The 113,029-nt window shown below is 44.0% G+C and overlaps 3 protein-coding genes and 1 non-coding gene across 4 annotated transcripts; 2 read left to right on the top strand and 2 right to left on the bottom strand.

Annotated features, from left to right (window-relative positions):
• Positions 1-5,259: 5,259 nt before the first annotated feature.
• Positions 5,260-26,237, top strand: AMDHD1 (amidohydrolase domain containing 1). Its single transcript, XM_074983980.1, has 9 exons — positions 5,260-5,396; positions 7,693-7,799; positions 8,494-8,558; positions 11,570-11,847; positions 12,964-13,189; positions 23,923-24,047; positions 24,758-24,851; positions 25,255-25,415; positions 26,000-26,237. The coding sequence occupies exons 1-9, from the start codon at positions 5,260-5,262 to the stop codon at positions 26,103-26,105; spliced, it is 1,299 nt and encodes a 432-aa protein (XP_074840081.1). The 3' UTR covers positions 26,106-26,237.
• Positions 26,238-30,450: 4,213 nt separating this feature from the next.
• HAL (histidine ammonia-lyase) lies at positions 30,451-49,471 on the bottom strand. Its single transcript, XM_075003019.1, has 20 exons — positions 49,225-49,471; positions 48,749-48,809; positions 48,542-48,569; positions 47,811-47,885; positions 47,655-47,727; positions 47,480-47,546; positions 47,225-47,262; positions 47,018-47,143; positions 40,766-40,905; positions 40,320-40,367; positions 38,297-38,444; positions 38,115-38,210; positions 37,952-38,010; positions 37,186-37,266; positions 36,289-36,354; positions 36,040-36,205; positions 33,636-33,770; positions 31,835-31,943; positions 31,663-31,732; positions 30,451-30,591 (listed from the first exon to the last, which is right to left on the bottom strand). Exons 1-20 carry the CDS (start codon positions 49,469-49,471, stop codon positions 30,451-30,453), a joined length of 1,974 nt encoding a protein of 657 aa, XP_074859120.1.
• A 13,816-nt stretch (positions 49,472-63,287) lies between these two features.
• LTA4H (leukotriene A4 hydrolase) lies at positions 63,288-93,179 on the bottom strand. Its single transcript, XM_075011617.1, has 19 exons — positions 92,966-93,179; positions 89,547-89,677; positions 86,662-86,782; positions 83,396-83,464; positions 81,185-81,289; positions 77,599-77,651; positions 76,178-76,250; positions 75,180-75,320; positions 74,940-74,963; positions 73,113-73,183; positions 72,908-73,019; positions 70,839-70,983; positions 70,654-70,757; positions 70,149-70,219; positions 69,275-69,329; positions 66,382-66,477; positions 65,479-65,561; positions 64,400-64,504; positions 63,288-64,003 (listed from the first exon to the last, which is right to left on the bottom strand). Exons 1-19 carry the CDS (start codon positions 93,116-93,118, stop codon positions 63,871-63,873), a joined length of 1,845 nt encoding a protein of 614 aa, XP_074867718.1. The 5' UTR covers positions 93,119-93,179; the 3' UTR covers positions 63,288-63,870.
• A 281-nt stretch (positions 93,180-93,460) lies between these two features.
• Positions 93,461-93,532, top strand: TRNAD-GUC (transfer RNA aspartic acid (anticodon GUC)). Its single transcript has one exon. It is a non-coding gene; the product is annotated as a tRNA-Asp (tRNA).
• Positions 93,533-113,029: the final 19,497 nt, after the last annotated feature.

Below are 113,029 nucleotides of genomic sequence, written 5' to 3'. Positions count from 1 at the left end.
AATGTCTATGGGAGTGCTCCTCCAGTTGGCATTCCTTAAACCTTGCAGCTCACAAGGAGTTCCAGAGTCAACGCTGATCCCAGAACGCGCTGTTTTGTGCACATGTGAAGTGGCACCCCAGAAGTTGGAACTTAAACATTCAATCTTCTGTGGCCAGTGTACACCTAGCCTCAGTCTCACAGGAAAATGCCTTAAAAAGTCTTGTGACTCAGGTGAGGGGCTCCTGGACTGTGAATTGTTAGCAAAGATAGGTGCCAGCGTCTAGCTGCAGGGGTCGCCTAGCTTTGAGAGAGAGACAGGGATTTGCACATACTCCTGCTGTTGTCATCTTCCATTGGCCATCTTAGACAGCTTCCTAGTAAGTACACTGACTTTTCTACATCACAGTCTAAAGCAGTGCTTCTTAAACATTTTGAAACCATGGAACAACAAACAATAATATTTTTAATGCAGAACACCTATGAAAAACTTCTTCCAAAAATTGTTGCGAGACCAAAAAAGCCCCCACACATATACAACAAAAAGAAAATGAAGTAATTTAATTGAGTATCATAGCAATGAAAAAGTAACATTGTATCAGGTTTTAATAGCAGAAAATATAGACCATCAGCGTATGATATCAAAAAAAGGGTCAGACACTCACAGCACACCTGAGAGTTGTTCTTGGAACACAGTTTAAGTAACTGGTCTAAAGCACCTATCTTTTCCCATTTATTGTATAGGGAGAGTAAATGCCTAACTCAGGCTTTGTTAATTACAGTGTTGATCCTGTGACTATCTAGACACCTAAAAGTTAGGTCTTATGCCCTTGAGTATAATACCCAAGCCCCTTTGTGAATCTAGCGCACACTCCATTATCTCTCAGTCAAGTCAGCAGTTATAAGCCTCTGCCTGCTTCAAGTGGGACAATGTTCACAAAGAAGCTCTGTCTCTGCATCACTGCCCAAGCTCACCACTGGGGAGAATGTTGCCACATCACAAAAGATTTCCAAACACTGTCAATTGCTAAAGGCTTTAAATAACTTTCAAAATATTTCCCCCTACCTCATAGTTTGTCTCATCAAAGAAGGGTTAGCTCACTAGGGCACATCCAAGAACCCTAGCACACCTACTGTTTTTATTAGTAACAGAGAGAAAGCCGTGCTAGTCTATATACTATCAAAACAAAAAAGCAGTAAATTAGCACTTTAAAGACTAACAAAATAATTTATTAGGTGAACTTTCATGGGACAGACCCACTTCTTCAGGCCATAGCCATACCAGAACAGACTCAATATTTAAGGCATAGAGAACCAAAAACAGTAATCAAGGTTGACAAATCAGAAAAAAAATTATCAAGGTGAGCAAATCAGAGAGCAGAGAGGCTTGGGGGGGGGCGGGGGTTAAGATTTAGATTAAGCCAAGTATGCAACAGAGCCCCTATAGTGTCCCAGAAAATTTGCCTCCCAGTTCAAACCACGTGTTAATGTGTCGAATTTGAATATGAAAGAGAGTTCAGCAGTCTCTCTTTCCAAAGCAGTGTGAAAATTCTTCTTCAATAAGATGCAACCTCTTAAGTAATTAACAGAATGGATCACTCCATTAAAATGCAGACTAACTGGTTTGTGGATCAGGAGCGTTTTGATGTCTGTTTTGTGCCCATTAACTCTTTGAGAGAGTTTGAAGTCTGTCCGATATACAAAGCATCTGGGCATTGCTGGCACACGATGGCATACATGCTGTTAGTTGAGGAACATGAGAATGTGCCCATGATTCTGTGACTAACCTGGTTAGGTCCAGTAATGGTATCTCTAGAATAGATATGCGGACAAAGCTGGCAGCAGGCTTTGTTGCAAGGAAAAGTCCCAGGACTGGTGTTCCCGCAGTATAGACTGTGGCTGTTGGTGAGAATCCTCATAAGGTTGGGAGGTTGTGTATATAAACATATACATTTATATACACAAAAACGTGTTACTACTATATCTTAATCTATGTTACAAGAAAATTATTGAGAAACTGGAGGGAGTCTAGAAACCAGCAACATAGGCAACCAGGATAATGGAGAAACCATTGTACGTGAAAAACAAATAAATAAAAGAACCAAGCAACAACTAAACTGGAGAACGCAAGCTGTAGTCCACAAACATTTTATGGGCACGCACTCTGAGGAAGAAATGATGTGTTGTGCTAAACAGACATCTGCCTAAAAATGAAAGATTGAAATGAAAAAATGAAAAATGGAACATACAGAAAAAAATCTTCCTGCTGGTGAGATGTGTTAGGCTGTGAAATAGTACACATGAGAAAGTTGTGAATGCCCAATTTTTCTGGACTTTTAAAAGTACACTGTACAAAGCACTAGTGTGGGGTGATATAGAATGATCCTGCATTAACAGAGAGACGGGATGATGGATTAAGCCTTGTCCATGTGTAAGTTTTGAGAATGTTGTAGAACATCCTGGAAGACAACTTGTTAGCAAGAAAGTACATTTATATTGATCTTTTTGTTCATGGTCCTCTATTATCTGCTGAGTTCCTTGCCATCCCATTCATTGAACAAAGTAGAACAGTAGCTGTATGTGATATGGCTGGTAGTAATCATTTAAGAATGTCTCCACCTACCAACAGCACAAGAACATGGCCAAAGATTTCAAACTTAACTTCCAAAAAAGTTAGGTTTCTAAATCCAGATTTTAGCACTTTAATAAAAATTGCTGGTTTTCCAAAGGTGTTAAGCACCTGAAGAGCACCAGATGATATCAGTGAAATTTGTAAGTGCTCAACTTTTCTGGAAATAATGCCATTTTCATGTATTTAACTGTGGAATTAGAAATATAACTTGAGATATCTAGGCTTGAACATTTTCTCCACAGCATTATATTGGTCTCTTTTGTTTACAGAGAGGAGAAAACCTAAAGTGTTCATTTTGTGAGTAAAAATTCCTCCAAAAAGTCTCCTCTCTCCAAATCAATAGGGGGCAGTACCAACTAACTTTTCTTTTTCATCGCGGTGGAAATCAGATGAATGATAATTCTCTAACCAAGTTTGGCAAGAAGCATCAGGCACACATGGAGGTGGATTTCGGAGGCTCTAGCAGGCCAGGAACTCTGAGGACGAACATTCCAAATTAAGAACCAAAACATTCCAGGCACTTCTGTCTAACTGTAACATGAACACAAGCAGATGACATCTGCATTTCCACTCACAGCACAGAGCAGGATTAACTGGCCACTTGGGAGGTTTGCCTAGCAAAGGAAAATCTCCAGCTGGTACAGCGCTAGTAGAGGACACCTGGACAGAACTGCACTTGCACTCCAGTGAAACCCCAACAGACAGTTCAGCCCCACTGGGGATGGTACAAGCCAGCACTATTTGTAGCAATTTTGCAAGTTAAAGAAAAGCAGTATTGTAATTTTATTTATTACATGGTTAGTCTTGAAAGGGCTACAGTACTGCCTTTTTTTTTTTTTTTGTAAAGCTACAGACTAATATGGCAACCCCTCAGACTATTCAAATTGCAGTAATCGAATCCATCCCAACCTTGAAAGAGCAGAAAAGGACCAGACACACATCTTATGTGTCTGAAGAGCATTCAGGTACATCCTGGGCAGCAGCTTCAACAATCATCAAGTCTCCTACACCGGGTTGCACAAAGTAGGGGCCAGCCCCATGGGGGAATGTCAAATTTTATAAGAGAGGCACAGCCCAACTGGCTGCTGGGTCTCAGGCTCATCATCTCATTACAAATGGTGAACTAGGTTATTGTCTTTATGTACCTGTAGTCACTTTTATACACCGATAAATAACATTTTTAGACTTATCAAAACAAAAAGCAGTCAAGTAGCACTTTAAAGACTAGCAAAATAGTTTATTAGGTGAGCTTTCATGGGACAAAACAAAAAGCAGTCAAGTAGCACTTTAAAGACTAGCAAAATATTAGGTGAGCTTTCGTGGGACAGACCCACGAAAGCTCACCTAATTAGCAAAATAGTTTATTAGGTGAGCTTTCGTGGGTCTGTCCCACGAAAGCTCACCTAATATTTTGCTAGTCTTTGAAGTGCTACTTGACTGCTTTTTGTTTTCCTCAGAGAGGTAGACATCGAGCTGGACAACTGGGAAGAACTAGCAGACGACTGCAGCAGATGGAGGCAGGGGTTACACAAGGGCCTTCAGAAGGGCGAGTTGAAGATCAGACAGCTAGCAGAGGAGAAGTGAGCGTACAGAAAGCACAATAAGGACTTGCCAGACACCCACTACATCTGCAAGAGATGCAGCAAGGACTGTCACTCTCGTGTGGGTCTTTATAGTCACAATAGACGCTGTAAATGAAGTCTTAAATTGAAACTTTAAAGGGCGCGATCCATAGTCTGTGCAGACTGAAGGATGCCTACTGTATAGACTAGCAGGGCTTCCTCTCTGTTACTATTTTTAGACTTAATTTTCTTACACATGCTGAAAGGGTTTTTTCATATGTACACAACCAAAATTTCCATCAGTTTGGATTACATCAAATGGGGAGACACTGCTTATTGCAAGGATGAAATTGGGGGCTTAATATAAAAAAATGTGCTCATCCCTGGATACTCTCTGCCACCCTCGCCACAAGCTGGGCCCACCAGAGCCCGCCCACCTCTCAGGACTGGAGCCAGTGTTGCTGATGGCATGGCGGGGGCTGTGCCCCCCCAGACAGGTGCTTTTTGAAGAGGGGGTGTAGCTACCCCCGGGCTGGGAGAGGGCCGGTGGGTGGGAGCAGCTCACAGGTGGGACGCACCAGCTGATGGGGCGGGAGAAGGGAAGAGCCCCCCCGCAACATGCTTCTGCACGAGCCGCGTGAGCCCCTTTACCCTCAGGGGAAAAGAGGGGAGGGGAAGGGCCACCACCCCAGGGCTCTCACCGGGCGGGCCGCAGCCAGCGGGGCGCAGCCCAGCAGCTCGGGGGCAGCCGCACCACGCGGACGGGCCCGGCCTGGAAACTGTTGCCCCCGGAACGGCGTCCCACCCCCCGCCCGCGCGCCTCAGCTTCCCGCGCGCACGTCTCACGGGGGTTGGGGGGGGCTTCTCTCAAGGTTGCCAAGTCTCCCGCGAGGGCAGCCCTGACGCCCTTGGCGGCAATGGGGGCTGGCCACGGCGAGCCGGGAGCGTTGGCAACCGAACTCCGGCCCCTCCGCCAGCTGGCTGAGCGGCCGCGCCGGACCCGCCTGGCAAAACTCCCCCCTGGAAACCCCGTGGCCAGCGCTGCTCCGCTGCTGCCCAGCAGACTTTGAGCTACACCCGGCCCGGCATGGCTAGCCAGCAGCAACTCCTGCTGCACAACGCCCAAGAGCTGGTGCTGGTCTGCACCAAAGGCGAGAAGTACCTGCTGCAGGAGGGCATGCGCAGCCTGGCCGTGCTCCGCAACGCCAGCGTGGTGATCGGCACGTGAGTCACTTCCCCAGGCTGTCGGTCCGTCAGTCCGTCCGCGCCCTGGCCTGCACTCTCCGCTTTCCTCGCAGCAATTCCTGACCTCTCTCTAAAAAGGCCAGTTCTTCAGTCCTGCAGCGATCTGGCCTTTGGGTGTGGTCGGGTGCCACCAGGGTTAGATACGGGGCTATTGGTCTGCCCTGGTGTAGCCGTGTTTGTTATTTCGGTGATATAATGAAAGGAATGTGGCAGCAGGGATGCAATGCTGCTGAAGGCTGGGAGGAATGTGTTTTCCAGAGATCATTTGCATAAGAATGCAAAAAGGTGTATGTATCGGAGGGGTACCTGTGTTAGTCTGGATCTGTAACAGCACCGAAGGGTCCTGTGGCACCTTATAGACTAACAGAAAAGTTTTGAGCATGAGCTTTCGTGAGCAAAGACTCACTTCAGCAGATGCTGGGGTGTACGTGTTATACTGAAGGCTGGGAGGAATGTGTCTCCCAGAGATGATTTGCATGAGAATGCAAAGGTGTGCGTGTGTGATACCTTTCAGGCAAAGCCTGATGGGTAGCAAGTAAACCATGAGATTTTGTCTATTGTAGACACGTTGTAAAATCACAATTTATGCTGACACACTGTGGGAGTTGTGGGGTCTTACCAATGCTTTGGGTTGTTGTGGGGGACAGGCCAGCTGCCGTAGCTGCATGATATTACTTACACAGGGCTTCCTGAGTTAAAGCATTGTAAGGCAGGATGAGCGGAGGGGAGGGTATTGTATTGTATTGTGTTAGTTGAGCCAGCTGGCTGAGGGGCTTGGTCACCTAGCTGGTTTGACTAGCTCTCCCTACCTGTTCAAAGACAGAGCTGGCTACTAGGGTCTTCATGAATCTTTACACTAGAGATATTAAGAGCTGAAATCACAGAGTGGCAGCTGAGGTCATGCAGAGTGATCCCCAGTGGATGATGGCAGGCAGCCGGTAGGAGGAGTGGCAGATGATGTGACCAGTGGGTGGCCGGTAAGGGAGCAGCGGTGGATGACATGACTGCCGCTGCTCCCTTACCGGCTGCCCACTGGTCGTGTTGCCCACCTGCCGCATCGTTCCCCGCTCCTCTCAGCAGCCGGTCACTATGGTTCGCTGCTCCTTGGGGATGTGGTTCTTTGGTAACAATGGTGTGCCAGGCTCATGAGGCACTGCATTTGCCGGTTGAGTGACAGGATGCAGATAAAACAAAGCAGCAGGAATGTAGTACTTTAAAGACTAACAACATGGTTTATGCAGTGATGAGCTTTCATGGGACAGACCCACTTCATGGCTATGTCTACAATAGCCCCAAACTTCGAAATGGCCATGCAAATGGCCATTTCGAAGTTTACTAATGAAGCGCTGAAATACATATTCAGCGCCTCATTAGCATGCGGGCGGCTGCGGCACTTCGAAAGTGACGTGGCTCATCCCGACAGGGCTCCTTTTCGAAAGGACCCCACCTACTTCGAAGTCCCCTTATTCCTATGAGCAGATGGGAATAAGGGGACTTCGAAGTAGGTGGGGTCCTTTCGAAAAGGAGCCCCGTCGGGACGAGCCGCACAGCGGTGAGCCGTGTCAATTTTGAAGTGCCGCGGCCGCCCGCATGCTAATGAGGCGCTGAATATGTATTTCAGCGCTTCATTAGTAAACTTCGAAATGGCCATTTACATGGCCATTTCGAAGTTTGGGGCTAGTGTAGACATGGCCCTTCAGATCAAGTTTGTTTCCAATACAGAAAATGAAATTGATCTAAAGAAGTGGGTCTGTCCCAAGAAAGCTTATCACTGAACAAATCATTTTGTTTTGCTGCTTTGTTTTGTTGGAGTACAGACTAACAGGGCTACCTCTCTATTAGTAGAATACAGGTAGTCAGATAGATTTCCAGATCTGAAGAGGTGAGTCTGCCCCACAAAAGCACAACACCTAATAAATTATTTTGTTAGTCTTTAAAGTGCGACGAGATTGCTGGTTTGTTTTGTGAGGCTACATATAGACATTGTAATTTCACAAGCAGGAATGGTCTGCGACTTATCGTCCAAGGGAACAAAGCTGGCAAAGCATGAGGCTGGCCCAGGCTTATGACCTGAAGATCCAAGGGATTTGCTCATAGATCTCCAGGCATCCATGTGATTAACAAGCCATCTTCCCTGTATGTTTTCAGATTCTGCAAACAACAGCCTTATCACACACCTCTGAAAGGGTGATGCTTTAGGAGCTCCTAAAACAACTTACTGAGTTTGCTTTTTTAAACAGACTAACTCAGGCTTGTTTGTCCATTGTTTTTGCAGAGATGGCTGTGTAAAAGCAGTAGGCTATGCAGATACTATTCATCAGCAATTTTCAGAAGCGTCATTTGAAAAAATAATTGACTGTTCTGGGAAATGTGTGTTGCCAGGTTGGTGCATATTCGTAACATTAATGGTGCAAAACTGAATGGTAACATGGTAACAAAGCATAGGTTCCTCAAATTACTCAAACAGTCCTTAAGCTTCTCTTGTTCGTACAATGCAAGCCATACATAGGCTAGACCCTTGGTACTTGAACAGCCAGCCTCCTCCCCTCACATCATCTCCAGTACCAGTGGAGACCAGTGACTTAGGATCAAGCCCAATACATGCAGCTTGTGCTTTTAAATGGACACCAACATAAATCTAGTCAGTTGTTTCAAAGTGTGTAGAAAGTTATTTCAGGTACTACGCCTCTTTGTAAGTCTCTCTGTCAATTTCCCAGTTTTTAAGAAATATGTTTCTTTCTTGTTGCTGTGCAAAAGCCTGAACAAACAACATGGGAGACTTTTTGACACACTGTAAAGGAGAAATAGTTTAACTCTACACCAAGTACTATCAGACTAAAACACCCTGGAAGAAAAAAGATTTTTTTCTTCAATATCGTCATTATAATAATCATATGTGTTTTTGCAATCATATAAGGTAAAAATATTTTTCAAACAAAAATATCAAGGGCAGGAGTTTTTTTCTTCACTTGACACTATCCCTTTAATTTGTCTGTACTGTCTCAAGCTTTTCCTTTTCCCAAACAATGAAATCTTCGAATGTACATTTATTTTAATGTTGTTGGGTTTTTTTTAGGTCTGGTAGATGCACATACTCATCCAGTGTGGGCTGGTGACAGGGTTCATGAGTTTGCAATGAAGGTAATTTCACATAATCACAATTTGTTTTTCCTCTCATGTTTGCTTTCCTACACAACCATCTCTGCTTTCTCTCTACACTTCTCATCTCTGGAAGGTAATATCAGTTATTTTATGTATAATATAGCACAAGAAAGGAAACAACAGCTTTTGACAACCCAGGACAGAGAACAAGAGAGGGCTGGAGCCAAAGGAAAAGAGATGGGGAAATGAGCAAGAGAAGAAAGAAAGAGAGGGGAAGCCAGTGGCAGAAGGAAAATGAAGTAGAAGAGAGACAGAAGTAAAAGAACAGTACTTTTAAAAGGGAGGTAAAATGACAGTGAGGAAAAAGAAAATGAAATTGGGAAATGAAAAAAGAAAATGAAGGAGTTAAATAAATGAAATTATTGGAACATAAAGGTGAACACTATTTTGCTTACTCATATGTGTCTGGAATTTGTTTCTCATATAACCAAAATGGGGTTGAGATGAGGGCCTAGACGTGGAAATTGTAAGTGTATTGAGGAAAGCATTGAAGAATATCTGTGTTTGCACTATTATTAGGGAGATTGGAAAGCCCAAGTGGAATGGCTGAGTCTATAAGGCTGCGTCTACACGGGCACAAATCTTCGAAATAGCCATATTGCGAAGATTACTAATGAGGTGCTGAATTGAATATTCAGCGCCTCATTAGCATTAAAATGCTTCCAACCATGGTGCTTTGAAAGCACCGCTTTCGAAATCGCGCGGCTCGGCTTGGCGCGGCTACACGGGGCTCCTTTTTGAAAGGACCCGCGCCTTTCGAAATCCCCTTATTCCCTAAGGGTGTGTCTACACTTGCATTCCTCTTTTGAAAGAGGTGTGCAAATGAGGCAAATCAAAAATGCAAATGAGGTGTAAATTTGCATACCAGGCACTTCATTTGCATATTCGAATTTCAAAAGAGCTTCTTTCGAAAGAAGAAAGCCAGTGTAGATGCTGCTCTTTCGAAAGTAAACCCATCTTCAAAAGAATCCTTCTTCCCTTTATTTAATGGCAAGAAGGATTCTTTCGAAGATAGGTTTACTTTTGAAAGAGCAGTGTCTACACTGGCTTTCTTCTTTCGAAAGAAGCTCTTTTGAAATTAGAATATGCAAACTAGGTGTCAAATATGTAAATTTATACATCATTTACATTTTCGATTTACCTCATTTGCATGCCTCTTTCGAAAGAGGAAAGCAAGTGTAGACATACCCTAAGGGAAAGAAATGAAAGAACCTTTGTGTGTTTGGAAAAAAACAATGAGAAATCCTGTGGCACCTTATAGATTAATAGAATTTTTTTTTGGAGCATAAGCTTTGGTGGTCAAAGACCCACTTTGTCTTCTCATTGTTTTTGTGGATACAGACTAACACAGATACCCGCCATACTTGTCACTTTGGTATACAAGGCTTCCACCTCTGCAGTGCTTCTTGTTCACATGGCATATTTTGTTCTTTGGAATATTAGCGTGCGATTTCAGATTGGGGAAAGGGGCAATTAATGTATGACTATGTATTGCTGCGACTATAATGTCTTCAGTGCAGGGCCTGGCACTTGCTCTGTTTGTACAGTGTCTCACATAATGTAGCTCAGTTCTCTGTTGGCCACAGGCAACAAGGCAATAAACATGAGTAATAACAATAGGGGTGTTATGGAGTGCTCTTAAAAGAGAGACGAGAGTTGCTACATGATTGATCCTGTGAGAGGGAAAGACAGGAGGCATTCCATAGGATAGCTTGGCATCGCAATATGGTGAAGGGGCCTCCTTTGACTTTATTCCTACTTGAGTCGCCTTCAAAATGCTAAAGGGTGCTCTGCTAAAAAATGATAACATTCAGGTAATGCAAGTGCTGGGTAAAACCACGTCAGTGGTAAAATAGGTAACAAACCCAATAGCAGTAACTACTTTGGACGGGACAAAATCCAGTTCATTGTCTCTTGTTTCTTCTTCCGCACCCACTCCCTAGGTTCCCCTTTTTAAACACCTGCATCTGACAAAACGCGTCTTTGCCCATGAAAGCGTATGTTCCAAAAAATCTGTTAATCTGTGAGGTGCCACAAGACTTCTTCTTGTTTGTTTTTAAAAAACAAGCTAGAGGCAGATTGGAAATCCAGCTTTTGCCTTTAAGTTTGCTTTAAGAATGGGGATTTGATCTTCTCAAGCAATGACTCTCAACCTTTTTGATATCAGGGACTGGCTTGCTTCCTTCATAAACTGTATCGGGGAATTTTGTGGACCCACCATTGAGAAATGCTATTCTGAAGGACATCACTCCTTTCTGCACTCTTCCATCTCTGGAGATGGCTCTAGCCAACCTAAGCATCAGACACAATGCTGCCCTCCTACATTGGACACTCGTGTTGCAGTGTTGTCTGGTGGCTTTTACTGGAACAGACCATGTTAAATCCAACTGAATGCAGAATTGGCAGGAAATACTTCAGCACTGAAAGATATTGTTTTTTGTGGCAGGATAGCACTGGCAGAATCTTTTCAGGGCCAGATTTAGTACTAGCGTAGGGAACTTGTCTCTCTGTTTGGTCCCCTATATGATTTAAGGCACCCCTAGTGCCACTTTTACTTTGCTCTCTGCCATGGCAGTGAGGCAGAATGGCTGTGTCATTAACCCATGGTAGAGCTCCAGCTGCTCCAGCAGGTGAAGTGGTCCATAGAGCGGCCTCTGAAGCTTCGCCAGACAGTGTCCTGTCCTGGTGGAATTCCTTTGCATTGCTTTGGCGCCCTCAAAGGGGTCATGGCACAGGAGTAAATTTCCCTGTAACCTTTTCTCATCAACATCATCTTCTTACTTTCTTTCATCCCGTGGAAATGAATCTGTGCTGGCAGGCCCGACCTAGCGCTAGTCATCTTTTCCAAGCTCAGGAGAAGTTTCCCTTACATAATTTCATGAGTGGGATGGGTTTGGTCATTTCCCTTTCTACTGTGGATTAGGCCAGGTGCACCTTGCGGGAAGATTATGAATAGAATATTCATGTTTTAAAGAGAAGTTTGTGTTTAGCTGGCAGGTGCTTCCTATATGGATATTCACCACGCTGGAGGAGGAATCCACTTTACTGTGGAACACACCCAGAAGGCCTCAGAAGAGGAGCTGTTCGATACTTTCAAACACCGATTACTGCGCATGCTCAGAGCAGGAACCACTTTGGTCGAATGCAAGAGCGGATATGGTTTAAACCTAGAAACCGAGCTTAAAATGCTCCGGGTGATTGAACGGGCTAGACATCTACTGGATATCAACATTTCCTCTACATACTGTGGCGCTCATTCCGTGCCTAAGTAATGTGATTAATATTTTCTTGTTCTTTTAAGCATCCCTAATCTCGTATTATTTCATAAACACGAATGCAGCTCTTATGTGAATACACTATGAATTGATAGCAGGTTATACAGAAATAATTGAGGAGCAGCAGTGCCAGGTGGGGTGTGAAGGAGTCTGCAACAGAATTTGTCTGCCTTATGCAGTTCGTTTGGGAGCTCATTTTTGGTTTTGCCAAAAATCACGGCAACAAAATGTGTGGTATTAGAAATGGCAGTGTGCCTTAATACAGTGCTTTCCTAAACTGGAAGGAGGAAGGAGCATACAGGGTCTATGATGGTCAGTTATGAATAAACCAGACTCTTAGGTTTCATACCGAAATCGACCAGATTCAGCCAATAGGCATGGAACCATTTTTTGCAGTTACTGACACCAAGTTGTAAAGAAGTTGCCGGGCTTATTTTCAGAAATCGTTTTGCTTTTATTTGCTATTGCCATCAGCCCTCACAATCTGTCCAGTTTTCATTTTATCTAGTTAACCAAAACCAATTACAACAATTTGATATACTTCCACCCAGCCAGCTAAAAACTACACCCTATGTCTACATGTACACTAGCAAGTTTTTTCAAAATATTTTTCGAAAGAAGGGGCTCTTTTGAAATAATCAGTGGAGCAGCTACACACAAAAAACATTCTTTTGAAATTAAATCAAAAGCACGTAGCGCTCCTTTTGAAAATGCTCTTCCATTCCCGTTTCAGGAAAAGCACCTTCTCTCGAAAGGTTCTTTCAAAAGAAAATGTGTGTAGACACTCTGTAGGCCCTTTTTGCCCGAAAAGGACTGACCCTTGGGAAATGCCACTAGTTACCACTCTCCATTCTGAAAATTTGCCAATTATTCCTACCCTCTGTTTCCTGCCTTCTTCAAATTTAAATAATAGAGCAGGTTTAAAACAAGGCAGCAATTGACGTATAGAAAAATATACATGGTCAGCGCTGCTTTTGTTACATACTAAATGTGTGGGGGTTTTGTATATACGCTTTTTAACTAATATAGTTACTACATGCATGAACTTAGAGTACTCCAAGGTTAAAAAACTCAATCTTTCTGTCTTTGTAACATTTTCTTTTCGTTAGAGGGAAAACTGCTACTGAAGCCACAGACGACATTATCAATAACCATCTCCCAAAACTGAAGGAACTGGCCCTAAATAAAGAAATACATGTTAATAATATAGACGTGTTCTGCGAGAAAGGTGTCTTTGATCTGAAATGCACTAGAAGAATTCTTCAAACTGGAAAAGATATGGGATTACAGATTAATTTCCATGGTGACGAACTCCATCCAATGAAATCTGCAGAGGTACTTCTTCATTCCATATGTATTTCAGCCATTTTTGCTTTTGACTTGTCTTTTCAAGAACTGTTGCTTTGAGAGATTTACAATATTCCAAATCCATGCATAAAAGTCTGTTGAGCAGCTTGTGAAATAAATCAAAAGTACCACCAATGTGCAAAGTTGATGAGTTAAAGTTGTGGAACCCTTGACCTTTATTGGTAACTTGTCTAATGACTAGTCAAATATTGACTTATCCTGTAAGTTAGCCAGGTAAATAACAAAGATGTGTATCTATTAGCCTCCCATTATGGGTACAAAGTACAAGTTTTATGCACTATTTTAAATGAACTGCAGTTCATTTATTTCCAACAGTACAGATATTCCCACTGGCAGCAGCAAATAAGAGGAACTCTGTAGGGGGAGTCTAAGTTCATACTTTATCACCATTGGAGCAATACACCTGTCCTATAAAGGCAGGGCCATTGTCGGAGTCAGTGCTATGTGGCAGCCCCCATTTTGGAAAAATTTCCGTTATTAACACTCTAGCGGCTACCCCACTGGTCTCTTTCTTTGTAGGGAAGGCTTCTACCCATTTGCTGAAACTATCCACAATCACAAATAAGAATCTGTTTCCCCTAGGGGTGGTGGGTAGAGGTCCCACGAAATCAACCTGCAAACGTTGAAGGGGCCCCTTAAGCGCCTGATGCATTAGTTCTTCCCGTCGTTTCCTTCCAGCAGGGTCCTGTTTAGCACATATTAAGCAGCTGTGGAGATGTAAATTTAAATCTTCTCTCATTCCAGGCCACCAACCCAGTTTTTTAAGTTTCTCCAATGCTTCCTCTAGTTTTGGGTGACCCCCCACAAGCGACCCAAGCACCCATCTTAACAGAAGGTACTTCATTTGTTGAGGGATTACCATAACCCAGTCATTGTCGGTCTTAGCAGATATAAGCTCTCCCTCTTTCTTTAAGGGGACACCCTGCCATTGTGCTGGGCATTCAGTTATCCATTGTTGTATTGAATCGTCTTTTGCCTGAAGGTCTTGTAAAAACTGTACCTGTTTCAGGTGGTTTGCCTCACTTTCCTGTTGCAATTTTGCCTGTGCTCCAGTGGTTACCGCCACAGGCATTGGTTCCCACAGTGCGCCAGTAAGGGCGGCCTCCTTAGCCAGTGCATCTGCTTGTTCATTTCCCCACTGCAAGGGCCTTTTTTTCCTATGAGCTTTTATTTTAACCATTTGGATCTTTTTATACTGTTTTATCAATGTTTCTATTTGCTGCCATAGGGTTTTGTGCTTAATTTCTGAACCATCGGTTCCTGTAAACCCCATACTTTGCCACCATGGGAGGTAGATAGTGGTGCCCTTATACACATAATTAGACTCAGTTCCTATTATGAGCTCAGCTTGCTCGCCCTTCATTCTTTTCAACACTTCCAAAACTGCTGACACCTTTGCAGCCTGCGTTCCTCCTTTAGCCAATTTATACTAGAAGGCCTCGCCGCTTGGCTTCTTTCCATTTAGGCAAATCCCAGCAAAGCCAGTGACTCGCTCCCCTTTCTCGTAGTATGAGCTACCATCCACAAACCAAATGGCTTTACCGCTCACTTGGTCAGTTGGGGCTGCTGTAAACACGGGATGCGCCTTAGATTCTCTTTGAGGCTCACATACATGTTCTCTAGCATTCACAGTTAATCCCCACACAGATATTTCTGTGTCTTTCAGTGTGACTAACTGAACATTCTCTGACATGAGAGCAAAGACCCACTGAATGGCTTTATCAACTCTCACATGTCCTTTAGACAGATTTTTCTGACTGAGTAACTTTCCCAATGCAGGGTGACTTTTTACAATCACCTTGCTTGCTCCAACAATTGCCTGGGATTTTTGTAACGTCCGGTACGCAGCAAGAGCCGTTGGCTCACACACCCCCAGTTTGCTCTCTGGACTAGTTAATGCTCTGCTGTAATACGTAATGGGTCTTTCCCCAGCACCCATATCCTGGGTTAGCATACTAACAATACAGACATTCTTAATACTAGGATACAGTACAAAGGGGAAGTCATTATTAGGGGCGGCTAAGGTAGGTGCCTCCATCAATCCCTGTTTTAGACTTTCCTATGCCTTAGTTGCCTCTTCTGTCCAGGTCCACTGTGGTCTTTTAAGTACCTCATACAGGGGACCTGCCTTTTCTGCGTATCCTACCATAAATTCTCTGCAAAAGTTAGTGAGTCCCAGAAAGGACTACAGGGACTTGGTGTCTACCGGCATGGGCAGGTTAACAATGCACTTTACTCTTTCCTTATCCACAGACCTTCCCCCAGAACTGAGTTGAATTTCCAGATACTGCACTTCTCTCTGTTTAATCTGAGACTTTGAGGGGTTAAGTTTTAAGCCATAAGCTTGCAGCTGGTCAACAGCTGTTTCAGTAACTCTTCGTGCTCCTGCTCTGTTTTACTGACTATTAAAATGTCATCTACATACTGAACAATTCTTCCTGTTTGTAATAGCCCCTCTTTTTCCAACATATTTCTCACTGCTGTATGGAAAATAGTTGGTGCGTCACAGTACCCCATTGGCAAAACATTCCAGCAGTATTGCATACCTTGGAATACAAAAGCTGTTCGATACGGAGACTCTGGGTCTAAAGGTAGACTCCAAAAGCCATTTGCCACATCGAGTACTGAGAACCACTTCATGTCAGGGGTGACCACCTCCAACAGTTCGGGGTAAGCTGCCACCACGGGAGCCCCCCGTTTGGCAGTCTTGTTTAACCCCCGATAGTCAGTTGTTAATCTCCATGTACCATCAGGTTTTTTGACTGGCCAAATTGGTGCCGTGTTAGGTGCTGAACACCTTCTGATTAAATTTCGTTTTTCCAATTCTGTTATTACTTGCCTTAATGAGTCCTTTGCTTCCTGAGGTATTGGGTACTGCTTTATAAATGGGGGTGCATCTCCCTCCAATGTAACAGAGGTCTGCATTTTACCCGTATCTAGGGAGTCCGCTGCCCAGACGGTTTGAATTTCAGTCCACCAGCTCTCCCAGCCTTTTGGTGCGGGAGGCAGTTGTTTAGGCTTTATTGCTTTTACCCTCTGTGTAGCCAGTCCCATAGGGATTAGATTGGTATCAGTTGTACCTTGCATTACACTGAGAGTTTGTCTAATACACATGTTTGGAAAGTCCACAATTAATCCCAGTCGTTTAATGGTTTCTGCCCCAATTAGATTCTTTCTCCCTGCAATAGCGCACTTCTCGTGAACGGTATGCATCCCAAACTGGAGGGGAAGGGTTTTAACATTACACGTTTGGTTAGTTCCAGATATTCCTTATATTTGCACCGACTCTCCAACTGGATATGCATCAAAACAGTCTTTTACTATAGGAATTCCAGCCCCCATATCCAATAGAAAATCTACTAGCTCTTCCCCGACTCGAATGCTTAAATGGGGGCGTCCCCAAACATCTACCATAATGGGTTGCTGAAAGATGCATTCTGAGTCGAGGATAGGGCTGTCCTATGCTACTGTATCAGTAGCAATTGGGTCGTTCAGTCCTGATGTCAGGACCGTCGCCCTGGCTACCTTCGTCCCCATCTTATCTTTTTCCTGTTGAGACTCCTTGCCAATCATACATGCCTGCAGCTGTGCCTGCAGCCTCTCAATCTCTCCTTTGAGCTTCAAGTTTTCCTGTTTTAGAACTCCAGGAGGTACCCACGAACTCTCTCTATCACCTCCTCTAATTCTATTTGGTCCACAACCTCTCCAACCCCAGCCATGACCACGGGGAGAGTATCCAGGACCCTCTGTCTTCCATTGTCCTAACTGAGTACGCAGCTCCTTAACATGAGTTCCTTCCTGCTGCTTAATTGCCGTCTCCACCTTTGCAATCCATTCGTCTCAAGGTACCTCTTTACCTCCATTCTCACACCAAGCATTCATCCAGTCTAACACACCGGGAGGCAGCGCCTCCAAAACAATTTGATTCAAATCTTCCACGTTAGCAGACCCTGCTGTTAATCTGATAGAAGTTTGAATTCTGTCTGCCAGTTTGGCTGGAGCCTCTCCCAGGAATCTTGCAATTCCTTTGAGAGTAGCTAACTCACTGACCAACTTAAAGTGCTTCTGAACCACACGTTTCAGCATCTGTGCAACATCATCATCAAAACCGAGGGTAGGACAGTTCAGGGGTCCCAACAGGGTTTGCACCAAGATTGGTTCCTGCAACGTGTCAATCCCTACGGCTTTGAGTGACTGCGAGCCTTTATGGAGCCATGCCACAAACTCATTGAAATTTTCAGAGGGGGGAGGTCCAAGAGCTCCAACTAGCGCAGTTAGTTCATTAATCTTTAAAGCGTCGAGCCTGGCTGCTAAGCCGCTCACGCGTGGTGGATGGGGGTAGGTTCCTGATCTCTTTCCCTTTCTGCGTAGTTACGGCGTGGCCGTGGCTTCCTCAAATGCTCAGTTAAGTTTTTCGTTACAGTTTCCACTTCATCCCATAACTTTGAATGCAGGAGGGCTAGGTGACTGCGGGGTAGCATCAGGGTCAAGGTGGGGGATGGGCTTTTCAGTGGGGCTTTCTGTCCCATTTTCACCCATTTCTCCTGTTTTTACTGGAATTGATCTAGGTTTTGGGGAGGGCTTATCCAGAACCTGGCTTACATCGTAAGGTGGCGGTTGCGGTGCGCTAGCCCCTGCCCATGAGTCACAAAAGGATGGGTCAACAGGGCCATTCCACAGGTCCCCAGTGCAACGCCCATCCCAACTGTCCCAAGTTCCATCTCTTAATTTGGCAAGAGCCACCTGTTTCCATTTCTGTCCCCATTCCTCAGGCACTGTAACAGCACCTCAATTACGTTGAATACCAGGGGACGGCACTTTTTGCTTCTTCAGGTTTTCTACAGCTGTCTCCAATTGTTTATTTTCCCGCTTTACTTGCTCGAGCATATCATGAGTCTGGACCGCCTGCTGCCCTGCTAAAAGAGCTTGGGCTTTCCAGTGCTCGACTGCCCGGGTTACCTCTTCTACTTCCCCTGTTTTTTCCATTACTTGTTTGGCCAGCAGGCCAGCATGCTGTCTAAGCCATCTCACGGCCATAGACATAAGTTGCAAAGTTCTTGCTTTTTTACTTTTATTACTATTTTTCAGCGCCTCGGTTTCTACCATCGCTCTACATATGCCAGTCCATGTTTCCCCACTCTCTTTTTGAAATTCATGTGGGCCCACTTTACTGTCAATCCAGAGGGTCCAAGAGTTATCAAACTCCATGGGGATCATAAGGGAAGGGATCAGGGGGTTCCCTAGCTCGAGGTTTTCTGCCATGTTGGATTGCGATTCCTACAGCGGGCAGCTCGCTTACTCACCAGATCAGCGGTCGGGGTCACCAGTGTTGTCAGATGCTACCACCGTGGTGCTCTGCTCTCTCCAATGTTGGTATCACTCGGCTGCATGTGTGTGTTCCCTCTGTACGCTGCCCCAGCTCTGCAGATAGCCGACACAGCAGACCCGAAGAGAACCCCCAATGACCACAGAGTCTAGTAAGGTGCGAAGGCACGTCGGCCAGGTTTATTGCCGTATTGGACACAGTGGTAGTTCCCTGTAGACTTCTTAGTCTAAGTCAGGGCATACTACAAATAGTAGTAGTAGTAGGCATCCTTCAGTCTGCATAGACTATGGATCGCGCCCTTTATAATTTCAATTGAGGACTTCATTTACAGCGTCTACTGTGACTATGAAGACCCACACGAGAGTGACAGTCCTTGCTGCACCTCTTGCAGATGTGGTGGGTGTCTGGCAAGTCCTTAGTGTGCTTTCTGTGCGCTCGTTTCTCCTCTGCTAGATGTCTGATCCTCATCTCGCCCTTCTGAAGGCCCTTGTGTAACCCCTGCCTCCATCTGCTGCGGTCATCTGCTAGTTCTTCCCAGTTGTCCAGCTCGATGTCTACCTCTCTGAGGTCTCTCTTGCAGACATCTTTGTCGCGCAACTGGGGGCGTCCGGGAGGTCTTTTGCCAGAGGCTACCTCACCATACAGGATGTCTTTTGGAATCCTTCCATCATTCATCCTGTGGACGTGGCCAAGCCAGCGGAGCCGATGCTGCCTGAGGAGGGTGTGCATGGTTGGGATTCCAGCTTGCTTGAGGACGGCGGTGTAGGTCACTCTGTCCTTCCATGATATTCCAAGGATGCGCCTGAGGCAGCGCAAGTGGAAGACGTTCAGCCTCTTTTCCTGGTGGGCATACAGGGTCCAAGTCTCACTGCTATAAAGGAGGGTGCTGAGCATGCAGGCTCTGTAGACTTGCATTTTGGTGTGAGTGTACAGCTTGTTGTTATTCCACACTCTCTTGCTGAGTCTGGACAGAGTTGTGGCTGCTTTTCCGATCCTCCTATTTAGCTCAGTCTCCAACGACAGGGTGTCAGTGATGGTGGACCCGAGGTAAACGAACTTGTGGACGACCTCTAATGTATAGTTGTCAATGCTGATTGATGGGGATTCAGCAACATCCTGACCGAGTGCGTTTGTCTTCTTTAGGCTGATGGTAAGCCCAAACTCCTTGCATGCTTTGGAGATCTGATCCAGCAGTTTTTGAAGCTGGTCTTCTGTGTGAGACACTACAGCATCATTGTCTGCGAACAGTATGTCTCTGATGAGGACTTCCCGCACCTTAGACTTAGCTTTCAGCCTTGCAAGATTAACAGTTTCCCATCAGATCTTGTGTGCAGCAAGATGCCCTCTGTTGAAGATCCAAAGGCATGCTTCAGGAGGAGTGCAAAGAAGATCCCGAACAATGTCGGAGCAAGCACGCATCCTTGTTTGACGCCACTCCTGATTCTGAAAGCATCCAATAATGCGCCATCATATTGGATGGTTCCTCTCATGTCTTCGTGGAATGACTGGATCATCTTGAGTAACCATGGAGGACAGCCTATCTTGTGGAGCAGTTTGAACAGACCATCCCTGCTGACCAAGTCAAAGGCCTTGGTCAGGTTGATGAAGACGATGTAGAGTGGCTTCCTCTGCTCCCTGCACTTCTCCTGCAGCTGCCTTAGAGAGAAGACCATGTCAACGGTAGACCTCTCTGTGCGGAATCCGCACTGCGATTCGGGGTACACCCTCTCAGCAATCTTCTGGAGTCTGCCAAGGATGACGCGAGTGAACAGTTTACCAGTGACGCTTAGGAGGGAGATTCCACGGTAGTTGTTGCAGTCGCTTCTGTCTCCTTTGTTCTTATACAACGTTACAATGTTAGCGTCACGCGTATCCTGTGGAATCTCACCCTCTTTCCAGCACAGGCACAGTAGCTCATGTAGGGGTTCCAGGAGTGTGTCTGCAGCACACTTAATTACCTCTGGTGGTATACCATCCTGGCCAGGGGCCATTCCTGCTGCAATGCTGTCGATGGCTCTCTTCAGTTCATCCACAGTCGGTTCCTGATCCAGTTTGTCCATTACTGGTAGGAGCTCGACAGCATCGAGGGCTGCGTCAACCACAACGTTCTCGCGTGAGTACAGCTCGGAGTAGTGCTCAACCCAGCGCGCCATCTGTTTGACTTTGTCAGCGATGACTTCACCAGATTTGGATTTCAGAGGTGCCATCTTGTTCTGGGTGCGTCCAAATGCCTTCTTCATACCCTCGTACATTCCTCTGAGATTACCAAAGTCAGCACAGGTCTGGATGCTGCTGCATAGCTGGAGCCAGTGGTTGTTGGCACAGCACCTGGCTGTCTGTTGTACTGTTCTTCTGGCCACTCTAAGTGCTTGCTGGGTACTCTGGCTCGGTGAGCATTTGTACTCCAGGAGTGCAGCACGCTTCTTTTCAATGACTGGAATCATCTCATCGGAGTTAGCTTCGAACCAGTCGTTCGTGTTTCTAGCTCTTCTTCCAAACACTGACAAGGCTGTGTTGTAAACTGTATCCCTCAGATGTTGCCATTTGGATGTCACATCGGTGCCCCCAGGGCCACTGCGCAGATTTTCCTGGAGGGTCTCTCTGAACTTTTCAGTTTTCTCTGAGTTTGCCGTCTTTCTGGCGTCAATGCGGGGCCTTCCAGCAGGTTTAGAGCGGTACAGCTTCTTGGATCTCAGCTTGAGCTTGGAGCAAACTAGCGAGTGATCTGTATCACAGTCAGCACTATGATAGCTGCGTGTCAGAAGGACGTTTTTGGATGACCACGTCTAGTTGATGCCAGTGCTTCGAGCGTGGGTGTCTCCATGACACTCTGTGCTGTGGCTTCGTTTGGAAGAATGTGTTTGTGATGCACAGATTGTGGTAAGTGCACAGTTCAAGGAGATGCTGTCCATTGTCATTCATTTTTCCCACACCGAAGTGTCCTAAGCAGGAAGGCCATGAGGCCCAATCAGCTCCAACTCTTGCATTGAAGTCACCCAAGATGTACAGTTGTTCACGAGCAGGTATTTGCGCTACAGCAGCACTAAGCACGTCATAGAACTTGTCTTTTACTTCTGGTGTGGCGTACAGGGTTGGAGCGTAAGCGCTGATCAGGTGGACAGGACTGGTGCAAGTTTGAAGCGTGATCCGAAGAAGTCTTTCTGATCCGCCCATGACTAATTCCACCATTTGTAGAAGGGTGTTTCTGACAGCAAAGCCAACACCATGCTCTCTGGGTTCTTCTTGGACTTTACCCTGCCAGAAAAAGGTGTAGTCCTTTTCCTTTAGAGATCCCGAATCTGCGAGTCGCGTCTCTTGCAGTGCAGCGATATCAACTCGGAGCCTCTTCAGTTCCTCGTTGATGACAGCTGTCTTTCGGGTGTCACTGATGGCCTGAAGATCTTCAGTCAAGCCAGTCAGCATGGTCCGCACATTCCAGCAAGCAAGCTTAAATAGTTAATGTTTCTCATTTCTTGTTGATTTTCTTATTGGTTTGCCTGGTGCCCAAATTTCAGTCACTTGTCAGGTTCAGGAACCTTAAGCCTCACGCACCCAGCGAGGCAGGTGAACTGTGGTGGGACAGTACCCTATTGGCTGGGGGCTGCCCAGCTTGAGGCGGGCGGTGACTGTCCAGTGAGATGCGAGGATCTCTCCCACCGTCGAAGGCAACCCCTGGCGCTTGTTCTCTATGCCAATCGAGCAAGAGCTTATAACCGGTATCTGTTGCCTCCCGTGTTGATGCAACGCTGTTCAGCGATGCCGGAGTACCTCTCTGGGCGTGAGCCTGGGCACTTATTATGGAGATTCTGGGCTGCCCAGACACCAGTGTCCCCACTCGACTTTACTGATATAGTCCAAAGGAGAGGATAACCTCCACGTCTGGTACCAGCTCAGCTGCAGGAGTTGCCGGGACAGTGCCAGAAGTTGACACCGAACCGCCTTTGGACTCCACTCCGGATTTTCTGTCAGGGTTTACTCCCTTAGCCTTGCTCCTTCCCAGGATAACCCACAAGGCAGTGGGGTGTGGAGAATGTGGTTAAGGATCCCACTACTTCATACCTCCCTGTCACCACGAGTCACCATAGCTCCCTGTGGAGCAATGACCTCATATCCCCGGGACCCTCCTCCCCACCTTTTGCCCCCCCATCACCATAGGACCCTCCCCAACCCACTATCCCCATCTGCTCCCATGTCTGCCCTCCTCACTGCACTGGCCCCTGTCCGCCCAGCTGCTCTCAGTGCCCCCAGGTCCACCTTCCCCCATCACTCTTCAGGCTTTTCTCTTCAGAGACTCCTTTTCCTGATAGTGCTGCCTTGTAGGGCACAGGTGGAACACCATACTGTTGTTTTCATGTCTGTTGTTTTCCCTCTGCATAGTATACTACAAATATGCACCCACGATCAATGGACTCGGCTCAGTCAGTGACAGGACTTTCCACTGCCCCCTCGGCCGGACCCAGACCACACCCCAGGAGTACATTCTTATACACAGATACAAACAATTTACACATCACTCCTGATGTATTGAGGTACAACCCTTCTACATGTTAGTTCGAACAAAACAACTCTATCCATCATATTACCCTTTTGCCCCTGTCATTGGGATGGGTTGGCCTGTTCTTGCTTATCTGTGGAATGTTCCAGGGTAGGGTGTTCTGGTACCATGTTCATACTTCAATATGCTAGGTAGATATGTTTATGCAACATCAACCCTCTTCTTGCCAACTTCTGTGAGCGATGCATTCCTTTAGCTCACAGCTGAACTTTGCTTTCTGTTAGCAAAGTCTTGATAATTACTTTAGTTCAGGCCTAAGGCCTCATACTGGGCCTGTACTTACTACAACCTCCTTTTAATGCCACCTCATTAGACTGCCAGTGTTTGTTATTTTTGTTGCATTTGAAAAGGATCAGGTCTTGGCCAGCAAAGAATTATTTATAGTGTGTAAGCTGTAGAACTCCATTGGTTATTTTCTCTCTTCCCATAAGAATATCGGATTCCATCAACACTCTTCTACACAAAACCTGTTTATAATTTTATCCCTAATTTTATAATCATTTATATTCATCTAGTTAGTTGGAAAAAACAGTGGTTACAGCATCAGCCCAGATCATTTTGATTAATTTTTTAAAAGTGATCATAACTATCATTCAATAACTTTGATAGCTGCATGGACATTTTACCTGCAGTAAATTAGCACATAATTTGTCTTAAACTTGTGTATTCTTTAGAGATCACTCTTTGTTTTTTAAGTGTTTTGTAATTGCATAGCTTCCGAATGAGGTGTCTGTCCAAGCAAATTCAAAATAATAGTTTCAGTGATTCATTGATATGTTACTAATTTTTCTATTAAATCTCATGTTACAATCTGCTTAGCTTGGAGCTGAACTAGGAGCCCAGGCTATAAGTCACCTGGAAGAAATTAGTGACGAAGGCATTGCTGCAATGGCAAGTGCTAAATGTGCAGCTGTCCTTTTACCAACCACTGCCTACATGCTGAGGTAATGCTGTTTTGGTGGGTTGGAAATTACAGCCAAAACTAACAGCAGGAGCACTCTTTGGCTCAAGAATCTCAAATTTAAGAAGTATCAGAGAGGGAGCCGAGTTAGTCTGTATCTTCAAAAACAACAAGAAGTCTGGTAGCACCTTATAGACTAACAGATACATTAGTCTATAAGGTGCCACAACACTTGTTATATTTAAGAAGGTTCTTGTCTTCCTTAACTCAGTCTTGGGGCCACAGAAAATGCCCACACATCTTGCTTCCTAGGGGTCCCATAAGAATCAGTCAGTGCCCGATTTCTCAGATGGGTCCCCAGCAGCCCAGTCTACAAACAGGTTTTAACCTATCTGATGCGTTAACTTAAAGCAGCTAGGTATTAACTCTAAGTGTCACCTTGCAAACTGGATTTGTTTTCACTAATCCAAATTACATGTGCAGTATGTACATTTGCTCACATGCAGGCCTGGTGAAGGGGGAGGGGCAGTTGCCTCAGAGCCTAGTGATTCAAAGGGTCCTCGGGAGAGCCTAGTGATTCAAAGGGTCCTGGGGCTCATGGCTGCTGCCTCTACTATTGCAGCAGCTAGAGCTCCAGTCCTCTAAATTGCTGCTGGAGCACCACACAGCTATCTCTGAGTGGCTTGGGGCAGAGCATGTAATTCAAAGCATAATAGCTAAAGGTTCTGTACTGACAAATCTATTTTTTTCTAGACTGAAGCAACCTCAAGCCAGGAAAATGTTAAACGAAGGGGTTATAGTTGCTCTTGGCAGTGATTTTAACCCTAACGCATACTGTTATTCAATGGTAAGCCATCCTTAATGCATATGACTGCACAAGCTGTCACAACGCATGAGTAGTTCTTGCTTACTTACAAGGAATCTTCTTTATAATAAGACAGAGGGTCAGACCCTTAGCGTAGATGTTTTGTACCAGCTGAGGAGCTGGCTCAGAGTGTTTTCTTCAGAAGTGTCTCCTAGGCCTAGTGGATCATGTTTTTCACTTCTGCGTTGCGAGGCTTGGTCAGTTACACAGGAGGAAGAGGCTGTGTTCCCTGGGTTTGGTTTGGAGTGGGCAAGGTGCAGGAGACCAGTTACCTGTGTCAGCCAGCTTGGGGGTTTTTTGGCCTGATCTCACTGGATTAGGGAAGAGGCAGCTAGCCTATTTGCATAACTGGTAACTCCTGTTTTCCCCTCTGTTTTTGTATTAGCCCATGGTAATGCATTTGGCCTGTGTAAACATGAAAATGTCAATGACCGAGGCTTTAGCAGCTGCCACCATTAATGCAGCTTATGCTCTTGGAAGATCTAATACACATGGCTCCATTGAGAATGGCAAACAAGGAGACCTCCTTATCATTAATTCCTCAAGGTGTGTACTTAAATTGTTGTTTAAAAACTAATTTGATGTAAGGGGTCTGTTTCTCCACTGCATTACACCTTGTGAAGTCACTTACAGTGGCACATTGCTAGCATTGTACGTGGCTTTTGCACTCATTCAGTAGGTATAAATAATTCCCGTGGAGAATAAGGACCACCATTAAGACTATATACCCATAAATTCTAATACCACAAACTATTTGGACAGCCTGTTACAGACTTATTGCATGAAAACAGTGCAAGAACTTCTCTACTGATTTGTATATATGTAGTTTTTACTGTCTTACTACAAAACAGAGGAAGGATGAATACATACTACTTGTTTCTTTAGAGCAACGAAGCATCTGAAGAAGTGAGTTTACTCACGAAAGCTCATGCTCTAAACTTTTCTGTTAGTCTATAAGGTGCCACAGGACCCTTCGTTGCTCTACAGATCCAGACTAACACGGCTACCCATCTGATACTTGTTTCTTGTTATTCAGGCTAGCCTATTTGTTCCATACATGAGATCTAATTTGTGAAAATATTGGTTTTAAATAAATGTTTTACTGTTTTTCTGTTTTTTTTTTCCTTTAGATGGGAGCACTTGATTTACCAGTTTGGGGGACATCAGGAACTGATTGAATATGTTATTGTTAAAGGAAAAATTATCTACAAAAATGAAAGAGTTATGGGCTACTAAGCATTTGCTGAAAGGATGAATATTTAGAATATTAACATCAAAATTACATTGAAGTGTTTGTTATCCAAGAGCAACAGACAACTTACATTTGTATTTACTGGTACATTATTTGTATGCTCAGCTTACCTGCTGTATAGTGAAATAAATTTTACTAATCATTTCCACTCAACTCTTGTGAATATCAAATCCACACCTACTATTATAGGCCACTAACATGAAGCATTCTTGAAACAGAGATGTGACTCAAACAAAACAAAAAAACTACAAAGGCAATGAGCCAGTGTTCGGATTCAGGTCAGATTTATAGACTAGAGTGGAGGCCAAAGGGTTAACCCAGGACAGGGTTTGGAACCAATGCTGACAAAATCTTGCATGCAGTTCTCATAGATAGTATACACCAAATGGTAGAAGCCTTGTGAGATCAGATGATATCTGGGTATTTGTCACATTGAGGCTGTGTCTACACTAGCTCCAAACTTCAAAATGGCCATGCAAATGGCCATTTCGAAGTTTACTAATGAAGCGCTGAAATACATATTCAGTGCTTCACTAGCATGTGGGCGGCCGCGGCACTTTGAAATTGACGCGCCTCTGCGTGGCTCGTCCCGACGGGGCTCCATGTCGAAAGGCCTCTGCCTACTTTGTAGTCCCCTTGTTCCCCTTATTCGTAGTCCCATGGGAATAAGGGGACTTCAAAGTAGGCGGGGTCCTTTCGAAAAGGAGCCCTGTCGGGACGAGCCATGCGGCGGCGAGGCGCGTCAATTTCGAAGTGCCGCGGGCGCCCGCATGCTAATGAAGCGCTGAATATGTATTTCAGCGCTTCATTAGTAAACTTTGAAATGGCCATTTGCATGGCCATTTCGAAGTTTGGGGCTAGTGTAGACACGGCCTGAAAGTCAGAAAAATATTTCCAGGGTCTTGGGACAGAGTCACAAAACAGCTGCTCTAATGTGCTTTAGGCTGGATCTGAACTGAAAAACACATTTGTGAATGCTGACCTGAGTGTATAACCATTTTATCATCCTGGGCTGATCATGGTAAATTGATTCTTTTCAGCTGAGGCTAATTTTAGGTGGTTTCAAGATTTAGGTTTCCTTTGTAGGAGCATCTTTCCCTTCTTTCGATTTTCCTGTGGCTTGCATACTTACTTGCAAGTAACTTAATAATGTCTTACATGTACTGTAATATTGCAACCCAGAGGTCCCCGCCAGCTCTTTAAATAACTCCCTGCTGGCTTTTGCTGCTGCTCAGCCAGCTCTTGCCAGAGGTGTGCACCAGGGCACACCTGCTTACGTTTACATCTGATCGTGCCACACCTCCATCAGTATCATCATCCCCTTCTGGCTTCTCTGTGTTAAAAAAAAAAACACACAGACCTGCTCTATGTTCTCTCCTTCACGTTGACTACGCTATGTAGAGCAGGGATGAGCAATAATTTTCAGAGGGGCCACACCATGAATTTTGGTATTGGTTGCAAGCTGGCTCTGGACTGCCCCCAAGAAGGGGCAGGGCCTCGGGCGGAAGGTTCGGAGGCTACAGACAGACGAGAGTGTGTGAGCGTGAAAGGGACAGGCCCACCGATGGGGAGGCAAAGATGGCAGTTGCCCCATGGCCCCTTTGAAATGGCACGGAGTGCTGTGCCACCACTCTGTGTGTGGTGGTGGGGGGAGCCAGGACTGACTGCCCTAAGCCCTGCCCATTCCTCCCTTGGCTCTGCCCCTTCTGCGGGGCAAGCCCCACCTCCACCTTGCCCTTAGACCCGAAGCAGCTGTCGGTGCCCCTGGAAAGAGAAATACTTTGTGCATGAGAGAGTGACTTTGTGACAGATTGTGTGTGTGCGTGCTGCAGTGTGTGTGTGTGTGTTTGTGGCACAGACTGGGTTTGTGTGACAGTGACACTCTGTGCTGGCTGCTGCTTGGTAAATTAGAGCTGTGTGTTTTGTTTGCACTGGTGGCGCACATCCATGCACTACCTCAGTATTGGTATTGCAGATAAAAAAGGTTAATCTGCCCCCAAAGAAAATTCAACCCATCCAAGGATGGAAAAATCTTAGAGGGAACCCTGATCCCCTGCCCTGCATGCTGCAAGAGAGCTAAATAGATATTGCAGCAGAAGAACTGGACCATGGGCTTCCCACCTCTAAGGGGATGTCCTAACCAGCTCACGCTTTCTCACCTAATGACGATACAGAGTGGTTTTATCAGTCTGGGACTTATGTGCCACAATACCTTTGAAGATTGGGGATTGAGTCTCCATACAGACGTCTGACAAACCTTGGCATTTCGGATCTTGGACTTCTAAATCTATTGGTGGCCCAAATCCTCTACATCACTTCCCCGTCTTGATGTGCAATCTGTGACATTTCTCAGCACTTGCATGGTAGTCACACCCCCCCCTTCCCCCGGTTAATCTTTGGCTTCAAATTTTCATTGTAACAGCTGAAATAAAACACCAGAGGCACAGATGTGCAAGGAAGTTGGCTCTGGGCTTGGCTATATTTATTTCAGGTATAACTCCATAGACACTGGAAAAAGGAGTTAGGTGTGTTCCATTGGCAACACCACATAGCTGTGCTCTGGACTCGAAATAACAATCCATGTACTGTATTGCAGTGAGGGGCATTGTAACAGTTTTATAGTAGGGGTGCTGAGACTGAAACCATGTATTTGGTTATTCCTACAAGTGGGGGTGTGGCTATAAAAAGCTCTCCTTACACAGGATGTTTTAATTCACACTTGTTCTGCAAAGCAGGGTGAGCAACCTTCTTACACCCAGCCCCACTTTTCATCCCTGCAATTAGCTGGGCCTCCCTGCAAGCTGTCCATCTGTTGTAATCCCAACAACAAAAAATGTCTTTCAGCATGTGTCAGAAAATAAGTCTGCAGAATGTAAAAACTTTATTTATCAGTATATACATGTGAATACACAGATATAAAAACAGTAACATATTTCAACATTTGTAATGAATTGGGTGAGCCTGACACCCAACAGCTGATCACACTGTGCCCCCTTATGAAATTTTGTGCCCCCCTAAGGGGGCCAGCCTCTCTACTTTGCATACTCCTGCTGTAGAGTGTTTGAGGTGCATGTAAAACAGCCAGAGATAAAACTATCAATTTGGCTCATGCTGGAATGCAGCATGTCAAAAAGGTCTAACTCAAGAGAGACAAAAGCAGGAAATCTAGTCTGATGCATTCCAGCCTTCAATTATACCTAGACTGAAGAAGGACGAGAGGGAGAAAAAAAGCCATAGTCACATGCGAAAGATGGCACAAAGTGAAAAGAATGTTTAAAGAGAAACAGAATCAAAAATAGAATCTAATTAATAGCTTTAAGTACCCTCATTAATTTTGAGAGGGAAAGAATTTAGCAACACAGCTCCCTCCAATAGACATTAATGCAAAACAATCTCACTGGTGGCAGCACGTGGGTTGATTATATATGCATAAAAAGCCAGGGTTAATCACATGAATAATTTGCTTTTTATAGGAATATCATGGCTTGTTTGCTTTTTAAATCAGGAAGGAAAGTTAACCCAGTAATTTTCTGCCATTGTACTTAATCAACTCTGCAAAATGTAAAATGTCCATTTCACATATTTTTAGTAAATAAGAGCATTAGGCTAAATCAGGCAGTTTTTAGGATAAACACCCACTGCCTTTAGTGGAAGAATTCCCTGATGAAGGACCAAATGATTTGATGCATTTCTAATGAAACTGATTATTTCATGTTTGATCTCATTTAGCCAAATTCAGGCCAGCATTAGCAGGTTCAAACCCACTGAAATCAATGAAGCTGTAGCAATATGGGTGTATTTAGGTCATTGTTTTTATGTTTTGATGCTTCAGACGGTCAGTAAATTCAATCTAATCACGCAACAATCTGATACCATCTTTTTACAGAGAAGACAAGTACTCACACGCACTTCCTTTGTATCCCAAGAAGAACCCATGTTGTATCATAATAAAATAATCTCCATCACACATAGCATAGGAAAAGATTTTGTCTGTACAGGTTGAACCTCTCTACTCCAACACACTCGGTACCTGACCAGTGCCAAATGAATTTGTTGGAAGATCAATACTGTCTAGCAGCATTACCAATGCTTCCACTGCTTACTGGGCTCTTAGAAGACATTCATGAGAAAATTACAGCTAAATACAGCTCAGAACACTGAGAGCCAGGACTGGAGGTGATTAACAAACTTCATGGGACCACGGGAAACTTGGCCACACCCACAATAAGTCAATACCCAGCTAACTAAAATCACACTGGATCACAGATGTTGCCAGAGGAGAGAATGCTGAACTAGAGAGGTTCAATCTGTACCAGATTTCACAGAACCTCAAAGTTCTTCCTGATCAGTCCCAACACATTTGTGCAGTTTCAATGAATCCAGAGAAAAGGCCGTGGGTGAAACAGGTCTTGATTCAGGAATGTGCTCCCTTCTATATTTTTCAATATAAGGTTCAGCTACTTCCCAAACCTACAGGACAGAAAGGGCAACATGAGAGTTAGAAGTGAAGGCAGAAAGATTTTATGTTCAAATTTGGTCACATGGCAACATACAAGATTAGACTACGCCCTGCAGACACTAACAGGATATAAGTAACCAATTGCAATAGTTACATAGAAATAAATTGCATATGGCCATCTGAGGCATACATAAGGGTCAGAGATGGTAGCTGACAAAGGAGACTGCTACTGAGTGCAAGAGTTTGTAGGAAAGTTACAGTTTAGAGGGGTAAAAGGGATCTAGGTGTAGTTGCAAGGAAGTGATATATGGCTATGGTCCTGATTGATGCAAGGTTTGTTTTCTCTGGTGGGAAGAGATGTTGCATTGTCTACTACCCTGATAATGACCTAGGGAGGGATAGGAGCTGCTAGGAATGGATCTCCTGGTGCTTTATAGAAGCGTTTCGTCATGCAGGAGCCAGGGTGATGTGGAATGGATGACTAGGAAAGCAGATTCTGAACCGTGTTGCTGTGCATAGAGTAGGGCTGAGTGAATGGACATCCTCACTGCTGTCCCCCCATCCTTGTGCTCCTACAGTTTGTGAGGCCCTCTCTTGTATTTGGTCTTGAACTGGGTAACAAGCACTTGAGATATGGACTGTTCTTCTACTCCATGGGCCATGTCCCGTCCTGTGCCCCCATGGACAGTACTCAGCAATTGTGCATAGTCCCACAGACTTTAATGGGGCTTCATGTGGATGCAGGACAGGAGACGACCCTCATGGGTCTGATTGCAGGTCTGGGACAATATATGTGAAGTCCAGGCAGTTTCAATAACTTAAGCATTTACCAACAACACAGTGGAGGGGATTCATTTAAATATATTATTTTAAAACTAAAAGCATCCCTTACATAGCCAACAACAAGCTAAAATCTCCACACATCTTCCTTCAGAGAAGCTGATAATTAAATCATGTATGTGTAGCAATGAGCTGTTTTCCCTCTGAAGCCAAAAGCTAAATGCGTTAAGGGTCATTTTAAAAGAACTGCAGATCTCTTCATCAGGAAAGAGCTAGTGCTCAGTGACAATACTGACACCTACCTTCTGCTCCACAAGCAGCCTGTGAGCCACCTCAATGTCTGGGGCCATGAAGCGATCCTTTAGCCAGGGCCTGAGAGGAGACAAATTGATAACATTAGCCAAACATTAACCAGCCTCATAGTTAGCAGGTCTTCAAAGCTGTAACCTCTGGGAAAATGCGGGTTGAATTTACCTTACAACAGAACGCACCAGGTCATAGACTTTCTCCAATGGGGTGGTTGTTCTCAGGGGGCGTAGAAACTCAATGCCCTGGCAGGCAGCAAGAAGTTCAATGGCCAATACTAGGAAACCAAACAGTGAAAGGTTGGGCAGTGGGTTTAAGGATGTACAACTCATTGTAAGCCTATGTCTGGAGAACCCTGAAGAGGGCTGGTCACTGTTAACAATAAAGTGCTAAGTAAAGTTTAATCAAGGCAGCAAAATAGAAAAGCCATTCAATAGATGGGGAAACAAACAGAAGTTCAGTCAGAGACTTACAACCTGTCTCTAATTTTGTGTGCCCAGACATGCTGTGCCTGACTTTTCAAGGTTAGTGATAAGCAACCGAGGCTAAGGAGCTGCATGAGTGGCTCTCCCTCTCAGTGGACAGCAGGACTGTGGTAACTAAGATGTCTCCTGGGACAGGGTAATTGTCCTAACTATGCTTGTGTACCTAGACTTTGTGGGATGTGCTGATTTGAACTGTAGCAAAGCTTTGATTACACACAGAGGGAGCCCACAAATCTTAGTCAATACTGTGTGCAAACAGCACCTACCTCACTTTACATGCCTGGATTTAAGTGCGTGTCACTTTAGTAATGCTGGTAGGAAAAAGTTATGCAGATAGAAATTGTCAGAATTTGGCAGCCCTGCATGTGAGGAACAGTAAATAAAATGTCTCATGGGCCACACACAGAACCCTGATGGGCTGCATGCGGTCCACAGGATGCAGGTTGCTCACTACTGTGCCAAGTGCTTAGAGCGCCCACTGTCTTTAATTTGCATGCTTGCTGCTCAGTGCTTATGAAAACCCCTGCAAGACTACCTCCCCAACAGATGCATCCTAAATTAAAGCTCTTCTCCAGGGCTAAATTAGATGTAGCAATGGGCCTGAACTGTAGAATTCAGATCCAGTTTTCAAACTCCCACGTATGCTGGGATCTCTCTCCAGAGGTGGAATGTGGTTCAAGCCCACGTTGTGTAAGAATGCTGACAGAACCAAAAGCTCTCGACACATCTTTATTGGTAAAGCTCGCACCATATTTGCTTGACTAGAGAGCAGCATTTTGTCTCTCACTTACACAAGGGCCAAAGTCTCCTAAAGAAAATATTATCCGACACACACTGTTTTCTCCACTTACACATTCACTTTGCTGAACAAGACAAACAATATACTTAGTATTTTTATAGATCTCTACAGCTTCGGAGAACTCCACTGTACAAACTCAGATAACGGCAAATTGTACAAAATGATTTTCATGGCACACCCTGCTGCATTCTTCCAGCAATTGATGAGATTCGTATTTTTAAAAAGTTCAGCTTTACTCTTCCAAGACAAAGAATGGAAGCATTTTGGCTTAATGTTACTTTGGTAAGTGTTTTTTTCGCCCTGTGTAACACACTAATCTACAGCCATCTCAATCATATTTCTGCTGGAAAGAAATGTAAGTAACTATTTAAGATAATATCTTAAAAGACTTCCTTAAAATGATTAAAAGGTCCTTTAAAAAACAACTTGTAGAAAGAAAGACGTAGTTTTAATCTAGCCACAATACTGTAGATTCGTCTAAAATCAGTGTCTTAATTTTACCTTAATGAAGGGTCCTGTGGCACCTTATAGACTGACAGAAAAGTTTTGAGCATGAGCTTTCGTGAGCACAGACTCACTTCATCATGCTCAAAACTTTTCTGTTAGTCTTTTAGGTGCCACAGGACCCTTCGTTGCTGTTACAGATCCAGACTAACACGACTACCCCTCCGATACTTAATTTTACCTTGTTCAACATGTTCAATAACTTTCAAAGCTTTTCGTGCAGCCCATCCGCCCATGGACACATGGTCCTCTGTAGCAGCACTGGTTGAGAGAGAATCCACTGAAGAGGGGTGGCACAATGCTTTGTTCTCAGAAACTGCAAAAGTCCAGTGTGAATAACAGTATACCATATGGACAAATGGGAGCTAGGAACATGGGTTGAGCCTAGAACACTGCAGTGAAGGAACCAAAACCATCTACAGTGAACAGTGGGGGTACACAGTAGCTTCAAAACCCCACCATATCCTCGTCTGTTCTTGGCATCCTCCTGAGGATCCCCCATGTAGGAACATTCCAAGAGAAAGAAGGCATTTCTGGGCAACTCCAACACTCCTGAATCTGCAGCTGCTGGAATGGAGCAGCTGCCTAAGGCTACGTCTACACAACAGCCCTATTTCGAAATGAGACATTTCAAAATAGCTATTTTGAAATAACCCAACCATGCCCAAAATGCATTTTGAAATAGCACCCAGCTATTTCGAAATAGCATTTCTGGGTCCATAGCGCTATTTTGAAATAGTGCCACTGGAGCCCATTATGGCCTATTTTGAAACAGGTGTTATTCCTCAGGAAATTAGGATTACTGGAAGTGAAATAATGCACCTGCTATTTCAAATGTATTTCAAAATAGCATGTGTGTCATTTAGACACTGCCAAGGTTATTTCAAAATAACTGCTGTTGTTTTGAAATAATTTGGCTGTGTAGATGTAGCCTAAGATTCCTTAATTTGTATCTTGTCAGCCCCCACCTGGTCCCAGGATTCAGGGAGGGTAAAATGTGATTTTCTCTTCTCCAGCATTGAGCCTGGTGGGCAGACTGGAATTGCTGGTTCAAATATGAACTATATATATTAATATTCTAAATAAACACTACAGGCCATTCATGGTGAAGAAGAAATCAAGGACTCCAGCTTGGAAGGTAGAAAACATGTCACAATGGTCAGACCCTCTTCAGAAGAATTCCCAGAGCCTAAAGAGGTTATGTCCACCATAAAGTTATGTTGAGAATCCCTAGGATGCAGTTCATAAATGGATAGCACCCCAAAAAGGCTTTGTTGTTATGACCTTTGTGGCAGGGCATAACGCATGTAATTCTTTTTTGTACCAGAAAAGCAGTCCAACGTATGCACCCCTGTATGAATCACAGATCACGTAGGTCTGATACTAATTTGTATTTTGTGTGTTTGCATATGTTTCGTTGTCGATTTGATGAGGATATCAAAGTCTGTAGATAGGACAGGTAGCACCCTTGCTAGGCTAAGGACTTCAGAGAAACAGCTCTCACGTAGCATAGCACAGCACAGACTCAGAGACCGGAACGCCAATGGAAACCGTCTGTCCTTTGTGGGAGGGGAGAGGGAGAACAGCCTGTGGAGTCCAATGGACAAGCAGACTCTGGGAACGCTTGCACGTTGGCTGAGGCTGGGCCATGTGAGCTGAGTCCGGCAGGGACCTGTGACCAGAAGTGCTGGCAACAAGAAGTCTCCTGCAGCCTGAAACACCCTCAGATTTGCTCTGTGCAGTAGAAGGGAAGACAGGCAGCCATTTTGATTCTCCTCGTGAGAGGGACTGAGCTGGACCTGGTCCTCCCAGCTCCTCTACTGAGCTGAGTCCTAAGATTCTGCTGTAACCTGAGCAATGAAAGCCAGCTGGGCCTGCTGTCATAGGACTGGTTGATACCTCTGTTATTTAACATTCTTGATTCCTTTGCCTGTTTTCTTCCCTGCTTTTAATTTACTGCCCTCCCTTCGGTGAACAAATAGCTGTGCGCTGTGTTCGACTTACTGAACCTGATACCTATAGCAAACTGGGGCTCAGAGGGCTCGTTATTCATTTATGCACACAACCATTAGCTGGAGACACTGCAGAACAAGCGCCCAGGGCCTATTGCTGTGTCACTGTGGAGGAAAGATTAAAAGGTTCCACACAATCCTGGGGAACACGAGTGCTCCAGAAGGGGAAGATTACAAATAAAAATTATCTATTTTTGATTCTGCACGAAATGCAACTGTTTATGCACAATTTGTTTTTCAGCTTTGATGCACTAATAGGGCAGGTTTGTAAAAGTGTTGGATAGTCATAACTCTAATTGAGTTCAAGCAAGGCTGATACATCTGATGAAGCAGGTCTGCCCACAAAAGCTTATGCTCCAAAAAAACCTGTTAGTCTATAAGGTGCCACAGGACTTCTCACTGTTTTTGTTCAAGCTGGGCTGTGGCGCATAAGCCTCCCAAAACTCAGACTCCAAACCTATGAAGATTTAAGTACTTGAGTAATCCTACTGATGGCAGGACGTCCCTCACAATGCAGGACTGTTGGCAATCCTAGCTCTCTTGCCAATATTGCTTAGATCTCTGCATACTCACCCAGTGCTGCGGCTGTGCAGTGCGCAAGCATGAAGCCTGAGTTGAGACCTCCCTCTGTTACAAGAAATGCAGGCAGCTCACTGAGAGATGGGTTGCACAGTCTTTCAATCCTTCGCTCACTAATCGCAGCAAGTTCATGCACACCAATTGCCAGATAGTCCAGAGCCTGTAAGAGAAGCTCTTGATGAAATCAGATTTTTTTTTTCAAATTCAGAAAATAAACTAATATTTCTCCAGATGTGTAACTACCTTTGCTGGGTATTCACCATGAAAATTTCCTCCCGAAATGGTCTCTCCCCTTTCAGCAAGAACCATCTTTAAAGATATGTTAATGCATGAATGAGAATGAAGAACAGTTGAAATACCACAAGTCTCACGGTAACCAGAATACCCTCTCTGAAAGGGGGAAGAATTGCTGTGCAAATGCATATGCAATATAATGTAACTTGCATTTCTGCATGGTCAGTTGTTAGAAAATGTCAGACAAAGCCCAGTTCTCCCACCATACAGATACAGCTGAAAGGTGTATTTTTTTTAAACAGACTGTGCAATCAGCAGGTTATAAGGAATGCAAAGCCCCCTCAGCGCAGCTTCTAATGTAATTTTCAATTGCCAGTGACGCTCTCGCCAGTGCAGGTGAAGTTTTATGTAGTGAGATAGATGGCACTCAGTTACCAGCTAACACCAAGGAGCATCTGATGCACATATCTTTATTTTTAAAGAGTGGAATTCACCCTGGTTCAGGGCATCAATACAAGGAGTATGCACTGAGCTCTTGCTTCTCCTAAAAGTGGTGTATAGCTTTTGTATTTATGCTCTGCAGAATTCAAGGTGCAGTCTAGAACACAAGTTTTACTACACTAGAGCCAATCTGGTGTCAGCTGACAAGTCACTGTTGAGCTTCAAGTGCAACTGGCAGACTGCCAATGTTTCAAGATGTCCCTATAACCATGGAGGCCTTGATCCAGCAAAGCACTTAAATATGTTCTTAACTTTAAGCAAGAGCAGTTCATTGACTAAGCCCGAAGGTAAGTGACTACCTCGGACAAGGACCATAGTTTCTGCATTATTAGTTATCAGTTATTTAGGAGAGGAAAAGTGACCAAACAAAAATGTCATCAATAAATTAAATCATTGAAAAGATACAGGATTGTCCGTTGCGCTGTTAATTTCAGTTGAGATTATGTCCTTTACGAAAGCTATTGTGTCATTCACCACCCCGTGGACCTAAAAGAAACAACAGCAATTAGCAAAAAGCCATGGCTACGTGCAGTTTGCCCTCAAGACTCAGATCCAATTTTACTATTTGGGAATATGATTCTACCTTGCTCCCACTCTCAGATTTCGCACCACCACCGGGAAACAGCCTTTGATTTGTTGTAATAACCAGGAAAATTGCTCTTCTGGAGGGCTGGACATATTGTACCCAAATAAGATTTGACTTGCTATTATAACAACATTATAATAGGATGATGATGGCACAATGTATAATTCTTCATGTGTTTGGGTCGATGTTCCCTTATCTCTCAGCACATGTACAACCTCTGCTTGATCTAAATATTCAAAGTTCAGCTAATTGGTCAATGTACTGTACGTGTTCTTAAGTAATTATAACAAAGCTTGGGACCCCCAGTTCTTTAGTTTTTACACATGCAAATCTCTCACCACTTTTGATGGGTTTGCTTGTGTTGATATAGGACTGAGTTTATCAAGAGTTAAAATCACTCCTCTGTAAAAGACTTAGGAACTACTTATGTCTGACTCGAGCCTTATTTTGAGCTGAGTGGGAAATAATGTAATTGCTTTATTTTAAAAGAGATGACCAAAGCTTAACTGACAGTACACTGGGATGGGGACATTTTTCAATGCCTCTAGCCTATCCCTGTACAAAGAAGTGGGAAACTCATTTTACCTGAGGGCAACAGCGTAATGTATATGCATCCTGGATTCTGTCACAAAATCTGTGGCTCTCTGCAAAAACAAAAGAAAGATTCCTTATAGGAAAGACCACACACCACAGGTTTAATGACCTTTCTGTCTGGGAAATCAAACAGCAGGAGGCAAAGCTGTTTTACCTGCTATTTCTGAGGGATGATGGTCAGAGTCTAAAAGTGACCTAAATCGGAATGCCACTTCCATCTGCCCCTGATGCGCACGCACCGCGTGAATATCTATTAAAACAAATGAAAGAGCATTACTTTTGCTTTCCTCTCTCCAAGAGCTAAGAAAAAGCAAATGGAGAAAATTCAGTACCAACCAGAGTCAAAGGCTTTAGTTGTACCCTTCAGGACTTCAAGTGTTAGCGCGGCAACTATGTCAGCTTGCTGAGCAATCGCAGTAGCTCTTTCCACTGCTTCACATCCCAGAGAGGTGATCATTTGGGTTCCATTGATAAAAGCCAGACCCTTTAGAGAGAGAGAGGATGTTTGTTTTAAAGGAATCTGTCACTACTTTATAAATGTAATGGTATTTTTCATAATTACAGATGTCAGTTAAAGAAAAGCCTTTCCTAAGACTTCTGGATCATCATTAAATGAATCATTAAAAAGGGTCAGACATGCTCTAGTCTCAGCTATTTGGTTATTTTTCAATACAGATAAGCCATCAGTTACTCTGAAGCTGTTACATTACCCATCTCTCCTAACTAGGAGTTGCTTCCCAACAGGTAGTTTCACTAGTAAGCCAGTTAATAGCCATCAGGCCGTGATTACTGATTACCTAAGCGGGTTCTTGGTGTAGGTTTGAAAACCTAATGAACTAAGTATGCAGCTAAGGCTCTAAGGACTCTTCTAGTCATCCCACCATGCATATGACTCTTTCGAAAGTCAGTGTGTGTGTGCTAGGACTACAGAAGAAATCACAGTCAAAAAGCCTTCTAGTTCCCACAGTGAAGGATAAAAGCCATCTGAATTACAATCCACTTCAAGGACTGTCAGGTCAGAAAAGACAAGGCAAATACTTCCATTTGTCCTCTGTATGGGTCCTAGCACAATCATATTATGCAGCAGCTAATACTAAACAATTACATTACTGCAGTAAAAGGGGAGGTACTTTTCTTACAATAAATCAATATGGTGCTGTAACATCATTGCTGTAAGGCAAATATTTACTTTAACCATTAGTCACCATAAGTATGTAGAAATTCTGCCATGTGAGGTTTATTTTATGTTCCTTCTTTTTTTTTCCAGGTGCAAGATAGCTTTCTTTTTCCTTGCCAGAGTAACCCTTCTACTGATTTTTGACAAAAGAATTAATTCGGCTGTAGACATGAAGCAGCTGAGGTCTGATTTAAGGTGGAGATTCTGTTCTAACTCCTTTTGGGCCTGTTCTAAGGTCCACTCAGCCCATGGAAGTCTTCCCATTGGCTTCATTAGGCTTTGGATCAGGCATCTTACTGCATGCACTATAGGTATTACAGTTACTACGGTCTACCACCTGTGGGCTCAAGAGCACAGGAATACCCTACATACTAAGAATCTGCATGTGAGTTTGTGTGGGAAAGATTTTATCAACATAGTTTTTCTTAACAGATTAATAGGCTTTCATAAATACGTATTTGTACCACATTAATGTTAGATGCTGCTTATTAAATAGCACAAAATCTGCTTCTTTCTCTCGACTAATAACACAAAAGCCTTCTAGCCCCACAATGCAGAATAAACGCCATCTGAATTACCAAAGGGTTTATATTGGTAGAAAATAACAAAACCCATCTTAAAAGGGCTTTTCTGGACATGATACTTCTGGAAACACGCAGCTGAGATAAGCCCTGAGCAATGAAGGGTAGAGAAGAAAGCAGAGAGGTCAGTCCTGTAATTATTAGGGTAGTGCACAACCTGGTTTAGTTGCCATGGAAATGGGACATGTCTACACTGGCCTTACAACAATTTAGTTTCCACTGATGCAGACTTATCATAGATGGGAATTTGGGTAATTTCCACAGATGAATGTCTGGGAAACCACTGATATTAAAAAAAAAAAGTGTGTGTAGGTGAATGACAGTTCCCTGTGTAGCCAGGAACTACATTTTACCTTGGGCTGAAATTTTGTACATAGTGCTTCTATAAATTAGTACAGATGAACTGAATCACATGTACACAGGAGTTGAAACAGAAACATGGACATGCCCTTTACTGCAGTCTCTAATGGACTCCCTGTAAACAATGTCTAATAATCTTCTAGAACTGGACTGAAAATAATTGTTAATTCATCTCATTCATAAAATACAGGCAACATATGCATTAAGTAACAATTGATTGGCTAGACTTGGTTTCCATTACCTCCTTTGGTTTCAAGGTAATTGGTTTCAGGCCATGCGCTTGCAGCACCTGGAAAGTAGTTTATTAAACAGGGAGTTAGTGAAAAATATATTGATTGGACAAATTTACTGATTGCACACAACCTTTGTTTACTTCTAATGAACATTTTGGAATACTTCGCAGTAAAGGGAGAACATTACATGCTAACATTTAGAACTCTCTTTTGACTTGGATGCCTGAACTAATATAGGCTCTGTCCTGTTATACAAGACTACCTGGCTTCAAAAGTTCAATGCTATGAAATACATCTATCAGAAGAAAATGGCACACAAAATCCAAAGCACAGAAAGTGTTAGGAATCCATAGCATGGCTCTGAGGGAAGCTTTCCCTTTGCTCTCACAGCACACATAGCCTGATCAAAGCCAATTGAAGCAGGAGGACAAAGAATTCCAGTCATCAGACTTACATATTTAGCATCAGCCCAGCCACTCTTTGGGGACCACATCTTTCCTTCTCCTATCAATCCCAGAACAAGATGAGAAAGAGGGGCTAAGTCTCCGCTGGCTCCAACCGTCCCTTTCTCAGGGATATAAGGCAGACAGGAGGCTGGGAAGGAAGCAGAAATCAGATCCTAGTTAGAGCCTCCCACTGTTCTCTCCATGTGAATCTGCCCCACTTGTCTTGAAGTTACATACCGGAATAGGAACCCATGCAATGGAAAAATATCACCCCTCATCTTCCCCCAGCAATCTGGCATTTGGCAATAGTTCCTAAATTAGCTGTAGTTTTAAAAGAAACTAGATGTTTTTGGCCAACAAATTAAAATACAATAAACCTGATATAGGCTTAAATGTTTAGTGTGGCTTAGTTCTCAAAGGTCAAGAAACTTCCAGTTAAGGTTGAACTTGGAGCTTCAGTATAGGAATGGGAGAACCTCAACAGCGGCATTACGTCTGACAACAAGTGGTGGGGTCACAAGAATGGTTCCCACTTAGTTCAGCATAGCAAAGATAGAAATGTAGGGCTAGAAGGGACCTTGAGAAGTTCCAGGGGCCCCCTCCCTGTGCCCCTAGGTCCCAGTGCCCAACCATGCCCACCCAGCTCCCAGGGGCCTGTCTCTTTTTACTTGGATCGTCCCAAAGGGAGGTGTCATTGCAGCGGGGGTTGGGCTATTTCAGGAATGAATTCTCCACTATCACCACCCATCCTAGCTATTGCCAGCATGCTAGATCAGTGGCTCCCAACCTGTTCAGTAACATGGCACACTTCAGCGGAGACAAACAATTCCAAGGCACACCCCCTTTTTTCAGCTGAATCGATTGCTCAGAAATGTTGCCCCTCCCACCAGCTTGCAGGAGTTGGAACGCAGTATTTAAACTGCTTCCCAGTTCCAGCAGGCTCCGACACTCCCTTCATCCTCCAGTGCCACAGTAGGAGGTGGGCGTCGGGTTCTCCACCAGCCTGTTCAGGCCAGGAAATATCATTTCAGCTGCCTCCCGGCACAAACAGGCTCCTGTGGGTTTGGCATTTCCCCTCATGGTAGCTCTGCGAAGGTGAAACTGACCAACTCCATGCCAGCTGGCACTCAGGCATTCTTGCCCCTTGAGCCCCAGTTGTTACAGGGTTATCAATTTTCCCCGTGGTGGCTCTTTAAAGAGCCATGGAGAGGGGAAATTGATGAACTGGCACAGCACACTTGGACAGTTCTCGCAGCACACTGGCTGAAAACCTCTGTGCCAGAGCATTTGCATTTTAACCTTCTGCAGTCCTAACCTACATTCCCTGGTACTAGGCAGGGACACAAATATTGGGGATGCTCAGCAATGGGGCATGGGGAGAGATCTACCCTTCTGGAGCCCTCATGTCACTGTCTCCAAACAGTGGAGGTGCAGGGGGATAAACTGCACTATTCTGGTCCCTCCCCCATCACTTTCTGCAGCTCTCAGGTCACCACGCTCCAATGCCACCAGTCCTCTGGTGTCCTCCAGGCACTGCTCCTCCCCTTGTGCTGCTGAGCCTGGGGCAGAGGGGACATTCCCAGAGAGGCAGTGGGAGCCAGGGCAATGGAAGGGGCAGAAGCAACCCATGGAGGCAAGAAGGGCTGGGACACTAAAATGCAAGTTTGCCTAGGGAGCAATTTTCCCTAAGGCCAGCCCTGGATTTAGCCCCTAAGCTTTTGCAACTGTTGATATTATTGAATATTTGAGGACTCAAGTTTCTCAGATCACATTTAAAGCCCTATTTCAAAGACCCTTGAACGTTGGACCCCAGGAAAACAAAAGCAACTACACCTCCTGCCCCCCCAACTTTCAAATGTTAGGGTTTTGTAGAAAGGCCTACTCATATTCATGGGTAGATGATCTGTGTCCCCTCCCAACTCAGTCTCTGCACTTGTCTTCAGGGTGCATTCCATGTGCCAGAGAATGCTTATCTGCACCCCCAGGCTGAAGTTTGGCTCGTTCAGTACATAGTTACACATATGTGAGGAACAGGTGGGCATGTTCATTTTAAACAGGAAAATCAATAGCATTGTATATTCTGGAAAGTAAAGTAGAACCTCAGAGCTACAAACACCTTGGGAACGGAGGTTGTTTGTAATTCTGAAATGTTTGTAATGGAATAAAATATTATGGTTGGTCTTTCCACAGTTTACATCTGAACACTGACTGAATACAGCTTTGAACCTCTATTGTGCAGAAGAAAAGTGCTGCTTTCCTTTCCCTTTAGGTTATGTTTAACGCAGTGTTTGCATTCCCCCAACCCCCATCTCTGCTGCTGCCTGCTTGGGTGCTTCCCGTTCCAAATGCGGCAAATGTGGTGAGTGGTGGACTAGTCAGCTGACAGCTCTGGTGCCTGATACTCTGAAGTACTACTGTGCATTGCCCAGTGAAGTCACTTCAGTCTGGGATAGAAGTTTCAGTTAAACATCCTCTTGAAATCCAACCATTATATTTCTTTAAAAACTGCCTACAATTTTAAAAATGGCACATAGAAACATGCTTTTGTATGTCAAATTTTAGACCTAAACCATTGTCTCTAGAACAACAAGAAGTCTTGTGGCACTTTATAGACTAACAGCTATTTTGGAGCATAAGCTTTTGTGGGCAAAGACCCGCTTCATCAGATGCTTGAGTGGGGGTGGGGGGTTGAGGTGGTTTCAGAGGGGTATTTAAAGAGTGGGGTCCCAGTAAGAGGGAGGGCCAGAGCTGACAAGGTCTATTCAGCAAGGTGGATAAATGGCCCAGTATCAACAGTACTTATCAAAAGAGGAAAAAACAAGTCAGATCACACCGGGGGATATGAGCCATTGTCAGAGTCTAATGGGGAGATCTTAACACCCAGGGCAGAGAAGCTGCCTTTGTAAGCTGCGAGCCATTCCCAGTCTCTGTTTAATCCTTGGTTAATGGAGTCAAATTTGCAAACAAATTGAAACTCAGAGATTTCTCTCCATTTGATTTTTGAAATTTCTTTGTTTCAGGACTGCCACCCTTAAACCTGTCACTGAGTATCCAGGGAGACTGAAGTGTTCCCCCACAGGCTTCTGTACACTACCGCTCCTGCTGTCTGATTTATGTCCATTTATTCTTTTACGTAGAGATTGTCCAGTTTGGCCAATGTAAATTGCAGTGGGGCATTGCTGGCACATGATGGCATGTATTATATTAGCAGATGTGCAGGTAAAGGAGCCCCTGATGGTATGGTTGATGTTAGGTCCTGTGATGATGTCACTGGTATAGATATGTGAGCAGAGTTGGCAGTGAGGACCACTGCACGGGCTGGTTCCAGGCCTAGAGTCACTGGTTTGTGATTTGTAGTGGCGTGAGGATTGTTTAAGGTTGGCAGGCTGTCTATAGGCAAGAACAGGCCTACCTCCCAAGGTCTGTGAGAGTGAAAGATCATTGTTCAGGATGGGTTGCAGATCACTGATGATATATTGGAGAGGCCTTAGGTGGGGGCTGTATGTGATGGTCAGTGGTGTTCTCTTGTTTTCCTTGCAAGGCCTGTCTTATAGCAGATGGCTTCTGGGTACCCATCTGGTACCATTTCCATTTATGGGCCATTTCCACCTTACTGAATAGACCTTGTCAGCTCTGGCCCTCCCTTCTTCTGGGACCCCACTCTTTAAATACCCCTCTGAAACCAACCCCCATACTCATGCATCTGATGAAGTGGGTCTTTGGCCACAAAAGCTTATGGTCCAAAATATCTGTTAGTCTATGAGGTGCCACAAGACTTCTTGTTGTTCTTGAAGCTACAGACTAACACGGCTACCTCTCTGATCATTATCTCTAGTCATCATCATCAATCAACATCATCATCATCAACAATGGGCTCAGTGCCCGTTGGTGTCTGATGCCTCTCTCACTATTTTCTTCCATCTTTCCCTATCCAGTGCAAAGCAGCTTAGTTTCTGTTGACTAGCTCTGCACCAATCTATTAAATCATCTACCCATTCTCTGTGGGGTCTGCCTCTCCTATCTGAACCGTCCATTGTGCTGAATACGAAAGTCTTGATTTTTCATTCATTGTTCATTCTGCAGATACGTCTGAATATCTGTAACTTCTGCTGTATAACTTTCTGAAGTAGGTTCTCTTTTGGCTGTATCTTCCCATATAATTCCTCATTGGTGACCTTCTGCATTCATCCTATTCTCAGGATCTTTCTATAACAACTGCTCTCGAACACCAATATTCTTCTCTTCTAATCTTTCAATGTCATCGTCTCTAGTAGGGTTTCGTAATCCCTCAGTATAAGGGTTTATAATGCAAAGCTACACAGATCTATTAATACTGCTGCTGGATCTGCAGCCACTGTGCCTACACTGGCCACAATTTTCAGAAGGGATTTTCAGTACCTCAGTACTGTCCTGAGTATCCAGCTCAGAACAAATTGCAGAGACCAGATTTGCACAATGCTTTCTCAAAACATCAGGCCTCTTTAAGGAGTCTTAAACTGGGCCTGTAAAAATCACTGGCCACTAACACAAAAGTATTATATTACCAGCAATACTAGCACCTTCTCCAATGTTTAAAATATATTTGAACTTCTCAAGTGATCAGGAATAGTGAACATGGATTCACCAAACTCAAATCATGTCTGACTAATCTGATTGCCATCTATGATGATTTAAGTGACTCTGTGGATAAGGAGAAGGAGGTAGATGTGATATACCTGGACTTTAGCAAAGCTTTGGATATCGTCTCGCTCAGTATTTTTGCAAGCAAGTTAAAAAGTATGGATTGGATATGTGGACTTTAAGATGGATAGAAAGATGGTTAGATCGTTGGGCTCAGTGGGTTGTGATCAATGGTTTGATGTATGGTTGGTGATTGGTATCAAGCAGAGTCCTCCAGGGGTCGGTTAACAATTCATTGATGTTCAACATCTTCATTAATGACCTGGACAAGGGGAGGGATTGTACCTTCAGCAAATTCATGGATGACGTTAAGCTAGGGGGAGAGGCAGATGTGCTGGAGGGTAGGGATAGGGTCCTGAGTGACCTAGACAAATTGGAGGATTGGGCTAAGTGAAATCTGATGAGTTTATCAAGGAGAAGTGCAGAGTCCTGCATTTAGGGCATAAGAATCCCAAACACTACTACAGGTTGGGGATCACCTGGGTAAGCAGCAGGTCTGCAGAAAAGGACTTGAGAATTACAGTGGATGAGAAGCTGGAAATGAGTCAACAGTGTGCCCTTGTTAGTCAGGAAGGCGAGCGGCATACTGGGGTGCTTTAGTAGGATCATTGCCAGCAGACCTAGGGAAGTAATTATTCCCCTTTATTTGGCACTGGTGAGGCCGCATCCAGAATACTGTGTCCAACTCTGGGTGGATTGGAGAGAGTCCAGCAGAGAGCAACAAAAACTTATAACTCATGAGGAGGGACTGAGGGATTTAGGCTTAGTCAGTCTACAGGAGAGAAGAGTGAGGGAGGATTTGATAGCAGCCTTCAGCTACCTGAAGGAGATTACAAAGAGGATAGATGCAGAGGCTGTTGTCAGTGGAGACAAGTGGCAGAACAAGAAGAAATGATCTCAAGTTGCAGGGAGGGGGAGGTCTGGATTGGCTATTAGGAAAAACTGTCTCCCTGGAAGGGTGGTGAAGCATTGGAATGTGTTACCTAGGGAGGTGGTGGAATCTCCATCCCTAGAGATTTTTAAGTCCTGACTCGACAAAGCCATGGCTGGGATGATTTAGTTGAAATTAGTCCTGCTTTGAGCAGGAGGTTGGACTTGATGACCTCCTGAGGTCTCTTCCAACCCATTGATTCTAACCTGGCACCCTTAGGACCTGACTGGTGGTGAATGAGGGAATTTGTTGGACCACGGGAGATAACGTTGTCTAGCAGAATGAGAGAAGCCCCCTCCCCACTGCGAGCACTCACACAGCTTTTTTGTCAACAGAATCTGTCGACCGAGGCATTATGCCTCATGGCTGAGAGGCAGAATGCTACCAGTGGAAGTGCTGAGTTTTGTCAACAAACTGTCAAGGAAACACATTTTGGGTGTGGACATTCCACCAGTTTGGTCAACAAAACCGGGGTTTTATTGGCAAAACTCACTAGTGTAACCACAACCATTGGGACACAGACTGTCTGTCCGTTTGTTTGTGCAGCGACTAGCACAATGGGCCTGTGATCTAGGCTCCAGTCTCTAGCTGCCAATGTAATACAAATGATAAAAGCAACAGCCATACTCATTTCTAAATATCATCTTACCATTAAATGCTTCAATAGCTTGGTGGAGAGTTTCCAGTGAAATTCCACTGTATCCTTTTGCTAAGACATTGATCCTGAGAGCTAAAAGCATGCGAGATCTCTCTGGGATCAAAGGTTTCCCAATACCTGCAATGACAACAGTCTCAAGGTTACAACTCCCAAGAACTGTGGAAGTGAAAAAAAAATTGAATTTAATTGTCCCACTACCTGCAGCATGTGACCGAACTAAATTCACTTGAAGTTCCCTACAAAGAAAGAAAAGTCATTTAAAACCAAAACAGATTGTAGTGTTCAAAAACAGAAAAAAAGGGGTTTTTCCCCACAAAGCTGAGAAAAAAGCCTACCAAAATATCCCTGTCCTTTTATGAAGAAAAATGTGCTAAAATATATGCCATACAAATAATGAGGATCTACTTTCTATACCCATTTTCTAATTTAAAGACAGAAATAGATGCAACATACTTGAGTTTACTAGTTGGAATAACAGTTTGAGCAAACTTCCCAAAGCCGGTGGTGATTCCGTAAACAACTGAAAAGAACCAAAAACAAAGAGACAGATATTTCAGATAAAGATAAGAATCTAACCAAAGTAATCTAAAAACTGACAAAAATTAAGTTAGAAAAGAAAAAAAAATACCAGTCTGTTCTTTTACAATTCTTTCAATCACCTCTCGTGATTTTCTGACTCTAGCTTCAGCTTCAGGTGTGAGCTAGAAAAAACAATGTTGTTGCTATTCATTCAATATACAAACTGGTAAAATATATTTAGACTTGGATTCTTCCAAATCTTTACCTTGATCTTGTACAGCCCCTTCCCTAAATTGACCAAGTCCTTTGTTGTTAAGCTGTGCCCATCTAAATAAATATACTGTGCAAAAGAACTGCATATTAGTGACATATATATGTAAGCAGTTTCCAAACAATCTTAACAACATAAAAATACAGTGAAAGCTTAAGAGTGAATTTTATTGGAACAGAGTTCATCTCTGTTCTCATTCATGTAGTCGGTCAGAACTCTATCAGAGAAGTATTAGCAATATACAGGATATTTTACTAGAGGTAACAACTGAAGCAGTAATTCTGGGGTCCCCTCTCTGTATCATGGGCAAATAAAGAAAATAGGTTCTCTCTGAATACAGTAAACTCTTTCATATCCTGCATCCCCATTCTGGATAATAGAAAGGTATACCTAGCAATACATAACATTAAAGAAAAACAAAAGTAGATATTACACAACAAACAAAAATGTGTGCAAAGTACTTCATTTACCAACAACAGTTGATGTATTTATTTGTATTTACTTTCACTATACTGTACTTACGGAAAATGTAACTAAAATTTACTTATGGTTAAAATGCTGATTATTTGAGAGTCCCAGATAATAGAATGCAGGGTGTGAAAGAGTTTAATGCATGCCATTTCCCCTGTGGTGATAAGATGATTTCACTCTAATGCACTTTCTAACATAAGAAACTACTCAAATTGGAGTGCATCTTAATAAGGTTGTTATTATTTGAGCCATACCTTTTCCGGTTCTTGATATTTGCTATATCTGAAGACATGTAAAGGAAAATTAAGAATATTCAAAACCCACAAAAATAGCTGCTATTTGATTAGAGTTTGCGAAGGAAGCCCTTTGAAGGGGGAAGTTATGAAAGCGCTATGTACTTTCAATTTTTGCAAACCTACGAATTATGAAAAGTAAGCAAAATAATGCTCAATAAAGGATACAAATAAACTCCTTCTAGCTTAGATGGAATGAAATCTGAAGACATTACATCTCCTTCTATAACTATGAGGAATAATAGGAAAAACAGAATGAAAACTTACTATCCATAATTTGTTGCTACAGACAATTCTTCATTAATTACAAACATCAGTTAAAAGAATTCTAATTTGCTGCCAAATGTATTTAAATGTATTAACATACCCTAAAAACTGCTACCACATGCAAAAACTCCTAATACGCCTGTACAAAAATCCCAAACCTACAGCCAAAAAATTTGTAGAATTATACCCAACTGTATGACATAACAGTAGACCTAAAAAGCCTCCTCAAAACTGACCATGCAATTTAGTATTTTTCTTAAGTCTTAGATTCGATCCATCACCAAAAAACCAAAAGTTCGAGATAAACAAAGACTACACAATTTGTGGCTCCTATGCAAATGCTGTGGCCACGTAATTTGTCATTCACATTTTCTTACCAACTTCAACAAACTCATTGTCCTCTAGCATGTCCTCCAAAGTATCATCATGATCCAGCAAGCCAAGGCCTTTGCACCTTTGAACACAGAACTTCACTTCTTCCACAGAGGAAAAGCCCCCATTATCAGGCTTGTTTTTCATGTAACGTCTCAGAGCTTCCTTCCCCAGCCATCTCACTGTGTTAGTACCAATTTGGCAAGGCACAGCCAGCCATTCTCCTCGGACATGCACTGTGTATGTTGGCATGCTTCTATCTACCGCTGTCCCTCTACAGGCAGCTGTGGCATGAAAAAGCCTTTTGTTTACCATACCATAGCCTAAGGAACAGCACCTGACTAGAGTCTAATGTCCCAATCAGAAAAAGGCAAAAATCACCTCCTCCCACATAGGCTCTTGCCTTCACAAATAAGTTAATGTATTTTACAAGCTTTATATACTCAAAAGCCAACCCTGGCAACACAACTTTTCTCACACAGGGGATGGGAGACTACTAACAAGTGAAAAACAACAAGAAGTCCTGTGGCACCTTACAGACTATCAGATAGTTTGGAGCATAAGCTTTCATGGGCAAAGACCTGCTTCATCATGACTGATGCGTCTGACGAAGCAGGTCTTTGCCCATGAAAGCTTATGCTTCAAAATAACTGTTAGCCTATAAGGTGCCACAGGGCTTCTTGTTGTTTTTGAAGATACAGACTAACTCGGCTACCCCTCTGATACTAACATGTGAGTTATCTTCCAAGCTTATGCAAAGAATGAACATCCAGCTCCTTGAAGGTGTTTTGGCACCTCTGTGCCTTCCAGGGGCTGATGCTATCATCTAGTTTTGCAGACCAAGAATGACCAAAGAATATTTACAAAGGATTCTGGAATATGTTTTTATGGGGCTTAGGTGGTGTATTTTTTCCCCACCCAGCAGCAGCAGGAGGGCCAGACCCAGGGTTTGTAGCCACAGCCCTTCGGGGAGGAAAGGGGGGCTAATTGCATGTGCGAGTTGCAGGGAGCAGCGGGGCTTTCCCTGAGTAGTGCTGTGGCTGAGTGGCAGAGAGGTGGAGAAGGGCACTTACCTCTCCCAGAAGGGTGGAGAGCCCTGTGTCCATGTGGCCATTTTTTTCCAGCTGTGGCTGCCCCCCCAGTGATCAGTCTGCAGGATGGCTGCTCCCTGCACTTGCTGCCCTCAGTGGTGAGTCTGAAGTACGCCGTCCTTCCCTTTCCATGCTCCAGGAAATCCTGGGATTTCAGGCATCTCCTACTTTGCAGGCACAACCAAACCCTGACCTTGGTTTAAGTTGGGGTAAGAGGAAGCTGCACACCAAACTTTGTCATGGCTCTTATGATTTAAGAGGAGTCCTGGCACAAACGTGGCACAGACAGACACGAAAATATATAGTAGATTTTTATTCTTGTTTGAAATATGTGCAGACCTGGGACTTGTGTGTTGCTGTGTGACAGCTTGTATCACAAGCTGATTTAATTTCATCTACAATTTGCAAACCAACCCACAAAATTGACACACACAAATGTATCTTAGAAAAGCTCTTTTCCTTAAAGGACTTTGTAAAATGTTTGTATTAGAACAGGAAGAGGCAAATTCTGACCCAGGGCCACATCCAGACAATTGGGCCCTTCCATCCCACCACAGGGCTCCCACGAGGGAGCAGGACTGAGACAGCTTTGCTGGGAGGAACCAGCCCAACTCTCAGGCAGTGTGGCAAGCAGAGGCAGCTGGTGATCTGGCCACCCAGGTATACTAGTCCTTGGCCCCTCCTCTTCTGCTCCTCCTCCCCGACAGCCTCAGTTCCTCCAGTGCCTGGCCAGTGTGGCTGCTGTGCTTCCAGCCCTGATGCTTTGGGCAGTATGGTCAGGGTGTCGGGAACTCTTCAGGGGCTTACTAGGTAAGCCTGGTACAAACTTACTCTTGCTGCTTGGCTGTTTCCCCAGTTCTGCCCCTGTAGAGCCCTTCTATGAATCCTGCTCCCAACACCCTGGGAACTTCCACTGCAGAGTGCTCCCGAGGCTACACACTACAAAGTTTCCCTCTCCTACCTCAATAATATCTGTATTTGTGACCCTCCATACAATTTATGTACCTCAAGCAACACAGGTTTGCTCTTCCTTACGCTAGAGCCATTCATTCTTCTCCCAAAGATTTACCAGTTTTCTTAAGTTTCATTTGAGGTACAAGACTTAAGTTTCTAAACTTCATCTTGAAGATCCATTTCAGCCACATTTTTTGCCATAGCAGCAGAACACGAAGACAGACAGGGAATCAATCATACATGTTAGCACAATCTGCAGGAGTTACAGCTCTGGTTTAGTAGTTTGCCACAGCTTTTATTTTTATTTTTTTTAAAAAAAGAGATTGAGCAGTCTGTCCTTGATCCACTTTCAAGTCTTTGGCCACCAGCATTGCAGCCACTGGGTGCATGAACACTCTGTGCTGCAAGAACGTGCTGACTGCTTGATCTTGAGACTTCTCAAAGTTGTAAAGATCCCTGCAAAAATTCCCATAATATGAGTATGAATAAGAAACTAGACTGAATGCAGAGTTTCACCTGAAAATTTGATTACTACAATGAAGTAACTGTAATGTATTATTATTTTAAAACAAATGCCAAAAGGAACTTAGATTACGGCACAGAAAGCCATTATAGAGAGAGATTCATGTTCAGAGAGCTCTAGAAGCTTGGTGATCTGTCACTTACTTTAGAGGGATGCAGACTGGATTTTTTAAGAGCTCTGCTCTAGTTCAAGGAGGAATTAATTCAAAGGAGTCCTACAGCCTGTGTTATACAGAAGTGACCACAATGAAAAAATAAATATCTTTGTAAGTCTTGCAGGTGATTCTTATCTAAACAAAGGACGAATAAACTTTAGCCTGCCTTGTTCTGTAGCCATTTGTAGAGCCAGAGAAATGATTTCTTCCCACCTGGCTAGGATGCAGAGGCATAACCGTCTGAAAAACATGATTGAATGTGAATTTCTGGTTCAAGTTGGCTGCCCATGTTTGTTTGCAGCAATTTCCAGTATATGATCTCCCACTAGTAATATCTATGCGTCAGTGGTCCACCTATCTATGGCATTCCCTAACACAATGACTGATGAGGTTAACATAACATTCAGGTACTAAATACTTAACATTCATAATGGGGCTGAACTGGACCTCCAGGTTTCCTCGCGCTGACTTTTGTAATTATTTCTCTTGTAATGATGTATAGATTTGTATTATGATAAGAATCAGAAGCACTGATCAGTGCCCCGTTGTTACTCCTGGGGGATTCTGTGCCACCGCACACGCCTATACCTCACATGCTGCTGAAAGCTGGTTGGTGGGTTTTTTACCTTTGGTGCGCACGATAGCGTCTGCTGGAAACGTGCGGCAGTTCTGCCTTTTGCCCACCAGAGGGTGCAGTGGCTCTAGAACAGGCAGCAACTCCAAAGAGACAATAACTTCTGCGGTTTCACCACCTTTTGCCTAGCAGAAGGTGCTGTGGCACAAGAACACAGCAGCTGCTCCAGGGCTGCCCTACCTAAGATAGGGAAGAGAAAGAGCCTGCCTTTTTCACAGTGCCTGTCAGGCAAGTCAGGAGACATGGGCTATGGGGAGACTGGCAGCATGGGGCTGCTGGCGGGAGGAGTGGAACTGGTCAGGCAGGAACGCCTAAGGTTAATGGGAGAGCACAGACTGAGGCATGGACTGAATGGGAGGGGATGCACAGGGCACAATAGGTAGAGGGGGAGGAAGGTGCAGAGCTACAGGGGAAAGGCAGATGGCTGAGTAGGGGTACAGAGCCACAGGGGGAAGGGAGATGGCTGAGTGGAGGCAGAGGGTACAGGGCCACATGGGGACAGCAGCACATGTGCTTGAGCGCGTGGGAGAGGCTGGAGTTAGCCAGGGTCTGCATAGGGGATGCTCCATAACAATCCCTCCCTGTCCTCACAAAACCCTGTTCCATGCTTTTCCCCCTCATACCCAACCACCCTTCAAGTTCATACCCAGGCTCCTTCCCAGCAGTTACTTCCCTCTTCCTCAGCATCTCTGTTCCCCTGATAACCCCCTCTAAGCCTTTGCACCGCTTTCGAGAGGTGGTGGGTGGGAAATACAGTTCTGTACTATGGTTTAAATAAATTACTACACAGAGTTCGGTAGTAATATGCTTAGTAAGGAATCCATTTGTCAAAAACCAAACAAGCAAACAATTTCCTGAAGCTTGTTTGTCCATATAGTTATAGGCGCACTTGGTGGCAGATATTTTGAAATAAATTACCAATGAGCAATTGAAACTGGTGTGATTATATTTGTGTTAGAAAATTAAAACATGCAGAAGTTTAAAATACCATGTACACAATTTTTTGGATGCACAGTTCCCCCAGGAGTACATTGTGTAGGATGCACAATATATATTGAGGAAATCACTACATAAGGCTAAGTGGCTATTTGGACAACCTCATCTTTCTTTATAAAATAAAGTGGAAGTAATAGAACTCCATTATTATATGAACCAGTAACTACATTCTAAATGTAAACACTATGGGTTGTGTCAGTGATCAAAAGCAAAAGATTATACTACACTGAGAAGACATGTAAAATTTAACCATTAAAACATTTTGTAACAAAATAAAAAAGCAGTAATGTAGCACTTGAAAAACTAACAAAATGATTAGGTGATGAACTTACATGCGATGGACCCACTCTTTCAGATCATAATCATACCAGAACAGACTTAATATATAAAGCTGCAGGGAAAGGAGTCACTCTAAAGAGTAGACTAGGATTGTAAGGAATGTGGCAGAAGGAACGCAGTGCTGCTGAAGGCTGGGAGGAGTGTGTCTCCCAGAGGTCATCTGCATGAGAATGCAAAGGTGTGCATGTGTGACACCTTTTCAGGCAAAGCCTAATGGGTAGCAAGTAAGCCATGAGATTTGGTCTATTGTAAACATGTAGTTGTAAAAATCACAATTTAAGCTGACACAATGGGGGAGTTGTGAGATCTCACCAATGCTCTGGGTTGTTGTGGGGGACAGGGCAGTCGCCTTAGCTGTCTAAGACATTGATTACACAGGGCTCCCTGGTTTAAAGCATTGTGGAATGAAGGGGAGGGGTACTGGTTGAGCCAGCTTGCTGAGTGCCTTGGCCCTGCCTATGCCTTGGCCATATAGCTATAAACCTGGCTTGACTAACCCTCCCCACCTGTTGAAAGATAGAGCTAGATACTAGGGTGTTTGTGAAATCTCACTCTAGAGATACCAAGAGCTGAAATCACAGAGTAGCAGCTGAGGCCACACAGAGCTGAAATCACTGGGTTCTGCCTTAGGGCTGTCCCAAGTAGTGGGGTTAGGACTGGCAGATGACAGCAGGACCAGTGGGTGGCCGGTAGGAGCAGCAGCAGCGGACTGGCAGGTGACTGGTAGGAGTGGTGGTGGATGACAGTGACCAGCAGGCCGCCAGTAGGAGCAGGAGCGGAGGACAGCAACTGGCAGACAGCTGGTGACAGCAAGGGGAGGCTGCAGACAAGTGGACAGCTAGTACTGCCCTGGTGATGTATCTGTGGGCTTTGGGTTTGGGACTGCACCGCAGAAGGTACACCCTGTAACGGTGTGTGGGGTAAAGGGCCAAGAGCCCCAGCAAGAGACTGGGTTCTACTGCATATGGGGATGGTATCTGGGTAAAAGGGGGTTTGTCTCTTCTGTGCTGAGATATACTGCCTCTGTCGCTGTAACCTTGGGGTAGGTTACGGTCATTAAACAAGCCACTTCTATCTCAGACTCTGTGCTTGTGGGGGGCGGGGGGGGGAGAACCGCCTTACAGTCACCCAGCATGGGGGTGAAATTGTCCCAGGCCACTGGGTGGGGGCTCGAGCCGGTTGGTTGTATCCTTGATAGGAAACCCCACAAGAGTTGAACCCGGCCCTTCTGGCAGGCATCTGGCGTTAACAGAAGGGTTACAGGATATTTTGGAGCGTACGCTTTTATGGGCAAAGACCCTATGGTCGTGAGCAAAGATGCATCTGATGAAGCAGGTCTTTACCCACAAAAGCTTATGCTCCAAAATATGTTAGTCTGTAAGGTGCCACAGGACTTTTTGTTGTTTTTGAAGATACTGACTCAGCTACCTCTCTGATACTCTAAAGTGTCAAAACAAAAAAGCAGTCATGTAGCACTTTAAAGACTAACAAAATAATTTATTAGGTCATGAACTTTCGTGGGACAGACCTACTTCTTCAGATCTTAGCCTTACCAGAACAGACTCAATATATAAAGCAGAGAGGTCCAAAAATTGTTATCAAGGTTGACAAATCAGAAAAAAGAGTCCTTATAATGGGCCAGATAATTCCCATCCCTGTTCGAACATAGAACATTGATTCTTCAGATCAAAAAACTCCAAATACACAAACCTGTCAGACAGCACTTTAATGGAGTTGGCCATACTGTTAAAGATCTGAAAGTTTGTGTTGCACTGAAAAGGGACTTTAACAATCGTCTACAAAGGGAATGCTCAGAACTAATATTCATATTCAAATTTGACACATTAACATGTGGTTTGAACAGGGACAGAATTTACCTGATTCATCATAAGGACTCTTTTACATATTTTGATGGTTTATCTAACTCTAACATCCCCACCCCGCGCCTCACTGTCCCTCTGCTCTTCTGATTTGCCCACCTTGACAACAATCTCACCAGCAACTATAGACCACAACACACTAACTCTGAACCTGGAATGAATCCCTGCAACAAACCTTGCGGACAACTCTGCTCACATAGCTACGACAGCGATATCATCACAGGACCTAACATAAACCATACCATCAGGGGCTCCTTTACCTGTGCATATACTAATATAATATATGCCATCATGGGCCAGCAATGCCCCACTGCAATTTACATTGGCCAAACTGGACAGTCTCTACATAAAAGAATAAATGGACATAAATCAGACATCAGGAACGGCAACATAAACAAACCTGTCAGAAAACATTTCAATTTCCCTGGACACTCAGTAGCAGATTTAAAAGCAGCAGTCCTACAACAAAAAAATTTCAAAAATAAAATGGAGAAAAATCTCTGAACTGCAATTCATTTGCAAATTCAACTCCATCAATCAGGGATTAAACAGAGACTGGGAGTGGCTGGCGCCTTACAAAAGCAATTTCTCTGTGATGGAAGTTCACACCTCCACATTAGAATCTGACAATGGGCCACATCCCCCCTGACTGTTCTGGCTTGTTTTTTCTCCTCTCTTGATGTATACTACTGATAATGGGCCATTTCCACCCTGACTGAATAGACCTTGTCAGCTCTGGCCTTCCCTTTTACTGGGACCCCACTCTTTAAATACTCCTCTGACACCCTGCCCCCCGCCCCAACTAATGCATCTGATGAAGCGTCTTTGCCCACGAAAGCTTATGCTCCAAAATATCTGTTAGTCTAGAAGGTGCCACAGAACTTCTTGTTGTTCTCAACAATTTTTCTGATTTGTCAACCTTGCTAACAATTTTTGGATCTCTGTGCTTTATATATTGAGTCTGTTCTGCTAACGCTATGATCCGAAGAAGTGGGTCAGTCCCGCGAAAGCTCATCACCTAATAAATTATTTTGTTAGTCTTTAAAGTGCTACATGACTGCTGTTTTGTTTTGGTAGAATACAGACTAACACAGCTATTCCTCTGTCACTATTTTGTAACAAGTATTACAGTGACAATGTAGGCCATTTCACCCATTTTCAAAATTAAATTGTAACAGCCTCTCAAAAAGAAACATGCTTTTGAATTCCAAGGTTATTTGGGGAGTACAGACATATTTAAAGGATGTATAAATACAAGATACAAAGGAATTAAAGGTGAGAGAGTTATAAACTAGAATTAATGGAATGAAAGGAACTTTTTCCTTGAATACTTTTCTTAAAATTTCATTTCATTTCATTTCCATTATTTAATTACTTTAAAGGGAGAATGTGAACCCTGTGGGGGAAGCCAGATTAATAATTAAGGTGGATGAAGTATAAGAACTGTACTATAGGGAAAAATCACATTGGTACATAAGAACATTGCACAAGCAAAAATTACATTTCCCAGAACTCATTACTATTTTGTGTGCGCTATCATATTTAGTACACCAGAACTTCTCCATTATGTCCCTGATACAATTTTTTTATGATGCAATTTCCGTATTATTACTAACCCAAATCTTATTTCAGAATAATTTACAGCACTGAGGTTAAACACTTCCTACATTCGCTTTACACGTGACACTGGAAGTGGCACCTAAAAAGAGCTGGAAAGTTAGAAAAATGAGCCAGAGGTATACTTCAACTCATGCTGTCTGAGACGAGGCAAGATCTAGAAAGAAGTTTTACACTACAAGGGAGAAAAATATTAACAAAAAAGTAATGGCTATTGATAAGTGCTTGCACATTCATGCTCTTTGCCCCCATGTACTTAATTAAGGAAGGGCAATGAACAAATAGGAGTTACTAAGGCCTGTTCTGTACTATGAACTGCTTGATGGAAGCTGCCTCAAGTTGACCTAATAATGTCTATGCCTCCGTTATCAGGTCTCTTCTGCCAATGTAACTAATGTTACATCAGCTTTATTATTTCTCCTCCATCAGAGGCATAGCACTTAATTTGATACTGATTAGTGTAGATGGCAGCACTGTGTAAGCTGACTGAACTGATCTCCTGAAGGTATCCCACAGTGCTTGGCTGTGATCACTTTGGTGATCATTTCAGCTCTGGTTCCAAGCAGCCAGGTACACAGGACAAGAGGCCTTCCCCTGTTAAACCCCAGGAACTTTTAAATCTCCATTTCCTGTTTGATCAGCACAGCGAGCTCACCGGACAAGCTGATCATGGCAACATAATGTCCCAACTGCACTCCAGCCTGTAGTACACAGGAGGTGGAGGATCTCAGTGTTCTGTGGGGAGAACAGTCTGTGTATTCATGGGTCCAATCCAGCTGCAGAAACAGAACTGCCCCTGGGCATACGCAGAATATGCGTCAGCATAGGTTGCTGCGGGTGCCCTAAGAATCTGAATATGTACTAAGGCCACTGCCGGCTCCAGCAGGCAGCCCCTTCCCCTGGACTCCTATGGGCTGCACCCAGCCAGCACCACTGGCTGTTTCCCCTGCTGCTAGTGGGGGAAACCACCACCCACCTCCAGCCAGCTGCACAGCCACCCCTGGCTCTGCATCTGCTCTGCACACTGCTCCTCCACCAGCACAGGTGATGATGAGCAGCAGGGTCCTCTGCTGTGGACACTGCCCTCTCTCGCCCCTGGATTTCCCCAGATTTTAAATTTGTACAGTTGGGTGGCCCCTGTTTACCTCTCCCCGAGCCAGTCACAGAAGAAGGGTGCCACCAGCCTCCCTGACCTGCTGCCCTCTGCAGCTTCAGAGTTTAAGTTACACAAAAATGGAAAATATGCAAAAAAGGGGAAGCTGTGGAGTTTGTTGTGTGTTTTTGTCTTCACCACTTACTAAAGATAAAGAGACAAAGTGAAAGGTAAACTTAAGAGATTCTTTTTGAAAAGAAAACCCAAAAAGTTAAGCTCAAGAACTACAACGTATACTTTTTTCGTAACACGAACTCTGGCAATAGGAGAATTAGGCTGAAGTAAATGCAAAGTAAGGCCAAAAGGCAAAAATAGCTACACAGGATCCATTACTCATTTTGTACACCTTTTAAAACTAAAAGCAAGTTAATTACTAATGATCCTATTTATTGTAATTTGTTTTGTTTAGTTTTTATCAAGAAGTACATGCTGCCAGCTTTACAAAGCAGGGGCAGTGTTACTATGATGATATATTTAGTAATGGAAACTTCCATATCTGTGCCTCTTAAAAAAAAAAAAAAGACATCCTGAAATTGCACTCCCCAGGCATAAAACTATCTATGCACAAGTGGATTGTCATTTTGTATGTTATTTGCATGCACTAGAGAGTTAGCTGTTTAAGTACTTAGTTTACACATACAATTAAGTTTCTCATTTCAAGAAGCTGCAGCATTGTTAGAATACCTGTAAGACTTCTGCAGAGTTATTTAATAACTCACTTTGATCCACCATTGGCTCAATGCAACACAAGCATCTCAGAGCATTGATTAGTACCTGATAAAGACAAAAAACAAAAGGATCACTTTGAGAAAAGTGAGTAACTCCATATGCATGTGACAGGCATTCTAACACAGACTGTAAAAATGGCAATGTGGTTTATAAATAGCCATGGAAGGATCAGACTTTTATTGGTCAGTGTTGGTAAACTTCATCTATTTCACCATAGCTGTACAAGTCAATGAAAGACATCAGCTGAAATTCACAGATAGGCAAAGCAAATTGTTGCTTAAGAACTTAAGAGTTAAAACCTTATGATTTGGATTTTTGAAATAGGCTGGTTAAAAATGGATTAGCAAATTAAACCAGGTACTTATTGATTTAAGGATATTTACTTTGTGCATTTTGACATGTAACATGGACAATGTGCTTGAAACCGTTTAGAAGGCTTTACCTTTTTGAATCCTAGTGTCTGCCATTAAATAACTGCCTGACCCATCTATCTCATATAAAACAAATATTCCCTTGTAATTGGTGTTCTCTGAGGTGTGTTGCTTCTGTCCATTCCGATGTGTGTGCAAGAGCTGCGTGCACAGCTGTCGAAAAACTTTTCCCTAGCAGTACCTGTTGGGTTAGCAGCAGTGCCCCCTCCGGGAACATTAACGATGTTGCCTATAAATACCATCGCCAACCCAGCCCCAGCTCAGCTCCTTCTAGCCAGACGATCTGGCAGAGGAGAGGGATCAAGAATGGTCAGGAGCAACACATCTCAAAGAACAACAGTTACAAAGTGAGTAACTGCTTTGTCTTCTTCAAATGATTGCTCCTGTGCATTCTGAAATGTGACTTACCAGCAGTCTGCTCCGGAGGTGTGACTGTATCTTACCTCTGTCTGGTAGCTGACTGCAGGACTGCTCTGCCAAACCCAGCATCCCTCCTGAGCCTGCTATACCAGATGTAGTAACAGAGAGGAAGCTGTGCTAGTCTATACACTATCAAAACAAAAAGCAGTCAAGTAGCACTTTAAAGACTAGCAAAATGGTTTATTAGGTGAGCTTTCGTGGGACAGACCCACTTCTTCAGACCATAGCCAGACCAGAACAGACTCAATATTTAAGGCACAGAGAACCAAAAACAGTACGCAAGGAGGACAAATCAGAAAAAGATAATCAAGGTGAGCAAATCAGATTGTGGAGGAGTGGGGGTGGAAGGTCAATAATTAGATTGAGCCAAGTATGCAGACAAGCCCCTATAGTGACTCAGAACGTTCCCATCACGATTTAAAACAAGTGTTAATGTGCCGAATTTGAAAATAAAAGCCAGCTCAGCTGTTTCCCTTTCCAGAATGGTGCGATAATTCTTCTTCAGTAACACACATACCTTTAGGTCATTGACAGAATGCTCCATTCCATTAAAACGTTGACTAACTGGTTTGTGGATCTGGAGTGTTTTGATGTCTGTTTTGTGCCCATTGACCCTTTGTCTAAGGGAGTTAGAAGTCTGTCCAATATACAAAGCATCTGGTCATTGTTGGCACATGGTGGCATATATGATGTTAGCAGAGGAGCATGAGAAAGTGCCCGTGATTCTGTGAGTAACCTGGTTAGGTCCAGTGATGGTATTTCCAGAGAAGATATGTGGACAAAGCTGACAGCAGGCTTTGTTGCAGGGAAAGTTCCAGGACTGGTATTCCTGGGGTATAGACTGTGGCTGTTAGTGAGGATCCTCATGAGGTTGTCTGTAGGAGAGAACAGGCATGTCACCCAGGGCCTTCTGGAGTGTGGCATCCCGATTAAGGATAGGATGTAGGTCTTTAATAATTTGTTGCGGTGGTCTGAGTTGGGGGCTGTAGGTGATGACCAGTGGTGTTCTGTTCTTGGCTTTTCCTGGCCGATCTTGGAGTAGCTGGTCTCTGGGTATTCGTCTGGCCCTGTCGATTTGTTTTTTTACTTCTCCTGGTGGGTAATTCAGGTTTATGAATATTTGGTATCTTTACCAAATATCTTTACCAGGGAGTTGAAAGGCCTCTATTTTGGGGAAGAGGCTCTATTTTGTGTGGGTCCTGGGTGGACGGACATGTTCATGCAGCATTATGGGTGGGCACGGGGAGGGGGAGATGTAACAGTAAAGAACTACAGTGCACACTTGCCATGGGAAGGACGGCCACACAGATCTCCTTTTATAATACACATTTAGTGCAATTCCCTCAAAGGAAGGTCTCCTCCATTTAGAGCGCCGCCTATCATTTCAGTTCAAAAGTTTCTAACTAGGACCAAAATAGGGATCGCTTTCTCACATTTATGAAAACTCAAAGTTGTTGAGACTCAGTTACCAAAGGGCCAATCTTGACTATTTTTCATTCTAATGTCCCCTTGAATGAGGTGTCCATGTCTAGGTCTCCCAGAGTCAGCCAAGTAAAGTCAATGGAGCTACTCGGCTGCTTACATCCTGGATTAAGGCCTGACATCAGGGTTGTTTACAAAAAATACAGTAAGACCACTGAACGCGGGACCGATTTTATTGGATGTTGGAACTGAGTTTCTTCGTGGATTCACTGCCTTTAAGAACAAGTAAGAGGCCCTTTGTCTTGATCTAAGTGCTATGACAAAACCACTGATTTTTTCAAAAAGATTGATTTCTCTGAGTTAATTTTAAAAAAAGCAGGTTGAGGGAAGGTAAGAAACTGTTTAGGCTATGCCATAATCTTTTCAATGTACCCTGCTATTAAAATTCCATTTCTCCCTATTTATATCAGATGTCAGAAAACCTCAAGCTGAAAGTTGTCAAAAACCTAGTCTTGTTTTCCATCTGGTGAAACACTCTGGCTAAATATTACTGGAGAAAGATCTCTTCAGCTGTCAGTTCTGTGTAGTTCTCAACTGTGTTTAATTTAGAATGAGTTAGAGTGCTAGCCAGTCACACTCCTTTCCAATCACTAATAAGTACTCAATTTTCTCCTCTCACAAAAGAGTGACTTGTTTTTGCTTTCTTTTCTGCACCTCAGGCTGGCATTAATTTCTACTAGTCCTGTCAGCATCTACATTTCAGCTGATTTCTATCCATGCTATTTTACCCTTGTCAAACACTAAATAAGCAGTAAATATCTTTTTATGGCCTATTAGTGGGCAGTTCTTTCCACATACACTTATGCTATATCTACACTACAGCAATCTGTCGGCAGAAGTTACTGTTGGAAGAGATCTTCTGGCAAAGCTTTGGTCAATAGATAATGTCCATACACAAAAGCTGATTGAAAGAGCAATCTGATCTGTTGACAGAGTGGCCTGACTGCCTGGCCGCTCTCTTGAAAGAGCAGCCAGCCGGAAGCTCAGTAAAACAGGGCTGCCCAATGTACCAGAGGCCCTGCCTGTAGGCAGAGGGACCTCCAGAGAATCTACACAGCTTTTTTGTTGACAATTTTGACAAAGGCATTATTCCTCATCACAGAGAAGCAGAATGCTGTCGGCAGAAGTGACAGGTTTTGTCAACAAAACACATTTTGTGTGTATGACAAAACTTAGTGTAGACATAACCTTAGAAAAAGCAACCTATAGAGGGCAGGACTCACAAAAAAGCTTATAAAGGATATTACTGGATTGTTTTAATTTGTTCAGCATTCAGCTATTTTGTGTGCTAGCTTACAGTGTAGAGGCATGTATCAGTATAAAAGGTTATTACTGATTAAAAACATTTAAAATGTTGTGAACTATTATTTAAATTGTCCCTTCAACACTGTGAAGAGTTTCAAAAAGGCTTTTTCAAAATAAGCTATGAAGCTGGCTGCTAAGCATGCCATTTTAGTGCTGAAATTTCAGACTGAAATATTGACTTTGTCAAAATTCAGTCTGACAATCAGCTTCAGATGTTATAGTACATACAACCCAAGTTACATAGGGTAACTTGTCATAATTTGACTCATGTTAACAAAACTATCACAAGTCAAAGGTAGAAGGAGAAACAAAATTTTCCCGATGCCAAAGTAACAGCCTACACAGGTACAAACGTCAGTTTATACAACAGATTTTTAAGTGCAACTTCCAGGTTTATTCTAGAAATCAAAATATTTAAAGACAGCAAAGGAAAGCTTTTTATTATGACAATGTTATTGTTAATTTCAGAACTTGTTGATTGTGTAAGACCAGACAGACTGACTTATTAAAAAGATTTTTTTCCCTCAAATATTCAAAGACTTAAGACTTCAACTATATGTTGCTGTGAAAATGCCAATACCATAAAAAGCCCCATAATTTGCTTTTATCCAAAATTTTAAAAAAGCCCACACACAACTAACAAACAAATGCATCTCAGAAAACTCACCCTTCTCCTCTAAGTACTTTATAATTTGCATATACTAAAGCCATTCATTCTTCTCCCACAGATTTACCAGTTTTTTAAAGTTTTTTTCAAAGTACAAGACTGAAGTTTTTAAACTTCATCTTGAAGATCCATTTAATCCCAAATATTTGTCATAGTAGCAAAAAAAGTCAGACAGGGAATCAAGCATACACATTAGCACAAACTGAAGGAGTTACAGCTCTGGTTTAGTAGTTTGCCATAGCTTTTTTAAAAAAAAAAAGAAATAAAAAAAGAAGATCAAGCCATCTGTCCTTGATCCACTTTCAAGTCTTTGGCCACCAGCATTGCAGCCACTGGATGCATGAACACTCTGTGCTGCAAGAACGTGCTGACTGCTTGATCACGAGACTTGTCAAAGTTGTAAAGGTCCCTGCAAAAAAAATTCCACAATATGAGTATGAATAAGAAACTAGACTGAATACGGAGTTTCACCTGAAAAATTTATTCATACACTGAAGATTTTATATTAAGATTATCCTATATATAAAATCACTTTCCACTCCAATCTAAGTTTGCTTGATTTTGTTAAAAAAATTCATACCACAACTTTAATTTGTTCTTCAAATAATTAAGATATTTATGTTCAAAGTGTTCTGGAAGCTTTCTAGTCAGTCACTTAGTTTAGAAGGATGCAGATTTGATGATTTTTCTAAGAAGTCTGCTCTAGTTTGAAGATGAAATTAATTCAAAAGAGACCCATGGGTTGTGTTATATGTGAGTGACCACAATAAAAATAAATGCCTTTAATTCTGCAGGTGATTCTTACCTATACAAGGGACGAATAAACTTTAGCCTGCCTTGTTCTGTAACCATTTTTAGAGCCAAAGGAATGGCTTCTTCCCACTTGGCTAGGATGCAGAGGCGTAACCATCTGAAAAATGTAGTTAACATGAATTTCTCCTCTAAGTTAGCTGCACATTTTTGTTTGTAGCAGTTTTCAGTCTATCATCTCCCATTATAATATCCAATCTGATGCTCACTAAATCCATCCTAAGAATGAGGAGGTCATGCTACCATATGCACAACATTACAATTAGATACTAAGTTCTTTAAGTTTATAATGAAACTGAACTAGATGCCTGAGTTTCCCCATACTGACTTCTGCAATTATTTCTTTTCTAATGGATGTATATATATTTTTGTTATGATAATGCACAGAGGCACCAAGCAGGGCCCTGTTATCAGGGTGCTGATATATAAACAGCAAAGTATTACCATACACTGAAATAAGGCACAAAATCACATCATTAAAACAATCTGTGGTAAGTTTGTTACAAGGGCAAACTAGGCAATTTGCCAGTGTTAAAAGAGTTATAACAAATGTTTTAGAGTTGCAACAGTATAATTAGGAGGTCAGATAGGTTTTAAGCATGTATAAATACAAGATACAAGGTAATTTTACTGTGAGAGTTGCAAACTAGAATTAATGGAAGCATAAAATTTTTGGCCTCTTACACTTTTCCTAAATTTCCATTTAAGTTCTAATAATTGTTTACTTTAAAGGATAGCCTGAACCCTGTAGGAAAAGTCATTTACAAGTGAAGTGAACAAAGCATTAGAACTTTTACTACATGAAAAAAAAATCACATTGGCAGTGGAATATACTAGATGGCCTAGGTCTTAGCATTAATTTCTGATGCTCAGACTGGAATACATTTTCCCATTTCATCATTAACTAGTAGGTAGGAATATTGCACAAGTAAAAATTACAATGTACTAGAAGTCATTTCTATTCCTGTGCGCCCTGTTACCTTTTAGTATAATGCAACTTCTCAGATTGTGTATAAGCTAGTATCTTTCCACATCAAATGTGTCTCAGGAAGCAATTTCCATACTATTACTAACCTGAATCTTATTTCAGAATTGTTCACAGCATTGAAGTTATAAACTTCCTGCATTCGCTTTACATGTGACACTGGAAGTGGCACCTAAAAAAAAGTTGCAAAATTAGAAGAATGAGAAAGAGGTATACTTCAGCTCATGCTGTCTGAGAGAAGTTAAGATTCAGAGAAAAGACTTTCGTTACAGGGGACAGAATATTTAACAAAAGACTCTTAGCTATTGATAAGTGCTTGCACATCATCTCCCTTTGCTGGACTCCACCTGATTAAGGAAGGGGCAAGGGATAATCTGGTAGTCACTAAGGCTTTGTCTACACTAGCACTTTTGCTGGCAAAACTTTTATAGCTCAGGAGTGTGAAAAGCCCACACATTTCACTGCCCACCATCAGTTTCACTGACAAAAGTTCTGGTGTACACTGCACTATGTCTACATATGTACTGGCATTTCTTGGCTGCAGTTTAAACATACAGCAGCTAGAAAGGAGACTTTACACAGCAGATCTGAAGTGATACAAGTGCGCCTGTAGTGTAGACAAAGCTTAAGTCTCTGAAACATGAGTGTGGCTCCAGTATCACTGAAGCACTCCAAACTAAAAGCCCTTTTGTCATAATTTTATCCAAAATATAGTCATATAATACACAAAAGCTAAATTCAAAACAAGCCACTTAATTTTTTTTTAAAATACCTCCTTGACTTAAAATCCCATGTTGCTCATCAGGTAAAGAATCAAGAAAGACTCAGAGGTCTCTTAACAGCTGTCCCAGAGAACAGCAAATGCTTTTAAGTAGGATGAATAAGGAACTTCACAAGTGTCGGGCAACCTACGTACTCCCTGGTTTTATAAAACATACGTGCACCTTTCCTTACATTCTCAGAAGGTCACGTTACTCCTAGTCTGCACCTACCTCCAGTATCAACAGTGTCAGGAACTCAATCAACTGATGGGATGATAAATCCTTTAGATCTGCTGAGCTGAATGAGCACAAATCATTTTCTTTGGCCTAAACAAGAAAAGAAAAACAACCCTTATATATCGGCTTTTTCAGCAACCATTTAGTTGGCTTTTGATTTTGAACACCTTCATTTAATTTCAAGTAACTTTATGTAAAAGTACTGCATTTAGGGTTTGAGTTACAAGGTTACAGAAAACAGAATCCAGAAAGGGAAAATCTGTGGAGTTTGTTGAATGATTTTTTTGTTTTCCACCATTTCATTTCCTATTAAAGATAAACTTTAAAACGGTTCTTATTTTTAAAAATCCCAAAAAGTTAAGTACAGCAATTGCGGTGTACTCTTTTTCAAAACATGAACTTTAGGCAAGAGGAGAATTAGGTTACAGTAAATGCAGAGAACAGCCCAAACCACAAAAATAGCAAAAATAGAGATGCTACACATGGTCCGTTACTCATTTTGTGCACACTCTGGCAAAACAAAGTAAGCTGCTAGAAATTATCAATGATTTTTTGTAGTTTGCTTTGCTCAGTTTTACCAAGGAGTACATACTGCCTGCTTTACAAAGGAGGAACAGTATTAGGATGAGAATATCAACAGAAATGAAGACGTCCATATCTGTGCAATTTTCAAACACTTTTTCAATAAACTCTCTTACAGCATTTCCAATTTGCACATTATCTGCATTAGATATTTAGTTGGTTGAGTACTGAGTTTACATGCACAATGCAGTTTCTCATTTCAATAGGTTGCAAAATCTCTACCTAATCCTTTTGAAAGTTTAGCCTATGAAATTATGTAAAAAATCATGACAGCATTTCCCTCACCAGACATATGCCTTCTTTGGACAGTGAGAAGGTGAATACTTCTCTCATTATAGTAGGCATCCGTCAGTCCCGGAGGACTATGGTATGTTGTTGCACCTGGAGTTGGATCGACAGCAGCGTCTAGTGTGGCTGTAAAGTCCAATTCTTGAGTGACAGTCTTTTCCGCACAGGATACAGGAGAACACTGAGCCCTGGTTGATGGACTGGGGGCGGGACTTCCTCAGGGTTCTTTTCTCTTCTGCTTGTTGCCTGAGGTTGTCTTCATACTGGTACAGTCCTTTTTTCACGTGTTGCTTCCACAGGCATCGATCGGTGGCGAGTGTCTCCCAGGTGGCTGTGCTGATGTTAGCAGCCTTCAAGTCGCGCTTGCACACATCTTTGTAGCAGAGATGAGGTCTTCCAACCAGCCTGGTCCCTGTCACCAGTTCACCGTAGAGCAAATCCTTAGGTATGCGACCATCCTGCATGCGGGAGATGTGACCTAGCCATCGCAGGCATCTCTGCTTGATCAAAGAGTGCATGGTGGCAGTCCCTGCTCGTTTGAGCACCGTGTTGTTGGTCACCTTGTCCCGCTAGGAGATTCTGAGAATGCATCTCAGGAAACACATATGAAATGAGTTGAGCCTCTTTTCATACTTGGAGCTCAGCGTCCAAGTTTCGCAGCTGTACAGGAGGGTACTCAGTATGCAGGCTCTATAGACTTGTGCTTTGGTGTGCTCTGTGAGTTTCCTGTTGGACCATACTTTTTGTTAGCCTGGATAGTGTGGTGGCAGCCATTCCGATACGTTTGTTAATCTCGCTTTCAAGGGAGAGGTTGTCGGATATTGTGGAGCCCAGGTAAACAAACTCGTGGACAACTTCCAGCTGGTGATTGTTGATGCTTATGGCAAGCGGATGGTTAGTGTCCTGACTCATCACTTGTGTTTTCTTGATATTGATAAGCCTGAACTCTTTGCAGGCATCCACAAAGCAATTCATGAGGTGCTGTAGTTCCTCCTGTGTATGAGTTGTAATAGCTGCATCATCCACAAAGGGGAAGTCTCACAAGCACATTGTTTGCACTTTGGTCCTTACTTTTAGCCTAGACAGCTGGAAGAGCTTCCCATCACATCTCATGTGAAGGTAAATGCCTATTGTGGCTGAACCAAAGGCATATTTGAGCAGGACGGAAAAAGATATTCCAAAAAGTGTAGCGGCCAGAACGCAACCCTGCTTTACTCCACTGTGGATACTGAAAGGTTCGGAGGTGGATCCATCATAGACAATGACTCCCTTCATGTCCTTGTGGAAAGACTTGATGATATTGAGCAGGGTGGGGGGAAAGCCCATCTTTTCCAGAATTTGAAAAAGACCATTTCTGCTAACATCATCAAAAGCCTTGGTTAGGTCGATGAATACAATGCATAGTGGCCTTTGCTGCTCCCTGTACTTTTCCTGCAGCTGCCTAAGGGAAAATATCATATCAATGGTAGATCTTTTAGCTCTAAACCCGCACTGTGACTCAGGATAGACTTGTTCTGCAAGGACTTGGAGCCTCTTTAATACTACCCAGGCAAAGAGCTTTCCAACGATACTAAGGAGGGATACACCACGATAGTTGTTACAGTCACTCCTGTCACCCTTGTTCTTGTAAAGAGTGACTATGTTGGCATCTCTCATGTCTTGTGGTACTTTCCACTCCTTCCAACACTGACACAGCAGCCCATGCAGTTCTGGAATCAGGCTGCTCTTAGCGCACTTGAGAATTTCTGATGGAATGCCGTCTTTACCTGGGGCTTTCCCAGCTGCCAGTGCGTCAAGTGCCTGGCTGACCTCCAACGCTGTTGGTACATTGTCGAGCTCTGACAAAGCTGGAAGGCACCTAATGGCATTCAGTGCTGCTTCTGTGACAGTGTTCTCCGAAGCATACAACTCTGAGTAATGCTGCACTCACCTTTCCATCTCTGATTATATAGCACTAATATCTAGTTTGTCATAGTTACTAAGATCTCTAAAATATCTGCAGAATTTAACAACTTACTTTGACCCATCTTTGGCTCAAGGCAACGCAAGCATCTGATAGCATCGTATCGTACCTGACAGATGGAAAACAAAGGATCAGATTTTGGAAATGTGAGTAATTCCATGTCCATTTGACAGGCATTGTAACAAAGGCTATGTAAAAGTGGCAAGATAGGCTACAATTAGTCTTGGAAGGATTTGATTTTTATAGGTTAGTAGTAGTAAACATTAATTTCACCATTAACAAATGGATGGAAATGTATTTCCATCAACAACTGAAACTTACAGGTAAGTAAAAGCAAGCAAAATGAGAACTTAGAATCAAAACCTAATGACTTAGATTTTTGATTAGGCTTGCTACAAATGAACTAGCAAATGAATAGTATAGTATGATTTGTCAATTTAGGAATATTTTCTTTGTATATTTTCACAGTAATCCCACTCTTCATAATATTTGTGATTTCTGCTGTCAGTATTGTTATTGTCCCTTGACAGCCACATCCTGATCAGTAGTGCATCTTATAGTCAACCTCTGAACGTTCACACATTCAAAAGACATATATGCTTCAGCCAGATGGACAGCATAGATATTTTTTCTGGCAGATATTTCTATTGATGAAATTACATTTTTCAATTTTCTGTGGCAATTAAAAAAAACCACAAACACACCAAAACCATAGACACGTTTCCCCCAAACATTTCTCAGTTTAGAAGAATATCAAATCATCTTTCTCATACGTACAGACCTCTACAAAACCTTATTTTCTGAAAAACATTTGGAAGTTTTTTGACCTTCTCTAGAACAGATTTTTCAAATAATTGATGTTGGGGGGGTGGGGGGAAACAAAACATTTTAGGTAAGAAAAAAATCAGGAGAAAAGAGCATAAATTACTTTGGTTTTACTGGTGGCATGCCAGGGCTGTGCATCCAGGCATTCCAGTCAACACTGTTGAGAACATCCACCTACAAATGACACAGATCCTTATTTAGTTTACCATTTAAACTTTTCCTCCATTAAAGAATTTATAATTTGAAAGTTATTTTCAATCCTGAATTTTGGTTTGCATGAACAGCTTGATCAAAAGTGAGGATTCTTATATAGCTTACTTTTGAATAACTATTTCGAAAACATGCACTGTACTCCAAAGCCATATTTGGATGATTCCATGGTACATCTTTACATATTCTCTATGTAGGAAAGAAGGGATGCGGCATATAAGCCACCAGACATTTAAAACAAAAACAAAAACAAAAAAATAGTAGTACATTAGCTATCAGCCTACATTACTCTGATCATATGGAATATCTACAACTTCTTGAGCTATGCCACAAATAGAATACACTTTGGCAGTTTCACATAATTGTAGGATCCCAGTTAGCCTGAAGCAACATCCAACCTTATCCTTGAAGTAGGAATACAAGAATTTCTTCCAATCCTCAGTCACAGCACTCTTATAGGCAAACTGCTGAATGTAAGCCTTCAAGAAGCCAATGAAGACATCTAAGTTAAAAAAGTATCAGTTAACAAAACCAGTGACTGAAAACAAATAATCCTTTCCGAAACAAAACTATTAACACTCACCAGGTCCTCCAAGAAGTTGTTCAAGGTGGAAAAGCAAAGCAAAGCCTTTCTCATACGGAACAGAAGAATATGCAACATCAGGGTCTACTTCATTCAGATTAGGGATCAGGTTAGTGAAAGGACTTGTGTCTCCAAGTGTATTTATCTGAAACAGTATTATACACAAACACTCTTCCAGAAAGGCCATACAATTAGCAGCACCCTGCTTATACAGTTAACTTCCATATAAGACCAATCTCCAGGCTTTGACACACCAGGCTGTAACTCATGACCCTTGCCAAAGTTCCTGAGTTAGTAACAACCTACTAGTGCTGTTATGGGCACTACAGCAACTTTCCATGTTAGGGTCGGTCTAAACTACAATGCTTTGTGATTATCACTACAATAGGAAAGCCCCTTGGTAAAAGCTCAGCTTACACCAGTTTAAAAAGAGTATTTTTCCTAGTAAAGCTGTATCTCCCTGAACTGTTTGCATCCACATGAAAGATTTTTCCTGCCTAGCTGCATTAGTTAGGGGGTGAGATATTATCACTCTTTACTGACATTGCCATGCTGGCATTTTGATCAGACTCCCATACTTTGTTTCCATTAATGCTGCTGTTCCCCTTAAAGGATGAGTAGCTATGACACCAGCCTTTTTCTCCATACTGGAATCGCACTTTATTTACTCCTTAAAAATATATCACTGGCAGGATGAACAGCAAAACTATTAATTCCAAAAGGGTGAACATTTTCCTTGGGAGGCTCTGCGGGTATAGGGAAATAGACAATTTTTAAAAAGATAGGTCAGACAAAAACCACAAGCCCACGAGATACCTGCAACTGAGTTGCGTGTGTCTCTGGTTAATGTGATTTCCATCTCTGACAGGAGCTGGAAACCAGCTCCTGTCAGAGGAAGCAGCCTGACTCTTGGCTACCGCCCCTGACAGGTGAGGTTTCCCGGTCTCAGGAGTGGTGGGGAACTGGGAACCAGATGGCAGCCTGGCACCTGACTCCCCTCCGCTTGCACAGCTGGGAAACTGATCAGGGCAATAGCCCTGTTCAGTTTCCTGACTCCAAGGAGTGGAGGGCAGCTGGGAGCCAGGCTGCTGCCTGGTTCCTGGCTCCCTCCCACTGTCTGGGGCCAGGAAACTGACACAGGCTGCTGCCCTGCTCAGTTTCCCAGCTCTGTAAGGTGAGGAAAGCCAGGACCCAGGCAGGAATGCAACCCCCACCTAACTCCAGGGTTTATTGTTTTTAAAAAGATACATTACTGCTACAAAAAGTGCCAAAATGAATGAGCACTGTTAGGGGACCTACAGCAAGTCAAATGCATTGCAACAGGAGTTTCAGCCCTTTGTACCATGGTCTGAGCTCACAAATGGATAGTGGGGATTTGGGGGAAAGCCCACATTTAGTCAAATCGCACTCCTTGTTCCATTACACCACCAATTAAGAAGTTATTATTCAGATATGAGACCATGTTCCCCACAAAATACCTTTTAATACAGGGAAAGATGCTGTGGATGCTCTGAGATGGCAGGAGGGAGTACGTGGAGGCGGGGGAAGGCCAGGAAGCCAAGAGTTATAGCCTTAGTTCCACTAACTGCTTCTAGCTCCATGGAAGTCACAGCCCTTACTACTAAGGGAAATCTCACACACAACCCTGAAGGAAAGCGAAGAATTTCCCCTCACACATCACACAATGCAACAAACAGCAATGCTGGAAATAGAACTCAACTCTCTACTGTGGAAGCAATATACAGAAGTAGTCTGGGATGAAATTTAATCGTTCAGAAGAGCCTGCGATCTTTAAACAATCCCCAAGACTTAATGACTTCTGCTGACTTAGGCCCTTTTCAAAGTGCTACAATGATCTGTAATCGAGAAGTGTCATGTTTATACTGAACAACGTACCTTGATCGGCCCATAAACAAATGCTGATAGAACTCAGGTACCGAACTACAGATACTCAGGAGCACTACTGTTCTAGCTTCCTGTTGTGTATTTCAGGGAATATTATCACCACCTAATTTTGATGAGTTCTTTAAACAAAAACATAGAATAAATTTCTACCAAAACTAGTTTACCGTATTTTGCAATTCTCTCCAACCTCCCAAAGCCTGGAAGTGTCTGAATTGTTCACCAAACAGCCGTCCACCAATCCTACGTTCCAAGTAAACAGTGTGTCCCTCATTTAGCCTAGAGCATTATCAAGAACATTAGCTCATAAGATGGCAAAACATTTCCTTTGTATAAGAATCAATTTTTTTATGCACTCAGTATTATACCTACCAAAAATGCTCCCAGGTTTTGTTCGTCACCAAGTTTCCTGTCCAGCTATGAGAGATTTCATGAGAAATAACCTAAAAAAAACAAACCCAACAACAAAAGCCCACCCCATGTCAGAAGTATATATTGGATTACCTCAGAGAATGTACTGTCAAATGCCAAATTGCAGGGGCTGGGAGGTGGGGACAAAATTGGCAGAAGGGGCAACAGCAGGAATCACAATGGGCTAACAATAATATTTTCAAAGTGGATTGACATTTTTTAGAAGTAAGCCTCCAGATATCAGATTCACATCAGGTGTGACAATACTCCACACCACACTCTGTGGAAACAGTAGTTTTCAAATTGTGGTCTGTGCCTTCATTGGCAATGCTGATCTGGCTGGTCAGACAGTGCCAGCTCCTCTTGTTCCCAACTGCTAGGTCATACTAAATAGAAAGATTGTTTAAGGCGTTTTAGTGCACTCCTTATATTATTTCCCTGGGAAGGCAACTGCTTTAGTGCAAGAACGTTATTTCATTACAAACAGGAGGAGATGGGATTGGTGAGGTTATGAACAGAATGGGAACGCATATGAAAAACTAAAAATGTGGTCCACACTGAAAATGTTATAATGCCTGTTGGAAAGCATTACAATCATTATGTTCATTTTAGGACTATACATTTTTCAAGTGGGGAAATAATGATTAGAAAGAAGAAGTGACATCCAGACTCCTCTCCACAGATAAATATTAACGTATAACTAGGACAAGCACTGAAGCACACTTTAAAAAAAGATGCACAACTCATTGCAGGCAGTTTTATTGGCTAGATATCAGAGAAAGAGGAGACCAATAAATACCATTAGCATAGGATCCTGTTGACTCCCACCACTTCCTTCAGGATCAACTTAATTACTAATATAGCTTTACATGTGGCTAATTCAAATATGTGGGCTTTATTAGAACTAAAACCTAGTCTCCCTTGATATTTTTGTGATTATCTGTAGCCCTCAATTCAGTGTACTGTATCGAATACAGAAACTTTCAACTTTGCTGCCTTTTATCTGATTTAACTATATCAACGGAAGCATAAAGCTAGTACAGCCCAGAATGAAGACCAACTTTCTCAGTCCTGCCAAACCTGAGGACAAATTAAGTTGTGGACTGGACACTGGGGATGCAGGAGAGTGGGGCTACATCCAAGCCTTGACCAGACCCAAAGACCCACAACCTGAGCCTGCCACCCTGCCCTGCCAGGCCTGAAGCCCAAAGCCTGAGTCCTATCAGTCCTGTGAAGGCAGGAAAACTCACCAGCTCCCTACTCCTCCAGTATTGTGCCCCAGGTGTCCCCACAAGAGAGCAGGGCACAAACCCTGCTGGTGGCCCCAGCAACCAACACCTAGGTGGTGCATCCAGCAACATAAATAAGGAAGGGAAAGGGACTGCTATTTTGCATGCATATACCCCATAGCCCAGTAGGCTGTGACTGAAAGAAAAGCCCCTACTAGCTGCATTTGAGTAATGCTGTTTTAGAGGGATATTTAATTTGCCAAGGTAGTTAAATGGGAAGCAGAACATTCCTCCTATAAAGAGGATATTGTTCTGCAAAAGTGATGGGGACAAGGAGAGTTTCCTACACCTAAAATTTTTGCAATACAGTTTGATATTAAAACCTGACCTTATGTATTTTGTCACTTTGTAACTAATTAACAGAAAATACGAAAAACGACTAAATGAAGACTTGAAATTTAGAAATATACCATATTTTCACTACTCTGAATGATGCATGATTTAATTTGAAGGTATACCATATTTGGTCTGAAGACGTGAATAAAGTTTATATACTCACATTTGATAGGGATCTGTCACCTGCCTAGAATAGAAAAACAAAATCAAATTACGTTGTTGACTCAAGTTAAACTCAAAATTCATGCACTACACACGTTTCATGTAAGTTCTCTTGCTCTGGCAGTCTAAATTCATTTTCTGATAATTAAATTAAGTCTAGAGTTTTGTGCACACCCAGAAAGATTATAGAATGGGTTCTGATGAAAGGATAAATAACAAAGCATGTAAGTTTCACACTTACCAATAAAGTAGGAGTCACAAAAGTAAGGCATGGGTTCTCCATACCGCCATAAGGAAAAGAAGAAGGCAAGACTAGCAAGTCATATTGTCCCCACACATAAGGGCCTGCCAGATCTTCTGCTGTTTTCAGCATGGCTTCAGTCTGAAACAAAAGTTCACATTGAGTTTTAACTACATCCTGTATTTACAAATCTAAGTGTGATCCTAGTGATCCACACGCAAGTCTCTCAAATGTCTTAAGTTCCCATGGATAGACTACGCCTTGTTACTTGCATAGGAAGATCAGCAGTTACAGGAAGATCCTTTAGAGAGAGAAAACACTTTCTGTGGTGAAAGTGAGGAGAGGGGAAAACTTAAAATGAGAATAATTGCAGTACTGCCAATTTATATTTAACTAGAGGGATTTACCTGGTGTTGCCTGTCCCCTTATGGAGATTCAGGTCAGGGGGTGGAGGGTGCAGGAATCGGGGTGGGGGATGGGAAGGGCGAAGGGGTGCAGGTGTCAGGGCAGAGGGCTGGGAGGTTTCCTAGGGTTCACCATGGCCGTGCTGTTCTGGTGACAGGCCACAGCGGTGGCAGTCTGGTGGCTACACTTACCAGCTGGCAGCTGCCCTGTAGGGCTAGTGCACTTGCTTCCTCAGTGTAGTCACTGTCAGACCTAACTGTCCCCCCTCCCATGCTTGCTACTCACTTGTGCTCATTCCTGACTATAAACTGGCCCTGCTATCATACCCCTCCCTTTCTGTTTGGTAAGAAATAATAGTATTGCCAAATCCACACACATCCCATTGTCCTGGCACAATCAAACCTTGACCTTGCTTTAAGTTATGATAAGAGGAAGCTGCACAACAAAATCTGGTGGTCCAAGCTCTTACCATTTGAGACAAGTTCTTGAACAGACAGACACACAGACATGACAGACAAATGCACAGACTCTCTCAATATACAGTAGGTACTACATGAAGTGAATGAACAGTTAGCAGAGTCTCTGTAACTAACCTCCGCAAATTCATGGGCAGATTTATCCACCAGCTCCTTCTCAGCCCACACCAGCGTTCTTGGTCCAATCTGTCTGTGTAAGTACAGATTTCAGTTAGACAAACTTGAATTGATGTTCACTGGGAAGCGAGTGCAGAGTGGAGGATGGGTGTTAATGTTCTCACAGTCCATAATGTAGTCTCCTCTAACGCAGCCCATATTACTGAGAGGATGCTCTGGAAAAACCTCCCCTGGCCTCATGCCACTGCTATTGTATGTGTTTCAATGGAGATTAGCAAGGAAAGAGAAAGAATGACAAATTTAATTTTAGACATACTTATTTGCTTATAGACTTAATGTTCTAGTCTTCCACAGAAAGACAGGTAGGAAGAGCTGCAAGTACAGTAAATAACAGATTTTTACACTATCTAGGTGGACGATAAACTGAAGGTCATGCTTTTTAAAATATTCTACAGTGTTAATATTGTAACACCAACAACATTCTGGGCTAGATTAAAACATATCTTTGTGCAAATAAGCAACGGGATTGAAACTAGTATACTATGACTTATGGAGGAAACTAAGGCTCATCTGGTAGTGAGTGAATTTCTAGATTATTCTCAGGACTAAAAGACTGCGGAGAGGAACAAAGATTGAGGTTACATCTACACTACAGCGATCTTTCAAAAGAAGTCCTCCCAGAAGATCTCTTCCAAAAGGACTTCTTTTGAAAGACTGTGTCCACAAATAAGAAAGCAGCTCAAAAAAGAGTGATTTGCTCTTTCGAAAGATCATCCACACAGTCCCCATGCTTTCAAAAAAACTAGGCCAGTGATCGAAAAAATCAAGTGCCCTAAGGACTTGTATTTTTTTTTTTTAAAAAAAGGTGGGGGGGGCACGCAAAGAGCATCTACAAGTTCTCTTTCAAAAGATGCTTTTGAAAAAGGTGCTGTTCCTGAAACAGGAGTGGAAGAGCGCTTTCGAAAGGAGTGCCACATTCTTTCACTTTAATTTTGACAGAATAATTTGTGTGTGTAGATGCTCTGCTGGAGATTTAGAAAGAGCCTCTTCTTCTGAAAAATATTTTGAAAGAACTTGCTAGGGTAGATGCAGCCACAGTGAATGATTCCATTCCGTTTCTTTCCCTTATAGTGAGACAGTGGACTCAGGAGCATCCTCTCCTCTTTTGTGGCTAGATATTCCTTGAAGTGAGAGTAAGAAACAAATATTTAAAGAGCTCCTAATACACTCAGAACTGTTCCAGTTTGGGGGAAATGTACAGGTGAATGTTCCATGGAAGAGCAATTTAACACTGTTGCATTGAGCAAGAGTTCTGTTTTGGTTTCTTTTTTTTAATTAAGATCAAGAGTCCAAGTAACATCAGGACCCTCCCACCTTCTGTGATTGCTAAAATTTAGCTAATGTGTACTGGACAAACTTACCTGCTTTCCAAAGCCCCAACCACTAATGCAATCAGGTAGCAAGGTATTGGAACCTAACGAAAGATATTAAAATCATCTATTTAAAATCCAAATTGTAAGCAAAAGGAAAAAGTTATGTAAGTAATTGTATGCACTTTCTTCACAACTTTTGACCTTGCATTAACCTCTAGGGCCTCGTTTTTCTTCTGCTTGATGTGGTGTAACAGATCTATCAGCAATGGTAGTAAGTAGTAGTCCTCACATGTAAGGGCTACCCCATTCAACCCGCAGAGCTATCACTGTCATCCGAATCGTCACAGGTGGCAGGACTGCAACCCTTTGATGGTTTATATGGGAAAATACTTTTATTCAGACTACACCAGAAAAAACAGAGGCACCTTTGATCTATGTTAAAACAGGTCATATCTTCCCTCCTAGCATTTTATACATACCCTGTTTCCATAAGTGTGAGGGTCATCAGGGGATCATGTTGTGATAAGAGACAATTGTGCCACAAACTCAAAAGTTAATGATTGGTTTGTGACAGACATACTTGTATACTACTTAGGCTATGTCTACACTATGAGATAAATTCAAATTTAAGGCAGTTAGCCTGAGATTACCATGTGACTGTCTTCACTGTAAATACCATTAGCTCGATACAGGGACCCCCAATATTGATACCATAATATCATTGGTACCTGATGGGTGTAGCATCAAGTCTGAATTTACAAGTTTGAATAAAGAGCAGTTTGGAAGCACCATGTCTTAAAAATCAAATTTATTAGCCTTCAGAGGTGTCCCATACATAACCCACAATGCCCCTTCGTGCTCCACTCTGGCCGCTGCTCGCCAGGTGCACAGGAATTAGGTAGCAGGAAGACCATGAATTTCAAATTGGGATCAGGAAGTCTGTGGCTGTGGTGTCATGTTTGTATGATAGCCTGAGAAATGTCTTTCCTCCTTTGCTATTAGTGCTGTGAGCACATCTACCTATTATAAACAGCCTCTGCAGGGAGTTCGTGGTTCTCTCTCTACACTTGGTATTTTTTTCTGCGCTGCCTGGAACCAGCTGCTGCATCGCCATACTACGTGGCAACAAGGCTGTTGTGGGGGTTGTATTTGCATCAGAGACCAAGAAACGTCCTCTCAGCAGTTTACATTTGTGCCCCACCCCGCAACCCAGGTGCCACACAGTCAGGGTTTTTCCAGCACTCAGTCATATCATATGGGTAGCCCCCAACCCCATAAAAGTATGAGCCTGCTGTTCAGTGCTGACCATGCTGCCAGGCAGCACCACATCCTGGCTTGAGCACAGTTGGTGTGGGTGGCGGAATTTTGGGGCCTTTCTTCCACACAGGCAGACTACTTCAACTGGCCCCCCACCAAAAATATTTTGGGACATTTCTGCAACCAGGGGGGAAGTCTCTCCTGGTGGCTAAGACTTTGGGGGGCTTTCTTCCACACAGGGGGACTACTTCGACTGGGCCCACACTGAAACCCCTTCCACCCTGCCCCAACAAGGACCCAGGGGGCTGGCTGCCACTGGGAGGAAGCCTCCCACAGTGACAAAGATTTTCAGGGAATTGCTTCCATCCCCTGTGTTGGCAATTTCTGTGCAGTGAAGAGGGAAGAAGAAAAAAAGTCTTTTTTCCTAGCCTGTTTTATCCTCTTTCTTCTACCTTTGGTCCTCTTCACGCAGGGAAGAGTGGGTGGTGGGCTAGTTGAGAACACAGGCTGTGAACAGAAGCTGTTTAATGGCCTGGGAAATCAAATACCCTCCCCTCAGCAACTCTTTTTCCCTCCAAAAAACTATCATCTACTCTTTCTACATGCTTTTCATTGTCCCTCTTATTTTCAGGGATCAGACGGAGTCAAGGGAGGAGAGTGAGTCAGTGGATGGCCAGTTAAGACACACACCTGCTGATTTTTATAAAATCCTTGATAATTCAGTTACAGATAAAAGATTTCTGTTCATTTGGCAATCTTTGTTGATGCCCTACTTTTCCTTCCTTCCGACTGGAAAAATGGATGTTTGCTTACCACAGGAGGGGAATAAGGGCAATGCAACATGGGAAGATGATGTCAAATACCAGCAAAAATACCCAGAATCCTATGGGGATGGCGGAATTGTGGGATAGGTTCCCACAGTGCACTACTGCAACAATCGATGTTTGCCAATTAAGTGTGGCAGCAATAAAGGAGCACGAGGGGAGGTAAGGATAGTTACATTTGAATTCATAAAATCCAGCATCGTAAAAATGATATTAATAAATTCAAATTTATCTCAGCATAGACATAGCCTTAATCTTCATTCCTAGCCCAAAAAAGCGGATCAAGAGTGTGCCTGTGTTGTCAGTTGCTGGCTGCATGTATGTGCCTCCTTCTGTGGGCTGGGCCAGCTCTGCAGAGACCTCAATCAAACTACCCAAAAAAACCCACACATTGGTATCAGAGTGAAGGTGGCCAAGTCTGTCGTCTATGAAGCACATTCCTAGATCCCCAGACCAAAGTCTGCAGTTACGCTAGCACATGTATGCCCACTGCAACGGGCTCAGCTCAGTCAACAGTGGACTTTTGTATTCCCCTTTCGGCTGGGCAAAGGCACCGACTCAGCAGTCCCTCTTTTACAAGCCGATAAGAACAAGTTCTGTATTGTCTTTCTGATGTGGTTAGTTACCACACTTAACCCTATACCTGACCATCATCTTTAAGTGGTCTGAAGTTTCAGATCTGAGGGAATTAATATAACCTTTGCTTAGAGAATCTGTAACCTATTGTACCCCTTACCCTTATGGCTAAGGAGAAGTGCTAAGGAAAGAAATTAGTCAAGTTTGGCAAACTTACTTGTTAGGGCCAGTAATCAACCAAACTACACTACATTTTTCTATGGAATTTGTTCCTTTTTAAAAAAAAAAGCACACCTCATCCTGCTCACACGTGCAGTAAAGTTTCCCTAAGCATAAATATTACAAACTAGAAGGGGGTAAGGAGGGGTTCAGGGTGGGAGGTGCAGGAGTAAGAGCGGGGTCAAAAGGGGTTCTGGGCAATGCAGGGTTACCTAAGGAAGTGGGCAGGGGCTGTTGACAGGTGGGTGGTCTGGCCTGGGGGTGGAGAGAGGCATTCCCATGGCCTTGCCTTGGGCAAGAGAGTAGAGTGGCCTGGCCTGGCGAGCTCCCCATGAACAGCAGACACTCCCTGGGACAGACTATGGTGGTGGGAGCTGTGCTGCTGGAGAGTGGCTGCTCGCTGGGGCACTTACCATTCCCCTGTGGTCTTGTGCAAGTATAAAATTGTCCCTACTGCTTGCTATCCCATGGGCATTCGTGAATGAACACTGTCACGTTCAAAACAATTGCATTCTACATGCAGCCCATTACGCTGGCACAACCAACCTCTGACCTTGCTTTAAAAGTTTTAAGAGGACGCTACAAATTTGATGGTCCTAGCTCCTGCCATTTAGGACTCACAGACCGATACAGATTACAGCTCATACACAAGTGTGTGCTTGCGTAGCTTTCACGCACACAGTATTTAAAGTTAGTACAAATCTGTGCTTGGCTTCACAAAGTCTTCTAGTTTTTGTTTAGAAGACATTGGATCTTACTTTTTGACTGAAACGATGTATCTTCCTATTGCAATCTTCTGGGTCAGGCATCTCACCATCACGATTGGCACTCATGAGAGCCACCAGTTCTTTAGGAACAGATACCTAAATAATAAGAAAGGAAATATTCAACTATAAGGAAGACTAAATCAGCACAATTGAGACTGTATCAGTCTTCTTTGGAATGTATTAATTGTCCTAAAATATTACATCAAATGCTGGGAGCTGCTACAAGTAGCTCTCACTACATTTAAGTTACGCTAATATTTAACATTTAACCTCTCACACAACTAAACAGTTTGCCCTCACCTCTAAAACAGAAAATGTTTAATCTGCCAGAGGCGTTGCTTTAGAATGACCCATTTCTTTCCCCTTTTTAGAGTCACAACTTCATGTCCAAATGCACTCTCAGCTTTTACTGACTCAAAAAGGTAAAAAGCTCACCGACAGCACACCAGATGCATTTGTTTTAAGGGTGGACTTAAAGGAATGGGGAAGACTATTAATAATTTAAGAGACAGTTAACTGAAAAATAAGGCCCTCCATAAGATGAGTTAAAATAGTTTCAAATATCTCTCCGGGCCAATTTGTAGTTTTACAATTAGATTTTCTTAATTTGAATGGTCTCCCTCTTATTCTTGTGTGAGAATAAAAATGCACATGAACAAGGGAAGACTGCAAAACTGTACACAGCATGCTATTAAGTGCACAAGTAAACAAGTTGAAAAACAGATAAAATATTTTTATTTCATCTTTCAGAAATGGTGATCTTGGCAGGTACTTCTTCCCCCCCCCCGCCCATGTGATTTTTAAGTTCACTCTATAGCTTCAAATGGTCCCAGACCTCAAAACATTTCTGCATTTTTTATTTAGAATTGTTTACTCAGCAGTTTGCACCACAGCCCAAATCTCAACCATCCTTCCTTATTGCACAAGTGTGTAAGGCTGTAAAGACTTCATAAATGTGTTTATTTTTAATAATCCTTTCCTGCCCCCGCCTCCCTCCCCCCAAGTTTGACAAGTCACTGAGGCAATTTATACTGATTCAGGTTTTTTGGACTGAATCAGTCTTGCCATCACGTACACAATGTTTAGGACCACAGACCTCTCAAAAGAGCTGCAGATTTCTGCAGATCTGCTTCCAGAATGGCCCCAATGTTCTCAGCTGGGATGCGTATTTCCCTTCCCATACAGTGCTGCTGTCTACCTAATTCAGGAGGTTCTTATGGAAAACCAAAGGGAAGTCTATCTAGAAAGTTTAAACCAAGTTTTAAGATGGAATGCACTGTGTACAACTATTCATTCAACAGGAAGAAAACTACTGCTTTGGAAAAGATCATCAGGAAACCTGCACAGCCACCTTTATTCAGTAACCTTTCAGAACCTCCCCCAATGTCTCCCCTAGAATATAATTCTGCTACACCTTCACCAGCCGGCTATCTCTATTAAGAGAGTTAATTTCTCAGTCTTCCAGGGAGTAAGCAGGCCTATGACAGAGTTCTATGTATGAACAAAATATGCAGGTTAGTCTCCCTATTCAGACTTCCCGAGATGGTCTGACAGCAAATACCCACTCTTTCAAGATTGTACATAAAATGAAATCTGTGCTGAGGCAGCATCCTCCCCTTCCCCCCAATCCAAGGTCAGGTAAAATGACTGCAGACTTGTGGACTTTGAATGACTGTCCTTCCTCTGTGGCCTCGAAAGATCACTCTGCCTCCACTGACCTGAATAACATGGTCTACTCTTTATATGAGTGAAGTTCAGCTCAGAGGTCCTCATGAATCGGGAGGAACATTCTTTCTCCTTTACAAATCAGAAAAACGGCCCAAGGCAGACAGGCAGGTTTGAGTTATCACAAGGTAAATCCCCATATGGTGGTTTCATGATGGGCTATATTTTGCAGTCTGTATATTTTACCTCCCAGAGAAATCTCCTCTGGCCAATATATCTACAGACTGAATTCTCACACTATTTCCACATGCCATCCCAGAGGCGGACCAACAGATGATTAAATTTAAAAGCCTGAATATTTTAATTGCAGGTTGGAGTGAAAATTTAAATCAGAAAATTATTTGGCAGAGAAAGCTGAATGCTCCAATGAATTCCTTGCAATGCAGTTTTCTTCACAGAAAAGACTGCCAGCTAGAAATGGTTTCCCCATTCTACCAGTGCTCTTTATTCAGCCACACATGATTTATGTTCATCTACCTCTGCATAGTAGGTTAGTTTCACAGAAGGCGTGTCCTGGCACGGAAGGATGGCTCTGCAGTGGATAGCCTGGAAAAAAGACAAAATTACAGACATTTTTTGTATTCAGTTTTTGCAATGCATCGCACAAACATATGGTTTATTGTGACAAAAGAGAATAAGACAGACAGAAAGAGCAACATAACATCAGCAGCAAAATTGTGAAGTTTGGTATCAGATTACATCCAAGTCCTGACAGCCCAGTTCTTTCCTCAAGAACTAGTTCTGCTCCTCCCCTATATGAAAAATGAAACCCTGTCTAGCAAATGTTTCTAGGCATAAGGGAACTTTCACTGCAGCTGCAGAAGCTTCAAGTAATATGGGAGGGTATAATGGGAAAGGAGTATGTTTTGAATTACATATGTGCTATTAGCACATCTTCAGCATTAAAAAAATTCAATGACAGAGAAGGGACGCGCAATTTCTCAAATTTACATAATTTGAGAACAACGACGACCACCAGATCATCTAATCTGACCTACAGCACTACCATGACACACTGAACCCAACAACCAAACTTAGACCAAAGTATTACAGCTCATAGGAAGCTAAACTATTTCCTGCACTTGGCAAAATATACAAACATAGGTGCATCAGTACCCCCCACAAAGGTAACAAATTATTGAGCACTACCCAGATAATCCTGGTAAGTGATCATACCCTCACGCTGAGAGGAAGGTGAAAAAATTCCAAGGTCACTGCCAATCTGGCCAAGGGAAAAACTCCTTCCCAACCCTCCATATGGAGATCAGTTAGACCCCAAGTATGAGAGAAAGAACCATCCATCCAAGCATGAGAGAGAGAGAGAATGCTCAGTGTCATCTCAGAGCTAGTTTGAATTTTTTTTTAAATATTAAAAACATGGATGTTGAAGATTTTTATCTATTAAATGATAAGGACAAGGTTCAAAACCAAACTAACATAAGCAATGCAAACTGTTCTAGGAGGAAGAGTTTTGTGCTATATTAGTTATATTACCCAAAGGTCAAGTTCTGCCATGAGTCCCACAATGTGGTTCTGGGGTTCTTATCACCCTCCTGTAAACATTTGTGGTACTATCATTCTGTCATTTAAATCCATACCCTTGGACTTCAGCTCCCAGTACAAGATGAGTTGACTCCCATCTCCCCCAAATATTTTTAGTAGACTTCCTCCCCGTTTACACTCTTCAGGGGTAGATTGTTTAGTAGTGTAGCTAGATGTCCCATTTTTTAAAGGGACAATCACATATCTAAGACCTGCAGGTGCCCCTACTTTTTCTTAAAAATAGACAAGTTGTCCCATATTTTCTGTCTCCTCCCCATTAGCCCTGGTGGAACCTGCTGCGAGACAGATAGCTGCTCGCCAGTCACCAGCAGCTGGGGTGGGCAGGGTTTGCAAGGCTGACCAGGATGGGTGTGCAAGCCTGATGGCAGGGCCCAGCTGCAGCGCTTGGGGACAGCTGCTCCCTCTGTTGGTCTGTCAGTTCACCCCCCTGCATGCTGCCCCATTTCTGGCCAGCACTCACTGCTGCGATGACTGGTGAGCGCTGAATAGCGCCCACCTGCAGTCAGTATCTTGTTGTTTCTGCTGCCCACCCACTAGCACTACCTCCTCCCCCACTCAGTCACCTCTCCCTGCTTTGCCCCTTGAGCCCTCCTGGCCCTGTTATGCCTCCATATACCACACCCCTCCTGAGGGGCACATCCCACTCCCAGTGCTGTGCAGAGAATCTGCTCTGGTTGGAGCATTCAGTTCACCAACAGATTAGCCAGCAGGCTCCCTCCTTCCCTCACTGCCTCTGGCTGGGCTAGTGCTGCAGGAAAGCCCCAAACCCTCTCACCAGGTACTGGCCAGGAGCTGAGCCCTGCATGTGCCAGCCCTGCATAGCCTTGCTGTCCTTCAGCTAATCTCTTGAGCAGCAGGGAAGACTAGGTGAGCCATTTACAGCCTGTTCATGGCCCAACCCTGCAGGCTCCACAGAAGCCCTTGGACAGGGGCTTAGCACCCCTCTCCCCGCAAGCCAGATCCCAACAAACTCAAAGTTGGGATCCATCTCTAGTCATGCTCCCCTGCCGAAAGGTGATTCACAGCAACCCTTGCAGTGAGGTTCCCCAAGTCTTGGTATACAAGATAGTCTTAAGACTTAACCCTTTCCTGTCCATTCTGTAACCAGAGCACAGGAAGTGGCCAGTGGCAGGCTGGAGGAGTTGCCTGCACTGTGTCAAAAGGCACAGGAAAGAGATGACCTCTGGAAAGATATAGGCCAGGTCATCCCCTCCATCCTCATAGCTGGAAGCAGCTCCTGCCACTTTCTTCCCACACAGCCCAAACACACTACTGCGGGCCAAACTCTAGTATGAACCCTGGTAGAAGTCCGGGGAGAGGGGACATGTGAACTGCAGGCCCCACACCACCTTTACAGACATGTTGTCTCAGAAAGATTCAGCACCAGGATCCAGGAGAGGTAAGTCTGTCCTAAGGACCCAGACAAGCATGGAGGGCAGAGGACTGGACAAGGAAGATCATGTCCATCTGCATAAGAAGCTGTATGAGAGAGAGTATGTGCATATGTGCATGTGTAAGAAAGAGGGAGGGACCTCTCCCTGTGTGAGCTCTAAAGCCTTAAAAGATAAAGTAAATGAGAAGAATCCAACTATACGATATTTTGTTTTAACAGGGGCTTGATCAACTTGACATTAATGTGAATGTTTTTACTGCATAGTTCCAACTGATTGCCACTGAACCCACTTGAATACGAGTAATCTTATGTCCTGTATTCAGCATAAATATGGTCTCCCTATTTAGCCATAATAAGGGCAAGCATTTTCTTCTCTTTGATGGCCTATGCTAGTTTTCATAGCTGAAGACTGGTTAAAAGAAATATTGCCATAGAAAAGCATTAACTGCCATATGTACTGATTGCAAAAGCTGAATTATGAAAAGCAGTTTGGCAATATTCCAGTAAGTTTGCAATTATTAAGTTTTATAACCACAGCCCTAATTATGTCTTCATTAGTGTAGCATTTTACCCTTGGCCTTTGGCAACAACTGTAGACTGCTGTACTTTCAGTTATTGCTCTTCAGACATTAAATGCCATCTGCAAACAACCATGACGTGACCTACAGTAAGCAATTAGAGCCTATCCTGAATAAACTTACAGTTTTTGTGCTTCCCTCTCTGTTGCCCTTTTTTAAAAAACTACAAAGGTATATAGACAACATCTAATTCAGAAGGTCCTCCTAACCTGACACTGGCTGAAGAGAAATGGGTGTTTCTTCCCAGAAGTCTGCTCTGGAGTAAGCCATTGAAGAGCTGAAGATTTTGGAGAGGTTTCAAAGGAAGTTTCCACAATCACATCTTGTCCCCTGCACAAATTAAACAAGGAATCATTTTCTGACATACTCAGAGTGTCAGATGAATTTTAAGGCAAAGATAATTCTATGAAACTCTTAGAATTACAGTATCTTAGCAGAAGCAAAGATAACAAGCTGTGTACTAAAGCCAATTTTAACTTGTGACAAGGTCAGGATACAAATATACCGATCACTACACATTGGGCTTGTCTACACTAGCTCCCTATTTTGAAGGGAGCATGATAAGTAGGGTGTTGGGAGATTATTAATGAAGTGCTGAACTGCATATGCCGCAATTTATTAAGCTAATTCTCCCCTGCGGCAACTCTGAAGTGTTCAACTTTGAAGTGCCAGCTCGTGTGCAGCTGCAGCTAACCTGCCAGTACATCAGTCAAAGTGCCTGGGCAACTTTGAAGTCCCTTTAATCCACAAAACTTAAGTGAAAGGACTTCAAAGTTGCCCCCTTGCTTGCGTGTAGCCAGGGCTAACCCGCTGGTGCTTCCACGTTTAACACTTCGGAGTTGCCGTGGGGGAAAATTAGCTTAATTAAGTGCTGCATATGCAGTGCAGCACTTCATTAATAATCTCCCCACACCTTACCATGCTCCCTTCAAAGGAGGGAGCTAGTGTAGACAAGCCCATTATGTTTCAAATGTTAATATCCTCCAAGAAGGGTTTATTTTTTATCCTCTATTAATATGAAATTAGTCTTCTCTCCAACCAAGAAGGAGGTACAAATTAGATTTTCCTGAAAGAAACCCTCAAAGTTTTCCATGACTGGTCTATCAAAAGCTACTTACCACTTAAGCATGGAAATACAATAGTGAGCTAAGCGGAGGTTAATAAAGCCTTATGTTATGCACAGACAAACATCCAAAGTGGTACCTACCTTAAAGTGGGCTTTGTACACTTTGGAATGGAAAAAAATATATCTCCCCCTCCCCCAGAATTAGACTGAATATCCTATTTACCGAATATAAGCAAAGGAATGGCTGAGAAAGAGGCAGGCACACGGTCATATTTGGCTGCCATTAAAGAGAAAATATGACACACCATAATTTTATTCAGAACTCATGATTCAACAGTTCATAATCAATAAAGGCAAAGAGCAGTGGATAAGACAAATGTTGATGAATTAACAAGACATCTAAACTACAAAGGACAATTTCTGCATGCCACTTTAAAATCAAAATCACTGCTGTTGGTGGTTATAGTGAAGTACTTGATCATTACACTGGTTTACAAAAGTCCCTAGATTCACAAATGTAAATCTCTTTGGAATCATCTATCCTAACCATAAATTAAAATGTATGGTAGTTAAACTCAGAAGCTGAAGCTAGTTACTAGTCAAAGATTTTTAGACAGATGAGTCAAATCGCTTGCAATAATATTAAACACTCACAGACTACTATTATTTAAGAACCTAGAAAATGCATTTGAATCAATCATTCTACTTTACGCATGCTTATGACTAAGTGCTTATGTTTATATCTATAGCTCATTCCTCCACATCACTGCTGAGTTGCTAGACAAATACATTTGTTGGTTGTATCTAAATCCAATTTCTCTCTACAGATGATGTAAACTGTGCAGCTGGCATGGAACACTTACTGGTTTCTCTTACCCATTTACCGTCAGCTTTCCAACAAGTATGAGCAAGAGGAGACTTTCTTCAAAGCTTACTATTATTGTTTATATTTAGCCAGAGGAGTCATTGCTACACAGCTCTCTCATGTTTTACTCACACACAAAAAGAGAAGCAAATCACCTCCATAATCCTCCCAGGAGCCACTGGCTTAGGGAGTAAAAGGTGATTAACATGATCCAAACTTGTCTTTCCAGATGTAGTGGCCAGATTTGACAGAGTAAGATACACTGGTGACTGAAGTTGTCTAATTCAAACTAGACAGGTCCGACATACAAAAGACAGCTTTCAACTTTGGCATATGGTTGCAACTGCTAAGGACATTGCTTGACTTAATAGTTTTAAGAAGCTGGCTGAACATTAATTCATTCTCAACTGAGCTGTCAAAACCTGGAGTTCAAATTCTTTGAGCTAATCTATACTTACAGGAAGATCAACCTCCCTAGGCTCAGCTGCCGAGCCCTGTACTCCACACAATCTCCTGGAGTAAGGGACATGGACGTGAGACTTCTGAGCCCTGGACTATGCTAGGGAAAAAAGTAAATTCTGACACACCGATTATAGCTATGCTAATGGCATGGCCAGAACTGCATATCTAAAATCGACTTTCTTCCCTTGTGTAGATTTGCCCTGTAGAGTTTTGCATTTGCACAGCTGCAATTTTACAAAGATTGCTGCTCAACACGCATATTGCCAACTGACTAAATGGCAATTTGGGATTTGCCAGCAGTGCAGGACCAGACTCATATAAAGAACAAGGACTGTAACCCTCTACAACACTTCAGGCATTATGTGATGTTGACAGAATATACTGGCCAGTCCACCTTGCTCATCAAGCCTACAGCGGAAACATGAATAAATCTGGGCTAGAATTCAGGCTTTGACAGGTAAGCACACTTAATAGCAAAAAAATACAATACCCAACCCACACAGAAACTCATCAGCAAAATTCTTAGCACAAGCAAACTTGCACAAGCCAGGAAGCATACAAATGTAATTATTTGCGGGAAGTGCTAGAATGTTTGTGAAATACTGGGCACTCTAATCAGTATATACTTTAGCACGACACACTTGTAGATGATCCCTAGCAGGACTGCACCATACAAAGAGGACACATATAGGTACGCATACCTTCTCAATTCAAAGGGAAGAGTGACTTCCAGTGGTGTCCCTTTAAAACCGTGTCTTTGTCCAAGAACAAATTTTGTTTCCTGTCCATTCACTGACACTTTAGATATCTGAAGGTCCTTTGTATCCAAAACCTGTAACCAAACAAATATTAGGAGTTGACTACAAAATACAGAAATAATCCTTTAACTTCATTAATAAAAATATATCTGAAGAACTCAGCTGCCTTTGAAAGTGCATCTGCCTAATTAATTAGTTCAAACACCTAGTAAAGTTGAAAAGGATTTGTTGAAGCAGCAGCACAGTTTCTTCGATCTACATTTAACTCTGTTCCTGGGTTTTTCAAAGTGTTAGTTTAATTCAAGTGCACTGGATTCACAACTGAGGCTATTGGTATGGCTAGCCATTGGAATGTAGATATAATCATCAGAAGTCCTTGCTCTTATACATCTACACTACAATTTTACAGCCACGCAACCCGAGCCTACATCAGCTGATACGGACCAGACACAGGTGTTTCACTGTAGTACATATATACCCCAAGACCTAAAACTCCCTAAGAACTTCACAATCAGCAACTAATGGGGTTTCTAAACAGGGAAATTTACATACTACCTTGATACAAATGAAGGGGAACAGCATTCCTAGTTAACTTCTTGTGTGGATACTTGTTCCAGAATAAGAATGCATTTTTGGGTTCAATTCCCTTTTGAATTAAGCTAATTTGGACCAAAGTGTATCACATCCACAGTAAGGACAGTTTAACTCCACCCAGCATTACTGAATACTCTGCTACAAATCAGCACTTCTATGTAACATGCATTACATTTTACTTTATGTTACCAATAGGATTTTTTTCAAAAACTGAATTCAAACCACTAGAGAGGTTATTTAAACATACTTTTCAGCTTCAATAGAATAAACCTGAATAGGTATTTGCTTTCTATTTGCATGACACCAGTAGGGCAGGTAGTTTGTTTGCACAATTAAATTGTTCTTTATTTTGGCAATCTTTTTTAAATAAAGCTGTATTTACTGGTATTAATTTGCATCAGAATCATTTTAAAGAGAACCTTTAAATATATATTTTACATTTTTCTACCAAGGCTTGGGGGCAGGGAACCCATCAATTTAGCCTGTTATCAGTGACAAATGAAAAGCTTCCTGGCAAGTGGTAACAAGGAGGCAGTCACAAATTTCTATACACAACTTTTAAATGAAAATTATTTCTAGCTGTTTTCCATTCAAAAAGAGCCTTCAGACTGAGAACGTAGGCAAGTGTTGAATCTGTAGGCAAGTCACTCGTGTCTTATTGCTCATAAATTTCTCAACAATGGCAAAGTAAAGTTTACTTTTACAAGCCTGGTCAGATTCACTCTGTTGCTGTTTGAGAAGGCTCTAAAGAGCAGACGCAGCAAGCAATCAGACTATTTGCAGGACAAGCAAATTCAAATGTGAGTATGAAATAGGAAGGGAGAGGATGGATGAGACTAGCAGGGAAAAGGTTGCGCCAATCTCAGATGGAGGAGGAAAATCCAGTCACTTCCTGAGGTGTTCAGCAACAAGGGCAGGGTACTGGAATGTTTATGATGTGGACAGCTACATCCATGTGTTTGTGATGATCCCTTGGTACAATCAGTGGTTTTAATAAGCAAAATAAGCTATTTTGGCAAACCCCACATTTGCCTCCCTTCCACTCCCAGCCCCACTCTTACCCCTTTGTGCCACATGGCTCCCTGCTTCCCTTCTGCTCCCAGCAGTCACCTCAGCCACTTTTCTTCATTATCATCTCCTTCCTCTTCCTCAGGAGCCTGGGCCTGCAATTATTATGTCCCACAATCCACCTTCCCTTTGCTGACCCTACTCTCCATCTAACCTCCCCCCATGCCTGCTCAGTACTTCAGAAGAGCCAGTAGTTTCCCTGTTGAACTGATTTGGGCTTCTTTAAAATGCAGCGCATACTGGAGTTTCTTTTGACTGCAGTGAGATGGATGGGCACTGGGCACAACAGACTGTGAATCTCCCCCAGCATAACAAGACAGGAACCCCCACCTTTTTTTCCATGGAGCCCCAGGAAAGAACAGCACAGGGACTCTAGTGATCATGAAGCTGTGTTATAGCTGTTCACATTTCTCCAGCAGGGAGAAGGGCCACTGCAATGAACACCCAGCGCAACCAAGGCCCTTCATTCTTCTTTATCTTGCTCTTAATGCACTTAAAGACAATGTTTAAAACGACCAAAAAAAAAAAAAACAACCCCCAAGAAGGCATGTGACACTTTATAAACTAACAGATATTGGAGCAAAAAGCAGTCAAGTAGCACTTTAAAGACTATCAAAATAGTTCATTAGGTGAGCTTTCGTGGGACAGACCCACTTCTTCAGACCCTAGCCAGACCAGAACAGACTCTTAAATATTGAGACTCAATATTTAAGAGTCTGTTCAGGTCTGGCTAGGGTCTGAAGAAGTGGGTCTGTCCCACGAAAGCTCACCTAATAAACCATTCTGATAGTCTTTAAAGTGCTACTTGACTGCTTTTTGTTTTGATAGTGTATAGACTAGCACCGCTTCCTCTGTTCGATATTGGAGTGTAAGCTTTCGTGGGCAAAGACCCGCTTCGTCTTTGCCCCAAAAGCTTATGTCCCAAAATCCATTAGTCTATAAGGTGTGACAGAACTTCTGGTTGATTTGGGGGCTACAGACTAAGGGGGGTACCCCTCTGATACTTGAAACCACCAAGTTGTCAGTTACAGGATGCTACCCCACCACTGCAGTGCTTGCAGCGCATCACATGGGCACCAGTGCTGTTTCTGGCCGCCCCACTCACGCAGCCGGCATGCAGAACTCAGCCCACCTAGCGTTGATGCTCCTGCACCACACAGCCTACCAGCCCCAAGGCCCAAAGTACACGGGCCCCGGGGACGCCAGGCGGGGCACTTCGAGGCAAGTCCCGCGTGCAGGACCCGAGCGGGCCAACGCAACGCAAAGCAACGAGCCGCCCGCGCTGTTCCACACCTCCAGGGCCGACCGGCGACTCCGGCACGCGGGGCACAGCGCCTCCTGGGGCACCTCATTGTGCAATTCAAACGTTCGCGGGGGGGGGGGGGGGGCAGCGCTCCCGCCAGTCACCCGCACGCCCGGGCCGGCCCCACTCCACAGGGCGGGGGGCACTTCCCGGACACCCCTCCCCCTCACAGCCCGCCGGGCTCCCCCCGCTCCCGCCCCGCGGTGTCAATGGGCTGCTGAGGGGGATGTCGCCCCCCCCTCCGCCCCTCGCTCCCACCACAGCTGGCGGGAGCGGGGGGGCTGATCCGGCCGCGACCGGCCAACGCTGTTTCCGACGCCGCCTGCGCGTGGGCCCGAGCCAGCGCAAGGGGCGATGCCCCGCGACCCCCACTGCCGAGGGGCGACCCCGCCCTTACCAGGCGGCGCAGCCCGTCCCGCGCCGCCCGTACGGTGAGGGCCGCGGTGCCGCGCAACACCCGGCCGCCGAAATCCACACGGCAGCGCAGGTAGAGGTGCTGAGTGACGTGCTCGGCGGGCGAGGCGAAGGAGCTCGGGTCCGACTCGGCCATAGCTGCACCTAGAACTCCTAGCGGCTCCCGCCAGCGGCGCCTGGCATAGAGCGAGAGGCGGGGCCGCTGCGGGGGGGGAGGGGGGGAAGAGAGAGAGAGAGAGAGAGAGAGAAAAAAAAAGGACCCGCGGGGCCCTGTGGGAAATGTAGTTCCGCAGGGGACACGACGGGGGCTGCGAGAGAGCCACGGGGACAACAACTCCCGTGGTGCATTGCGAACAGGCGAGCGCAACGCCTCCTCAGGGAATTGCTGGGAGGACCATCTTTGGCTGCGAAGCTGCGACCGACAGGACAGTGTCAAAAGAACTAACAGAGTGCAATGAAAGAGCGGGTTTCACACAGCTCCTCGTTAGTATAGTGGTAAGTATCCCCGCCTGTCACGCGGGAGACCGGGGTTCGATTCCCCGACGGGGAGTTAATGAAAACTTTTTCACCGTTTTCCCCCCCCCATCTCTGGAAAAAGAGGTTGAATAGACATTTTTGAGAGGACAATCACAGTTTTCTCTCTTACTTCAAACCGTTCTTGGCCCTTCCCTCATCTCCCTTCGGGCGCAGCTCCCGAAGGCTGAGCTTAAAAGCCTCCAACATGACAGATCGCTAGGAGTAAATTCCTGAATAGAGGGTTGCTTTTTTGTTTGTTTATTTAATTGCCTGTAACGAAGTTTTGAAAAGGCAGGATTCAGCGTGTGCATTGAATAAAATGTTACTGCAACTTAGCTAACAACACGAAGTCCTGTGACACATTATAGATTAACAGATATTTTGGAGCATAAGCTTTTGTGGGCAAAGACCAGCTTGCTGTGTACTTAAAGATTGACAGTGATGAGATGCCCTCAGGTAGTTCGTTTTGCAGCTGCAGGAATTTACCCAGGAATTTACGTGAGGCGGGGTGGGGAGTGGACATAAGGAGACAGCATTTTCACATCTGAGTAACAGGCCACAGAATACATTCTTGTTAAACTTTCCAGAAGCATTCTCCAGTTTTGCTTGAAAACAAACTTGGAAAATTTCAGCCCAAAAGGAATCTTTGAGGTGGTTACAAATTGTATTTCCTGCAAGCTGTACATTTGGGCAAATGCCAGAGAGATTCAAATGCTGCCAGCTGATTAGCTATGGCTTTGTTTCCACAGTTGTGCATGCTACAGCTCACATAAAAATGTATTCACACGTGGATGGAAAAGATTAGAGAGAACATTGATTACCAGCAGTGTCTTTTTTGTTCCAGTACTTACCGGTACTGAGTACACTCATCCCTCACTATACGAGCACAATTGGTTCCCAAATTTCTGCTCGTAGGCAAAAGCTCATAAGAGCGACACTAAAATCCCATTAAAATACATGTAAAAGTCTCTAATTCGTTCCAAGGGCTTGTAACTTAACATAAACCTGTTGAATTTAGGTACTTTTCTGATGTATTTGAATCGTTTGGCACCAAAAATAGGATGTAGTGTATGTATGTAGAGCAGAGATTTCCAACCTATGGGTCCAGACCCACACATGGGTCCCCTTAGTAACAGAGAGAAAGCCGCGCTAGTCTATATATTATGAAAACAAAAAAACCAGTCCAGTAACACTTTAAAGACTAACAAAATAATTTATTAGGTGATGAGCTTTCGTGGGAGAGACCCACTTCTTCAGACCATAGCCATACCAGAACAGACTCAATATTTAAGCCACAGAGAACCAAAAATAGTAATCAAGGTTGACAAATCAGAAAAATATTGTCAAGGTGAGCAAATCAGAGAGTAGAAGGGCAGAAGGTGTGGGGGGAGTCAAGAATTAGATTAAACCAAGTATGCAAAAGAGCCACTGTAATGACCTAAAAAATACCCATCCTAGTTCAAACCATCTGTTAATGTGTCAAATTTGAATATAAAAGAGAGTTCAGCAGCCTTTTCTGAAAATTCCTCTTCAGTAAGACTCACACCTTCAGCTCATTAACAGAATGGCCCACTCCATTAAAATTCTGGCTGGCTGGTTTGTGGATCAAGAGTGTTTTTATGTCTGTTTTGTGCCCGTTAATTCTTTGTCTAAGAGAGTTTGAAGTCTGTCCAATATACAGAGCATCTGGGCATTGTTGGCACATGATGGCATATATGATGTTAGCTGAGGAACATGAGAATGTGCCCGTGATTCTGTGAATAACCTGGTTAGGTCCAGTGATGGTATCTCCAGAATAGATATGTGGACAAAGCAGGCAACGGGCTTTGTCGCAAGGAAAAGTTCCAGGACTGGTGTTCCTGTGGTATAGACTGTGATTGTTGGTGAGAATCCTCATAAGGTTGGGAGGTTGTCTGTGGGAGAGAACAGGCCTGTCACCTAGGGCCTTCTGGAGTGTGGCATCCTTATTAAGGATAGGTTGTAGGTCTTCAATAATGTGTTGCAGTGGTTTGAGTTGGGGGCTGTAGGTAATGACCAGTGGTGTTCTGCTCTTGGCTTTTTTTGGCCTATCTTGGAGTAGCTGGTCTCTGGGTATCTGTCTGGCCCAGTCAATTTGTTTTTTTATTTCTCCTGGTGAGTAATTCAGGTTTATGAATATTTGGTAGAGATCTTGTAGTTTTCGGTCTCTGTCAGTGGGATCAGAGCAAATGCAATTGTACCTAAGGGCTTGACTATAAACAATGGATCTAGTTATGTGTGCAGGATGGAAGCTAGAAGTGTGTTTGTTAAAAGTTGCCAGCAGGGCAGTTCCCAGCTGTATGTGGCTGTTAAAGAAGCCATTTGCAGTTTCTTAATACTGCTGCCTCAGGCAGATATCAATAGTGATGGTTGCTGGAGATGGCAGCTATCTCTATCACTCAGGATAGCAACTACCTTATGCCTAGTGCTAAAACCTTATCACTGGAGTTAATTGCTGGGAGCAGGAGGGCTGGGGGAGGCACCCAGCCTAGCAGCCCCAGTGAGGAGGCTGTGGTAGGAGGAGTGTCTAAGGCTGGGGCTGTTGAGGGATGCTGGGGCGGGGGTTGAGTCTAATGCTGGGGACAGTTTGGGGCTGCAGTGAGAATCTAATGCTGGGGGCAGTTTGGGGCTGCTGGAGGTGGGGTCTAAGGGTGGAGGAGGTTTGGGGCTGCTGGGCGGGTTTAAGGCTGGAGGCAGTTTGGGACCGTGAGGGGCAGTTAAAACCTGGCCGAGGGTGAGGTCTGCGAGGTGGATTGGGGGGTCTAATACAGTAAACCCTGGAGTTACCCAGGGGTTGTTCCTGCAACCCCTGCATAACTCGAATTCTCCTGCAAGGGTAGTGGAGCCAGGAATCACCAGGGCTGGTCAGTGTCCTGGCTCCCAGAGTGGCAGGAGCTCAGAACCAGGGGCAGGCTGGTTCCAGTCTCCCCATGGCTTGCAGGGCCCAGAAACTGACCAGCTCATGGCTGGTTAGTTTGATGTTCCGGCCATTGCAGGGGAGGGAACCAGGCTAAGAGCCTTCTCCCTCTCTTCCCCCAGCCTAGGGGCTGTCAGACAACTGCATGTCTGAGGGAAGGGAGAGAGAAGGCTCCAGCTGCGGGACTCCCTGCCCCCAGCCAGGGACCCCACAGCTGGAGCTGAGCCAGCTGTAGGGCTGCGGGGTCTCCCCACCCCCCGGCCAGGGATCCCTGCTCATATAAGTGGGGGAAGTTTACTCATATAGTGAATAAAGGTAGGTACATATATTCCTCGTATTAGCGAGTACTCATAAGTAAAGTACTCATCAAACGAGGCATGAGTGTACCAGCACCTTGGCAGCCCCAGCCATGGGATTGGTTGCGGGGGGTGAAGGAGTGGGGAGCTGGCTGAGTACCAGTACTTTTTTTTTTTTTTTTTTTTACAAAGAAGGCACTGACTACAAGTAGCTGATAAAAGCAGTGGGAACTTGGAACTCAACCTTAATCTTTTAATACAGAATTTAAATAGGAACATAAGAACAGGCATATTGGAGTCAGACCAAGGGCCAACTAGTCTAGTATCCTGTCTTCCAACAGTGCCCAATTCCAGATGCCTCAAAGGGAGTGAACAAACGGGTAACCTTCAAGTAATCCCTCTCCTGTCATGCAGATATAAGGGCTTCCACAGAGGCATAGCAATACAGGCATATTAGCTGAATTCTAAAGGAACTTATGAAACAACTATTCAGGATTTTAACCTTCTTACAGGCCAGGATGTTTATGTAACCCACACACCTATGTGTGGTTAGTTGTCCCGTGTAGTGGTACCTGGACCACTTCACAGAGGAAGAATGTGCCCTGTACGTCCTAAGCTGAGAGCCACCTGGCCTTTGGCTCACGCTGTGGAAGTGCCTGTCTATAGAGGTATGGGGTTTGAGTCTGCCTGTGAACAGTTACATTTACACTACTTATTTATGAGTAGCAGGCCACTGCACCTGAGTTAGACCCCTGGAGGCTGTATCTGAGAAGGAAGTGGAAGACAGGCTCAGCATAGTTTGGAGCGGAGTCGTGATGTGCTATTGCTAAATTTGCTTTCTGTAACCTCTCAGTAGACTTCTTGAAGGACAAATCCATAGTATTTGACACCTTACAAAGGTAGGTGACCTGTACGGTTAGTTCAGAATTTTAAAGAAGTAATTTTTCCAATGGAACAATGCTGATTAATCAAAAATCAAAACTGTTCATAAAATCACATTGGTTAGGCACCTTTCCCTGTTTAAATAAAAGTGTTGGAAAAAAAAGTTTAAGTTGTTGAAAAGTTTTGGTATTTTCAGAAGGAAGGATTACAGTTGTCTAGATCAAAATGACTTTATTTAGAAATTTTAAGATAAATAGTTGAAAAAAAGTTAGGAAATCAAAATTGAAACAATATTTCCATTTACACAAAACAAAATTTCCTTTTTTAATTCATAAATATTTTTAAGTTTGATTTTTGGTCCCTTTCAAATCAAGACAGAGGAGAAACAAACACTTACTTATTAATGGGATGGGAAGACAATTTCCAATCCCCTCTCGTGATCAAAGACTTACATGAGGCTAGGAATTGGGAGGACGTCAGGGGACCTCATAAGTGGCAGGTATGCAGCCTATGAGAGGGCTGGTCTGTGTTGTAGATGGTTGTGCGACGCACAACATTTTTCATTCTAGCCCCATTTTCATTCACTTGTTTTCTGAAACTCTTTTTGGGCGGAATTCTTCCATGCTTTGTTTTTTTAGGTGAAGATGAATTATTTTGATGAATCTGAGCAAACGTGGTTCATCCATTTTGAGCATGAGATTAAAAAGATTTTCATCATAAAATATAAATAACCTTTCTTGAAAGAGATCAGTGGAGTAGACTAGTATATTGCCTTAGCTGGATAGACCTAGTCTACAGCTCATCACTAAAAAGGTAATTTGTCCCTCCTCATAGAATAAATATGCCTTTCTCAGGGATTCTGAACGAACTATTCTAAACCAAAAGCGACATTAAGATGATATAATGATTCCACAATTCACCATTCAATTTCAGCCAGTGCACCTCAATCAGTGTGCCGTGGCACATTGGTGTGCCATGAAGTGGTGTTTATCGTGCCTCAGAGCTGTGCACCTGGAGTGCCGTCCATCACTCTGCACACGCACCTCACCACTTGGTGGGAGAAACATGTGGCGGCAGCAGTGGCTCTGGGAAGGTGGCAGTGGGGGTGGCAGCTCTGGTGAGTTGCCGGCATCGAGTTAGAGTTGGGGGGACCTGGCAGTGCCTGGCTCTGGAGGAGAATGAGAGGACTGGGTTATATATGTTGGGTGTGCTGTGAAATTATAATGAGTGCTGAAGTTTGCCAGGAGGTGATAAAGGTTGCTGAGCACTGGGTTAGGCAATACCATAGTAAGAGTGTATGTATTTCTATTCCCTAGCTGTGGAATGCCTTAATGATGAAATTTATTCCATCTTGTGCAGTGGGCTAGTATAAGATTTACACACCTGTTAGCCGATGGTCGGGTAAGATACCACCGATGCCCTTATTTTCATCTGAGTCTTTAACTGCTAGGACAGACAGCCCCTTCGCAGAGGCAGCCCGGGCAGGCTGACGGATGTCCCAAGGTCCTAACACCCGAGTCTTTAACTGCTAGGACAGGAAAAGTCCCTTCACAGCGGGCAGCCAGGACAGGCTGACGAGTGCCTCAGCAGTTGCACTGGGAGCTCTCCACACCTGAGTCTTTAACTGCTAGGACGAGAAAGTCCTTTCGCAGTGGGCAGCCAGGGTGGCTGACGGGTGCCCCAGAGAGCCTGCTCCGTGGAGACAGCATTAGTCAGAGCTCAGCTCTTAGCACTCTCTTACCAATGACCAGGCTAATTGCAGCTGAAAAGCAGTTGGGTTCTTTGTTTTGTGTTCAGCTTGCACAGTAACAGGGAGAGTCAGGTTACAGCTTAAGCAGTTACTTATTTATTGACTAAGGAGACTTAACTCTTATGGTTACAAGATTACAATATATATACTTTGTTGCAAGCTTACAGGATTTATACTTTGTTACAAAGATTACAAGGTTTACACTTTGTTCTTTAGTTGCCAATAGCTAGCATGTAACAATTCATAGATCTATTATTGAATGTGCACAAAGAAAACAAAAGGAAAGCAATACACTTAACAGGTCTTATTCTCACCCTGCATTACCAACATGGCGTGGCCAGCGTTTTCACTCAATCCCTCGGGAAGAAGCAATAAATAACGAGGACCGTGGGAGGCAAAGACCCTCCTGACCAGCAGGTAGAAGTAATTGGAGCTCAATTAGGGGGTCTGCCAGGCCCTTCTTTATACCCATTGGGTCACGTACGCTCTTCCTTATCTCGAAAGATGCCAATTGAATTAACTTGTCTCAAGACACTGGTTCTCACAGGGAGTTCAAGGGCTTAGTTCGCACCTGTGAAGTGGAGATAATTTTAGGGCATTCTTTCTTTATGGGCCGGAGATTTTTCCTCTGTCTGGGACGTTTGTGTAGGCAAATCAACTGATGGTAGTTAGCCAAGGACAGTCTGAGGCTCGGCTGTTTGTTAGCCCATTGTCTCTGCTCCGGAGCATCAAAAAGACTGTGCCTGAGATAAGCACATCTGCGCTCTGGGGCATTCTAGGGCTGAGCTGTTTCTTTTATCCCTTTGGTGCTCTGAAGCACCCAGGCGAGACAAGATGGAGTAGAGAAAAGGCCGGGGTTCTGTCTGGCTACAACACCATACTTCAGTTCTCAAAATGGAACTTAAGTGGTGCCTATGTCTTGTTCTGGCCTTCTGCCCAGGAGTGAATTCCATCCAAGGCCCACAGGAAAGGTAGGTCCTGCAGCAGGTCTTTTATTGTGTCTACAGTGGAAGCCCTCATATTAGTTTCACCACTCATGCAGTTTGGGAAGTAAACAATGTGACCGAAACTGGCTGGAAAATGGAAGTCCCCTCCAGAGAAAAAAGTATGCATTTTTGAAAAAGTTTTCATCCTGAAGTGGGGCAGAGTGGCTGCAAATGAAACTAACAAGAGTCCTCCAGGCAGGCAGCTAGGAATCTGACAAATTCCATTTTGGTTCTCCTGAAACCCGTTTTTCTTTCACATGAAAAGTTTAATGTGAGAGTAACTCTGGGCTCTCTGCATTCCTTACACTCGACTTTTACCTTCTCCTTCTGGTGCTGTGGGTCATTTTCCCCTTTCGAGGAAAATGACCAAGCTGTCTTAGAAAATGGCTCCTCATCTGTTATACTCACAAGTTGCTTGGGCTGATAACTCTCGGCAGCCATTCTGAAATTGTGACTATTAAATTTGTCCATACAGTTCACTTTTGTTTGATAGTATTGAATAACCTAGTGAATATGTGGGCAGCAAACTTGTTGCAAGGATTATTGTAGTAACACCAAAGATATAACAGGCCTTATCTTCTGCCTCAAGTTCTTTAACACTGTTATTTATCAGAGTTACAATAGCAAGTTACTTATTAGTTTTCGTAATGCCTCCAGACAATTGCAACATAAGAATGGTGAATTGGCAGCTAGGAAAGAAGCTGTCTAATCCACTCTTGTTTATTGATTTTTCTACATGGAGTCCTAATGATGTTCCCCACACCAATCATGAGAGAAATCAAGACGAATAGTTGGGATGCAGGTAGGAAATCTGTCTGCCTTCCCCACGAGTATTTTGAAAAATAAATGTAGATTGGTAGGTGCCATAGATTGACGTATGCACTGCAGTCTACAGTCTGGTTTCTCCTGAGTAAAGTAAGACAGATGAGAAGGGAGACAGTGGTGGAGAATTTCATCTCCATATGAAAAAATGTCAACCTATCAGAATTAACATCTGCGCACTGCTTCCTTCCTTTGGGACCAAATGATTTCACCACAGTTATGTGATGAAGATAGTTGTCAGCACAAAAAAACCACAGTTCCTCTGTGGTTTAAATTTGGCTTGGGACACATTTCAAAGGTTCCTTTAACTTTAAAAAAAGTGTCACGTACTTTTCTGGAAGCAGAATCAAATATCAAACATTTACAACTTATTTCCAACACATTTATAAACTAGGTTTAGATTCTGAGCTGATGTAAAGTGTTGTAACTCTACTGTCATCTCTGGAATTACACTACTTTCCACCAGCCAGAAATGTGGCCCACATTATTATGAAACAACCATCCATGTGAAAGTGAGCATTAGACTTTACAACAACAAGACTTACATTAGTGTTCTACAGGGATAACCACCTCTCCAACCCAAACTGCTGTCTATCCACAATAGCTCATTATTAGAGTAGATCTGAGGTCCACTCTTTTCCTGATGGCCTCGGCCAGTATTTCCTCTAATTTTTTCATCTATCTGTGGAATAACTTTTGTTACACACCAAGGCATGTGCCAATGTATACCACCAATGGAAACACAATACTGCACACCATGGGTAGCTGTGGACACACTGCTAATCAGCTGGGTGGTACCTGAAATTCACCTGGTCAGCCACCCACGCACTCAGCTTACAGGGAACATTGGCCCTGATCATAGGCAGTACTTAGAATGTTTAAATATAGTATTTTGCAAGCAAAAACTAGTTTAGCTTCAGTATGTGAACTGTCTAGTCATTGGTTTTTATCAATAGATAAGGTTGAAGTATATGATTTGTATTAATATCATGTCAATAATGTATTTTTTCTTGGCAGTTCTAGAGTATTTGTTTATGGTATCCTTTTTCTCTGAACTGCTCCAGAAGAGCTTGTCTTTCAGAATTACAGTCTGCATTTTGGCTGAAGACAGAACTATTTTGGGATATTTTATAAATACAACAGCTTATTAAACCTGTCACCTTTCATTCTCCACCTTAGTTTTAGGGTAAGTTTTATTCCTTTCCAATTTTCTACCTCATGGTCTGTTCCTTGTCATGGTGAGGTGGCTCATGTGTCTCAAGGACCTGGAGAGCTATGCCAGCAGGAGCTACAGCTCCTGGAAGGGTCACCCAAACTGGATGGGTCAAAGGGTAGAGACCAGACAAATTTGGATCACCTCTCCCTGAGGTAAAAGGGGTCGGTTTAGGGTTAACAACCCTATCCATAAAAAACTAAAGTTACAGAAACATCTACAATGAAACCTACAACTACACAACTCTTGGGAGGAGTTGATAATCCACTCGGATTGAGTATGAAGCCTGGTAGGGAAAGCCGAAAGGAACCTGCCCTTCAGATAACTCTTCTCTCACCCTGGACAACCACTCAGTTTGGTGCATGGAATGTTCAGACCATGTGTCAAGTGGGGAAGACAGCACAGACTGCAGTGGAGATGAAACAGTGCAAGCTCGCAGCTTTGGGCTTGTGTGAGTCAAGATGAACACAATATAGGCAGCTACGCCTGGCAACAGGTAAAACCCTCATCTATTCAGGACATGAAGAAGAGGGCACACCACACACAAAAGGTGTGGGCTTTGTGTTATCTAGAGAGGCATCTGGTACTTCAATGGAGTGAACAGCAGTTTACTCCTGGAGCCAGCTAGAAGTTTTGTCCCAAGACAGAGAGAAGTGGAGGAGACTTGTAAATGACCTATGGTCCATGCGGAGTACAAGGGTTGTCCTTTATCCCTTAAGTTCAATTTTGCAGCTTTTCCACTCCCTTCCTATGGCTGATCTTTTACATTTTGGCATATGTAATCAAACTTTTGTCTCCATAGTTTCCTAGTAGTACTCTTGACCTAAATTTTAAGGAGTGACTAGTAATTTTATATGCCTAAGATTTTAGGTACCCCAACCTCAGACAACTTACAGAGACAGACTTTTCAGAGAGCATGTGCTGAACATTTAATGTTGTGGCAAGTAGGTCACCAACAAATTAAAATTCTCCAAATCACTAGCCACTTCTGAAAAAGAAGGCCCATAACCTATGCGTACACTGTTATATTAACTTACTGCTGGTAAAGCTTCTAGCTTCAAGCCATAATATTCTGTCTCCACTTCATTAAATTATTCAACTTTCCCATCACCTAGTTTTTTGTTAACACATTTGATTATTATTACAACAGTGCCCAACATTAAGGGCCAGAGCCTCATTAAGCAAGTTAATGTACAGACAGATAAGAATGGTCCATATGCCCAAAGTATGGTTAATCCTCCCCCTTTTGGTAATTTAATACTAAACATGTTCTATTTCTGCATATTTAGCCTACTCAGAGTTATGCTTTCCTCATTTTTTTTCAGTTAAAGCATTGATGCTGAAATATTTTAGATGAGAAATATCTAGTTCCTCTTCTCTCAGTCATACTATTTACATTTGTGGACAGTGTATGGCAGAGTCTCACCAAGTGAGAGGATTTCTTCATCAAGAAGCCTGTAAAAATAAAGTATCAGAGGGGTAGCCACATTAGTCTGTATCTGCACAAACAACAAGTCCCATGACACCTTATAGACTAACATATTTTGGAGCATAAACTGTTATTTGCAAATACCTGCTTCATCAGATGCAATGTAGTGAAGATTCCAGGGGCAGGTCTAACTATATAGGCTCCTGAAAAGGAGGGAGTCCCAGTCATGAGGAAAGCCAGAGCTGATGAGGTCAGTTCAGTCAGGGAGAATGTGGCACTCTTCCAGCAGCTGATGTGGAGGTGTGAACACCAAGACAGGAGAAACTGCTTTTGTAGCTGGCCAGCCATGCCCAATCTTTGTTCAGTCCTTGACTGATGGTGTCAAATTTGCAAATGAATTGTAGTTCTGCAGTTTCTCTTTGGAGTGTGTTTTTGAAGTTTATTTCTTGCAGGATGGCTACTTTTAAATCTGCAACTGAGTGTCCAGGGAGATTGAAGTGTTCTCCTACAGGTTTTTGTGTGTTACCATTCCTAGTATCTAACTTGTGTCCATTTATTCTTTTACACCGTAAAAAATAGATTGTCAGGCATATTAAAATTAACCCCAGGTAGTTGAAACTTCATTTGGAGGAAATGAACAGTGGTAAAAAATTTCTGTTTGCCTTCACTGGATTTATTGGCTTCTTAGTTTCAGTCCAGCTAGAATAGTTTTAAGAACACATTTCTAGGAGGCCAAGAAATATTCTCCAGAATCTTTCTCCCCCAAAGAAGGGTATCTGGGTGATCTGTGAACACGTAGGTCTCTTGGTTCACAGTATTGGACTGGATCCACAAAGGTTCTGAGCAATGTTCCCCCTAATTTTTTCCATCCATGTGCAGAATAAATTTTGTAATGTGCACCAAGACATAGGTGGATCTGCACCACCAGTAGTAACACATGCTGCTGACTGTGGGCTCTGCTACACAGGTCAGTGGCATTTGAATCTCTCCTGGGTGGCTGCCCAAGCACTCATCTTACAGGGAACACTAGTGCTGAGCACTCAATAACATGCTTAGCTATACGCATACGAGAAGCCCCACTGAAGTGAGTGTTTATAGTTCAGCAGGGGCTTAAATACTGGGCTGGGCTGAGGCCAAATTACAGAATTAAGCTTTTTAATCACTGTGACATTATACTTTATATTCTCTATGAAAATGTGCTTATGATATGAATAGGGATAAGATGTGCTTTGTGCAAGATAACACATGTAAGGTACCATTGGAAAGGTTATGATTAAGTGAATATGATTATCATATTTGTATTTATGTATCATTTTTGCATCTGAGTTAGTAATATAGACTATGTATCTATGTGTTAATTGTGCTGCATTGGGTCATGCCCAATGCAAATGTTCAGGTACAACATTGGAAAAGCCAGAAGGGCTGATTGCCCATCAACGAGAACAATGGACTGTGAAAAGGATTGGCCTTCCTGCAGATGCACCATACTGCCGCCAGCTCTGGGATACAACAGAGTCATGTGATCTGGTCACCTGATACTATCCTCCATCTTAGACTCAGAGGGTTGGAAGAGACCTCAGGAGGTCATCATCTCCGACCCTTGCAGGATCTTGAACACTGAACTTTTCCATTGGGTGGTGGGGGAAATAAAACAAAAGAATTCCAGCTTTATAGTAATCTGCTATAAGAGGGGGAGAAACACAATCAACATCATCAGTTTGTTTTTCCTCTGCCTTCTCACCCAAAGAGATGTGAAAAACACCTGGAAACAAGTGGGCATGTGGAGGGAGAGAACTGTTTGACCAAGACAACTGGCCTGTGAAGGAACCTACTTAAGATAATATCTAGAGTGAGGAATCACTATTTGTAACCAGTTTCTGTAGTAAATCAAGTCTAATTGTGTGCTTTATTTGCTTAATAATCTGCTTTGTTCTGTATAGTACCTCTTCAATGACTTAAAAGACCCCCACTGGAGTTAATAAACCAAGTCTTTGTTTATAATATAACCCAGTTTGTGTAATTTCTAATTGTGGGTGGGGGCAAGAAGCTGTGCATATCCACATTGACGGAGAGGGTGAATTTCATGTAACTTTTGCTATGCACTCCAAGGGAGGTGGAAACCTGGGAGCAGGGGCATGCCCCTTAAGCTGATCCATCCCAGAGCTGATCTAAATGTCTGCATCATTCTGCAGTTGGCTGGAGATGTGCCTGTGTGTGCTGGAGGAGGCTTAAGGAGCCCGGCTCAGCAAGACATGGAAAAGGATGCCCAGGATGGCAGAAAAGATGAGCTCAATGGTATTTCAGCACATCACGTGACATCCCAAGGGGTCCAAGCCATCACAACCACCATTGTACCTATCGCATTTCCTAGTATATGTGCTGCATCCTAGGAGTACTTCATGCGGTCAGAAGGAATACTGTGTGGAGCCCTTTGGTCTCACAGGACCTGACCAATGATGGATATGTAGAACTACAGCCGTCTCCATACAGGCTTCAGATCCGAGGTTGAAATAAGAGTTATGGCTGTGTCTACACTTGCATTCTTCTTTTGAAAGAGGCATGCAAATGGGGGGAATTGAAAATGCAAATGAGGTACAGATTTGCATATCTGGTGCCTCATTTGCATATTCTTATTTCAAAATAGCTTCTTTTGAAAGAAGAAAGCCAGTGTAGATACTGCTTTTTCAAAAGTAAACCCCATCTTCGAAAGAATCCTTCTTCCCATATAAAAAGGATTCTTTCGAAGATGGGGTTTACTTTCAAAAGAGTAGTGTCTACATGGGTTTTCTTCTTTCGAAAGAAGCTATTTTGAAATAAGAATATGCAAATGAGGTGCCTGAGATGCAAATCTGGACCTCATTTGCATTTTCAATTTCCCTCATTTGCATACCTCTTTCGAAAGAGGAATGCAAGTGTAGACGCAAGCTATATGTTTCAGCTAAGCTGAAGGCAGTAGTCCATATCTGTGATACCCTAAGCTTAAAATTTCTTTTAGCTGAATTCACCCCTTTTGAGTTCTATTTGGTTCATCTTAGTGGTGATGCAACACTGGTAAAGCATTAACTATGTGTGGGCCGGCAGCGGGAAAAGCACAGAATGTAAATGCAAGTAGAAACAACACATGATTACAAGAGAGGTGAAACACTGGATATAGTCCACTGCACTAAGCATTAGTCAGATGATGTTTCTTCAACATATGCTCTTATGCAGGAGTGAGGGCACAGAATAAGAGTATGAGGAAACAGTAACTTAAGTTTGATCCCTTTTATGGTCAGGCAGAACTTGATTTTTAAAAACTTTGATGTGTATCACTCTTTAAAGCTTTTTTCCCCTCCAATTTTCTGTTACTTGTGAGTAAAATCCAGGAGAGTCAACATTGGCTGTTAGGGGAATATTGAAATTTGACTGAAATCTTTTTTAGTGAAACATTTTTGTAGGCAAAACAAAGAAAGCAGTCCTGTAGCATCTTGTAGACTAAAATAGTATTTATTAGTTGACAAGCTTTCATGGGAAAGCCCCACTTCTTCAGAACTGGAGAATAACTGGTAAGAATAAATAGACATTCTTCGTTAGATGACATGTTTTAGTGTGGGCAAGCAGCTGTCATGAGAAACACTTCTGCACTCTGAGGCAGCTGGTTGCATAGTCTTAACAAGTGTTGCGTTTCTGATATGCAGTATTACAGCCCTGGTGAAGTGGCATGCCCTAAAACAAAATAACAGATTTCAAAACCATATGTACTTTTCTAAAGAGGCAGTCTAACAAGCTGTGAACTGGCAACTGCAATAGTTTAAAAAGGAAACATTCTTGACCAGAAATAAAGCTTTGAGTCTGTCCTGTGCCACTCAGGGTATGAGGAAGGTCACACTCACACACTCACCTCAAAGAGCTGGAAGGAACCTCGGGTGCATCTGCATGAACCAGTACATTTGAAATTCAGATCAGAAGACCGAGATCTTTTGAAAGAACCTGTGGAGCATCTACACACATGGCGCTCTTTTGAAATTAACTTTGAAAGAACGCCCCTGTTCTTTCGAACTTGGTCCTCTCTTCCTGGGATGGGAAGAGCGCCCTCCTTTGAAAGATTATTTAGAAAGAGAGCAAGTGTGGACTCTCCACGGCACGCTCTTTTGAAAGAGCGAGTCCTCCATGGCCGCGATCAGCTGGCAGGCGGTGGCAGCGCTCACAGCACAAGCAGAGGTCTATGGCTCCAGCATCTGGCCATGTTTCAGGGCGCAGCCTCCCAGAATCCCTCAGGCAGGAAGCCTAGAGCATGCAGGCAGCAGGGAGCCCATGCTGCTGCTCAGCCTGCTGCCAGCTGCAACATCCTGGGGAAGCTGTACCACCTCTGGCACCATGGCCAGCAGCCAGGACTCCCGCCCACCCCAAGGGCCATCCAGAGACTGGGGAGAGTCCTCCCAGGAGGGGAGCCAGCCCCCCAAGTGCCAGGCCCCCTCCTGGACTGATGCAGACAAGAAGGTCCTGCAGCAGATGGGGGTCCGGTGCCAGAATGCCACAGCATTCGAAAGCCTGGCCAAGGGCCTCACCAGCCAGGGTCACCCCACCCGCACCCTGGAGCAGGTGAGGTCCAAGGTCAAGGAGCTCCAGCAGGGCTACTGCTGGGCTCGGGACATGGCCAGGTGGTCAGGGGCAGCGCTCACCTGCTGCCCCTACTTTAAAGAACTTGACCGTCTCCTTGGGCCCAAGGAGGTGGGACCCCTGGAGGTGCTGCTGGACACGGTGGATCCCTCAACAGAGCCAGAGCTGGAGGGGAGAGGGACCAAGGGGGAGGACCGTCCCAGACCACCGGCCACCCACAGGTGCCCACCATGGATCCCAGACACCAGCAATGATGAGGGCTTGAGCGAGGGGGCCCTCATCATTGACGTCCCCTCGGGCCCATCCAGCTTGGACCCCTCAGACTGCGCCTCGCCCAAGTCCCTGGAGGGACCCACAGGTATGGACCGTGCATGCTGGTGGCTGCGGGGCTGGGGGAGGGGGTGCACAGTCCTGCCTGGGGTGGCCACAGCCCACCCACAGGGACATTGGCCCCAGGGCACAGGCAGGCCAGACTGCCCCACCGCCCTGGCCTCGCAGGGCTGACATGTGGCACCCAGCACCATGCAGCCCAGAGAGTACCACAGGCCGCCAGGCCACGGACGGACTGAGGGGGCAGAGGAGAGCCCGTGCTCCCCCAGCCCAGTCCGGGAACCCCGGATGCAGTCCCTGCAGGGCCGCCGGGATGGGGTGGTAGGGGTGGGGAGGTTCAGGGGATTCCTCACCAGGACTAATGGCCCGTTCCTCTCCCCTTATGTCTCCACAGCTCCAGCAGCTGGACCAGCCCTGCAATGGGCCCGGAGTGCCCAACTACAGAGGGTGAGGGGGAGCGGCCCATGCCCTGGACTGGGACAGTGCAGGGCCACCACCGGACTCGGCGCCACCAGGCCGGGGAGGAGGAGGCAGGGGACGCGGCCCACACGACTGCCCTCAGGGAGCTGACGGGCGTTGTGTGGGAGTGGCTTGCCACAGAGTGGCAGATAGGAGACCAGGTGGCGTCCAACCTGAACACCCACACCCAGGCTGTGGTCGGCCACCACACCCCTGAAACGGCTCCATCGTGGGTTACTTTTGCACCCACACCCCCTGTTGTCCCCCCCACCGTCCCCTCCAGTGGTTCCCCCCCGCCCTAATCCCCCATCCCCTGCCTCCCCCACAGTGCCCCTCCCCCACCCCGAGGAGGCTGACCTTGAGGCCCTGCTCCCTTCCCACCTCCCCCTGGCCAGCCTCGTGTGCCTGGCCCACACCCTGCTGGCCAGGACTGGCCAGCTGGAGGCAGAGCCCCCTGCCCTCCTCCCCCTATGCTGAACCTGGCACGGATGTGGGGGCCATGCCTGAGCAGCGCCCCACCTTCCTGTGCTGCCAGCCCCAGCACAGCCCTGGTGGGGCCTCCAGACACAGGGAGGAAGGGGCCGGCACGGGCGACAGGGTTCCCAGCCGCCAAGCCCTGCCAAGGGGTGAGGCCCCCCCACCCCCCACCCGACCCCTCAGGACTTCCTGGGCGCCCACCCAGGGCTGCTATGCCCCCTGATGGGGTCCCCCCCAGTTCCCCGGTCATCCTCCCCCCTCACATGTAAATAGTTCTTCCTGGTTCCTCAGTTGCCCTCCCTGTCACGTGTAAATAGTTCCCCCGAGGTAAAGAGGGGCACAGTTCTGTCATTAAGTAAACAGTTTATTTTTATGGTTTACCCTGTGTCCCCCATACATGTGCGCTGATGGGTGTGCATGTGTGTGTGCAGGGTGAGGGTGGGAGGGGAGTTTGCAAAGGTGGGGGTCACCGTGGGCCCCTCTCAAAGGCCTGGTACAGGGCCTCCCATACACACACCCCATCCTGCTGGGCCTGGTGGCATGGGGTAGCAGGGGGCTGTTCATAACTGTGCCCTGCCTCAGTGGCCCACCCCTGCAGATAGGACTCGTGTTTTGCCTTCACCAGGTTATGGAGGGTGCAGGAGGCCCCGACCACTGCCAGGACGTTGGGGAGGCCCACCTCCAGCCTGGTGTAGAGGCATCTAAAATGCCCCTTGAGGTGGCCAAATGCCTGCTCCGCGGTGTTCTGGGTGCAGTTCAGCCACTCATTAAAAAGATCCTGGCTTGGCTGGGTGTGACCACTGTAGGGCCGCATCAGCCAGGCCTGCACGGGGTAGCCCACATCTGCCACAATGCAGGGTGGCATTGTAGTGTCCCCGATGGGGAGCTCCCACCAGGGGATGAAGGTCCCCTCAGGCATACAACGTCCCAGCCCTGAGTTCCTGAAGACCCTCGCATCGTGTGCATGGCCAGCCCAGCCCATGCAGATGTCCTGGAACCAGCCATTGGTGTCGACCAGGGCCTGCAGGACCACTGAGTGGTAGCCCTTGCAGTTCACAAAGGCCCCCCAGCTGTGCTCTGGGGCCCGGATGGCGATGTGGGTGCCATCCAGGGCCCCGAAGCAGTTGGGAAAGCCCAGCTCCTGGAATCCCCAGATGGCGTCGTCCAACGCAGACCAGCTGCCTCAGGAGCACCTTGTTGATTGCCCAGATGATCTGCAGGGCAGAGAGGGGCGTGCTTGTGAGCGTGGGATGGGGTGCAGCTTGCCCACACATTTCCATCCCCATCCTCGCCCCGTCCCTAGGGTGCCCACCCATGCCTGTCCCCATCCCTGCCCCTGTCCCCGGGGTGCCTGTCCCCATCCCCAGCCCAGCCCCAGGGTGCCTGCCTGTCTGCCGACGGTGCCCCTCACCAGGCTGCCCCTCGCCCCCTGCATGCAATCTAGGTGTGACCTGGCATGGCTTACCTCGATGAGGATGGCCCCAACGGTGGCTTTGTCCACCCTGAACTGGTGGCCAGTGGATCAGTAATTGTCCGGGGTGGCCAGCTTCCATAGGCCAAGGGACACCCTTTTGTGTAGGGGGAGCACCGGGTTCAGGTGTGTGTCCCGGTGCTGGAGGACTGGGGTGAACCAGTGGCACAGCTCCAGGAGTGTGCCCTTGGTCATCCTGAAGTTCTGAAGCCACCGGTCATTGCCCCAGTCCTCCAGCACTAGCCAGTCCCACCTGTCACTGCTTGTGGGGAGGCCCCATAGGCGGTGGATGACCCGAGGGGCCGGCTGAGGACTTTGCACCCTAAGGATGGTGTCCAGGTGGGTGGCAATTGTTCTGGCCACCCGGAGCCGCTGCAGCACAGCGGCCAGGACTGCAGCCAGTGCGCTGGCCACCACTGTGATGGCGGCGGGGGGGTTCTGCTTGGGGTCCATGGGGCCCAGGATGCCTCCTCCACTCTCTGTCTGTGCTGATGCAGGGTTGCTGGCCCTCAGCATGTGCAGGACAAGGCACATGGGGGGGGGCCCTTTAACGGGATGGTGGGCAGCACCCCCAGAACGGCTTGTCTGCCATGAGACCCTGCCCGTGGCGCTTCCTGCCCCTGCTCTTTCGAAAGAGCCCCCTGGTATGTGTGGACATTCTCTTTCGAAACTGTGCTGGAGGCCTTTCAAAAGAGCAGCCCAAACCTCTGGTCCCCGCTGGTGCGTATGGACGCTCCGTTTTGAAAAGCCATCTTTCAACGTTCTCTTTCGAGAGACGTTCTTTTGAAACAGAGCTGTAGCGTAGACACAGCCAGGAAGTCTTCGAGTCCAGTCCCCTGCCCACTTGGCGAGACCAAGCACCATTCCCCTTTTTTTTGATCTATTTGCCTTAGATCCCTAGATGGCTCCCTCAAGGACTGAGCTCACAACCCTGGGTTTAGCAGGCCAATGTACAAACCATTGTGTAGCTCTAGGAGCCTCACAAAAATAGTCCCCTAAAATCCAGGGCAGCTCTCTTATTCCCCCACATCCTGTTTTTCATGTGAAACTTTCTAACGTCTCTTTACAGTTTTAAATAGAAAAATGCCAGGAAAGGAGGAGTAGGGCATGACGAGGACAAAGTATGCAAGACAAGAGGTTGGGGGTGGGAAAGAAGACATGCCAGGAAAAAGGTACTATTCTTTAAGATTCCTCACTCTCCCAGTCATTATTGTAGTCATTGGCAATCAAGTAACCTGTTTTAAAGAGTCAAGCTACACCTGCAGTTTCTGCAAGTTTGAACTGAGTGCCAACATCAGTGAAACCAGGTCATTGATCTAAATCTGCACTTACTGGTGGCTTTTCAAAGCTAAAAAAAAAATCCTTAGATTTTAGTATATCACTATCAGGCTGATTTCCAGCAAGCCAGCATACAAGATTTAAATATTTAATCTGCTAAATATTTTATAGAATTGATCATGCCCTTGTCTGCCCGTTTATGTTGCTGAGCAACTACAAATATTAGTGAGAAGAGAAGTAACATTCCCAAGTTACCTTTCAAGAAATATTGTTATTGAGTCTGTTAAAGGGCAAGTCACTCTATCAAGATTTGATGATTCAGCCGCACTGCTAAGTATAGAGAATCCAAGACTTTCCACTTTTGCAGAGTTTCCAATGTGATATTCATCTCTCTGTAGAATCCCATGCACCATTTACATCCAGACCACGAGCTGGTGCTCTGCGCAGAGGTGAAATTCACCCTCATCTGCTGGTGAGGCTCTGGGAAGAGTTTGCTACATCTTGAATTCTGATAAAGGGCTACCTAGTGAGGTTGCTAGAGCTACACTGACCTGCTCTGATTTAGAAGTTTCATCCATTGTTCAAAAGCTTGCAGCGGAAAAAG

This window comes from Carettochelys insculpta, chromosome 1, assembly GCF_033958435.1.
Source record: "Carettochelys insculpta isolate YL-2023 chromosome 1, ASM3395843v1, whole genome shotgun sequence".
Taxonomy (NCBI): Eukaryota; Metazoa; Chordata; order Testudines; family Carettochelyidae; genus Carettochelys; species Carettochelys insculpta.
Note: the sequence above shows the minus strand (reverse complement) of the source record. Positions and strands in the feature narration are given on the sequence as shown.

Bases quoted from the DNA above. Each gene is read 5' to 3' on its own strand.
- AMDHD1 (XM_074983980.1), top strand. From the start codon at position 5,260: ATGGCTAGCCAGCAGCAACTCCTGCTGCACAACGCCCAAGAGCTGGTG. The intron at 24,852-25,254 runs GTAAGCCATCCT...TTTTTGTATTAG, and splicing joins ACGCATACTGTTATTCAATG to CCCATGGTAATGCATTTGGC. The intron at 25,416-25,999 runs GTGTGTACTTAA...TTTTTCCTTTAG, and splicing joins CTTATCATTAATTCCTCAAG to ATGGGAGCACTTGATTTACC.
- HAL (XM_075003019.1), bottom strand. From the start codon at position 49,471: ATGCCAACATACACAGTGCATGTCCGAGGAGAATGGCTGGCTGTGCCT. The intron at 48,810-49,224 runs GTAAGAAAATGT...TATTCCTCATAG, and splicing joins CAATGAGTTTGTTGAAGTTG to TTATAGAAGGAGATGTAATG. The intron at 40,906-47,017 runs GTAAGATGATAT...CTTCCTTCCCAG, and splicing joins AGCTATTGAAGCATTTAATG to CCTCCTGTCTGCCTTATATC.
- LTA4H (XM_075011617.1), bottom strand. From the start codon at position 93,118: ATGGCCGAGTCGGACCCGAGCTCCTTCGCCTCGCCCGCCGAGCACGTC. The intron at 89,678-92,965 runs GTAAGGGCGGGG...GTTTGGTTACAG, and splicing joins GGGACGGGCTGCGCCGCCTG to GTTTTGGATACAAAGGACCT. The intron at 66,478-69,274 runs GTAAGTTGTTAA...TTTCTTGTTTAG, and splicing joins TGAGCCAAAGATGGGTCAAA to GCCAAAGAAAATGATTTGTG.